Below are 144,179 nucleotides of genomic sequence, written 5' to 3' on the forward strand. Positions count from 1 at the left end.
ATCAGTAGGGGGAGCAAGAGAGCAGAGGACGGAGGAGAAGGTGTGTCAGTGGGGATGTTTCAACTGCAGGACCCATGGGAGGTCCCACTCAGAAGGTGATGGGCATCAGCTTGGAGGTGGGGAAGTAGGGAGCAGTGTGGACCTTAGTGAGGAAACTTCCACGCATTGAGAGGCAGAAGGCATAGACACCTGAGGTGGGAGCAAGGAAGAGGCCAGGTGGCCAGTGGGAAGAGGAGAAAAGAGAAGGTGAAAGTGAAGTCACTCAGTCCTGTCCGACTCTTTGGGACACCCCCCGGGACACCCCCCTCCCCCCGGGATCCCCCCTCCCACTGTGGACTGTAGCCTGGCAGGCTTCTCCATCCATGGGATTCTCCAGGCAAGAGTACTGGAGTGGGTTGCCAGTTTCTTCTCCAGGGGATCTTGCCGACCCAGGGATTGAACCTGGGTCTCCCACATTGCAGGCAGACGCTTTACCCTCTGAGCCACCAGGGAAGCCCTAAAGAGAACGTGGGAGGGGACCAAGGAACAGAGAAGTGATGGGTGTTACATGAGCCACTGAAGGACTGTTGGTGTTCCGGTCAGACCCAGTATTTTGATGGTCCTAACAGAGGACACAAAGGGTGACCCTTCCAGTGCCCATTTCTTGGGCCTTGTTAGATTTACTCTTCTTTTCTTTAATTTCTTTTTTTTTTTTTTTTTTGCCCTCGCCTCATGCAGTGATATGTAGGATCTTAATGCAGGGGAATCTTAGTTCCCCAACCAGGGATCAAACCCATGCCCCCTGCCATAGAAGAGTGGTATCTTAACCACTGGACCCCCAGGGAAGTCCCCTTATTAGATTTGTTACCTTTGACAGCATTAACTGTGCCCTCTTTTTTGAAACTCTGACTTTTAGAGTTCCTCTTTCTCCTCCTCTCTCCTACTTCAGTGGCCCCTCTTTCGTGGGTAGCTGAGCAGAGCATTCTCCCTCTGCTCACCCGTGAGGGTTTCCCCTCGGCTCACTGTCCTTTGCACGCGCGTCCTCCCAGTGTGACCTCATCCAGATGCCACCTAACACGTGAACAAGACGGGGTCCATTGGCCAGGGGAGGGAGGCGGGCAGAGTGCACCCCGGCCGGGGATCACCTGGCCGCTGCTTTCCTCTCCATCTCCAGCTCCTGCTGGTCCCCCACGTGTAACCTTCTCTGGGGTCACCCCAAATACCTCCCATTGTTAGAAATTTTAGACGCAGTGTGTTAAAGTAACTTAGGCTGAGAAGCAATCCACCAAAACTTTTCGGTGGCTTACGGAACCAGTGATCACTTACATGACTCTCGGTTCCGGCTTAGGTTCCCTCACGAGGCTGCCGTCAAGACGTTGGCCAGCGCTGCAGTCACCCCTGGCCGGAGGATCCGCTGCTGAGATGGCTTGTTCACCTGGCTGGTGAGTGGCGCTGGCTCCTGGTCAGAGGCCGGGGTGCCTCTTCACAGGGCTGCTCGAATGGCCCGAACCCTGACCTCCCCTAGAGCAGACAGTCCAGCCGGGCACGAAGGACGCCGCAGTGCTTTTTATAACCTAGTCTCAGAGTTCACACACTTATCTTCTCTATTGGGTACTCAGAACCGCCCTGATCCAGGAGGTCTGGATCATTGGGTACCATCTTGGAGGTGCACTATACCATCTGGTTATCCACTCTCCAAGTCGAGTAACTCGGACCTGTCCCTCGAATTTCAGCTCACGGGTGCACAGTTAGTCCCATGGAGAAGCCTCCCCGATTGGAGAGCCTCCTCCCCGGCTTCCGTTAGCCCTTGGTCACCTCTCCCATTCCTCATGTACCAAGCCACGCTGAAGCTGGTGATTTCCTTGTTTCTCTCTTACCTAGTCTTTAAACTCCTTGAGGGATAAGAGAGCATCTCATGGGACAATACGGTATCACAGTGTGTAGAACAGTGGTGCATGGCGGCATCTCAGTATGTTTCAGATAAGGAATAAATGAGTAAGTTACAGTCCCTTTTTCCAGTCAGAAACATTTATGTAACACTTAATTTATACCACACCCCACTTCAGGTCTCTGTTGATTGGTTTTCATATTGCATTTCCCACCCCAGTCTCACCCTTGACACGGCCCCACTCTCTTCTGACCCAACAATTCCATTCTAGGAATTTATTCTAGGAAAATAATTCCTGTGAGTCCAAAAAGTAGCTGAGCACTGCCCATTGCAGTTTGTTTATGATGTTCGCATTTTGTAGAAAACCTGATTTTGAAAAAACAGTAGTTTGATTAAATAAGGTATGGAATAATAAAATAGGCTTTTACAGAACTGCTAAGATAATACCAAAAATGTTCAGTTGATATGAAAAGATGTTCAGCTGATATTTTTAAATGAAGTAAAATTATAAAATGTTTTAAATTTTCAGTTGTGGTAAAATACTTGTAACAAAATTTATCATCCTAAAAAGTGCACGGTTCAGTAGGGATAAGTGCATTCACGTTGTTCTGCAGCCAATCTCCAGAACATTTTTTTTTATCTTGAAAAACTAAAATTCCCTACTGTTCAGCAGCATTGCTCCCTCCCCACTTTTCTTTCTGCCCTCAGTCCCTGGCAACAACCATTCTACTTTATGTCTTTATGAATTTTGATGACTACAGGTACCTCATGTAAGTGGAATCATACAGTACTTGTATTTTTGTGACTGCTTATTTCACTAAGCTTTATGTCCTCAAGGTTCACCCATGTTATAACACGTGTCAGAATTTCATTCCTACTCAGGGCTAAATAATATTCCATTATATCTATGTATGGTGCTTTGTTCATCCATTTGTCTGTTGGTGGGTACTTTGTGTTAATTTTGTGATTTGGTTATTATGACTAATGAACGTAGGTGGGCAAAGATCTCTTCAAGACTCTGGGTTATAATTCTGTTTTTAGTTTTTTGAGGAATTGCCATACTTTTTCCATAGAGGCTGCGCCATTTTATATTTGCATCAGTAGTGCACAAGGGTTCTAATAATGCCTCATGCTTGGAAACACCTGTTATTTATGGTTCTTTTGGATAGCAGTAGCCACCCTAATGGATGTGAGGTGATATGTCATTGTGGTTTTTAAAATTTTTTTTATTTTTAATTGAAATAAAAGGTATTTTAATTGAAAGGTAATTGCTTTACAGTATTGGTTTGATTTCTTGTTCCAGAGATATTAGCTTGCCTTTTTGGAGGCCTGGGATCTTCTGCTGTGGTTTAGAAGCTGCTTTGTAGAAGTGGTTTCATATTTTGAGGAGTTTTTAATGTACTTGTGGGGAGGCAGGCCATCTCCCCATCTTATTCTCTGCTGTCTTCTTCCGCTCCCCTCATTGTGGTTTTGATTCACATTGCCCTAACGGTTAGTGGTGTTGAGCATCTTTTCAAATATTTATTGACCATTTGTTTGTCTTCTTTGGAGAAATGTCTATTCAAGTCTTTGCCTATTTTTAATTTGTTTTTGTTATTGTTGAGTTGTAGGAGTTCTTTATATATTCTGGATATTAGCCCCTTATCAGGTGCAAATATTTTATCCCATTCTGGGGTTGCCTTTTCATGCCACTGATTATGTACAAGACATTTTTTAAAGAGAAGTGTTTATATAAACATACATGAACTTAGGGAAAAAATGGAAAAAAAAAACATTAAAATGTTAGTAGTATGGATTTAATTTTAGCAGTATTAAGTTTAATTTTCTTCTTTATGTTTATTGTTGAAAATTTCTGGGATAAACATACTACTTTCATGGAAAATTTTAAATAACATTTTCACGCTAATAAAGCAAAGGTCATAGGTTTATCTTCTGAAGATCTAACCAAGAAAGTCTGAAATCAAGACAGTATTTAGGTTGTTGGGATCCTCCCAAGTGGGTACTGAGTCAAGTACTCGTGCCAAGTTGTTTACTTTGCTGAATTTCATTTCCTTCTCTTTTTCTTTTTAAATGCAAGGCTTTTTTTTAGCACTGGCATTATTTATTTCAAAGAATTTACATTCCATGCATCAATTTAGTGTCCTTAGGAAACTTTAAAAGAAATTTTATTTATTTAATTAGCTGTTCCGGGTCTTAGCTGTGGATACGGGTGTGGGCCCCTGACCAGGGGTAGAACCCAGAGCCCCTACATTGAGCGTGCAGAGTCTCAGCCACGGGACCATGAGGGAAGCCCTGTCCTTAGGAAACTTTCCACCATGCCCACTCTGCTCTCAAAGGCACTTGTTCCTGTTTCTATCAGAGCGGTCATCCCACAATACAGTGTCTGCTTTCCTGTTTAGGTTGGGTGTCCTCAATCTAGACACCCACAAGCACAGTCCGAACAGACTTGTTGAATGATGTTGCCAGATCCAGAAGTCACGTTGCTGTTCCTCAGCCTCCCGGGAGCATTTGACTCGGGAGAGTCAGCTGACCCTTCTTCCTCTTGAAACCATCTCCAGGTTTTGCTTCTGGGACGCCGCCCTCTTGTTTCCTCTCCTAGGTCTCTGGCCAGTCCTGTCAGTCTTTGCAAGTTCCTCTTTACTCTCTAGCTAAGCTCTAACATCTGAGTGCTTTGGTGCATGGGCCCTTTTCTTGGTTCTCTCTGCTTCCATAACCTCCTCTCTTTCCAGAGCTCTGATTCCAGACCACACACCAATTATTTCCAACCAGCCCGTCCATCTTTTTGGAGCCCAGTGTATCCGGCTGCCTTGTGTTGTACACTTTCTGTGTGTCCTAGATTCACTCTCTACTCTTGTTGACCCTCCACTCTGCCCTTGGTACTTTGACCTTTGTGGGCCACGTGGAAAGAAAATCTCTTGCTTCCTGTGGCCGTGGCCAGTAGAAGTTTCCAGCAGAAAGTTGAAAGGCAGGAGGAGAGTGAGGTCAATAAATTTAGTACCCAGCTGCCTGTTTGTGGTTCACCTCGGACTGGATCTCCCTCCTGAGGACCACGGCTCCTACCACAAGAGTGTCTCCATCTAACCAGCTCTCTCTCTCCCTACCAGTTTCTGCCCCATTCACTTGCTCCTTCAGGCCTAGGAGTGGTTACTAGCTTCAGGGTAACCACATCAGCTCTCTTTGCTTGTCCTAAACTCTGCTCCCTTAGAGTAGGAAATGGCAGTATTCTTGCCTGGAGAATCCCATGGACAGACGAGCCTGGTGGGCTACAGTCCGTGGGGTCACAAAGAGTTGGACATGACTGAGTGAGAATGGCAGACTCTGCTCATAGTTTTGTATTAGGTTGGCCAAAAAGTTCCTTTGGTTTTTAAATAAAAATGAAAGACACATTTTTCATTTTCACCAAGAATTTTATTGAACAACGTATTTACCTTTTTGTTCTACTATCTTTTGCCATATTTCAGGCAACTTCATAATCCCATCGTCCCAAAACTTTCTATCTTTTTGAGCAAAGGCCTATTCCAGGTGCCTTTTACAGTCTTCTGGGAAATTGAAATCTTTTCCAATAAGATAATTTTATAAAGACCAAAATAAATGGACATTCAAAAGTGCAGTGTCTGGTGAATGTGGCAGATGAATCGGGACTTCCCAGCCAAGCTGTAACAGTTTTTGCCTGGTCATCAAAGATACATGTGGTCTTGCAGTATCCTGATGGAAGATTATGCATTTTTATGTTTCTTGAAATAATAAAGCATAATATGCCGAAAATGTTGCTTTTTTCATTTCCAGTATTGAAATGGCTACACAGAAATTCATCAATTTTGATGTTTTTTTAATGCATACTGATATGACAGCTGTCACAATACAGTCTAACAAAATTGTTTCAAATGAAGTTAAAGACAACTAAGTGCTGCTAGAGATATCCTATGGAAAAAACACAAATGATCCTTTTGGCTTAATTCTTTTATTAAACTCTCCTCACATAACCCTGGTTTCTAGCTAGGATCCTGACACGTCTGTATGTATTTGACATCTCCCTTGGGAATTCTCGTAGTCGGCACACACATGATAAACCCAGAACATACCTTTTGACTTTTCCTGTAATCCTCTCCTTCTCCCTTTCTTCGATCTCTGGGAATGAACATTAGCACACCAAGCCAGGTGCACAAAGCAGATGCCTGGGAGTCCTGCGTGCTTTCTCCCTCTCCTTCACACTCACCCGCCTTCATCTTATCCATCACTAAGTCTGAAAACTGAGCTTCACACAGCTGGCTTCCTACTCTTTAGATCTCAGCTTAAATGTTATCTGCTTAAAAGAAACAAAAAACAAAAAAAACTTCCTCTCCCTGACAGTAAGGGCCCACATCCCTTTATTCTCCATGTACCAGTCTGTTGGCGTCTTAGGAAGCAGTGTTACTTAGGGAGTGAATGTCTATTGTATTTGAGGGTTATGTTCCTTTGGAGCAGAAGGATGACTCTGAGCTATAAAGGGCAGTGACTATATCTCTTAACATCACTGAACTCAGAGACCGGTTTGTCCTGGGCTTAATCCCATGGCAGAGTTAGACTTTGAAATTCCATACCTGTATCTTTGCTAACCCCTGCAAGGTGTAGTACCCTTCAGAGCCTCGTAGAAGACAAACCACTGGCTTTATCCATTTGTAGAGGGTTTCCCAGGTGGCGCTGCTGCTGCTAAGTCACTTCAGTCGTGTCCGACTCTGTGCGACCCCATAGACAGCAGCCCAAGAGGCTCCTCCATCCCTGGGATTCTCCAGGCAAGAACACTGGAGTGGGTTGCCATTTCCTTCTCCAATGCATGCATGCATGCTAAGTCACTTCAGTCATGTCCAACTCTGTGCGACCCTATGGACAGCAGCCCACCAGGCTCCTCTGTCCACAGGATTCTCTAGGCAAGAATACTGGAGTGGGTTGCCATTTCCTTTTCTGCCAGGTGGCACTAGTGGTAAAGAACTCACTTGCCAATACAGGAGACAGAAGAGACATGAGTTTGATCCCTGGGTTGGGAAGATTCCCCTGGAGGAGGGTATGGCAACCCACTCCAGTATTTTGCCTGGGAAATCCCATGGACAGAGGAGCCTGGCAGGTTACAGTCCATAGGGTCTCAAAGAGTTGGGCACAACTGAAGTGACTTAGCATGCACACACTCAATACGCACTATAGAAATGAATTACATGATGTCTAGGGTTTCAAAAGAGTTCAGTTCTATTGGCAATAAATCCAAGGTTTTATTCTTGCCTGTAAATTTGTTTCAAATAAATGCCACATGTAAAAGCAACTTAAAAAAAGATGTAATCTACATGCCTGAAGTGCCAGATTCATGATTTAATTATTTGGCCCAGTCAGTGAGCTGAAAGTTCAGAAAACAAAACAAACAAAACCCTAAATGAAAGAAAACATTTCTAAGACAAATTGCCTTCCTTGTGTCAAAAGTCCTCATATGCCTGGAGTCAGACAGGAAACAGAAAAAGACCTGTGTGTTATCAGAACTGAACTAAAGTATTTGTCTGTTTCTCCCCATGGAACATCCCCTAAAAGAACGTTGTGTTTGATGTAGGGATTCGAAGCAGGACTTGCCATGGTGCTTAGGGTCTCCTGTGTATTGGTTTCATCTGCTTGAACTTTGAGTTGAAGCAGGCCAAGGAAATCAATACCTTGGATGCTAGGTCTGAGTAGGGGCTCAGGAAAATACATAAAGATGGGGAAAGTATAAAGTGGAGCTTCCCAGGTGGTGTGGTGATAAAGAATCTGCCTGCCAGTGCAGGAGATGTAAGAGATACAGGTTCAATCCCTGGGTCAGGAAGGTCCCCTGGAGTAGGAAATGGCAACTCCAGTATTCTTGCTGGAAACTCCCATGGACAGAGGAGCCTGGCGGGCTATAGTTCATGGGGCTGCAAAGAGTTGTACACACCTGAGCACGCACGCACAAAGTATAAAGTGAGAGGATAGCTGGTCTATTCCCCAAACACATAGAATGCCATGGACGAGGCACTTCTCTAGGGTATTCAGAGTAAGTAGATGAAGTTCCTTCCATTAGGAGATTATCATCTGCCTTGAAAAACATAGGACTTCCCTGGTGGCTCAGATGGTAAAGAGTCTACCTGCAATACAGGAGACCCGTGTTCAATCCCTGGGTCAGGAAGATCCCCTGGAAAAGAGCCTGGCTACCCATTCCAGTATTCTTGCCTGGAGAATTCCATGGACAGAGGAGCTTGATGAGCTACAGTTCGTGGGGTCACACAGAGTTGGACACTACTTAAGCACCTAACACATATACATACATGTATATGTATGTAAAAAACATAAAGCACTATAGGAATACCAGTTTTCTATGGCATGGCTGAAGACATCCATTTGTCATCCCCCAAGTGTGAGTGTCACATGTTTGTCATCCCCCAAGTGTGAGTGTCACATGTTTGTCAAGTTTCTCCTGCACACTCAGTTCTGTGTTCTGGGAATTTAGCTGAGGAAAGTTTCTTCTTCCTCAACAGCAAAGGCCAGACTGCTCTGGCTTTAGTAAACAATGTATTGAAATGTGCACATGGAAGTTGACTGCACGTTTTGTCCTCTTGACTGGGCAGAGCCAAAGAAAAATAACCTAACCCTGAAATCTCAGCTTTTTAAAATTTAACATTATCACTGCTTACTACCTTCCATCCAGGCCTTGGGTGGAAGGTTACAAAACAGGAGGAAGTGTTAGTTGCTCAACTGTGTCCAGCTCTTTGCGACCCCACAGACTGTAGCCCGCCAGGCTCCCCTGTCCTTGGGGATTCTCCAGGCAAGAATACTAGAGTGGGTTGCCGTGCCCTCCTCCAGGGGATCTTTCTGACCCAGGGATTGAACCCAGGTCTCCTTTATTGTAGGCAGATTCTTTATTGTCTGAGCCACCCGGGAAGCCCTACAAAACAGGATAAATTTTCATTGAAAAATAAATGAGCAGGTATTACATAATGGAAAATCTACGTAGGTTAGGATTTCAGCTCCTTTTAATTCTCTTCTCTATGAGCTTAATTATAGTGAAAAACTTAAAGTATTTGAAGAGTTAAGATTTGGGCAAAAAACACAACTTTCATTTTTTTCACTTAATGTTAAAAATGTTATTGACATGTAGTTGATTGTTGTGTTAGTCTCAGATGTGCAGCAAAATAATTCATTTATATGTATGTTGTGTTAGTCACTCAGTCACGTCTGACTCTTTGCAGCTCCAGGGACTGTAGCCTGCTAGGCTCCTCCATCCGTGGAATTTTCCAGGCAAGAATTCTGAAGTGGGTTGCCATTTCCTTCTCCAGGGGATCTTCCCGACCCAGGGATCAAACCCAGGTCTTCCACACTGCAGGCAGACTCTTCACCATCTGAGCCACCAGGAGTTCTTGGTGTTTTCTATGTATATATGTGTGTGTATATGTTCTTTTTTAGATTCTTTTCCATTATAGCTTATGATAAGATATGAATGTAGTTTCCTGCACTATACAGTAAATCTCTGTTGTTTATTTTATAATATGTAGTAGTGCATGCGTGCTCACTCAGTTGTGTCTGAATCTTTGTGACCCCATGGACTGCAGCCCGCCAGACTCTGCTGTCCATGGGATTTTCCAGGCAAGGAAAATGGGTTGCCACTTCCCACTCCAGGGTATCTTTCCGACTTAAGGATGAAACCCACATCTCCCGTGTTGTCGGATTCTTTACCGTTGAGCCACCTGGGAAGCCCATTATGTAGTAGTGTGTATCTGTTAGTCCCAAACTCCGAATTTATCCCTCCCCTATCACTTACCCTTTTGGTTACCATGGTTCCCCCCCCCCCAAATCTTTGAGTTGGCTTCTGTTTTGTAATTAAATTCATTTGTATCATTTTTTTTTTTTTTTTTAGAGTCCACATGTAAGTAATACGATATTTGTCTCTATCTCTCTGACTTCACTTCAGGGGATAATCTTTAGGTTCATCCATGGTGCTGCAGATGGCATTATTTCATTCTCTTGTATGGCTGAATAGCATTCGGTTGTATATATATACCACTTTATCCCTTTGTCTGTCGATGGACATTTAGGTTACTTCCATGTCTTGGCTGTTGTGACTAGTGCTGCTTTGAACACTGGGGTACATGTAACTTTTCTAGTTAATTTTCATCTTTCCCAGATATATGCCTAGTAGCAGGATAGCTGGATCACATGGTGACTACATTTTTAGTTTCTAATATTGATTTTAAGCAAGAATGTGTTTTTTCTCTCTTTCGTATTTGTGTGTTTATTTGGCTGTGTTGGGTCCTCGTTGTGGCACACAAGGGCTTAATTGTCCAACAGCGTGTGGTTTCGCATCTACCCAACCAGAGACCGAATCCTCATCGCCACTTTGGAAGGCGGACTCCCAGCCACAGCCACCAGAGAAATCCCAAAAATATGTTTTTGATCAGATCTTTGAGTGCAAGCCCTCCCAAGCTTACCACTGACTACTGGTTCAGCCAGGGGTGATGGAGCCAAAGGTTTCTTAGGATTCTCAAGGACCATGAGGAGACACTCAAAGTGAGGGATTGAGCAGACTCAATGGGACAGAAAGCAGGCTCCACTTCAAGAAGCTAAGAGGCCAGTCAGATGTTTGCAGAACCCAAAGAGCTGGAGGTATGGATTGAAGGTGGTTATAAAGCTAAGAATCTGCGATGAAGTGGGATAAAGTGGCGAACTAGGATGCACCCTCGTCTTCCTAGCTTCCCTTTTCAAGATGTGAATTTACTATGAAGTGTAGGGTTTTCAGAAGAATGGATGAAGGAAAAGCAGCTCTTCCGGAACTTTGCTTGTTTTCTCTGTGATTTTCTGCTGGCTTCTCTGACCTTTGGCCACCACCCACGCCGTCAGGGCTTCCACCTACTCCCATCCTAATCCAGTCAATCGGCAGGCAAAGCTTATGACTCATGTTATTACTTAGAGTTCTATCTGGTGGAATAGAATTGGGTTCCACAGCTGTGAAAACCTACCGGCTCCCCTGTGATACCGACTTGCCTTAGCCTTATTAAAATGTGCTGTTTCCCTGCCGTGTTCCCCAGGGCCCCCGTGAAAGCTCTCGGTGATTCATGGGATTTGGAAATGTGAAAAATGTCCCTGCAATAGACATGTGGGACTAACTTGTTAACATTTCTATAGCAGTTTGTTTTGGGGAGATAAAATGTAGCCAAGACACATGTCAGAGGTCAGAAAGGAAATGGGAGAGAAGTGATGAATTTGTGGTGATTGAAGTAAAAGGATGTTGAAGGCGAGAAACATTAGATGAAGGCTTTCATGTATCTGATTCTTACCATGCTGGTGGTGAGGTCCTGGAGAGCTGCTGAAGTCACTTCAGTTCAGTCGCTCAGTCGTGTCTGATTCTTTGTGACCCCATGGACTGCAGCACACCAGGCCTCCCTGTCCATCACCAACTCCCAGAGCTTGCTCACCCTCATGTCCATTGAGTTGGTGATGCCATCCAACTGTCTCATCCTCTGTCATCCCCTTTTCCTCCTGCCTTCAATTTTTCTCAGCATAAGGGTCTTTTCCAATGAGTCAGCTCTTCACATTAGGTGGCCAAAGTATTGGAGCTTCAGCTGTAGCATCAATCCTTCCAATGAATATTCAGGACTGATTTCCTTTAGGATTGACTGGCTTGATCTCCTTGCAGTCCAAGGAATTCTCAAGAGTCTTCTGCAGCACCACAGTTCAAAAGCATCAATTCTAAAGCACTCAGCTTTCTTTATAGTCCAACTCTCACATCCATACATGACTACTGGAAAAACCATAGCTTTGACTATAAGGACCTTGGCTGGCAAAGTAATGTCTCTGCTTTTTAATATGCTGTCTAGTTTAGTCATAGCTTTTCTTCCAAGGAGCAAGTGTCTTTTAATTTCATGGCTGCAGTCACCATCTGCAGTGATTTTAGAGCCCCAGGAAATAAAGTCTGTCACTGTTTCCATTGTTTCCCCGTCTACTTGCCATGAAGTGATGGGACTGGATGCCTTTATCTTCGTTTTTTGAATGTTGAATTTTAAGTTAGTTTTTCACTCTCATCTTTCACTTTCATCAAGAAGCTCTTTAGTTCCTCTTCACTTTCTGCCATAAGGGTGGTGTCATCTGCATACCTGAGGTTATTGATATTTCTCCTGGCAATCTTGATTCCAGCTTGTGCTTCATCCAGTCTGGCATTTCTCCTGATGTACTCTGCATATAAGTTAAATAAGCAGGGTGACAATATATAGCCTTGATGTACTCCTTTCCCAATTTGGAACCAGTCTGTTGTTCCATGTCTGGTTTTAACTGTGGATTCTTGACCCAAATACAGGTTTCTCAGGCAGCAAGTAAGGTATTCTGGTATTCTCGTCTCTTTAAGAATTTTCCTCAGTTTTTTTGTGATCCACACAGTCAGAAGCTTTAGCATAGTCAATGAAGTAGAAGTAGATGTTTTTCTGGAACTCTCTTGCTTTTTCTGTGATCCAACAGATGTTGGCAATTTGATCTCTGGTTCCTCTGCCTTTTCTAAATCCACCTTGAACATCTGGAAGTTCTCAGTTCATGTACTGTCGAAGCCTGGCTTGGAGAATTTTGAGCATTACTTTACTAGCGTGTGAGATGAGTGCAATTGTGCGGTAGTTTGAGCATTCTTTGTCATTGCCTTTCCTTGGCATTGGAATGAAACTGACCTTTTCCAGTCCTGTGACCACTGCTGAGTTTTCCAGATTTGCTGGCCTATTGAGTGCAGCACTTTCACAGCATCATCTTCTAGGATTTGAAATAGCTCAACTGGAATTCCATCACCTCCACTAGCTTTGTTTGTAGTGATGCTTCCTAAGGCCCATTTGACTTCGCATTCCAGGCTGTCTGGCTCTGGGTGAGTGATCACACGATCGTGGTTATCTGGATCATGAAGATCATTTTTGTATAGTTCTTATGTGTATTCTTGCCACCTTTTCTTAATATCTTCTGCTTCTGTTAGGTCCATACCATTTCTGTCCTTTATTGTGCCCATCCTTGCATAAAATGCTTCCATTGTGGCTTGGCTGGTAAAGAATCTGCCTGCAATGAGGGAGACCTGGGTTTGACCCCTGGGTTGGGAAGATCCCCTGGAGAAGGGAAAGGCTACCCACTCCAGTATTCTGGCCTGGAGAATTCCATGGTCTGTATACTCCATGGGGTTGCAAAGAGTCAGACACGACTGAGTGACTTTCACTTTCACTTTCTGTTAGGTCCATACCAATTCTGTCCTTTATTGTGCTCATCTTTGCATGAAATGTTCCCTTGGTATCTGTAATTTTCTTGAAGAGATCTCTAGTCTTTCTCATTCTATTGTTTTCCTCTATTTCTTTGCATTGATTACTTAGGAAGGCTTTCTTATCTCTCCTTGCTGTTGTTTGGAACTCTTCATTCAGATGGATATATCTTTGTTTTTCTCCTTTGCCTTTCACTTCTCTTCTTTTCTCAGCTATTCGTAAGGCCTCCTCCAATGACCATTGCCTTTTTGCATTTCTTCTTGGGGATGGTTTTGATCACCGCCTCCTGTACAGTGTTATGAACCTCTGTCCATAGTTCTTCAGGCACTCTATGTATCAAATCTAATCCCTTGAATCTATGTGTCAGTTCCACTGTCTAATCGTAAGGGATGTGATTTAGGTCATACCTGAGCGGTTTAGTGGTTTTCCCTACTTTCTTCAATTTAAGTCTGAATAAGTCTGAATTGCAAACTCGTTTTGCAATGAGGAGTTCATGATCTGAGCCACAGTCGGCTCCCGGTCTTGTTTTTGCTATCAAGTTGGTATATACATTGACTTTAAACATTTTAGAGCCAGCCCAGAAGAGGACTGTATAATAAGTGACACGATGGGGGAAGGGTGGTTACAGCAGAAGTCCTCTTTGGGGAACAGAGATAGGACAAAGACCGGCCTCCTACTTGTCCCCAGCCCTACCCCACCAGCCGCCTCTGGGAACAGCAGGCAGAAGCCTGGCTGGCTGAGCAGGGTGTATTTTCTGACATCCTTTCCATAACAGCATCAGCAGTCTGCAGAGGCTGGGGCTACTGGAAAAGGTCCCTGCTCTACAGAATTTTATGATTTCATAAGGAGAGGGAGCTCATCTGGTAAAGAATCTGCCTGCAAGGCAGGAGACCCCGGTTCGATTCCTGGGTGAGGAGGATCCCCTGGAGAAGGGATAGACTACCCACTCCAGTATTCTTGGGTTTCCCTGGTGGCTCAGATGGTAAAGAATCCACGTGCAATGTGGGAGACCTGCGTCTTATCCATGGATCGGGTAGATCTCCTGGAGGAGGGCATGGCAACCCAGTCCAGTATTCTTGCCTGGAGAATCCTATGGACAGAAGAGTCTGGCGGGCTACAGTTCTGGGGGGGCGGTCACAAAGAGTCAGATACGACTGAGCGACCTTCACAAGTAGAGGGGTCATTCATGATTTAGTGGGTGGGGGGGGTTGCGTGGATGCCCTCGAACGAGCATTTCTAGCTCAGGGAGGTTTTGCACGTTTCAAGTTCCAAGACACCATCTGCGTCAAGTGCCTCATCCCATGGAGCGACCCTACGCCTTGCCAGCGTATGCCTTCTGAAAGACAGGAAGTGACTAAAGAGAAATGACCAGGGAAAGAGAAAATACACCTTTGTTGGGGTTATAGTAACTCATGGGGAAAGTGTGAGACTTGTGAAACAGGACTGTGGCTCGTGGAGGAAGGAGCACTAAGTCAGAGGAGGCGGATCGTAGAGGAAGGAGGCGTAAAAGGCTGAGCCACAGGCAAGAAGGGATGCCTCCTAGGACTGAGCAGAAGGGTTCGGTGAAAGAAAATCCCAGAAACTTCCTGAGAGATGCAGTCTGCCTTCAGAGGACATGTTCCTTCAGCATGAACCGCAGTGTCGTCCTGTTGCGCTAAAGCACAGGGGAGAGCCAGCCAAGAAGTAATTCTGGAGAAGTGTTCTCAAGGGTGTGGTGTGATTTCCTCCACGCAGTGGAACCTCCCAGCCATTCTGGCCAGTTAGGTGCGATTTCTTTGTTCTTTATTTTTGTTTATTCCTGTCTTAGTTTAGGTGCATACTGGTTTGGATGGAAAACGTCAGTGAACTCTTGAAGTGGCTCTGTAATAAATCCGGAGCGGAAGTGACAGGCTGCGGATGTCACTGTGAGTTGGGTCTGGCAGCCAGGGTATTGGAAGCATCATATTACAAATAATGCCCGCCCCTCCTTGTTCCCTCCTCTTACTGGCCTCCTGGCAGGCTAGGTGGCGCCTGCTGCTTCAGCAGCCCCACATCAGCCCTCGGTGGAGCGGCAGAGAGAGCGGCTTGTCCAAGTCCCAGCCTCCCTTCTTCGGTCATTTCTCCCCAGTACCTTGCTTTCCCCTGGAGAACTTACCACCCCCTAACTGGTAAATACCTTTCAAATACCAAGCACCATGCCCTCCCCTCCTCTTCCCAGTTTTCCAGGAGGTATTCCCATGCTGCCCCAGCCAGTCTCCTGGGAATGTCCCCTATTCCCATTTCTACCCAGGAATTACCATGAGTCAGACTGGGTGCACAAACATGACACCTCTCATTTGAGCATCTCTTACCACCTCACCTGTCTCTCTTCCTTACATCAATCTCTTTTTCTTACGAGACTTAGAGACTATCTTGTATGGTATTTGCAAGTTTATTGTCTCTTCTTCTCCCTTTAAAGTATAAGGATGATGAGAGCAAGGACTTTGCTAATCTTCTTGATGACTGTGTTTTTAGTGCCGAGAACAGTGTTTGGCATGTAATAGGTATGGAATCATTTTTGTTGTCGTTTTTGAAGAAAGAGGATATTGTTGTTCAGTTGCTTAGTCATGTCTGACTCTTTTTGACCCCATGGACTGCAGCACACCAGGCTCCCCTGTTCTTTACCATCTCCCAGAGTTTGCTCAAACCCATGTCCATTGAGTCGGTGATGCCATCCAACCATCTCACCCTCTGTCATCCCCTTCTCCTCCCGCCTTCAGTCTTTCCCAGCACCAGTCTTTTCCAATGAGTCATTCTTTGCATCAGGTGGCCAAAGTATTGGAGCTTCAGCCTCAGCATCAGTCCTTTCAATGAATATTCAGGATTGATTCCCTTTAGGATGGACTGGTTGGATCTCCTTGCAGTCCAAGAGACTCTCAAGAGTCTTCTCCAACACCACAGTTCAAAAGCATCAATTCTTCAGTGCTCAGCTTTCTTTATGGTCCAGCTGTCACGTCCATACATGATTACTGGAGAAACCATAGCTTTGACTAGATGGACCTTGTTCAGCAAAGTCATGTCTCTTTTTAATATGCTGTCTAGATTGGTCATAGCTTTTCTTCCAAGGAGCAAGTGTCTTTTAATTTCATGGCTGCAGTCACCGTCTGCAGTGATTTTGGAGCCCAAAAATAAAGTCTGTCACTGTTTCTATTGTTCCCCATCTATCTGACATAAAGTGATGGGACCCGATGCCATGATCTTCGTTTTTTGAATGTTGAGTTTCAAGTCAACTTTTTTCACTCTCGTCTTTCACTTTCATCAGGAGGCTCTTTAGTTCCTCTTCACTTTCTGACATAAGGGTGGTGTCATCTGCATTTCTGAGGTTGTTGATACTTCTTCCGGCAGTTTTGAATCCAGCTTGTGCTTCATCCAATCTGGCATTTCTCATGATGTGCTCTGCATATACGTTAACAAGCAAGGTGACAATATACTGAGAGGACATAGTCAGCCCTAAACCAGAGAACTTGGGGAAATAGGACATTTCGTTGAGTGCAGCCAGAGGGGGACTGAGAGCGGCCAGAGGTCACTGGTCGGGGGAGGAGGGGGATGGGGAGCCAAGGACAGAGGAGCGTCAGGGTCAGGGCAGGGGCTAGAGCAGAAGTTATCACAGCGCGGTCCACAGGGCCCGAGGGCGGCTGTCTCTGAGACCCTTTCAGGGAGTCTGAAAGGTCAAAGCTATTTTCAAAACAGTGTTGCGATGTTGACTCTTTCACTGTGGTGACATTTCCACTGAAGTTGCTGAAGCGGGAGAAGGTCCAGCCTGAATCAGGATAGAGGCACCAAACGAGGACCACGTGCAGCGAAACAGGTTCCAGCTTCACTGAAGGATGTCCTCGATCTATCAGTGGAAGCTGTTCAGTTTATGAAATCTCAACCTGGAGTACGTGTCTGTTTCATGTCTGTGTGATGAAATGGGAAATACACATGGAACATTTCTGCTGAAAAGTGAAATATGTTGGTTTTCTCAGGGAAAAAACTTAAAAATTTATTTTATTAATGAATTAAAATTTATTTTAATTTTCAAAAGTTAAAATTAAAAAATTCACTTGGCAGTTGAATTGTGAGTTAAATAAATTGGCTCTTCTTTGTTATGGAGCATCATTTTTACTTTAGAGAATGAAAGACAAACAATAGTTATTTAGATTGGGGTATTTCACAGATATTCTGCTGAAAATGAATAAAGTGAGCTTGTCAAGTGAAACGATGAATGACACTGTCAGTTGCCAGGGATAAAATTTTAACTTTGAAAAGAAAATTAGAATTATGGAAAACTTGAGCCCATCACAGGCAGCTCAACAGCCTCATTATAGAGACTTTTCTGATGAGATTGTGAAGTGAAAGTTGCTCAGTCATCTCCGACTATTTGCGACCCTTTGTGACCTATACAGTCCGTGGAATTCTCCAGGCCAGAATACTGGAGTGGGTGGCCTATCCCTTCTCCAGGGGATCTTTCCAATCCAGGGATCAAACCCAGGTTTCCCACATTGCAAGTGAATTCTTTGCCAGCTGAGCCATAATTAGGGAAGCCCAAGAATACTGGAGCGGGTAGCCTATCTCTTCCCCAGCAGCTCTTCCCAACCCAGGAATGGAACCGGAGTCTCCTGCATTGCAGGCGTATTCTTTACCAACTGAGCTGTCAGGGAAGCCTTCTGATGAGATTGGTGGTGATATGTTAATGATGGGATTTTTGATGTTGGGTAATAAAATAGATCAGCATTTGGAGTGATCTGTATAGCTCGGTGAGTCAGTATTTTCCAAATGTTACAAAATCACACGTGAGAACACATGAGAAAATCAACTGTTCAGAGAGCAAAGCAGATCAATGCCTTTCATAGAAGAGAGCTTTAGGAGTTCATCGACAAGGTTGCGGATTCCACACTGAAAATTAATGTGAAAGAAATGAGCACTTTACTGTTTTTAGTTGTATCAAAGAATATATACAATTATCTTTCTTTAAAAAAGCATATTAAACTCCTCTTGCACTCAGGGACTGATTTTCTTCCTAAACTTCAACTAGGACATTACAGCAGGCTAAATGTAGAAGCAGAGAAGCTATGAGAACCCAGCTGTTTTCTATTAAGCCAGACATTAAAGAGATTTGTAAATGACATCACCCTTCTCACTAAACGTTTTTTTGTTTGGGAAAACCATCATAATTTATGTTAGCATGTAATGCATTATTATCTTTTTGATAAATAAATATTTTTAAAATGTCTCAGTATTAATGTCTAACATGGTAAATACTGATAACCCGTTTTTTTTTTTTTCAAAGCTCCTCAGAATCCTCTTTTGTGAGTGTAAGTGGTTAAAAAAAAAAAAGTGTTAAGGGGATTCTAAGACCAAAATGTTTGGAGAACCCCTGGCCTAGATTAGGCTTAAAAGAACTCAACAGTGGCTCCAAAGAAAATGAAGAATTTTCTTCTCACTTTTCTCTTTATACCTGCTATATACCTCCTATGTGTTAGTCACTCAGCCGTGTCTGACTCTTTGAGACCCCATGAACCTGGCCCACCAGGTTCCTCTGTCCATGGAATTCTCCAGGCAAGAATACTGGAGTGGGTTGCCATTCCCTTCTCCAGGAGATCTTCCCAAGCCAGGGATCGAACCCAGGGATTGAACCCAGGTCTCCCACATTGCCAGCAGATTCTTTAGCACCTAAGCCACCAAGAAAGTCCCTTTTCTTTTTAGTTGAGGCCAGATCCACACCAGGGGTGTGAGTTAGAACACAACTCTGAAGGAAGGAGGCTCATGTTTATGGATGCTCCTTTGTGTTGTGTGACGGCTGCTCTCACTTCTTTTCAGACCTATCTTGTGAGGTCATAGTTATTCAGTCCCATTTTGATAGAAGAAGAAAGAGGCTCAGAGGAGTTAAGTATCTTTCCCAATATCACACAGCCTCAAAGTGGGTGGCAGAACCACAGGTCTGCCCAGCATTTCCCACCAAACCACAGAACATCTGATAATTATCAGAAGTGTTTAGGTCCAAAATACTGTCAGGAAATGGCAACCCACTCAGCATTCTTGCTGGAAAAATCCCACGGGCAAGGAGCCTGGGGGGCTATAGTCCATGGGGTCACAAAGAGTAGGACACGAATGTGCAACTGAGCATGCACGCATGCACTGTCACTTGAAATGTAAGTATGATTGAGGTAAAGTATGGTTTTGATGTATTTGGATGATCCCAGTGATTGCCAGGTCATGCCATCACCCTGGGCTGGCAAAGGCAATAGCATCACAGGATACCAAATTTGCTGTGAAATAAACTAGCTGGGTCTTTAAACTTCTTGGAATGATGATTCTTCATAAGGAAAAGGGTATGTGTGTGTGTATGTGTTTGTATGTGTGGTTTTTCTTTCCCTTCTGTTTCTGCTCTGGCATTCTTTTGTGAGCATGTAACTGATTATTAAATAGGGTCAAACAACTCCAGTTGGGTTTCCTGTGTGAACGCACAGCATGGATTTCAGCCTTTCGTGTGATACGGTGTCTGCAGCAGCTGTGCCCGCCGTTGAAGTTTCAGATCACTTCCTTCAATTTCCTGTATTGTTGAAACAGTGAATGTGTGTGCACACTGCTCGTGGAGGCAGAAGGAAGGGTGTCTCTACGTGGCTTTCCTTGGATTTTGTGAAGCATTTTCATTCAGACGTGCGGAGCGCCACGTGTTTTCCTGGAAAGAGCACTGGCTTAGCACAAATACAAGTCCAGTGCTTGTCTGCTATGGATTATCTGTGTAGTTCCCGGCAAATTTTTTAGTTCCCAGGCCCAATTCTGCTTCCTTATAAGGTTCCTTCCCTCTCTGAAATTTTGCAACTCTGAGTCCTTGTAAAAACCTCATTTTCCAGCTCACCACACTCTGTTGTTCTGAAACATTCATTTTTCTTCTTTCTGCTTTTCCTTTCCATCTACTGTCATCCTCTTTCCTTTTCCTTTATTAGCCCAACATTAAGTACAAGAGCATTTCAGTTCTTCCAGAATGGCTGTCTTTCACTGGCTCTGTCATTCAGCTCCCATTGTCTCTAGAATGATATTATGGACGGTCTCCTTCCTGAGAAAGAAAACCGCGCTGTGTGTTCACTTCCGCTTCAGCTGGCGGTGGATCTGGAGCTTGGATTGTGTCAGGATCCTCCCGCCCCGCCGCAGTAGAGCCCAGAGGTGCTGGGCCGGCAGCCACTTCTGCAGCTGTGCTCTATTTTTGTTCAATTTAATTAGATTTAAGCACAAAGGATGATCATGGCAAATCGAACTCGTTCTGCTTTCGCGGCCCAGTATGGACATGTGAACTAGAACCAGGATGCGGTACCTCTCTGTACTTCTCACCCTGGGCTGTCTCTCCCGGCTTCCCCAGATCCCTCAGGAGTGGCTGGAGCGCCATCTAGTGATGGGCTGTGCTGATGCTTTGCTGCCCGATTCCTGCTCTGCCTGCCCAAGAAAACCCCTGGGCTATGAAACACAGGCAAACAGGAACTTAAATAAAATACTGGGGACATTTTGCAGCAGGTCACTTAGTATACAGGAACTTCCAGTGTGTTTAACCATGCAAATGTGTGTAAGTACAGAATCCCTGGGCCTGTGAGAAGTGAAGATTTATGGGCATCTTTACTTTTCTGGTGGCGCAGACAGTAAAGGATCTGCCTGCCATGCTGGAGACCCGGGTTCTATCCCTGGTTTGGGAAGATCCCCTGGAGAAGGGAATGGCAACCCACTCCAGTATTCTTGTCTGGAGAATCCCATGGACAGAGGAGCCTGGCGGGCCGTGGTCCATGGGGTAGCAAAAGAGTCAGACACGGCTGAGTGACTAACGCATTCATTTGAGATGAGTCTTGTTCAGTTTTGAACTTTTCAGTGAGGTTTTGTGTTCTTAGTTTGAGGTCCAGGTGTTGGGGTTTGGGAATTTACACTCCTGTGAAAAACATGGGTAACTGGCTTGATTTTTCTCAGCCTCAGCGTCCCTGTTTCTCACCTGTAAGTAAAAGATCATTTCTAAAATCCTTCCAGCCCTTTAAGAAATGTCATCTAACCACAGGCACTGCACCTCTGTGATTTGCGCTAGTGATTGTACACACTTCGGATCCCTGTTCTTTCCATCTTCCAAGAGGAAGTGTAGAAAGAATACCAATAGTTGTCATTGATTGGGTTCCGCTGCATCTGATACTGTTTTAGGAACTTCACACACATTTGCCTTTTTAATATTTAAAATCACTGACAGATTCTGTAAGATGAACATGATTATCCTCATTCCACAGTCAAGGAAGCTAAGGCTCCCACTGCCTGTTCTCAGTGCTAACAAACGGGTAAAGAAGATAAACAAGTGAGAAAATATCCTGTTGTCATTATAATTCATCATAACACCATTCACAGGGTTCCAGCAACACTAAGTGTATTCAGGCCTCATCGGAGGAGGAGATAGTTATCTTTCACATACTCATAAAGCTTCTTTATGATTGTTGGAGAAATAGTAAAAAAAAAAAAAAAATGACAAGTTTTCCAAGGATTCAGGGGGAAGGTTGCCTTTTTAAGTGCTAGGGTGGTACTCAGACCTCTTCCCTGGTAGCTGAGCAGTGAGGAGAGACGGAGGGTCAGGCTCCCTGGGGTGGCTCCTGTGTCCCGGCTGCTGGCGCAGTGATGGCAGGTGGCAGAGGTCCGTCAGCACCATTGCAGAGACAGCTCTGGGTGCCCTGGGCACGGCACCGTAGCAGCCTCCTATGTATTTCTGTTGATTGGTTTGCTTGGGTCTTCTTTTTTGAAAGCTGAGAAACTTTCCCCAAAGTGTGCTTTCTAGGGTGTTAACACATTTTATGAGGCAAACAAAGCTTTCAGATCAAACAGCATGAGAACTGCTGGGCTGAATAAAGTTAGTGGATTTCTTGGCTCTGGTGTAAGACTGCTTGAAATGTTTTGCAGTCAGCGTGTGGTGTTCAGTCACTAAGTCGCGTCTGACTCTTTGCAACCTCGTAGACTGCAGCACGCCCAGGCTTCCCTGTCCTTCACCAACTCCCGGAGTTTGCCCAAGTTCATGTCCATTGCATCGGTGATGCTATCCAACCATCTCATCCTCTGTCACCCTCTTATTCTTCTACCTTCTATCTTTCCCAGCATTAAGGTCTTTTCCAATGAGTCAGCTATTCCCATCAGGTGGCCAAAGTGTTGGAGCTTCAGCATTGGTCCCTCCAATGAATGTTCAGGGTTGATTTCCTTTAGGATGGACTGGTTTGATCTCCTTGCTGTCCAAGGGAGTCTCAAGAATCTTCTCCAGCACCACAGTTTGAAAGCATCAATTGTTCAGCACTCAGCCTTCTTTATGGTCCAGCTCTCATATCCGTACATGACTACTGAAAGAACCATAGCTTTGACTATATGAACCTTTGTAGTAAAGTGATGTTTTTGGTTTTTAACACACTGTCATAGCTTTTGTTTATCATAGCTTTTCTTCCAAGGAGCAGTAGTCTTTTAATTTCATGGCTGCAGTCACTATCTGCAGTGATTTTAGTGCCCAAGAAGAGGAAATCTGTCACTGCTTCCACTTTTTCCCCTTGTATTTGCGATGAAGTGGTGGGAAGTCAGTGTGTAGTTTTAAAAAACAATTTAAATTAACTGTGTATTTGTTGTGGTGCGTGGGCTTCTCACTGCGGTGGCTTCTCTGGTTGTGGGGTGTAGGGTCTAGGGCGCTCCCACTTCAGTAGTTGCAGTTTGTGGCCTCAGTAGCTGTGGCTCTCGGGCTTAGTTGCTCTGAGGCATGTGGGATCTTCCCGGACTTGGGATCAAACCCATGTCCTCTGCATTGGTAGGTGGGTTCTTATCAACTGCACCACCTGGGAAGTCGTACGTTAGCTGTATTTTAATATATAAATCAAGTAACCCTCAACAGTTGGGGACAAGAGGGAAAGTGTAACCCTTTTCCCTGTGCCAGGAGCCCTGGTAGCTAACCACTAGTTAGCTCATGTGCATGTAGATTTCCAAAAACGTCCTCATGGCATCACTTTGCTTTGTGGATAGCGCATCAATTCTGATGAAAGATGAAAATGTTCCCTCGCAGTCACCTGGCAACCTGGTGTACACTCCTGCAGAGCTGTGAGCCCAGTCGCCGCTGTCTCCCGGAGGTGGGGTTGCACCCTGCAGGCTTCACGCCCCTCCCAGCATCCTGTCCTTGGGTTGCTCTCCTGGTCCATGTTGGCCCTGACGTGCATGTACATGCTCAGTCGTGTCCAACTCTTTGTGACCCCGTGGACTGCAGCTTGCCAGGCTCCTCTGTCCATGGGATTCTTCAGGCAAGGATACTGGAGTGGGTTGTCACTCTCTGTTCTAGGGGATCTTCCCCACCCAGGGGTAAAACCCACATCTTCTATGCCTCATGCACTGGCAGGGGATTCCTGACCCCTGTGCCACCTGGAAAGCCATATTGACATTGGTATTTGTTATCAATGATTTTGATTAATGATCATTCCCACATTGACCTCATGTTCAGATGGACTGCCCTATATTATACAATAGAAATTAGTCATCAGTTAGTTTATTTTAGGGCATAAATTATATGCTTAAGAGGTCTCTTAAGAATGGCTACTAAACATTTGGGGTAAATCTTAGATCCTGATTCCTGGAATCTTACCCTTTTAGTAATAACACCTTTCCTATATTCTGGGCGCCTGACATATTTTAACTTGACTAACCCTTCTACCAGCAACCCTGTAAAGGTAGGTGCATGTAACATCTATGATTTATAGAAGAGGAATTGGATCAGAGATTGGTTAGGTAATTAACTTCCCCCTTAGACCACAACTTCCAGAATCTCTCAGCACCTCCTGCTGTTTTGCCTCAGTGGCTTTTTGTAACTTCCAGGACTTCTCCTCCTGGGAACCTCAGCTGATCCTGACACAGCCTTCTTGAGCAATGACTGATCCAGAATGCCTCCCCTCACCCCCCAATCAACTCTCACTTCCCACTTCCACCCCCAGCTGACTGCCCTAAGTGTGACACATTTTGAACAGCTTCTGTATAAAACTCTGTATGAAGTTTCAGTATTAAGACACAGAGTGAAAGAAACAAAAAGCAAACTTTTATGTACATTCTTGACTCCAGTTACGGGAAAACTGCATAGAAAAAGAAGCTGGAAGGAAATATGATGATGAGATTGTGTTAGAGTTGCAGGGTAATGGATTTTCTTTTTTTCTGAAATGTGGTTATATGAGAGAGATTTATATGTGGTTATGAAATGGGAGAGATTTATTTTTTATGAATCTATAAATTTCTTTCCAAAAAGACATCTATCAACTCAGATGGTTACCCTACACTATCATGAATTATGAAGCAATCTTTCTAACAGTTATTTTTATCAATTGATTAATAATTGCTACTTGCCTTACACATCCAATTTTGAATCTCCATAAAATGTCATCAAAGAAGCTCTTACTGTACTCTTTTTGGAGCTGAGTAAACAAACCAAGGAAGAAAGCAAGTCAGTGTTGTTGTTGTTGTTTTTTCCAAGACCACAATTGCCAGCGCCACGTGACTTCAAAGCGCTCTCTGCAGATAAACATGTCGGCAATGCCTGAATGTCTGAGGGCTCTTTTCACACAAATCCTCTTGGTCAGTCATCACCATTCAATCATCATTTATTTGGTAGAAACAGTTGTTATATAAGACCCCCAATTTCATGATGCCCAGAAATTTTGCTGCTACTTCCCTGCTGGTTCACTGGTAAAGAATCTGCCTGCCAATGCAGGAAACATGGGTTCGATCCCTGGATCGGGAAGATTGCCAGGAAAAGAAAAGAAAATAGCAACCCACTGCAGTATTCTTGCTTGGGAAGTGCCATGGGCAGGGAAGCCTACAGTCTAGAGGGTCACAAAGAGTTGGACACAACTTAGTGACTAAACAACGAACGAAGATCATAGGAAGAGTGGCAGAAACATCACAAGATGCTGTCGTAGGGGCCTCGGACAGTGCTCCTGGGTTCAGCTTCTAAATTAATTCATCAGTCTGTGTGCTGGCCTGTCTCCAGGATGGCCCCCATGGAGCCCTGCCTCCTGCGTTCTTGCTCTCGTGTAGCTGCTTCCATATCATTTCAGGGTTGTTCCACGTGACCAGGGGGCCCGGCAAAAGTGATGCTTTGTCAGCTCTGAGACTAGGTCATAGAAGACTTCGTGGCTTCCCTCTTGCTTGCTTGCTCTTGCGTCACTGACTCTGGGCAAAGCTGCCTGTCATGTCATGAGGACATCTAAGCACACACAGGTCCACATGGTGAGAAGCCGAGGCCTCCAGCCACCAGCCATGTCAGAGAGGGATCTCAGAAGCACGTCCTCCAGCCTTATCATGTCTCCAGATGACAGCCCCAGGTGATACCTTGATCGAAGCCTCCTGAGAGACATGGGGTCAGACCCCCCAGCAAAACCTCTGAATTCCTGAGTCACAGAACCTGAGCTGATAAAGGGCATTGCCACGGGAGTGGGGTGAGCGTGACCGTACTAATCAATAACTGCTGTATTCTGTGATGGGTGTGTTGCCTGTTGACCATCTAAAAGGCCACCAGACAAACTTGTTGATTCAAGAGACAGTGTGCTCATTAGTTATGGGCTCATAGTTGCTGTGATCATTCGTGGGCCAAATGAAAGCCTCCTAAATCTTCCTCTTACTCTTTTTAACAGAGTTGCTACATTTACTAACTAGTCTTAAACATTAAGGTGCATTGTTTAATAAGAGACGTCATTCAGAGACAACATGCATTGTTCAGAGAAAAACTTATCAAAAAAATGTAAGTTACTTGCCTTCTCTTGTCTCCTGGAAGTGGAAGCTGGATAATGTATAATTTATTATGTTATGAGGGAGAACAGCCCAGATTAGGAACTAGGTTTGCTTCAAGGATCTAGAGTAGAATCAATGGACATTAACCAGTATCTACTGAAAATATTCGGAAAAGTACTTCAGACCCTCTTCAGTCATAGTAATAATAGTGACATTAAGATTGACTATATAAACTTAGATGATTTCCTCTTATTTCACTTATTTGCTATTTTTTCATTAAAAAAGCATTTTTGAGTTTTTTGTTTGTTTGTTTATAAAGCTAAGTTTATGAGTTCTATCGCTGTGAGGGAGACCATCAGCTTGGTGGACTTTGTAGTGTCTCAGAACAGGAAACAAGAGCAGGGTACTTGTATGGTTTCAGGGCCTGGTCTGGGTGAATTTCAGGTGTATCTTGCACTGTGGGGTCGGGATTGGCCGAGTTCCGCCTTCCCAGCTTTCTCTGGACCGGTGGGCATGGTGAGGTGGGGGCCAGGGGCTCTTCTCCGTGCCTCAGCTGTGACTCTTGGTGAGTCAGCTGTCTGATTAGATCAGGGTTTTCTTCTAGGAACACGTGTTTCCTGAAGCGAATAGCTTGGTTATTTTGTTTGGTCCTAGCATCACTGAACAAAGGCCCAGGGAAGTATATTGGCTTCAGTTCTTGGGTGTTACAGATGTGGAATCATGAAACAGGAGGGTTAGTTCCTTGGAGAAGGGGATGAGGAGGGAAGAGGATGAGGTGAGAGGAGCTTCTGAAGCTCCTCAGAAGAGTTACTCAAGCGAGAGAGAGAAGTGCAATGTGAATTCTGCAGAGATGCGAGCTGGGAAAGAATTTAGATTGTCTCTCAAACTTTAATGTTCCTACAGATCAGCAGGAAATGGCAACCCACTCCAGTATTCTTGTCTGGAAAATCCCATAGACAGAGGAGCCTGGCAGGCTGCAGTCCATGGGGTTGCAAGAGTCAGACACGACTTAACGACTAAACCACCACCACCACCACCGATCAGCAGGGGATATTGCTGCAATGCAGATTCTTTATCCTGACGTTCTTGGTTCCCAGGTGACATTGACGCTGATCTGGGGACCACACTTTTGAGTCATGAGGTCCTCGACCCATACAGGGGCATGCAAAACCTCCCGAGGCTAAAATGGTCAGGTGTATTCGGGGAGCATCCCGTAGTGTTTGTGTGGACGGTGGTGAGTGAGGCGGTGAGAGAGAGAGGCCCCAGCTTAGGAGGGCTTGTGGCCACGAGAGGCTCTGGGACTCCAGGGGCCAGCTGCCCAACCGTGACTGCACATCCAAGGTGAATTAGAAGCATGAGGTCTGAATTGGTGGGTTCCGAGTGGATGGCGTTCACTGGGATGTCGTGGTTTTCACCGCGGCTGGGCTGCCAACCACTTCTGTAAGTGAAGGGGGGCCGGGGGGGTTTAGGCGGCTCTGATGGGGGTGTCGAGCCACAGTGGATGGGGCAGCAAGGAGGAGGCCTGAGGTCCCCCCCGGAGAGGGGAGCTTTGGGAGTTTCCTTCAGCTGTTGAGTTAACATGGATTAGAAAGCTGGGCCTGAGGGAACGCGAGTGCCTAGCTGGAGAAAGAACAGCCAGGTTCAGGAAATTTCCTGCTCTGGGCTTGAGATTTCTCCAGGGATGTGTGGCCTGTAGGACACCTCGAGTCCCCGGGCTCCTGGCTGTGGGATGGGACCACCAAGGCCGGCTGGGGACATGCAGGAACCAGAGTGGGCACAGAGCGAGGTGGGGGCAGTGAAAATCAGTGGGGACACTGCTGGGGTTGCCTAAGCCCGGCCCTGACCCGGGCCTGACACCACTGGGCTGTTCCTAGTTGGATATGTTCCTGGGAAAAATGCCTTTGTATAAATCAGAAATTCAGAATTTGATCTGTTGGTGTTGCAAATGCTTGCTTCCTCTATCTCTTTCTGTTTCATTTGTATCTTTCTAACCAATACTGAATTCTTAATGTTTTTCTTTTTGCAAGTAGAGAGAACAGGACAAATGTCTCAACTTCATTACTCACAATTTTTCTTGTCCTGTTTGTCCTTTTAAATGATGTCTGAGCCACCTGTTTGGAGAGGATGTTACCTTTGACCCTGTGCCCGGGGCCCTCCTCGACAGCGCTTCCCTTTCCTGATGCTTTGAAACTCAAACACGGGTTGTGTCTTACTCGGTTTGCCCGGAGCTGTTAGCATGAGCCTGTTTACTGACGAGGAAATTTACAGATGAGAAAGCTGAGACTCAGGATGGGTCAGGCCGATTGGTTAAGCCCGTGGACAGAAAATACAACCACAAAATAGAATCCAGGTCCTCTGAGAGCCCTGCATCCAGGGGGGTGGAGAGGAGATAAGGTACACAGAGAAAATGTAGTGTGTAAAGGGGGTAAGGCTGTGGGACAACACGAAGCTTGGAGGGGGACGTGTGTGCGGGGGGTGTCTGTGGGGGGTGTGTTGTATGAGTGTGTGTGAGATATGTGTATGGAGTGTGTGGTGTGTGTGTGTGGAGTGTATGTGGTGTGTGTGTAGACTGTGTGATGTGTGTGTGTGTGCTGTGTGTGGTGTGTGTGTGTGGTGTGTATGTGGTATGTGTGTGAGTGTGTGTGTGGTGTGTATGTGTGTGCTGTTTGTGTGGTATGTGTGTGTGGGGTGTGTGTGTGTGATGTATGTGTGTGGTGTATGTGATGTGTGTGTGGTGTGTATGTGTGTGCTGTTTGGGGTGTGTGTGTGGTGTGTGAGTGTGGTGTGAGTGCGTGTGTGGTATGTACCTGGTGTGTGTGTGTGGTGTGTATGTGTGTGATGTGTGTGTGGTGTGTGGTATGTGTATGGTATGTATGTGTGTGCTATGTTTGTGTGGTATGTGTGTGGTGTGTGAGTGTGGTGTGAATGCGTATGTGGTATGTGTGGTGGGTGTGTGTGATGTGTGTGTGTGGTGTGGTGTGAGTGTGTGTGTGGTGTGTGAGTGTGGTGTGTGTGTGGTATGTATGTGTGTGGTGTGTATGTGGTATGTGTGTGTGTGTGGTGTGTTGTGTGTGCTGTTTGTGTGGTGTGTGTGTGTGGCGTGTGTGATGTGTGTGTGGTATGTATGTGTGTGCTGTGTTTGTGTGGTATGTATGTGTGTGGTATGTGTGTGTGGTGTGTGAGTGTGGTGTGAGTACATGTGTGGTATGTACGTGTGTGGTGTGTCTGTGGTGTGTGTGATGTGTCTGTGGTGTGTTTGCGTGTGCTGTTTGTGTGTGGTGTGTATGGTATGTATGTGTGTGCTGTGTTTGTGTGGTATGTATGTGTGTGGTATGTGTGTGGTGTGTGGTGTGTGAGTGTGGTGTGTCTGTGGTGTGTGTGATGTGTATGTGGTGTGTTGTGTGTGCTGTTTGTGTGGTATGTGTGTGTGGTGTGTATGATGTGTGTGTGATGTATGTATGTGTGTGCTGTTTGTGTGTGGTGTGTGTGTGGTGTGTGTGCTGTGTTTGTGTGGTATGTGTGTGTGGTATGTATGTGTGTGATATGTGTGTGTGGTGTGTGAGTGTGGTGTGAGTACATGTGTGGTATGTATGTGTGTGGTGTGTCTGTGGTGTGTATGTTTGTGCTGTGTGTGTGGTGTGTGTATGGTGTGTATGTGTGTGCTGTGTTTGTGTGGTATGTATGTGTGTGGTGTGTGTGTGTGCTGTATGTGTGTGCTGTGTTTGTGTGGTATGTATGTGTGTGGTGTGTGTGTGGTATGTGTGTGTGGTGTGTGAGTGTGGTGTGTCTGTGGTGTGTGTGATGTGTCTGTGGTGTGTATGTGTGTGCTGTTTGTGTGTGGGGGTGTGTGTGGTGTGTGTATGTGGTATGTGTGTGTGAGTGTGTGTGTGGTGTGTTGTGTGTGCTGTTTGTGTGGTATGTGTGTGGTGTGTGTGATGTGTGTGTGGTATGTATGTGTGTGCTGTGTTTGTGTGGTATGTATGTGTGTGGTATGTGTGTGCTATGTGTGTGTGGTGTGTGAGTGTGGTGTGAGTACATGTGTGGTATGTATGTGTGTGATGTGTCTGTGGTGTGTATGTGCTGTGTGTGTGGTGTGTGTATGGTGTGTATGTGTGTGTTGTGTTTGTGTGGTATGTATGTGTGTGGTATGTGTGTGTGCTGTGTGTGTGTGGGGTGTGTGGTGTGTGAGTGTGGTGTGAGTACATGTGTGGTATGTATGTGTGTGATGTGTCTGTGGTGTGTATGTTTGTGCTGTGTGTGTGGTGTGTGTATGGTGTGTATGTGTGTGCTGTGTTTGTGTGGTATGTATGTGTGTGCTGTATGTGTGTGCTGTATGTGTGTGCTGTGTTTGTGTGGTATGTATTGTGTGGTGTGTGTGTGTGCTGTATGTGTGTGCTGTGTTTGTGTGGTATGTATGTGTGTGGTGTGTGTGTGCTGTGTGTGTGTGGGGTGTGTGGTGTGTGTGTGTGTGCCATTGAGTGACCAGGGAGACCACGCTGAGGATGTGGTATCTGAGCCAAGGCTGGGAGAAGCTGAGGGGACATCGCTTGTACCTCAGGGAAAAGCGTTCCCAGCAGAGGGAGCGGCAGGCGCGGAGCCCGAGTCCTGCGGTGTTTGAGGAGTAGCCAGGAGGCGGTGAGGCCAGAGCTGGGCCGGAGCCGAGTGCGAGGTGGGACCGGGGGGTGCTGGGCCGTGCGGTGGGCGCTGGAAGGGAGCTGACAGTTCTCTTCTCACGACTCTCAGGCTCGAGCAGCCCTTTCTCTGTGTACAGGACGCGTGTACGTCACAGGGTGGATGTGGGAATCAGGGAGCTGGTGCGGGGGTGAAAGCCTGGAAGGGGCTGGGGGTGTCTCGTGAGGACGCCCCAGAGGCCTCTCGCCGAGTCACTTCACACCCATGCAGCCCAGCTTCCTTCTGCTGTTCTCTCTGCCAAGTTGCATGTGCAGTATTCTTAAGTTGTTCAGACCCTCCACATTTCAACACTCAATAGCCTGAAGTACTCCAGTGTCGCCTTAGCAGCTAAAGATCACCATTTAAGCCCTTTATCACTTCTGAACAAATGTATTTAACATTCCCCAAAAGACCTCCCTTGATTTTTCTCCCACAGATGATATTCTCTTGTGCCTTCTGTCGAGCATGATTCTTTGTTATCACTAAACACGTCTAAGTATGAGGCAGTATGTGTTAGAAGATGCAGCAGCTGGCTTGGACAGCCTCTTGTTTGCACAGATCTGTCTGAATTATTGCTGAGGTACCAGTTTGTTGGTTACTAGGTGTTTGAAAGTTAGTGTTGGCTCAGCATCAGCCGGTTCTGGGAAGACCTCTGGGTGGTGCTGGCGTGTGCTGACGGCCCGGCGTTTACGTCCAGCAGAGGGCGCCCTAGTTCCACCATCGCTGCATGGTCCTCTAGTCCCAGCTCCCGCGCTGGGCTCTGTTCACAGCCTCCCTGGCCGCCAGGTTGGATATAGGAGCCATTTCCTCCCTTTCTTCTCCCTGACTCTCTGATCAGATTCTAGCTCGTTCTATCTGAGCTCTGCATGTATCTTATTTTCATTTCCAAGCCTACTGCCCCACCTCATCACCGCACCTCCTCTGCTCCATCGTCAGAATCGGAACACGTGTTTGCTCAGTCCTGTCCGACTCTTGGGACCCATGGACAGTAGCCCGCCAGGCTCCTCTGTCCATGGGATTCTCCAGGCAAGAACACTGGAGTGGGTTGCCATTTCCTCCTCCAGGGGATCTTCCTGACCCAGGGATTGAACCTGCGTCTCCTGCATCTCCTGCATTGGCAGGCGGAAGCTTTACCACTGGTGCCGCCTGGAAAGCTCGGCCCCTCCCACGACACCTCTCTTCCAGAGGAATCTTCCCAAGCAGCTACTCAAAACCCCTCCCATGCTTTCTGACATTATAGGTTGAAGTTTGAATTTTCAGGGAGGCATTCGAGGCCCATGAGACTAGTCTGTTACATGTGCAACAGTATTATGTCTAAAAAATCGTACCGAACTTAATTTAAAAATACCTTATTTCTGAAAAATGCTAACCCTCCTCTGAGCCTTCAGTGACTCATAATCTTTTGGCAATAGTAACATCGAAGATAACTGATCACAGGTATCATGGAAGACACAGGGATAATGAAAAAGTTTGAGATGTTGCAAGAAGTACTGAAATGTAACACAGGCACAAAGTGAGCAGATGCAGCTGACAGAAGGGCTGGGAGAGACCTGCTCAACACAGGGTTGCCGCAGACTTTCCGTCTAAAAAAATGCAGCGTCTGTGACATGCAGGCACACGACGTCTGCCTGTACCAACGTATCTCGGTAGTGATGCCAGGCAGGTTCTCCATGGACCCCCTTTTGCGGGCGGAGGCCTCACGAGATGGAACAGATGCGGTTCTTCCAGCTGCTGTGCTGAGCCCCCCCGCCCCAGACCAAGGAGCTCTGCCCGTAGGAGGTGTGTGGGTCCCTTCAGCCCACACACGGAGGTTCCCCGCTGATCAAATACAGTGCTGCGGGATTGGATGACGCCATCCTAACGATCTGCTTCCATGCAGTCATCTTGTGTCATGGAACTTTGGGGCTTCAACTGCATTTCTCTTGATGAGAAAACTTCGGATGCCTTGGATGTGGGCACACGCAAGCAGACCACCACCTTGTCTGGGCAAGGACGGTGGTCTCTCGTTATAGCCCAGGAACAGGACTCGTGGAAATGGCTCCACCGAGTCATTGGGAAGTGGCAACTCCACCCGCCTTATGCCAAGCCCGAAGCGTGGGCCCGGGAATCTTTGCCAAGTTTCCCAGACGTGGGGCCAGCGCTCAGGCTTGTGGTACACGTGGGGCTACCCCCAGGCAGGTTCCCTGCATCCATGGGGCAGTGCTGGGGGCCCCAACTGGCTTCTTGCTAGTGGGACTGCTCCGGCCTGCATATCATATGGCATCTCCGTCAACCAGCTACTGAGCCCTGGCTGCTCAAAGGCGTGGATCTGGTGAAGTTCCTGGTCAAACAGTTCTGAACACTGAGGCCTGGCTGCCCTGATTTTTCAGGAGTGACTTGTGAGAAGGAAGGGATTTCCTTTTGTATCAGTATCTCCAGCCCTCACACTCTTCACTGTATGCGGGTGTGCTAAGTTGCTCAGTCGTGTCTGACTCTTTGTGACCCCATGGACTGTAGCCCACCAGGCTCCTCTGTCCTTGGGTTCTTCAGGCACGAATACTGGAGTGGGTTTCCATGCCCTCCTCCAGGGGAACCTTCCTAAGCCAGGGATCAAACCGCGTCTCTTTACTGTCTTCTGCATTAGCAGGCAGGTTCTTTACCGCTAGCACCACCTGGGAAGCCCCCTTCATTGTATGCACTTAGCCAAATACTGTGGCCTCTTTCAAGAGAAGGAAAAAGCTAGTAATTGATGGTTTGAATATTGGTGACTGTCATTTTAACCCTTGATCAGTGAATTCCAAGGACCAAGCCCACATCATCAGTTGTCATCAGGCCTCAAATAAAAATCTCACAAATAAGTGAACACTTAACTCTTCCCACTTGGGGAGTCTTAGAGGACTTAGAACCATGGGACCTGTGAGAAGTTATCTTGGGAGGAGACTCAAAATTCAGGGAGTCAGTGAAGTTGAGACACGGCCTCCCCAGCCAGCTGAGCCCACAAGGAGCAGAATTCCAGTGGCCAGAGCCGGACTCTACCTTCCCCAAGTTGGGAGGCCAGCCTGGGAGTCGCCGGTGGGTGGGGGAGTTACTTTATGTCCCTTTATGGCCGCTCTTTAAAATGGCAAATGAGAGGCGGTTTCCGGAGCTCACAGTGGGGTTGGCACGGAGGAGGAAGAACTAAGTAGAAAAGTGAGTGGAATTGGGAAGGTGTTGGTCAACTCGCTTTTTTTTTTTTACTGGAGAGACAAGAGGAGGCCAAATTGTAGCTGGTTCAGGAAGGTTTCAGGAAGATTCTTTGCTGAAAGAGAATGCAGCAAATGCTGCTGTCAGTCATCCTAAATGCACAGGGCTGCAGGATGGTGAGGAAGAAATCAAGGTGGAGCCGCAGGCTGGGGTGATTTCCCTGGAGATGGGACCGGGGCTGAGGGCTGCAGTGTGACAAAGTCCTGGGTGGAGGCAGAGGCCCGGAACTCCCCGAAGGAGTGCGGGGTGGTGTGGTGGAAAGGGCAGGTGTGGTTCTTGGCTTGGGCGAGTCCCTCCTTGTCAGGCTCAGTGGCAGCCGGGGGCTCTGGCAGCTCCAGCATCTGACGGTCCCCCACCCCAAGGCTGTTCAAAGGGGGACAGTCTTCTGTGTCCTCCCCTGGGGACTGAGCCAGAAGTGATGAGCACAGTAAAAAGGTACTGCAACTAGCTATTTCCTTCTGATTCCGACCATCAAGGAAATGCTAGAAACTGCTAACAAACCCATGATGCATAGAGCTTTTAAAGCTGAATTTACACTTCAATATTTCAAAAATTGCAAGATGAGCACAAAGATGAAAGAAGTGATGGTTTCTGGAGACAAGAACTAGTGATGATTTTTAAATTGAGAGATTTCCACCAAAGAGTACACTCAACTTCACTGATTATTGTCAAAAGGTGGGCACAGAGTGTATTTCATTTGTTGTACTTTTCATTTTTGTCTCCCAAGCAGCCAGGCTGGGGCTCGAAACTGATGGCTAGATGATTGGCTTTCTTTTTAACCCTTGACCGATGACCTCCAGGGACCAAGCCCACATCATCAGTTATCACCAGCGCACGGATGCTCTAAGATTTGCGGTAGCTTCCTCCATCACAGGGAAGGGATGGGAGGTGCTCAGTGCTGCCCAAGCCAGGGCACCATCTGCGGCTAGAATGTGGCCCCGCTGAGCTGCGTTGGAGCCACAGCAGGGCTGGCCTCAGGCCCCTCTTACTTCATTCACCCCATGCCCACCACCCGCCCCCACCCCTGCTCTGCCAATGAGCTGATTGACTGCGGATGGAGCAGGTCAGGAAAAAGAATAAAAGTGCTTGCATTCCTAGAACGTAAAAAATGATGCTCTTTCTGTTTTAATACTGTTTTTTCACACACACCCACTTTCAGATATTCTCATAGTTTCATTCCATCTTAAAAGATGTCTTTTGTTTTAGTCAATAACAGCCCTTTTCTAACCCATTAATGACACTCTGTTATTAAATTCCTAGCATGGTTTCTTCTAGACAAAGATAACAGAATCCAAATACAAATTTGCCCAGTTCTGTATGTCTAAGGAGAGGTGGCTGTCTGAACAGAAAGAGGGTAATATCTGTCATGTCACACTCAAGAGTGGAAATGAAAGGTGATATTGTTCACCTTAGTAACATTTTTTAAAAGTACATTTGGACATAACTGAAACTATCATATGTTTCATAAGCATATGAATCACATTATTTTTAATAATACTTATTGCAAAAGATCCTAAACATTTTTTGGTTGATGCAAATAAAATGTTCAGGTTTGTATAACAGTCACGAGATTTTACATTTTACACCTGTGCTTTTAAAGGTTTCACAGGTGGCTCAGTAGTAAAGAACCTGTCTGCCAATACAGGAGCTGTAGGAGACACAGGTTCGATCCCTGGGTTGGGAAGATCCTTTGGAGAAAGAAACCCACCCCAGTATTCTTGCCTGGGAAATACCATGGACAGAGGAGCCTGGTAGGCTACAGGCCATGGGGTCTTAAAGATATGGCTGAGCATGCACACACGTGCTTTTAAAATTGTTGCTAGTTTCTTCTAGGAAAAGCTAAAGTAACTGACTGTATAATGTACAAGAACAGGATTTTTGCACTTTTGACAGAAATACACATCAACACCTGAGGAGGCACAATAATAAAAGACAATTCTCTTCATAGTTCCCCAAACAAAAAATCTATTCAATGAAATACATTTCTACTGTAATTGCTAATTTAATGTTTCACATATACATAAAAAGGTCACTACTGACAGCAAATGCTCGACATCTAGGAATATATATATATACACACACACACACATATATATTTACATAATACGTATTTAAGAGAACATCTAAAGAAAATGGGACAGCTTTTACCTTCAAATCTAAAGCATCTCAGAAATTTCACTGGGGTACACATTAGTGTTGCTAGTATTAGTATTGCTAGTTTCTGTGTAAGTGAGCAGAAAAGCAAACCTTTACTAATGGTGTCCATCTACGTGCATTAATAGAAACTCTAAGGAAAGTGGTATGATTAGCTCATTAGAAAAGTGCCCATCATTTAGCCAAATCCCCTGGTGGGTGTAAAAATAGCTGGTAATTTCTTCATGCAATTCAACATTCAGTGACACCAGCTACAGACTCACAACAGTGACCCTCTGTCTTTTCTGTGCAGAGGTAATATCTAGGGAAAAATAAATGTTTTGTGTAGAGGAAATGCAGTTACATGTATGTTAATTAATAACCAATTGGATTAGAGTGAGTTATATTTTTCCCAGCTCTAGTTGAAGAGACAAAATATGTATTGATTTGCCCTGTGAGAGATCCAGTTTGACAGTCAGCTCTCACAAACTGTCCATCGGATTGGCCATACAGATTGCATTACAGCTCCGCTCCCACACAAATTGGAGAGGGAAATGGCAGCCCACTCCAGTATTCTTGCCTGGAGAATTCCATGGACGGAAGAGCTGGCGAGCTACAGTCCATGGGGCTGCAAAGAGTTGGACACGGCTGAGTGACTAACATACACCCACCCAGACAGACTTATGACAAGTGCATAATCAACTGGGAAAGACCCGCATCTAGAGGGGGACAGAATGTGGGTTATAACTGAAATGATTCGCATTCCTACTGTGGGATCCGTGGTGAATAAAAAATAGGGCAGTTCACAGTGAGTGTTTTCTCTTTGATTGGCTGTCTCAGGCTCCTGTGTTGGCGTTCCCCATGCCATGCCAAATGCTTTCTATTTGCAGTATCATTTCAATCCTTGGTTGGTGAGAGTCCTTTTAAAATATCCCCACTCCAATTTTGTATACAATCATGACCGCAAATATGGAGTCTGTATTATCAAATCAATAATCATACATTTGAGTTAAGACTGGGATGAGAGGAGTTGAGTGTCCTGGTTTGGGGTCTGCCGATGCTTCTGTAATTTCACTCCCATGGTGTGTCCATCTGCTCGATGGGTGTGTGATGACGTGTATCTCGGATGCCCTTTGAATCGACAGAATGAGGCCTGTTCCATACATTTTTCTTTGGAGAAGGATTACCATTGGCATTTGAAATCCAAATTTTTATCCAGGGGAAGTGGTAATTACTTGTCATTATGTAAACCCTAATGAAAGTATTATTTAAAACTGCAGATTGCAGAACAGAAAAATTTTTTTTTGCAATAGCAGGAGATGAGACTGAAAAATACTCAAGAGAATTTATGCAGGGGGGCATTGTACACGTCATCCTAAGGAGTTTTCATTTCACTCTATTGGATTAGTTGCTTCTTTTAAATTATAGCCTAATTGATTTACAATGTTGTACCAATCTCTGCTGTAGCGCAGAGTGACTCGGTTACACACATAGACACATGCTTTTTTTTTCCATTTATTTTTATTAGTTGGAGGCTAGTTACTTTACAATATTGTAGTGGTTTTTGTCATACATTGACATGAATCAGCCATGGATTTACAAGTATTCCCCATCCCGATCCCCCCTCCCACCTCCCTCTCTACCCGATCCCTCTGGGTCTTCCCAGTGCACCAGGCCCGAGCACTTGTCTCATGCATCCAACCTGGGCTGGTGATCTGTTTCACCCTAGATAATATACATGTTTTGATGCTGTTCTCTCAAAAACATCCCACCCTTGCCTCCTCCCACAGAGTCCAAAAGTCTGTTCTGTACATCTGTGTCTCTTTTTCTGTTTTGCATATAGGGTTATCTTTACCATCTTTCTAAATTCCATATATATGTGTTAGTATACTGTATTGGTCTTTATCTTTCTGGCTTGCTTCACTCTGTATAAGGGGCTCCAGTTTCATCCATCTCATTAGAACTGATTCAAATGAATTCTTTTTAACGGCTGAGTAATATTCCATGGTGTATATGTACCACAGCTTCCTTATCCATTCGTCTGCTGATGGGCATCTAGGTTGCTTCCGTGTCCTGGCTATTATAAACAGTGCTGCGATGAACACTGGGGTGCACGTGTCTCTTTCAGATCTGGTTTCCTCAGTGTGTATGCCCAGAAGTGGGATTGCTGGGTCATATGGCAGTTCTATTTCCAGTTTTTTAAGGAATCTCCACACTGTTCTCCATAGTGGCTGTACTAGTTTGCATTCCCACCAACAGTGTAAGAGGGTTCCCTTTTCTCCACACCCTCTCCAGCATTTATTGCTTGTAGACTTTTGGATAGCAGCCATCCTGACTGGCATGTAATGGAACCTCATTGTGATTTTGATTTGCATTTCTCTGATAATGAGTGATGTTGAGCATCTTTTCATGTGTTTGTTGACCCAATCAAAAAATGGGCCAAAGAACTAAACAGACATTTCTCCAAAGAAGATACATACTTTTTAAATATTCTTTTTCATTATGGTTTGTCCCAGGATACTGGCTATAGTTCTCTGTGCTTTGCAGTGGGACCTTGTTGTTTATCCATTCGGTATATGATGGTTTGCATCTACCAACCTCTGACTCCCAGTGCTTCTTTTCCCCTCCCCCTTCGGCAACCACAAGTCTGTTCTCTGTGTCGGTGAGTTCTGTTTTGGATGAGTTATTTCATGAAACGTGTTCCGCAGAAAGCTTGTGCTGGAGTATGTTAACATGTCAAGGGCAAGCTCAGTTAAATACCAGCTTACTTTAGGGGAAGCCTTAAATACCCTCACATGCATTGTGATTCTCTAAGAGGGTTTTTGTAGATTGCTTTTCTCAAACAAAACAATATAATGTAGTCGGTGCACAATGAATATGAAAACTGCTCCAGTCTGGTACTTTTCAGCTCAGTTAATTCTAATATTCTGTGTATACTTGTGTGCACGTGTGCCAAGCCGCCTCAGTCGTGTCCAACTCTTTGTGACCTTGTGGACTATAGCCCACCAGGCTCCTCTGTCCATGGGATTCTCCAGGCAAGAATACTGGAGTGGGTTGCCATGCACACCTCTGGGGGATCTTCCCAACCCAGGGATCGAACCCATATCTCTTATGTCTCCTGCATTGGCAGGCGGGTTCTTGACCACTAGTGCCACTTGGGAAGCCCCTGATATTCATTACTTTGTATCCTATTTGTCTGGCACATAGTGGGGTTCAGTAAACGGAAGGAATGAAATATCTGAATAGCCCTCTATTTTCTTACCTATAAAATGAGAAAATGGTAACAACAATTTTTAGAGGATCAAAGAGTTGGATAAAAGCGGTCACAGAGTATTTTGTGACTTTTTTTTAAACTTAAATGGAAAGAGATTTACAAATGAACAAAGTTAATGTAAAAGATAGGGGGAAATATGTAAGGGATTCCTGTCCAATTACTGTCTAACTATGGAATCTTGGTTTAACCTCACCAAAGCTTATTTGTAAAGGGGATAATCACTTCCCTCGAAAGGCTCTCAGAGCCTGCCTGGTGCCGTGACTGGTGCTGTACGGAGCTACAGGTAAGTGCAAAGACTGGGAGGCAGACTGCCTGGGTTTGAATCTCAGCCCTGCCCTTTGCCAGCTGTGTGATTCTTACTATGCATGTGGCATTGGACAATTTAACTGATCTCTTTCTGACTCAGTTTTCCTAATCTGCAGAATGGGAACAGTAAGTATACTTAGCGGTGGTCAGGATTACAGATAAAATAATACACATTAGATATTTAAGAAGCTAGCTTCTCTTTATTATTTCCTATTTCCTTCACAACAGGAGAGAACTGATCAGGCTTGCCCTCATTTGTTCCTCCCAGACTGTAGCTGCCTGGCCAGTGGTTAACCCCACTTCCTCCTCTGTCCCCCAAACTGAGTGCTCACAGCTCATTTTTAAGGAGTCCCCTCTCACTGCTTATATGTGGAATCTAGAAATATGATACAGATTAATTTATTTGCAAAACAGAAATAGAGACACAGGATGGTACTGGGGGGGGGATTGGGAGATTGGTTTTGACATACATACATGACTATATACAAAATAGATAATTAATGAGAACCTACTGTATAGGAACTCTCCTCAATGTTCTGTGATGACCTAGGTGGTAAGGAAATCCAAAAGAGGGTACACATGCATACGTATAGCTGATCCACTTTGCTGTGCTGCAGAAACTAACATAATATTGTAAAGCAACTCTACTGCAATACGAATTAATCTTTAAAAAGTAAGTGAAGCAAAAGAAAAAAAGCCACACAGTCTATGATACCTTTTAAATGAAATGTCCAGAATTGGCAAATCTATAGAGACAGAAAGCATATTAGTGGTTCCCTTAAGTTGGGGGGACTGAGTGGATCATAGCTAAAGAATACAGGGTTTCTTTCATCTGCCAATGATGAAAATGTTCTAAAATTTATTACAATGATAGTTGCACAACTCTATGAATATACTAAAAGCCTCTGAATTATATACTTTAAAGTGGGTGAATGGTGTGGTATATGAATTACATCTCAATAAAGCTGCTATCAAAAAAGAGTACTCTCCCCGACCCAGATCAACAACTATTAGAGGGTAAATCCTCTGCCCTCCTCCAAAACTATTTATTAAAAAAAAAAAATCTGACAGGGCTTATTCTTTTTGTGGCCATGAATATATAAGTACATTAACATTCCTGGCTGATTTATATTGGGATTATTTTTTCTCTGGATTACTGCCAGTTTTTGCCCGTTCAATTGATGGTCAGTTAAAACCCAGAGGAGGTCCAGACGTCTAGAATTTGGAAGGACACAGAAAGGCAGACTAAAATCGGACTCACACACCGCCCTGTGCATAGGAATGTGTGGTGAAAGGGAGAACTGAACCAAATTGACACTCCAGGGCGTGTTAGATGGCTTGTTGGTGACATGCTGGTGTCACTAGTCACTTCGGTGACAGTGTTAAAAGTAAAAATTTAAACGGGCCACTTGCTTGTTTCTTACTCTAATGTTATTTTGCATCTTTTGTCTGTGATAATGCACTTTCCCCCAGGCCATTTGGTTATATGGAATTCCTTAAGTAGGCCAGCAAGGAATTGATGAGCCCACGGAGGTTTTTAAGGACCTTCCGACATGCTTCGTTCCACATCAGATAGTGGCATCTGCAATGATGCCCGCGAATAAAGGAGAAGCAGGAAAGACACTCCAGTGTGAATAATGGAATCTTAAGTTTTCAAAGTATGTACTTTGGATTGAAAAGAAAAATCTATAATAGAGCAAGTTAAGGCCAACTAAACACTCACAAATGCTGTGTGTGTATTTAAACTCACTTAGATTTGTATTTCCTTTTGGGTATAGTCCTAAGATGAACAAAATTTTAAATGATCAAGATATTTACATGTATGTATCATGTATATATGAAGTATAAAGATATATTATCCATATGTATGAAAGTGAAAGTGAAATTGTTAGTCGCTCAGTTGTATCCAACTCTTTGTGACCCCATGGACTATAGCCCACCAGGCTTCTCTGTCCATGGAATTCTCCAGGCAAGAATACTGAGGTGAGTTGCTGTGCCCTTCTCCAGGGGATCTTCCCAACCCACGGATCAAACCCACATCGCTTATATATCCTGCATTGACAGGGGAGTTCTTTACCACTAGCACCACCTGGGAAGCCCCAAGAATACTAGAGTGGGTTGCCATTCCCTTCTCCAGGGAATCTTCCCGACCCCAGGAGTCAAACCCAGGTCTCCTGCATTGCAGGTGGATTCTTTACTGTCTGAGCCACCTGTGAAGCCCACATATATGTAAAGTAAAGAATCTGCCTGCAATATAGGAGCCGCAGGAGATGTGGGTTAGATCCCTGGGTCGAGAAGATCCCCTGGAGGAGGGCATGGCAACCCACTCCATTGTTCTTGCCTGGAGAATCCCATGGACAGAGGTGCCTGGCAGGCTATAGTACATTGAATGACAAGACTGAAGTGACTTAGCACACATGTATGCATGTGTGTGTATACACACACACCTCTCCAAAGACAGAAGTGAGATTTAAGAGTGTTTTCCACATGAATATACCAAAGAGAGATTATCAACCGGAAAGTCAGTTGTTTGCATACAAAATAATCTGGATGAATAGAATCCTTGTGCTCAGCAGCTGAAGACTGAAAGATTGCTAGTATTAGTGTTTTTTTATTTATAGCCTTGTCAAAATTATGTGAAAATATTCCTCTCTCAAAAACCATTCTAGAGAGTTAGCTTATACAAAGTGGTGTGTGTGTGTGTGTGTGTGTGTGTGTGTGTGTGTGTGTGAATGTGAATGTGTGTAGGAGGTTGCACATAAAGGTTTGCTCAAAGCTTTTCTGGCGCCATCTAATGAACTGAGTCCACGTAAGTGGTGGAACTTACGTGGTGGCTTCCCTCCCAGAAAGCCGTGACTTTATAAACAGATTTCAAGCAGCAAGGCTGGTAATGAAGATGTATGTGACAACAGACTTCAAGGAGAGGAAAAACCCACTCATAATAGAAGGGTCATCAAGCCTTAATTGTAAGAATGTCTCTGACTCTGAGAACATTTCTTTCCAACAAAAACCCCACTTACACTCACGGCTTAATATCCTCATTTAAGAAATGGGAGACATTAAATTAAATTTTAATTTATATTCCACTTTTATGTTTGTTTTTATCGTCCCTCTAATGCAGACTGTGTGCAGAACAATACAAATCATAGATCTCATTTCCACCCAACAACCTCATCAACCAAAAAGGTGATGACACAATCTTATTTTGAAGCCAAGAGAGTAATAAAATAAACTTCAGTACTTTCAGATGCACATTAAAAATAATCCTTTAAACTTCTTTGAAAGTATCATCAGTATTTTTAGTTAGAACACAATCACTGAAGGGAAAAAGTTACACTATTTTAGTAATTTCAGTGGAAAGCAAAACAAGAATTGGGTATCCTCCAGGTTTATAGTAGCCCATACAGTAAAAAGACTTTTGTCAAGTGTTGATTCTCTCCTCATTAAGGAACTGTCTGAGACTGTATTCCTGGGTCAACTCATGCCTGCTTTTCCTAATCATAGCTATGTCTCAGTATCCATGACATGGATATAAACAGATCCATGGTTAAAACTAAACAGAAGTGGTGATCAGGCAGTGCCCAGCTATCCATTTGTCTATAAAGTGGCAGAAATTGAACCTTTAATTAGTAAGATTTGATTGTCTACATTCTTACTATAACCATTAAAATGTAGTCCCTTTCAAGGGGATAAATGCCCAGATATTATTTTTAAAAATCCAGTAGTTAGCCCTCCACCAAGTCCAAATATCGTGCTCCTCAATGATCTACTTGTTTCGAGAACCAAAATAAAATGCTGCTTCAACCAGATTTTTATTTTCTAAATATCCCTTCAGTGCATAAGAAAAGCATCATTCCAGATGAAAATTCAGTAGTCAGTCTTGGACTTTCTGTGACTGGATACTCCTGCTTCTAATAAGGTTGGAAAAATACCTCCTGGATAACTTGCAATGTCTTCTAGTGCCCACATATCTACTCTGCATGCTGACCGTGCCTTTAAAAGCCTTCTGGGCAACATCAAAAACCTTGTGTTTTACTTACCTTGAAGCAAGTTCATTTAGCATTTGGAAAAGTTCTCAGAACCCTGCTTGTCTCTCTCTACTGTCTCTCACCTTTCTAAAGACTTTAAGTAGAAGCAAGGCCTTGGCCATGAAATAATTTATCACATTTGTGCAGTGGTAAATTATAACTAGAGCTAGGAATTGCCCCCTTACTGCATACAAATGATGTTTTTACAAGGTATACTTAAAAGCAGAATCTTTTGAAATCACTATATAATACTGAAAAGCGTGTAAACATGTATTGTTAGAGCAATTCGGCCATATTGGAGTTCATGTTCTATTGCTTCTTCAGATCTCTTCTATTAACCTTTAACCGTAAAGACTTTGTCAGATGCTTTAGATAGCCAACCACTGCGCTTGACTGAAAAGATGCTGAATTCATAGTCTCTACAGACCAGAATAAATGGATTAAACACAGACCAGATAACAGCATTGGATGCCAGTTCCAGGGACCACCTCACACACCCCGTGAGAAGAACGCGGTCCCTCTTTTGGAGGCCGTGTCTGAGATGAGCCCGTCAGTCACAGCTCTCCCTCTTCTCTGCGATGACACACCAGTTTCCATGGTCGTTCCCAGAGCTCAGAATATGGAGCTCCGACACACTCTCCTTCAGCAGGCCACAGAGCTCACCTTCTCGAAACACGTGGTAATAACGCATAAAGGCTCTGGAATCCAAAACATCGGGCTGTTGTTCTTCGACAGAAATGGCGTCCCCTGGGTTGGAGTCTGTGGAATCTGCTGCAGAAACCCTCCTCCATAATTTACTACCAGAAGCGGTGCCCTCTTCTACATTATCTTCATCCACACAGTTCTTAGCATTGGTGCCACCCAGAAAATTCCCATCTCCGTTTCTCCTCATGACTTCAGGATGGTCTCCATTTAGCTGTTTGCATGTGGTGGGCGCCCTCAGCCACTCCAGAGGTCCTTGAGACGGCTCCACAAACACTTCCTCATCTGCATTTTGCTCTCCCGTGGACAAAGTCTCTGGATGACCCAAGTCGAAACTTGAGTGTCTTGAAGGCTGGATGGATATCGTGCTATTGGCCCAACTTCCTGTGTTTTTCAGGGGCCTCACTTTTTCAATTTGCTTCCTCAGAGTGGATTCATCCAGAGATCTAGAGGAAAACCAGGAGCGAAACGATTTCCCCAGCGTGTTATAGAATCCGTTTTCTTCCTCGCCTTCCTCGGAAGTATTTGCGCAGCAGGTGCCAGCCAGGACGGCGTCGCAGTCCACGCTGTGGGACCGCTTCGAGTCAGGGCGCCCCTCGAAACACTCGGAGCAGCGGCAGGCGGAGCAGGGCGGGTGCTGGGGGGGGCCTCTCCTTCTCCCCGGCGGGCCGGCTTCCGAGAGGGCTTGGGAGCACAAGGCTTTGTTCCATGGAACAAGCACGTCTTGCTTCTCAAAGTGCCGGTTCTTCTGTTCCATGGCCCAAACATAAATCATCAGCTGGCCTCCAGGAACTAGGATCCTGGCCATTTCTTTGATGGCTCTGATTCTCCTTTGTTTTGTAGAGAAATGATGTATGACTGGAAAAGAAGAAACTGGATCTCAGTGTGTATGCACGTTTATAGACTAGTATTTCCTATATAAAGACTGGTCTACACATCTATAGACTAGTATTTTCCATATAACAGTGATGCAGTTTTGACGAATACTGGAGTGGGTTACCATTTCCTCCTCCAGGAGATCTTCCCAACCCAGGGATTGAACCTGCATATCTTTCATCTCCTGCATTGGCAGGTGGATTCTCTGCCCACTGTGCCACCTGAGAAGCCCTTGACATGTGGTAAGTACTCCTTATTTCCTGCAGTTTGGGCAGATGGTAGAAATAGCACAGACCTGGTTTTCAGGAGAAGCATAATTTTTAACTTTGTTTCCTGTATCAGCAGACCCTGGAGATACTGTGGGTTTGCTTCCAGACCACTGGAATGAAGAAAGTCACACAAATTCTTGGTTTCCCAGTGCATGTAAAGGTGATGTTTACATTATACTGTAGTCAGTTAAGTGTGCACTAGCATTATGCATTAAAAAAACTATGTATCTTAATTTAAAAATATTGCTAAAAGCTGCTAACCATCACCTGAGCCTTCAGAAAGTTGTAATCTTTTTGCAGCAATACACCCAAGATCACAGGTCACCATGCAAAGATAATGATAATGAGAAGGTTGAAAATGTTACCAGAATTACCAAAATCTGACACAGGGACACAAAGTGACCAAATGCTGTTGGCAGAATGGTGCCAACAGACAAGAGGCTCAGTGCAAGGTTGCCTCAACCTTCCATTTGTAAAAATGCAGTGTCCGCAAAGTGCCATAAAATGAGATATGCCTCTACTCATTAGACAACTCATCTTGGACAATTATTTAACTTCTCTGGACTTTGTCTCTTCATGTATAAGAAGACACCTAGAAAAAACAATCTGTAAGGCCTCTTCCAGTTTTAAAATCCTATGAATTTTGTTAACCAGAAGAATGACCAGTGTGAATTGATAAAATTTGAAAGGGCGAGCTAACCCTAAGTTAGGTAAATGTTCCCTAGTAGAATTCTATGAAATAACTTGTTGTTTTAATGAATGATTTGTACTTCTGAAGCATCGCAAGATCAACACCGCTGGTCAGTGTTAATACAGTTAATCAAGCAAGTATGAGTAGAGAAAATGTTAAAAAAAAAATTCTGTTTAGAAAATGCAAAGATAAGCCATCCAACCTCCAGACTAGATGACTACTTATCATTTTTAATAATGTTAATATAATATGAAATTGTATTTATTTAAGAAAAAGCAACTTAGAGGTCACCGTTTTACTTGCAGTTCTTTGCAGGTTAAAGTGAGTCAAGTGGGACTGCCTGTATCTAGTCTTAGGGGGGTTATTAGATGTATTTTTATCAAACAGTATTTAGGAAGCACTAGTCTGTGAGCTCCTAGAGTTTAATCACACCGTGTCAAGAGAAAGCATCACATTATTTTTCCACACACAAGCTTTCCACACTTAACTCAGATATGAAATTGGCTCTAAAGAGAGTCTGGACATTGCTGCTCAGATGTGAGTACAGAGCAGGTGAAACAGTGCCTGTAACCTTAGCATAATGCAGAGGTACACATAAATCTCTTTAGTTTACACGGCACAGAGAGCTAGTAAAAGTCTAAAGTGAGATTACTATATAGATAAAGCTGTCAAAGGGAGGTTATACAAGAGGCACACTTTGTATTGTTCCCAATCAGATTTGCTTTCCCATCAGCAGAGCACAAACCCTGTCTTCTCTGACTATACCATGCAGGAAGCTAGAGGCAGGAGGTTCAAATGCATTTAAGTTATTTATTTATAGGTGTGCTGGGTCTTCGTTGCTGCATGGGTTTTTCTCTAGTTGCGGCTACTCTCTGGTTGCAGTGCGCAAGCTGCTTATTGCGGGGGTCTTGTTGCAGAGCACAGGCTCCAGGCCTTGCGGGCTTCAGTAGTTGAGACACACGGGCTCAGCAGTCGCAGCTCCCGGGCTCTCAAGCACAGATTCCATAGTTGTGATGCACGGGCTTAGTTGCTCCCTGGCATGTCAGATCCTCCCAGATCAGGGATCAAACCTGGATCTCCTGCATTGACAGGCGGATTCTTTACCACTGAGCCACCAGGGAAACCCTCAGATGCATTTAGAGAACAGGACACCAGTGTATTTTGTCCTGGATCTAGCAGTGACCAGCTTTGTGATCGCTGACTGATCACTTTACTTCACTAGGTGTCAGGCTAGTGACACTGATGAATGAGCCCTTTGCAATGGTCAGTTTTAAAGCTTACAGTCTTTTTTTTTCTTTTTAAATTGATGTCTTTTAAAATTTTTGTTATTTTTTGGCCACACCATGGAGCAATCAGGGCCCCTATGGGATCTTAGTTCCCCAACCAGAGCTTGAACCCAGGCCCCCTGCATTGGGAGTGCAGAATCTTAACCACTGGGCCACCAGGAACGCCCCCCTAGAGCTTACACTTCTTGAGTAGTGTCTTGGTCAATGAGCCAAAAGGGGGCAGAGAAGTCAGGACTGAATCAGACTTAGGACAGGACTAGCATTCAGATCTATGACTACTCCTGGTCATTAACATCTTCCATAACTTGCACCTAATTCACCCTGAAACTTACATGGGTATGTTTTCTAAACGCAGTTGATCCTTGTCACCTGTGGATTCTGTATCCACAGATTTGCCCACTCACTAAAATTTTTTTGTAACTTCAGAACTCTGTACACTCAGCATTTTTGTGGTCATTCCTTGATGTGCATAGAACAGCCAAAAAGTTGAGCTTCCCAAGGCACATGTTCCCAGCTGGGGTCCAAGGAGATGATCTGCCTTCCTGTCTCAGCTCTGGCAGTGTCAACAAGTGTCCTTTTCATGGTCTATTTAGTGCCACATGTTTTGCATTTTTGTGTTTTTGTTCATGATTTCTCTGTTGATTAATTTGACAAAAGTCTTGTGACCAGAGGCTCACGAGAACCTAATCCTGTATTTCCCCTGGGAGCAATGGTTCAGTATTTGTTAATTCAGTGTTCACAGGACATTATAGAACATAACTACCGTGAATAATGAGAATTGACTGTATTCTTGTGTTTTGACCGTGAGAGGGGAAAAAAAACACCATTAAAATAGGATGATTTTAATACAGTAATTTCTTTTTAGCAGACTTTATAGGCTTTCAACATTGTAGGATTCTTAGCTTCAGAAGTTTTGTTTTTAAGGAAAAATATCTTTATACTTTTCATTCCTTAATATTGCTTATGTGATAATCCATTTTAATACCATAATTTCACCCAGGAAATATCTCAATCTTTTATATATTTAACATATAATACTAAGTAACTTTTAAGCCAGATGTTTTAGAATAAGAAAAACTTATAATACATATAAAATGTATTACACATACCTATACACACATATTCTATTAAGAAACATTGTAAATGTAAACTAAGTGGAACTTAAAGATGTCTTTATATGAATTATCACCAATGTCAGGAAACTATGTTGAATTTTAAAGAATAGAAAAGTTCCTTGTTGTTTAAAAATCATAATTTAAAGGCAGAAGTAGCACTTGGTATGTGTATCCTGTGGGATGGGGTTTTGATGGAACACATGGGTAGGTTGAATTCAGCGACTGGATTCCAGAATCATACGAGGTTACGCATAGTCATCTTAAAAGTCCTGTTATATCTTGGTATTTTATGATGTATTGTTATTTAATTTTTCAGGTGTGTCTCATTTGACTATAAGTATTCAGAATCCATGGGTTTAGTATGAAGCAGAATTTTACAGCCTCAGCACTATTGGCATTTTTAAACAAGCTGGATAATTCTTTATTGCAAGGTAGTGGGGATCAAGTTGATGACTGTTGAACATACACACTCAGTTGTGACAACCAAAACTGCCTCCAAACGTTGACAGATATCCCCTGCGGGGGGCGGAGGGGGGCGGTGACAATATAATCTCAAGTTGAGAACCACTGGCATGAAAAGTTGGTTGACACCATTTCAATATATGGACAAGTTTTTATAAAAATTTTATCATCCTATTCTAAAAATAAGTAGAAAGACTGTTTCTTTTTGTTATCTGTCAGTAAAACATAAGGAATGTATTAGGTTTGATGCTTACCCTCTCATATGATTATTAAGAGACATGGAAAATATATATTTATATATTTTAAAATATAGTAAAAATATATTTCTTCATGTTAACCAAGAAATGCCCACATACATCATTCTAAATAAGTAAATCTGTATGGACATAGGAGAGACAGTTCAGTGACCTTTCTCCTAGTTTTAAATGTAAACGCTAACTGGAAAATGACCACAGTTTATAAAAACACATGCTGGGTTTCCACTGAAGGAAACATTTTTCACTGGAAGATGGCAGCCAACTGTTCTCCATCTCCTCTTCGGGCAGGAGACTTCAGCTGAACAAAAAGCAGGACTCAACAATGTACAACATGAAGCATTTTCTGAAAGCGCAAAGTTGGTCAGCAGCCCCACGCCCGCAGCGGTGGTCCGCAGCACCGCCTGTTCGTAGGTAGCTGACCGTAGAAATTCTACAACCGAAGTAAACAAAAGAAGAGCAAGCACGTCTCTGACCTCTCTGCAGTTTCTAGTTCTTCAGGTGGCATGACCAAACCAAAAACTTTCTTCCTTTCAATGAGTACAACTCTAATACTTCCTTATTCATAAGTGGAAGAAACTGGAATGAGTCATCCAGAAGAGGAAAGCAATAGTTTGAGGGTTCAGCTAGATAAAAGAATCATATGTACCACTGTAAGTACACTTGAAATTAAACAATTCAGTTGAAATATTTTTTTAAAAATTAGATAAAATGAATTACATGGATCTTTCTACAAAGAATGGATATTGAGTTGTGAGAGTGGCTTCAACCACGTAGCATTATCCTCACGGTGAAGAGCGAAGCTGTGATGGGGTTGCCTTACCGCCTATGGAGATGATGGCGTCGAAGCGCCGATCCCTAAAGGGGAGGTTGAGGTTGTCACACACCATGACTTCACAGCCTCTGCTCCGGGCAATCTCCACCAGCTGTGCGCAGTAGTCACAGCCCATGGTGTAGACCTGGCTATTCACTTTCAGATACTTCCCAGTCCCACAACCTGTAAGAGAAGAGCCTGTGTTAGACACTGTCCTTGGTGGAAAATGCAATAGTGCCGGTTACTTTGTCTTAGGGAATAGCAATAATTTTTTTTCCATTTATTTTTATTAGTTGGAGGCTAATTACTTTACAGTATTGTAGTGGGTTTTGTCATACATTGACATGAATCAGCCATGGAGTTACATGTATTCCCCATCCCGATCCCCCCTCCCACCTCCCTCTCTACCCGATTCCTCTGGGTCTTCCCAGTGCACCAGGCCCGAGCACTTGTCTCATGCATCCAACCTGGGCTGCTGATCTGTTTCACCATAGATAATATACATGTTTCGATGCTGTTCTCTCGAAACATCCCACCCTCTCCTTCTCCCACAGAGTCCAGAAGTCTGTTCTGTACATCTGTGTCTCTTTTTCTGTTTTGCATATAGGGTTATCGTTACCATCTTTCTAAATTCCATATATGTATGTTAGTATGCTGTATTGGTCTTTATCTTTCTGGCTTACTTCACTCTGTATAATGGGCTCCAGTTTCATCCATCTCATTAGAACTGATTCAAATGAATTCTTTTTAATGGCTGAAATATTCCGTGGTGTATATGTACCACAGCTTCCTTATCCGTTCGTCTGCTGATGGGCATCTAGGTTGCTTCCATGTCCTGGCAATTATAAACAGTGCTGCGATGAACACTGGGGTGCACGTGTCTCTTTCAGATCTGGTTTCCTCAGTGTGTATGCCAAGAAGTGGGATTGCTGGGTCATATGGCAGTTCTATTTCCAGTTTTTTAAGGAATCTCCACACTTTTCTCCATAGTGGCTGTACTAGTTGGGAATAGCAATAATTTTATACAGGCCAACCTTGGAGATATTGCGGGTTCCATTCCTGACCGTGGCATTAAAGCAAGTGTCGCAATAAAGTGAGTCACACGACATTTTTTTGGCTCTAGTGCATTTAAAAATGGTGTTTACACTGTAGTCGTTTCAGCATGCAGCAGCATTAAGTCTACAAAAACCATGTCCATACCTCATTTTTTAAATAGTGTATCGCTAAAAAACGTTCACCATCATCTGAGCCTTTAGCAAGTCATAAACGTTTCTTCTGGTGGAGGGTTTGAAATACAGGGAGAATTACCAACATGTGACAGAGAGGCCCACAGTGAGCAGATGCTTTTGGGAAAATGGCGCCAGTAGACTTGATCAAGGCCAGGTTGCCGCAAACCTTCAATTGGTGCAAAACGCAATACAGTATCTGGGAAGTGCAATAAAATGAGGTCTGCCTCACTCACCAAGACAGAACCCAGCATGGATTGAAGGTACCCACAGAAACAAAAAGAAAAGCCTTCAGAGAGCATGGACATGTTTTTACATAGAGAAAAAGAAATGGAAATGGGGAAAAGAAATACTATTTACTGACTATTTAATAAGGTCATGTCCATAGGGCTTTCTTAACATGATAGCACAACCAAGAAATGTCAGCTGGCCCCCCGCAGATAATAATAGTTGCCTAGTATTCTGGTGACAGGGTCCAGTCTCTTTATAAGTTGCCTTCACATACATATTTCTCTAGATTTATATGTTCTGGGCATTTAGTCTTGTGTTATCAAAACTTCTTACCACTTGCTGCTATGTAAAACAGACTACTGTTAACAACTGTTCAACTTTTATAACAACTTATAAAATTAAGTTATACAATAGAACGGGCCTTTCGAAAATGTAAAATTTGAATGAAAAAAGGGTTTCAGTATCTTTTAATCCAATCTGTTGTCAGTGCTAGCTCTTTTAAGTTTATTTTTTTTTAAAACTTGTTCTATTTATTTGTTTACTTATGGCTGTGCTGGTTCTTTGTCGCTGAGTGCGGGCTTCCTCCAGTTGTGGAGAGAGGGGCTACTCTTCGTTGCCCTGCTGGCCTCTTCTGCTGGCTTCTCTCGTGGCAGCTCCCGGGTTCTAGAGCACCGGCTCAGCGCTGATGACTTGCCCTGCGGCATGTCTGGTTCTCTGGGGCCAAGGATCAAACCTGCATCCCCTGCATTGGCAGGTACATTCTCAACCACTGGACCACCAGGGAAGTCCTCTATCAACTCAGGATACAACTCTAACAAAGAACTATTTTTTCATAAATGGACCAGTTTTGACAGTCGCTTTCTGGTGGCAGAGACCCAGATAATAATTCAAGGTTTACACAGTGCATAGATTTAGATCAGTCAGATTTCCCTGATATTATGCTGACATAAAGAAATGGTCATCTTGAAACAAAACCTTCTGTGGTCTAGTGTCTAGCATTCTGTTCTAGCACCGACATATCATCTGTTTGTTTTTTCAGAAATATTTAAAGATCTCATTAGAGCTTATGTCCCTGCCTACTGGCATTGGCTGTAGATTTTTTTGCCTGAAAGATAGCTACCACTATTCAAAGATGATTCGGTTGCTGCTTTTGAAATACATCACAACACTCTTTGATGATAACTCCTTAATAGCAGCTATTCAAAATTATATGAGACACTAAAAACATAATTAAGATTCGCCAATGCCAGCTGAGACAGTGGAGAGCTTGTGAATAAAAAATAAGATTTCCAACTTCATTATTTCAGTGTAAATGATTGAGGTCTTAGAAATATTTTAGATCTCATAGCCATACTCCCTAAGAATGCTTTTGAGAAAAAGGATCCAATATGTGAGAGCAATCATGGGGAAAATATAATCCATAAAGTACTTCAAAATTGAAATTCTGAACATTTCAAAGATGATGCTCATATTTTAAGAAAAATAACCTTGTAAACTTTTCTGCTGTTTTGAACTGGCTCAGGGGATACATTTAGAAAAATAAAAGGGGAAATTACTTCCAAGATGCTGATAAAAACCAGTTCATGGAATATTAGAGCTAGAGAGATGTGTTCAGAGAGCATCTGGTAGCAAGGAGGAAACAGGTCTTCTTAGATCTTATCATCTCCTGAAGTGTTTCGAGTGCCCTGATGCCCTTGATTTATCCCATATTCATTTCTTGGTGTGTCTGTGGGAGTGCAGTGCTGTTCGTTCCCTGACCAGAATTGAACCCTGAGCGCCGAGTCCTAACCACTGGACCACCAGGGAATTCCCTCATATTAATTTCTAACAGCATTCTTTTTTTTTGGTTCTGAATACCTTTTCTTTTTTAAATTGAATTGCTTTACAATGTTGTGTTAGCTTCACATCCCCTCCTTCGTGGACCTCCCTCCAGCCCCAGCCCTCTCGGTCATCACAGAGCGCTGAGCTGAGCGCCCTGCGCCCTCCAGCAGCCCCCCACTAGCTCTCTATTTTACCCATCATGGTGTATGTAGGTCTCTGCTGCCCTCCCCATTTGTCCAACATGGGATTCATCTTTAAGGGTAGTAATGGGACTCCTGAATACAGTGCAATTATCTCTTTCCTAAGTGCCGACATGGAGGTGCTGGAGAGGGGAGATGTTATCCTAATGAGGAAATGAAGAATACTGCCCAGCCTAGTCACCCCATTATCTTAAACAAGCAAGAAGTAAATCAGACCACTTAAGTGGTCCGAATCAGATTCGGCAGCTCCTGTACATAGCAGTCATGCTCCTTTACAAAATCGCATGAAATGATAACCTCCTGTAGTACCGAAGAGCTACAATAGCAGATGTCTGCATGCTTCCGTTCCCCTCTAGTCTGTATTTTGCACCACAGTACAGCTGGGGAAGAAAACAGATAATTACCTCAGTTCAGCAAGATGTTTTGGCCCATGGTGAGTAAGTACTTGCTAGAAATAATTAATCTGAATGTTCCCTCCGAAGTTTGCAGAAAGAGCTACATTTTTTAAATTGAAGTTTTTTTTTTTTTTTTTCCTTTTTGGCTAAGACCTTATCTGAAAGAGAATTCTCTTTTCCTCTGGGAAGAGGAAGAATACAGCCTATTTATTTCTCCTAAACCTTTTGAAGTCAGAGATGAGGGAATATGTTTTGTTCTGTAGGCATGGTGCCTGCCCCTTAGTAGGAGCTCTTAATTTTTATTGACTCAGAGAAGAAATGGTAATTAGAGAATGACTTAGCAAAATAAGTCTGATCACAGAATATGGGAAAAATAATTGAGAGTTAAAAGGCATAAAGGAACTCTGATTATTGAAAAATCAGTTTTAGTTATGTGCACAAAAATAAAAATTTCTAAATTGTTAGGATAGTTGTCTCTGATGTCAGGTAAAAAGGTCACCTTGCTCAGAAAGGAATCTGGCTCTAGTCTTTATTTTGCTTCTAAACTAATCAAAGTAAAGATTTTAACCCAAAGGACACCCACCAGGTACCATGTTCTTTTTAAATATTATAGTCTATTTTTATTCATAATTTGTCAGTTTAAGACTTTCTTGAGTTGAGAAGAACATGAGTTTTATATATAAGGATAAGGTTATACTAAAAGGGATTGGTTATCTTTTTTCCATTGTATATCCTTGCCTCCTTTGTCAAAGATAAGGTGTCCATAGGTTCGTGGATTTATCTCTGGGCTTTCTATTCTGTTCCATTGATCTATATTTCTGTCTTTGTGCCAGTACCATACTGTCTTGATAACTGTGGCTTTGTAGTAGAGTCTGAAGTCAGGCAGGTTGATTCCTCCAGTTCCATTCTTCTTTCTCAAGATTACTTTGGCTATTCGAGGTTTTTTGTATTTCCATACAAATTGTGAAATTCTTTGGTCTAGTTCTGTGAAAAAATACCGTTGGTAGCTTGATAGGGATTGCATTGAATCTATAGATTGCTTTGGGTAGAATAGCCATTTTGACAATATTGATTCTTCCAATCCATGAACACGGTATGTTTCTCCATCTGTTTGTGTCCTCTTTGATTTCTTTCATCAGTGTTTTATAGTTTTCTATGTATAGGTCTTTTGTTTCTTTAGGTAGATATACTCCTAAGTATTTTATTCTTTTTGTTGCAATGGTGAATGGTATTGTTTCCTTAATTTCTCTTTCTGTTTTCTCATTGTTAGTATATAGGAATGCAAGGGATTTCTGTGTGTTAATTTTATATCCTGCAACTTTACTATAATTCATTGATTAGCTCTAGTAATTTTCTGGAAGAGTCTTTAGGGTTTTCTATGTAGAGGATCATGTCACTTTAACAAGTGGTGCTGGGAAAACTGGTCAACCACTTGTAAAAGAATGAAACTAGAACACTTTCTAACACCATACCAAAAATAAACTCAAAATGGATTAAAGATCTAAATGTAAGACCAGAAACTATAAAACTCCTAGAGGAGAACATAGGCAAAACACTCTCCGACATAAATCACAGCAAGATCCTCTATGACCCACCTCCCAGAATATTGGAAATAAAAGCAAAAACTAAACAAATGGGACCTAATGAAACTTAAAAGCTTTTGCACTACAAAGGAAACTATAAGTAAGGTGAAAAGACAGCCCTCAGATTGGGAGAAAATAATAGCAAATGAAGAAACAGACAAAGGATTAATCTCAAAAATATACAAGCAACTCCTGCAGCTCAATTCCAGAAAAATAAATGACCCAATCAAAAAATGGGCCAAAGAACTAAACAGACATTTCTCCAAAGAAGACATACAGATGGCTAACAAACACATGAAAAGATGCTCAACATCACTCATTATCAGAGAAATGCAAATCAAAACCACAATGAGGTACCATTACACGCCAGTCAGGATGGCTGCTATCCAAAAGTCTACAAGCAATAAATGCTGGAGAGGGTGTGGAGAAAAGGGAACCCTCTTACACTGTTGGTGGGAATGCAAACTAGTACAGCCACTATGGAAAACAGTGTGGAGATTCCTTAAAAAACTGGAAATAGAACTGCCATATGACCCAGCAATACCACTTCTGGGCATACACACTGAGGAAACCAGATCTGAAAGAGACACGTGCACCCCAATGTTCATCGCAGCACTGTTTATAATAGCCAGGACATGGAAGCAACCTAGATGCCCATCAGCAGATGAATGGATAAGGAAGCTGTGGTACATATACACCATGGAATATTACTCAGCCATTAAAAAGAATTCATTTGAATCAGTCCTAATGAGATGGATGAAACTGGAGCCCATTATACAGAGTGAAGTAAGCCAGAAAGATAAAGAACATTACAGCATACTAACACATATATATGGAATTTAGAAAGATGGTAACAATAACCCTATATGCAAAACAGAAAAAGAGACACAGAAATACAGAACAGACTTTTGAACTCTGTGGGAGAAGGTGAGGGTGGGATGTTTCAAAAGAACAGCATGTATACTATCTATGGTGAAACAGATCACCAGCCCAGGTGGGATGCATGAGACAAGTGCTCGGGCCTGGTGCACTGGGAAGACCCAGAGGAATCGGGTGGAGAGGGAGGTGGGAGGGGGGATCGGGATGGGGAATACGTGTAAACCTATGGCTGATTCATATCAATGTATGACAAAACCCACTGAAATGTTGTGAAGTAATTAGCCTCCAACTAATAAAAAAAATAAATAAAATTAAAAAAAAATACTCATAACAAAAAAAAATAAATAAAAGGGATTGGTTAGCCAAATATGGTTCTGTTTTATTTTATTTTTTATTGGAGTACAGACGGTGTACAATATTGTGTTAGTTTCAGGTGTATAGTAAAGTGAACCAGTTATACGTATACTTATATCCCCTCTTCTTTTTAGACTCTTTTCCCATATCAATTATTATAGATTATTGAGTAGAGCTCCCTGTGCTACACAGCAGGTTCTTACCAGTTATCTATTTTATATATAGTAGTATATATGTCAGTCCCAGCCTCCCAGTTTATCCCTGGCAGGTACCCTCTTCTAATGGCCTTAAGTTACTAGCCCATTTCAGGAAAAGGTTGCCTTAATTGTACAAATTACAGTATTTCCTGAGGATACTTTCATTTCTGCTGCCTTTGAATCTTCATCACTCTTTATATTTAGACACAGTTGCTCTCCCTTCATTCCTGATCCCTCCCTGAAGACACAGTTCCCATCAGGAACCATCATCACACACCTCAGCAGATCAGCTTCGCTGGGGAACAGGGTGATGTGCTTAATAAAATTTAGCCAATAAACAGTTGCAGTACTAAAATAGCATAGCAGGTAGAGAACCCCTGTGTGGGAAGCTGGAGGCCAGTTACCTCTGCGTGTCTATTACCTATGCAAGTTTTATTAATCATTAATACTGGAGTGGGTAGCCTATCCCTTCTCCAGCATATCTTCCTGACCCAGGAATCGAATTGGGGTCTCCTGCATTGCAGATGGATTCTTTACCAACTGAGCTGTGAGGGATGCCCGAATCATTAACTTAGAAATTGCTAATCTAAATACCAGTCAAATTAGCCAACATAGACTATTGATTTTTTTAACTAAGTGGAAGACCTAGAAAGAAAAAGTATTTCCTTTGGAGGATAGCTCTGTTGTTCTATGGGCTTCTCTGGTGGCTCAGTGGTAAAGAATCTGCCTGCAATGTGGGATATGCAGCTTCAATCCCTGGGTTGGGAAGATCCCCTGAAGTAGGACATGGCAACCCACTCCAGTATTCTTGCTTGGAGAATCCCATGGACAGAGGAGCCTGGAGGGCAACAATCCATTGGGTCGCAAAGAGCCGGACACAACTGAGTGACTAACACTATTGTTCTTCCTTTTTCCTACTAATCCCTTTGGGCTCCTTTCTTCCCTTTTCATTGATTTTTCTTAATTTCAATTTTATTTTTAAACTTATCTTTCATGTGTAATTAAAATATTCCTACTATTGAATGGTAAAAAAGCTATAAAAAACACAAAGTCAAAAGATACAGATGAGTAAAATAACATTTGGATTTCCAAGTGCAGTGGTAAAGAATCTGCCAGCCAGTGCAGGAGACACAAGAGATGCAGTTTCCATCCCTGGGTTGGGAAGACCCCCTGGAGGAGGAAATGGCAACCTGCTCCAGTATTCTTGCCTGGAAAATTCCATGGACAGAGGAGTCTGGTGGGCTACTCTCCATGGGGTCACAAGAGTCAGACAGGACTGGGCTACTGAGCACACAAAATAGCATTTACTAAATTGATTTGCACAGGGATACTTAATGTTATTTGTGCTGTAATTTGTAGTAGGAAAATGTAGCAAACAACATACATATCTGTTGGTGTGGTGTTATTAGCATAGAGAGCTATGCAGCTTTTCAGACTCAATAGCTATATAAGAACAAATGCTATGCTGTGCTGTGCCCAGTCGGGTCTGAGTCTGCAACCCTTTGGACTGTGCTCTGCTAGGCTCCTCTGTCCATGGGATTCTCTAGGCAAGAATACTGGAGTGGATTGCCATTCCCTTCTCCTGGGGATCTTCCTAACTCAAGGATCAAACCCTCATCTCCTATGTCTCCTGCATTTCAGGGGAATTCTTTTGATCTCAATATACAAAAAGAAACAAAAGCTAGCTATATAGCAGTCTGTATAACATACTAATTTGTGTAATTGAAAAAGGTAAGTCCATCCACGCACACACTTACATGTACAAATATGCTTTTATTTATGTGAAGTATCTCAAGATTAAACAAGAAGCTAAGAGCATAGTGCCTCTGATATGGGTTACTTGGTGCTGGGAGACTGGGATGGGAAGATAATTTTCACTATACATTTTTTGTACCTTTGTTACTAAGCCATTTAAGTGGATTACCTATCAAAAAAGTTTAAGCAATTTGTATTCCCCTAATATTCAAACTGTTTACTCATATGGTTTCATCATTGGGGGTTATTGGTCTTTTTCATACTGACTCTGAAGAAGATTCTGTTGATTAAGAAAATTACTTTTTTTTCTATCAGATATGTTGCACTTAGTTTTACCTAGTTTGATTTTGGTTTTTTACTTCCCTTATATTTATGTCTAGATTTTTGCCTTGTAGAACCTTTTAAATTTTATGCACTCAAAAATAGCAAGTGCAGTCAATATTCATTACTCACAGACTCAGGATTTGCATGCTCATCTATTTGCTAACGTTTATTTGTAATGCCAGAGCCTGTACTGACAGTACATGAATGTCTTTAGACAGAAACACACGTGAAACAAGATTAGGTGTTGATCAGTTGACAAAAATATTGTGACCACAGGCTCATAGGAACCTAATCCTGTATTTCCCCTTAGGGGGCCAATTCAGTGTTCACTAATTCTGGGTTCACAGGAGCTTTATAGAATCTGACTTCTGTGGATAATGACAATCAATTGTATTTTCTTTTATGGTTTCTGACTTGTTTTGTGTCATACATGGAGACCCCTTTAGCTTTTGAGAATATTAAAAAAAAATAACATAGTCATCATCCAGCCCTTTAATTACTTTCTTTTCTTATATTTAAATCTTTGCTCCATTTGGAATTTTTGATGTAAGGTATAATCAGGGTTCCCTGGTAGCTCAGACGGTGAAGAATCTGCCAGCAATGTAGGAGACCCAGGTTCAGTCCCTATGTTGGGAAGAAAGGAATGGCTACCCACTCCAATATTCTTGCCTAGAGAATTCCATGGACAAAAGAGCCTGGTGGGCTGTGGTCCATGGGATCGCAAAAAGTCAGACACGACTGAACAACTAATGCTCACTTTTTTTCATGAGAAGGTAGCTTATATATTCTGTTGTCTCCAAACCTTTTGATCCCAATTGATTTAAGATCCTGGTACTTTGCTTATATTATGAGCGATAAGAGTTCCAAACCCACTGCATCTTCTGAAACCAGTTTTTGTTTTTTTTTTAAGTTAACACTATAGAGATATTTTTAGAGATTCTCCACTTCTACATGACATGTACCCCTTCTCCAAATTCTACCCTGCTCGAACCATCTTTAACAAGCCAAAGCCCTGGGCACATCTATTTCTCTTACCAGCATTTTGACTGAATGTCAGATTAGACAGAACTTGTGACTCCATACTTATAATTCATATAGGTCCTCTGTACATGCAGTTGCTAGAGAGCAGATTTAGGTGGGAATGCTTCCAGTGAAATCATACCTTGTCTTAAAACTTAATCTGAGATCTCCTGGGCTGTGGTTACCACTTCTGGATTCCAGAACATACTGAGCCAAAGACCTCCCAGGAAATTAGGGATTATGAAGATATGATCTAATTTAAGTTATGTCCCTATAATAAAACACCTACAGAATAGTTAAGGGAAAGGATTCATGAGATTCATGAGGTGATAGGGCTTCTTGTGAGTGTATGTTAGTCACTCAGTCATGTCCAACTCTCTGCGACCCTATGGACTGTAGCCCTCCAGGCTCCTCTGACCATGGGATTTCCCAGGCAAGGATACTGGAGTGGGTAGCCATTCCCTTCTCTGGGGATCTTCCTGACCCAGGGATCAAACAGATTCTTAACTGTCTGAGCCACCAAGGATCTCAGATAGAACCTCTACTATATACACAATCCTGGCTCTTCTGTAGAAGGCACGAGAGCCCCTCAAGGTGAGCTACCAAAACACTGTACTTACAAATGTGAGTGAATCTACATTTATTAAAAGGGTCAGTTTCACAAGCAGCCATTTCAGTCCTGGCAGATTCAGCGAAGGTCAGGTTGATTTTGTGAAAGGATGTGCACAAAGGCTCTGAGAAGACCACCTCTGTCTAAGTGTAGATTTGGGGGACTTTTCTACTTTCTTGTGCGACCTCATGAATTTCTGCTATAAAGTGAACATTCTAGGTGCTGACATGCCAAGGACACGGTTTCAGACTTCTGGTTAGAACAGGATGAAAAATGAATCTGAAAAGGAAAGGCACGATGGAGTATATGCACATCAGACTGCGTGGCCCTGCCCAGGTTACCTATGTCGGCGATGAGGCTGCCTGGCTTCTGCTCCTGGAGGAACTGACGGACTCGGGGCCAGGCCTTGCTCTGCAGGTCGCTGAAGTAGGGTGCGGTGCTCTCGTACACATCATGCACGTGCTGCTTCTCCAGCTGGGCGGCCGCATGGTCCATCCTGGGGAGAGCGGGGCCATGCCAAGGGATGCGGTTCAGAGCAGGCACGGGAAACGGCTGATGGAGATGCAGGTTTCCTAAGATGGGAACTTACGACTGCCAAGGCTGTGCTGTTTTTATCCTTTCTTTCTTTTTCTCTCTTTTTAAAAAAATTATTTACTTTTTAATTGAAGGATAACTGCTTGACAGAATTGTGTTGGTTTCTGCCAAACATCAACATGAATCAATCAGAGGTATACATATGTCCCCTCCCTCTCTTACAAACTGCAAAGAACACAGCCTTCACCGGAACCTCACCAGCATTGTCGAAAGACTAACAGACGTGTCGCTGTTAGCTGCACATCTTCAGAAAACAGTCGTTTGTGAATGAGCTAACTGTAATGTGTTTCTGTGTAAGATGAGTCCTTAATTTTGGAAACATATACAAAGGCCTTAGCAGTGGTTCACTTTGGATAAACCTCTCTTCTCTTTGATGCTAAAGAGATTAAAATTTTATAACATGCATTTTACAACTCCAGTCCAATCACAAAGCCCGATTGATTCTACCTTTTGAATGTCTTTGGATTCTAACCATTTTCTTTACATCCTACTGATTCTGTTTTAGAAAAGACCTCATTTCTTGTTTCAGTTACTTCAACCACCTGTAAATGGGGTGGTTTTTTTTTTTTTTTGTCCCTTCAGTCTCTTTCCTTCCGTTATGCCACAACTGTTTTTCTAAAAACTATACATAAAACTGTGCTGCTCCCTACTTAGACTTCTTCAAAGGCATTTTATGGCTTGTCTGCTCAAGGCTGGATGTCTCAGGAGGGTATCCATGGCTCTTTCTGATCTGGCCTTCACTTACCTCTTGCAGTGATTTCTCACTTTCCTCCCCCAGCATCGGGGCACGTGTCATACTTAGTGACCCGAGGTTTCTCAGACTTAATGCATCCACCCTCATCCAGGGGCTGGTACAGACTCTGTGCCTTACCTGGCTGACTTCTATTCATTCTTGGCCCAAGCATCACCTCTTCCAGAAGGACTTCTCTGACCTCCCATGCAGGATAAGGGAGGTCAGAGAGCAATGGGGAGGACTCCCCTGATGGCGCAGTGGATAAGACTCCACCTGCCAGTGCGGGGGACACAGGTTTGGTCCCTGGTCCGGGAAGATCCCACATGCCGTGGAGCAGCTAAGCCCATGTGCCCGTACAACTACTGAAGCCCACACACCCTAGAGCCCAAACTCTGCAACCATGAGAAGCCCTTGCACCGCAGCTAGAAAGTAGCCCCCATTCACCAAAACTAGTGAAAGCCCACAGGCAGCAATGAAGACCCAGCGCAGCCAAAAACTTAACAGAAAAAAATTTTTTAATAAAAAGGAGTGGGGAAAGTAGAAGAGCAGGTCTTCGAGGCTTCTGTTCGTTTAGGGTTTGGTCTTTTAATTATTCTCCTGTGGCATGTGAGCGAGGATATCCCAGGGCAGCAGCCAGGGCTCAGACCATGGCTTTGTACCAATCAGTATTAAAGTGTTTTTATCACTGAAGAACCCACTTGGCCCCACTGCTGCTTACCAGCTTGCTCAGTCCCGCCCCTTCTCCTCTTGCGTCCCGTGCATCCTCTGTGGTTACTGAGGGCTGTAAGTCTATTAGTTGTTTTTTCTGTAGCCCTGACTAGAAGAGCCTAGGTAACAGGGGCTTATCTTATTTAATGCGGAGTCCCCAGTGGTTGGCACACAGCAGACCTTCAATAAATGAACAAAGAAAGAACCAGAGTGGACTCTGAGTACAGAGGGTAAGAGAATAATCTGGGGAGTGTGGGAAGAGGGGACCCTGCACCCACAAGCTTGCAGATGGCAATGTGGTAACAGAAGGTGCTGTCCTTGGACAGCCTCTGTATTCCCTCACCCCCCACCTCCTGGTCTTTGTCACTCTGGGGAGTAGAACGCACTTGGGTCAGATGGCATCTGAGGAGTCACCCCACTGTAAAGTGCCTACCTTCCACCTTATATTTAAGAAATATCTTGATGAGAGATACTTAAAGACCATGTAAATATTCTGTTTCCGTAATCTCGCCATTTTTTAAATTTTAACTTTTTTGGCCACCGTACGTGACATGTAGGATCTTAATTCCCCGACCAGGGATCGAACCCACTCCCCCTGAAGCATGAACTTGGAGTCTTCACCATTGGACCACCAGGGAAGTCTCTGCTCACCGCCTTCAGCGTCCAATCCATTGACGACTTTTTCTAACTCAAGTATAGTTGATTTACAATATTAGTTTCAAGTTTATAACATAGTGATTCAGTATTTTTATTGATTATACTTTTAAAGTTATTACAAAATAATGACCATTTCCCTGTGCTATACAGTGTAAGCTTGTCGCTTATCTGTCTTATACACAGTAGTTTGTATCTCTTAATTCCATAACACTACCTTGCCCCTCCCCTTTTCCTCCTGTCAACCACTTTGTTCTTTAGTCACTTCAGTCCTGTCCGACTCTTGTGACCCCACGCACTGCAGCCCACCAGGCCCCCCGTCCATCGGATTCTCCAGGCAAGAATACTGGAGTGGGTTAACCACTAGTTTGTTCTTTATATGTGTGAGTCTGTTTTTGTGTGTGTGTGTTTTGTTATGTACATTTGTTTGTTTAATTTTTTAGATCCCACATGTAAGTGAAATCGTACGGTATTTTTCTTTGTCTGACTTATTTCACTAAGCATAATACTCTCAATGAGTATTATAAGCATAATATCCACGTTGTTGCAAACGGCAGACTTTCACTCTATTTTGTGAATGATGATATGATGACATTCTCAAATGATGAGAATGATGATATACTCATTCCATCATTCCTTCCACTGCAAGGAAGAGCTTTTCAGGATTTACTCTTAAAACAATTTAGCAGTAGGTTATCCTTAATTGGGCTTCCCTGATGGCTCAGTTGGTAAAGAATCCACCTGCAGTGCAGGAGACCTTGGTTCAATTCCCGGGTTGGGAAGATCCCCACTCCAGTATTCTTGGGCTTTCCTGATGACTCAGCTGGTAAAGAATCCGCTTGCATTTCGGGAGACCTGGGTTCAATCCCTGGTTTGGGAAGATTCCCTGCAGAAGGGAACGGCTACCCACTCCAGTGTTCTGGCTTGGAGAATTCCATGGACTGCATAGTCCATGGGGTCACATAGAGTCAGACACAACTTGGCAACTTTTACTTTTCACTTTATCCTTAACTATTATGGGCCTGCCCACAGTCCCTGCAAAAAAAATCTGGCAACTCTTAACAGAGTACAAATCTCATTTGTGATGTCTGACAAAACTTCCACCCAAACTGAAGCAGCTTATATTACACCCTCAACTAGAATACAAAGTAAACATATGGCTGCCTATAACTGCCTACACATGAGGAAAAACACAAACACTGAAGGCTTTTCTCTGTAATCAAAATCTCAGTAGACTTAGGTCTGTTTAAAATTGTCCCCCCCTTAAGGAATCAATTAGGCAGAACAGTCTTGAGAACTGTAGAACAAATACATTTTACTTCATTGCACTTGCCAGTGTTAAGGGCTTCCCAAGTGGCTCAGTGGTAAAGAATTAGCCTGCAAATGTAGGAGACCCAGGTTCAATCCCTGGGTCAGGAAGATTCCCCTGGAGAAGGAAATGGCAACCCACTCCAGTATTCTTGCCTGGAGAATTCCATGGACAGAGGAACGTGCTGGGCTACAGTCCAGGAAGTCACAAAGAGTCAGGCATGACTTAGCAACTGAGCACACACACACCAATCAAGTGACAATAATCATGAGCTTGATTCCCTTCAATCTGCTTCTATCTGCAAGCTCAGAATCTGTAGTATTTGAAAAGCACCACATGAAGACCTTTCTCTAATTCTTCCCCAACGTTGCCCAGCTTCTACCATAAACAAGCAACTTCAAAGAGCTGTTTGAAAGCATGTGAACAATATAAATCCGTTTTGTTGTATTTTACACTTAATATTATATTCTGCAGAATATGTAGCTAACTGTGAAATTGATTTGCAGAGCTGGGGCCATCCAGTTTGACATGCTTGACACTCTGTGGATTTATATTTCCTGCTCTGTGTGTATGTACATGCTAAGCTGCTGCAGTCATGTCCGACTCTGTGACCCTCTGGCCTGGAGCCCACCAGGCTCCTCTGTCCATAGGATTCTCCAGGCAAGAATACCGGAGGGGTTGCCAAATCCTTCTCCAGGGATCTTCCCAACCCAGGGGTGGAACCTGCTTCTCTTAAGTCTCACCTGCATTGGCAGGTGGGTTCTTTACCATTAATGCAACGTGGGCAGCCCTTCCTGCACTGTACACATACGCAGATTCCTTGTGAATTTGGTCCTGTGACTAAGCTAGTAAGACCAGTACTGCAGCACTTAGCGCAGGGTTCCAGCAGAAGCTAGGGATGTGGGGTTTGCTTTAGCCAGGTTCCTAGTCTGTGTGCTGACAAGTTTGGAAGGGAGAGTAAGTCACAGAAAGTGATGCCCTGTGCATCTGAGAACTAGTTTGGATTTTAAGTGCAGTGGAAAGTGGTTCCCTGGAGAGCAGAAAAGGGGAGAGAAAGTGCTAGGAAGCTACCAGGAGGGGTCAGTGGCTTGGTGTGTTTCCCGTGGAGAGAGGACCAAACAGACACATCAGCGCTTCTTGCTTCTAGCCACAAGGTGGTCAGTAATAGATCACAGATGTTTGGTTTTCCTGTTTGGGGCGTGTAACCAGGGTAACATTTCTCCACCCAGCTTGAGTCAGGCAAAGCCACGGGATGTGCTTTGACCATTACATGTGATCAGAAAAGATCTGGGCAGAAGAAAACTTCAGGGCAAAAGTTTTACCAGCCAGAGTGTGTGTCTTCGATCCTGGAAGCACCAGCCCAGGTCTTTTGATGGGTGGGCAGTGTGCATGTTTTTAGCCAGAAATAGGGCAATACACAGCTCATCATAAGAGATGTGGATTATCTACCTAGATAATGGAAAAGTAAAATCTATCAGCCATGTTCTGTTAGAAGATCACTTGTTACTATGTGAGTTTGTCCTGTTTTTTCCTTCATAAACATTAACACTTTTCTCATTACTGTAGATAGAACTAAACTGGGAGAAAACGGAATATAATTCTGTCTCCCACTTCTTAAAATTAATGCTGTGAGCCAAGGAAGGAAAGGAGGGAGGCAGGGAGAAAGGATGCTAATATCTGTGAACCTGAGAGCACAAAGGCATCAAGGTGTGGCTGAGAGCACTTTCTGTCAACACGTGTGTGTGTGTACTGAACAGTAACATGTTTGAAAAGCAAGAGGATCTGTCAATGGTAATAGTGAAAAAACATTTGGAGATCCAAGATTCTAGGGAGTATGTAACCTGTCCCCAAGCCTGAGCCTGTGCATTTATGACCATTATTTACAGGCCTAGACATTTTAGAAATGAAATACTTTTAAAAACCTGTGCTTATCTGCTCTTCCTTTGAGGAACTGTACTTCCCTTTGGACTCCAAGTGATGTTGGAGCCTGCCAGTAATGTAGGACAGGGGTGGACACATGACCTCATTTAAGAAAATCATTCCCTCTCCCCTGGGAAACTGACAAGAGATAGTTGAAGCCAAATCACTAGAGGAAATATCCTCCAGTTTCTCCTAAGTCTTACCTTTCCTGAGGTTTGTTTTGTTTTTCGTTTTTCCTATTCTATTAGCTACTTGGTATACTCCCAACAGATCCCCTCTTGCTTGAGGAAGAGTTTGTTTTGCAGGCGAAGGACTTTAGTTATTTCAGACTTGAATGCATCTTCATGATCACAGCATGGACCTTAGAGGGTTCCGCGGTGGAAGAGAGGTGCTGCGCCATCCAGAGTCCCAGCAGGACTTGGCTCCCACAGATGGAAGGACTCTGGCTGGAGTCCTGGCAACAGACCCCTGGGATCCTGTGTCCTGTTGGAAGCAGTGCCAGCCTAAGAGCAGAGCAGATTGTTGTACTGCCTCCGTCTTTGCTACTGCTACATCTTTTTTTTAATGGCCACAGCCTAGTATCTGAGCTGTTATTACAGCTTCCTAGTCGGTCTCTTTGTCCCCCTTGTCTCCCTCCCACTCCCCGGACTTGTCACCTCTAATACATCCATAATGCGGGGAGGTTGCAGTACTCTTTTTTCAGTTAACATTCACTTGCTGGAGACATATCCTACAGTAAAAGGCAACTGAAAAGACCACACAGCATGATGCTGTTCTTGGCTTGATGGATGTAGCTTGTAATCTCCCTCCAAGAACTCAAGAAAAGCAGTTTAGAATCTCTATTTTCATGCTGGTACTGGATAATTTTCCTCTAATATCCATTTGATCATCTCCTCTCCCTGTTGAAAATCCTTCAGGAGACCTCTCTGGGACAAAGCTTGCACTCTTCCATCCAGCATTCAGAAGCTTCCAGGACTTGGTCTCAGTCTGGCTTTCCAGCCATATCCTCTTACTGTGACAACTCAAATTCTCAGCTCCACCCAAAGAACTCTACTCACGTTTCCCTGAGTGGGCCTTGTTTATAGCTCCTCATTCAGGTCTTTGCTAAAGTCAGCAGGCTCTTCTTTCTTTTCTGTAGTGCTTCCCTTCTGAAATCTTACCTGCCCTTCAAAGTCTAGCTCAGCCTCCCCCTTCTCTGTAAAGACTTTATGATAGCTATCAATAAAAATCATTTCCCCTAGTATTTCTATATATTGCACATTTATTATTGCTGCCACTCTTTGAGCATTTCTCCTGATTCTATCTTGAATTTTCAACTCTGTGTATGTTCCCAGATCAATTAGAAGCTCCTGGAGGGCAGAACTGAAATTGGACTTCTCTTTTATATGTATCATAATGCTTTCACTCTGTAGTTAACTGTAGAACCAATGGATCAGGGAGCTCCATTTACTTAGCTCCCTATGCAAGACAACAGTGCTTTACTCCAGATAAACTGGTCCTCAAATATTTGGTCATAAATCATGAATCCCCTGATAAGAGTCAAGAGGCTCTCAGAGGCTCCCAAGGCTAAAACTGAGCCTTCCCAGTCATGTTTTGTGTTTCATAATTTCCTTCCCTTGCAGAGGCCTGTTCAGAGATATACCCTAGACACAAAACAGTCCCAGTTTTATAACTGAAAACAAATATAAATACTGTAAATTATTCTCTTATTATAAATGCCACAGAAGACACATATTTTAAAAAGAGCGTAGAGCTGCTTTAAATTTCAAAGATATATTCAAACTGTAATTCTAAAGTTTACATACTAAATGGTCAAGTCAAGTTAAAGACTTTACTTACATTATAAAAAGACTTTAGCATGATATAACTAAGTTTATTTAATCTTTTACAAAAACATTTAATGCATGATACTTATACCTACATATTATTTTCAAATACAAATTATACTGCAACCTTTTGTATGATAAAAAAAACTATCATTTCACAATATGCTGACATCCTAGAAACACATTTTGTTCTATAATAAAACATTGAATACATTCTTGTTATTTTAAAACTAGTTTCAAATTCTTTTTTCCACCTAGTGCAGAAATAAACTCCAGCTTACTTTATATCACAATGTCGTAACTTTTAAATGATAGGAATTGGGCCTAATTAGGTTTACTGAATAAGCTCATGTTATGTGAATTGCTATAATAACTGAAAGCTACTAACCTGAGTCATCTTGTGATTACAGAAAATTACTTCTTGTCTTTTTGATTCATGGCAGTTTCCACCCTCAGAGAGTGACAGTTGTTGCTCATAATTTTCTCGGTGTGTAATGTAAACGCAGTTTAGTGGGAGGAGAATCAAACAGCGAGGTCCTTTCCCACGGTGAGCCGCTCCGTGTGAGTCTTCGCAGGGAACACAGGTTCTATTAGGAAGAGAACAAGTACTAAAGTTCATTTTACATAATACAACTATTGAACCAGCTACAGCCCACGCTGACCTCGTGACATATGCCTGAATTACCCAGAGGAGAGAGGATTAGAACGAACTGTTAATTTATGGAATGTGCCAGAACTATAAGAGCAGTTTCTGAATCAATCCCTCAGCTTTCTGTAAAACACCCAAATACTTTCTTCCCAAATTAAACAGGATGATTTCATCTTGTTCCTCAAAAAATTACAAGTACTGAGAGTCAACTTCGAATCCAGTGGTTTAAGTACTGTAACTTTTTAAGACATATGACTAAATGTTATTAAGTCATTCCAGTACAATTTAACTGTTCAGTATTTGTTCTTATTATCAGCTATTTCCATGTCACTTTGACAAGTAACCCTAGTTATTCTTCACTGTTCACATTTATTTTTTTTCTTTTTACATAATAGAACAGGTTTGTCTTGAAATTCATCAAAAGACTCTGAGTTACATTAAAAAGAGGACATATGCAGAAAAACACTCCCTAATGGGGAGGTCTTGGGGTGTAAAGTGAGGTCTGGAGAGAGGCCCGGTGCAGTAGGAAAAGCCTGTCGTGTAACATCTGGGGGCCTGATGCATCTGTAAATGAGGCAAATGGACTTTCATCTTGATCACATTCTCAGTCACTTTCCTCGGTCTTCACGTCCTTTGCATATGCACCTCAGTACCACAAACTGTGCCCCTTTATTACACATAGTGATTCTCAGGATGGTGGGGTGGGATGTACGTGGCTTCCCTGAACTGGCTGGGGCTCTCCACCCACCCGTCTGGATCCCCGTTTAAGAAGCACTGATCTGCGGGTGCTTTGCAAAGCTTCTTGCTGGTCTTCAGAGTATGCACATAACCCATCGTCTCTCAGTCACATGCAGGCGAACGATCTGTACCTCAGAGAGCCACGAAGGTGGGCATTTTAGGAAGAACACTTAGAAAGAGTCTTGAAAGCGTTACTAGTCAAAAGACTTCATCTTTCCTTTGGCAATTTCAAGCCTGCCTTAATCATAAAGGAGAGGATGTTTTGTGTTATGTGTGTGTGTCTGTCACATATTCTTTATTTAATTAATTTATTTTTAATTAGAGGATAACTGCTTTAAATTCTGTGTTAGTTTCCGCTGTACATCCACATGAGTCCACCGTATGTATACATACATATGTCCCATTCTTCTTGAATCTCCCTCCCACCCCATCCCACCCCTCTCAGTTGTCACAGAGGAGCAGGCTTGAGCTCCCTGCATCATACAGCGGATTCCCACTGGCTGTCTGTTTTACATGTGGTAATGTATACGCCTCTATGCTATTCTATCAGTTTGTCCCACCCTTTTCTTCCCCCACTGTATCCACATCTGTTCTCTATGTCTGCATCTCCACTGCTGCTCTGCACATAGGTTCATTGGTACCACCTTTCTAGATTCCATATATATGCGTTAACATATGATATTTGTTTCTCTCTTTCTGACTTACTTCACTTTGTATAATAGGCTCTAGGTTCGTCCACCTCATTAGCACTGACTCAAACACATTCCTTTTTATGGCTGAGTAACATTCCATCGTATATATGTACCACACTTTACGTATTCCATTCATCTGTCAGTGGACATCTAGGTTGCTCCCATGTCCTAGCGACTGTAAATAGTGCTGTAATGAACATTGGTGTACATGTGTCTTTTTCAATTACGATTTTCTCAGGGTATATGCCTAGTAGTGAGATTGTTGGGTCATATGGCAGTTTTATTCCTAGTTTTTTAAGGAATAGGAGGTGATGGTGTCTGAAACTCCATGCTAGTGGCAAAGCCTAAAGCTTGTCACCTCAGGTTCACCCTTCCTGCCCTGACCTAGGGGCTGCTCTGCCCCCAGCCAGCCTGACTGTCTAAGCACCTTGCCTTCAGGCATTAGTGTCCAAATGCATTCACCCTCTCAGATAGGCAATGAGGACAGGGTGTTCTGAGTCTTAGTCAGAAAGTGTAGCAAATGAAAAGAATTTCAGCAGGCATGTGTGAGCTACTGGGGTGAAAAAGAAAACAGGGGTGGGGAACTTTTCTATTCACCCAAATCATATTCCTCAAACACATATAAAGATAATTGACTTTCCATAAGTTTACTAGATTATGATCCAAACTTGCCTCTGTTAAAAATGAATCATTTTATCTTTTCCAAGAAGTTTCTGGGCAAAGACAAAATAGGGTAGTATGTTTCTTTTAATAAGTTGAATTGGATCAGACCTTTCATTTTATCAGCCACACATCTTTGGAGTATCTAGTATTAAAAATGCATTTCTTCTCCTTTTCTCCTTGAATAAATAGGAAACCATCTTCGAGAACAAAGGTGACTCAAATCTTACAAAATTTTGAGGTTAACCATGTGTGTGTATTTTCCTGGGAAGAGACTCAGCACCTCAAACTATGTCTCAGGGGAAAAATTAGTTTTTGGAAAAAAAGTAATTTCTGTATTAAATTAAAAAGATACATTCATTCATTCAACAAATACTAATTGAACTTCTATTATATATAAGGTGCTAGGGATAAAGATTTTTTAAGTCTCCCAATTTAGAAATCCAAAGTTTAATATAGGAAGCATACAAAGAAATAGAAAATTAAAACATGGTACTACTTTCACTTTCAGTATGGATACATCCTGAGAGCTTTTGAGCTTCTGAATCCCTAAACTAATTACGCCTTGCCTGTGCTATCGATCGACAGGTCAATCAGTTGATTGATAAATTAATAGATAAAACAGACCTATTACAGATTACTACATCATGGATCTTTGGGCCATCATCAAGTATTTAAAACCACAGATGCCCAGAGCCCACACCTGGTGTGAGGAATGTTATGACCCAGGTGCGCACAGGTTCTATAGGAACTGTAGGTGAGGCAGCTCATCCAGCCTGTACAGGGGAGGGGCGGTGAAGACTCCCTTGAGAGGCTGACAGCTCAGAAGATGGTAGGGGTGAGTCAGAAAAAATGGGAATGGGCGATTCTAGCTATCAGAAACATCGTATATGAAAAAGAAATGAGACTCTTCGATGAACTTCAAGTAACTTAACAATAATTGTGAGACATGCACACACACAATGTGTGTTAATTGTTTACTGTTATTGAGGCCCTGTTATAAGCATTTAACACATATTAACTCATTGAATCGACACAGTAGCTAAATGAACCAGGAATCACCATGTCCCCATTTTACAGATAAGGAAGCAGAGGCACAGAGAACACAGGTGACTTTCCAAGGTTACATAGCGAGTAAGTGGCAGAGCCGGGATTTCAGGGCAGAAAGTTAGATTCCTGACTTCACACTTAACTGTACAGTCAGTGGGGAGGCAGGAAGGGAGAATGGGTGATACTGTAAGAACCTGGAAGAGTCAGACCACACAGGACCTGGTTTAACTTTCTAAGGAGTTTAGATCTTTATCCCGAACAACAATTGTGAACAACAGTTATGTCAGTGAGAGAAAAGACAAATTTGGATTTGGTTTCCAGAAATCCACAGCAAGCGTGTAGACTAGTATTTCCTGGACAGGTTCACAGAGAAAGAACCTAGTAAAATCCTTTAGACAGAGGATGGTATTAAGGATGCTTAGGAGGGGGTGGGATACGGAGATATTAAGGAGAGAGCATCACATTAGTAGGACTTGCTAACTGATGAACCGCCTAGTCAAGGCTATGGTTTTTCCAGTAGTCATATATGGATGTGAGAGTTGGACCATAAAGAAGGCTGAGCATAGAAGAATTGATGCTTCCAAACTGTGGTGCTGAAGAAGACTCTTGGGAGTCCCTTGGACCGCAAGGAGATCAAACCAGTCAATCCGGAAGGAAACCAACTCTGAATATTCATTGGAAGGACTGATGCTGAAGCTGAAACTCTAATACTTTGGCCACCTGATGTGAAGAGCTGACTCATTGGAAAAGATGCTGGGAAAGATTGAAGGCAGGAGAGAAGGGAACAACAGAGGATGAGATGGGTGGATGGCATCATCGACTCAATGGATACGAGTTTGAGAAAACTCCAGTAGATGGTGAAGGACAGGGAAGCCTGGTGTGCTGCAGTCCGTGGGGTTGCAAAGAGTCAGACACGACTGAGTGACTGAACAACAACAAGAAAAACTGATGAAGAGTTAAGGCAAAGAACACATTGAAGAGGAAGCAGTGATACTGATAAGGCTGACTCTGTAAGAGGTACCACTGGCATCCTCAAACAGAGGGAAGGAGAGTAAGAACGAAAGACAAACAAAAGGAAACTTGAGTAATGACCATATAAACTCTGAAAAACTCTTCCCTTGGAATACCTGTGAATACGTCCAGAGAAGTTTACTTAAGATACTTGCATCTGCAGGAAAAAGGCTGTAAGAAGGACTAGGTGTTGGTAATGGAAATGCCATAGTGATTGGTAACACATTATATTTCGCATTATTGCCTCAGCTGTTTGTATATATCCCTTATGTCTGTAATTGATGGCAGCATTGTCCAGATAGGGACAGTGGAGCTCATGATCGCTGATGTCTTGTTGGGTATTGCAGCTTACACAGCACTCAGTCAATGTCTACGGTAAAGATACATGAAGAAAGGCAGGGAAGAATAAAAAAGAGGGTCCTTTAGATGGTGCTGTAGTTCACCATCAGAGGGAGTACATCTGAGCAAGGGTTCTGGTTTGGACATAACTGTTTCTGTTTATCTGAAGGACAACCAAGTAAGACGGACATGAAGCTCAGAGCAGGCTGTTCTAGAAATCATTTAAAAATCATTATTCTAAAACTTGGCAGTGACGTTGCTTTAACTCTTACCATTTACTCCCAAAGAGAGAAAGCATATAGTGTTCAGCCACAACCAAATACAGTTTGGTCCGATTCAGAGAGCTTTAAAAACAGATTCTCCTGAGCACCAGCCTGGTCTAGTGGACTGACCCAAGAGGCAAATGCAAGGAGCTAGTTAATGACCATCTCTATTTACATGGACAGTCACTGCACAATTAATAAGTTAAAGTTGTTGGGCCAATCCAGTGAAGAGGTAATAAGGTGTTTATTAGAAACTCTTTTTCATCCAGAAACAGTTAATATTTATAATTTAAAACCCAGCCCACTGGGTTTTAAAGGAAGTGAATTAAATCAAGCGATTGTGCAGAGCAAGAAAGAAACGAGGTTAGGAGACCGTGGCTCACCAGTTGTAACCAACATGTTAGTGGGCTCCTGTGGTGGCTTGGTGGTAAAGAACCCACCTCCCAATGCATTAGATGTGGGTTTGATCCCTGGGTCGGGAAGGTCCCCTGGAGAAGGAAATGGCAACTCACTCCGATATTCTTGCCTGGAGAATTCCATGAACAGAGGAGCCTGGAGGGCTACAGTCCATTGGGTCGCAAAGAGACACGACTGAGTGACTGAATAACAACACATGCACATTAGCAGTAAAAAGGAGGTTAGCCATGTGCTATTAGAATTCTACTGTGATTATTTTAACCCCAGAAATACCTTCTGAGCAACTACTAGGCAACAGTTGCTTTGGTAGTTCTGAGAAGAACTGGGATGGGTGGCATTTACTCTTAAGAAGCTACAAGCAAATGCAAGAGTGACCCAGAGTGAAGCTGAATGACCACAGTGGGGGGCACACATATGATTGATTGACAGAAGAGCAAAGGTAGCAGGTGACCTCGGCTTTTATAATTCGTGGCGATCCTTTAACGACGAGTATTACTCCCTCCAAATAAGAGGCAAGCAAACCAGCTGCCTCTTAGTGTTCCCCATGCTACACAGGGGCTTCCCTTGTAGCTCAGTGGGTAAAGAATCTGCCTGCAATGCAGGAGACCTGGGTTTGATCCCTGGGTCGGGAAGATCCTCTGGAGAAGGAAATGGCAACCCACTCCAGGATTTTTGCCTGGAGAATCCCATGGACAGAGGAGCCTGGCGGGCTATAGTCCATGTAGTCGCAAAAGTCAGGTACGACTTAGCGAGAGAGAGATGCTACACAGAACCTCTTAACAATACACCAGAGGTTATGGCAGAAATGGTAGGAACAAAGGCAACTGGCGTTTCTGGTTGAAATCCTATGAGCAGAACAAATTGAGGGCTTTAAAACAATAACATACATAACCCAGAGAGAATAGGAGCCTCTCTGCAATCCCAACAGGGACTGAAAGGTTACCCTGGAGGAAATATATGTGAAAATAACATGGATTAAATGCGGGGCACTTATTTTAGGGAAAGATAAAATAGTCCCAAATAATATTTGGTTTTCTTGAAAATGTTCAAAAACTTGTGTGTCTACATTGACTTTGTGTTGGAGCAGAATGGTATCTCCAGAATCTAAAAATAAAGGAAATGAAGGTGGTCATATCTGGGTGAGGAATGTGTGTCCCTGTGAGGGTTGGGGGTGACTACAGGAAGAGAATACAAGGAAGTAGGAAATAAGAAAGCCAGGTATTGATTATGATATCTGTTATCAAAGGCCACTCCCCCAGGGGCACCGACTAGGCAGTATTTATTATAACTGGATCACAACTCATTTTGATGGTGTAGATTAGAGAAAACAAGAAGAAAATCAAAGATGAGATTTAAGAAAAAATGAAAATATAACACCTAACTTGCCCCAGGCATTTCTACGGTGTCAATTTGACAAAACCAGCCCTCAGTCTGTGTTAAAATCGAGGGGTGGTGGTGGTCCCCCGGACAGCAGCCTAGAAGGAGATAGGTGTGATGTCACAAAGGCAAGACCAGAAAAAATGCAACACATTTCCCATCCCCTTTCCTCCTAGGAAGGGAGATCCCGGCAGGTTGTGTGACAAGGAATCTCACTGTCGTTTTGGTGTGGAATTGATTGTTCAAGGAGCTTTTACAGGAAGCCCGTGTAGTCAGCCATAACACTATAGATCATCTGATGATTATTCTAAGAATGAAATTAAGGGGAGCAATGTGAGGATGAATTATACATTCGTGTATTTCATAAAAACATGTTTATAATACAATTGACCCCAAAGAGGGGCACTCATGGGCTTATTGCTGAAAAAAAAAAAAAATCCGTGTATTTGAGGTTCAGGAAGAGAGTGTGTGCCTAGCACAGTAAAATCTGGACCATCAAGTGTCTTCTCCTGTAGACTCCACCTCCGTCTCATCCCCTCGCTGTGTCTCCCAGTGCCCCCCCCACCCCCCACCGCCTCCGCCTGAGCTTAAGCCTTCCGTGTTAATCCAGGAGTTCCCGCAGACCTGGGAAACCTCACCAGCTGCTGCTTTACCTGAAGGCGATCACACATCTGTATGTTTTTTAGAACCTATTCTTTACTGACACCGTTACTGCAGTGGCCGATTTACCCTCCATAAAAGCTGGGAGGTCATAATTTTGAACCGAAAAAATCCTTTAAAATTAAATAAAATTTAACTTTATGAAAAATTTACTCTCGCTTTTAAAAATGGCTCATTTTAGTAGAGATTGATGAAAACACTGTCACACAGCAACGCTGAAGAAAGAACTGGATCTGGGGGACCAGCTTAATAGCATAGCTCTGAGCGTCATTCTGCCAGCATCGCCACGCTGATGGCAGTTCCCCCTCTTCAGACTTACAGAGGAAGTCCAAATACCTTAGCATTTCCTAGAGCCCTCCACCATCTGACCCCAGCCTGCCCTCCAGCATCACCCCACGCCCCACCTCCATCCCTTGGGCCCCACCAGTGCTACTCAACGTAGCCAGCCCCCCTTACCCCCACAAAAAACCTGTCAGCTTAGTGACTTAGCAGATTTCCACTCAAGCACAAGCTCCTTATCTAGGCTCACTGCTTGACGTTTGTGACTTGCGATTCTCTCAACGCTTTAGACATTTGAGGTTTTCGTGCTTTTTGCTCATCTGTTCCCTCTGCCTGGTATCACCTGTCTCCTCCAGCCCGCCTGCCAGACACAGTTCTCTTCAAAGGTTCAGCTTGGGTGGTTTTCTCTACGAAGCCTTTCCTGTCCCCGGCTAGATTCACTGCCTTCTGCTTCCTGTGTGTCTACCCTGTATTATTCAGAAGCTCACAGCACTAGCGTTTTGGTGGCTGTCGTCTCCTTGCTCTGGGCTGCCCCACATCCAGCGGTGTTTGTGATGAGGGACGACCTCTAGCGTGCTGTTCTTGTGAACGAGGGCCTTGCCCTTCTGCACAGACCCTGCAGCGGGCAGAGTTTCCTGCCCCCGACTCCTGGTGGGATGGTGTGTTAGTGTGTTAGGGCTGCCATATCAGAGTACCACGGAGCCTCCGTCATGCCGAGTAAAGTAAGTCAGAAAGATAAATATTGTATATTAAAGCATGTGTGTGGAATCTAGAAAAATAGTGCAGATGAATCTATTGCTAGGGCAGGAACAAAGACACAGTCATCCAGAATGGACATGTGGACACAGCAGGGGAAGGAGAGGTGGGATGAATTGGGAGATTAGGACTGACGTGTATACACGACCATGTGTGAAACAGATGGCTAGTGGGAAGCTGCTGGATAAGACAGGGAGCTCAGCTCAGCGCTCGGTGATGACCTGGGGCGGGGGGGATGGGGCAGGTTGGAGGGCAGTCCAAGAAGGAGTGTGTGTATATATATATATATATATATATATATATCGGATTCACTTTCTTGTACTAAAGGGGAAACTAACACAACATTGTAAAGCAAGTATACTCCAATGAAAGAGATAAACAAAGTACCACAGACAGCTGGTAAACAACAGGAATCTATTTTCTCATAGTTCTGCAGGCTAGAAGTTCAAGGTCAACGCGTCAGCAGGGTTGGTTCATTCTGAGGGCTGTAAAAGGAGAATCTGTCCAGGCCTTTCTGCTTGACTTGGAGATGGTCGTCTTCTCCCTGTGTCTTTCTATCATCTTCCTCTACACGTCTGCGTGTTAATTTCCTCTTCTTACCAGGACACCAGCCCTATTGGATTACTGCATGGGTGCTCAGTCGCTTCAGTTGTGTCCAAGTCTTGGCGACCCTACAGACTGTGCCCGCCAGGCTCCTCTGTCCATGGAATTCTCCAGGCAAGAATACTGGAGTGGGTTGCGCTGGCCTTCTCCAGGGGATCTTCCCAATCCAGAGATCAAAACTGCATCTCTTAAGTCTCCTGCATTGGCAGGCGGGTTCTTTACCACTAATGTCACCTGGGAAGCCCACTGGGTTAGAGCTCACCCTAAAAAATTCATTTTAACTTAACTACATCCATCTTTAAAGACTGCATCCAAAACACAGTCACATTTTTGAATGTTGAGTTTTAAGCCAACTTTTTCACTCTCTTCTTTCACTTTCTTCAAGAGGCTCTTTAGTTCTTCTTCACTTTCTGCCATAATGGTGGTGTCATCTGCAGGTTATTGATATTTCTCCCAGCAATCTTGATTCCAGCTTGTGCTTCATCCAGTTGGGCATTTTACATGATGTCCTCTGCATATAAGTTAAATAAACAGGCTGACAATATGTCCATGTGCTAACCTCTTGAATTTGCAAATGTGACCTCTTTTGGAAAAAGCCTTTTGCAGATGTGATTAAGTCATAAAGATCTGGAGATGAGATCCTACTGGATCTAGGGCCTTAAATCCAATAACAAGCATTCTTATAGGAGACGGAAGAGGAGAAGGCCACCAAAGACAGAGGCAGAGGCTGGAGCTATGCTTCTAAGCAGAGGAGCCCCTGGAGCCACCAGCAGCTGGAGGAGACAAAGATAGACCCTCCTTGGAGCCTCCAGTGGGAGCTTGGCCCTGTCTTTCTCAGACAGTCTTGGTTTGTGCCCATTTTCCAGCCTAGACTCTCTTGATTCCATGCAGTCTCTAGTGTAGTCCAGAAAATTTTCTTTCTTACTGAAGATATCTAGACTTAACTTCTGTTGCTTGCAATCAAAAACTTTGACGAATTTTTGGAAGTATCACTAGTTGTTACAGTCCAGTCTATTCAGAGAAATATGACAATTCTGAAAAGCATCATTAATGTTTCTGAAAGGAATCTGGCAGCCAATGGCTTACAGTAGCAAAAGGCTAAACCTGTCAATCCCCACGTGGTCATTGGAATTAGGTGCTGAGAGAGGCAAGGCTGTGGTGACCCAACAGTGCCGTTCCCAAGAACAGTACAGCAGGCCACGAGGAATTCTGGAAGGGTGGTGAGATGTTTGCAGAACTTCAGAAGGAGTAAAACAAGAGATCACATTATTCTTAACCCAAGCCTGATTCTCTTATCTCTTGAAGCTGAAAATTAAACTCCAAGTTAGAGTCTGTGGGTTACCAAATTAGGTGAACTTGCAGAGTCACTGAGTATTTTATTAAGAAAGTTAGGACATTTCTTGGGGGGTGGGGATTGGGACCCTGAGAACAGGCCTGAGAATTCAAGTGTGCAGCACCTCCTTACTTCCTTGTAGACCCTACAGTTCCCCGCCCCCACAGTGGGTTTCTTGTAAGAGGGACTGAGTTCACCCCCTCCACACCTACAAAATACCTCCACCTCTCACTGTCCCCAGCTCTGTACCAGTCACTTTCCTGCATGGTCCAGGGAGACAAAGGCAAGCCCCAAAGGCTTGCACCCCAGGAAAATTACAGACAGCTGAAGCTAGAAAGCAGAGAACTCTGTGGTAAATGTCCACACACATGGATTCAGAGGGGGACCGGCAAAAAGAGAAATATTATTTTAGATTGTCCCAGGTTTCTCTATGACAGGTGCCCTTACCAGATGTTCCGCCAACCTGACCAAAGCAAGGGGCTCCTAGGAGCCTGCCCATCAGGTACATCAGAGTCTGGACTCAGTAGTGGCCCAGACAGAATGGAGATGCCACACATTGCTTGGCCAGAGGTCAGCTAAGGTCTGGTGAGATGGCTGCATGCATGGAGTGGTTGCTGGATTACTAACATAGAAACACAGTTCAGGGAAGAATCCTATGGAGAGGCTTCTCAGAAGGGCTCACTATATGAGGATATCTTGGTTTTGTTTTTTAGTTATTTATTTTGACTGCATCAGGTCTTAGTTGGGGCATGCAGGATCTTTGTTGTGGTGGGTGGGCTTCTCTCTAGTTGTGGCTCTCCAACTTAGTTGCCCCATGGCATGTGGGATCTTACTTCCCTGACCAGGGATTGAACCCACGTCCCCTGCATTGCAGGGTAGATTTTTAACCACTGGACCACCAGGGAAGTCCTGCCGTGGCTGAATATTTTTGACTGAAGAATATAAGATGGCCAGGCTACCTCCTCCTCCACCACTCCAGAGCCTTGACTCCTTCGGAGCACGAACCCCTTGGGCTGCCATGTTGGCAAGGGTGGAAGCTATCCATATGTGCTCAATAATATGGTGCTTCTTCCACGCTGACCCTGCTACCCCCACAGCCAAGTGCTCAGTCAATCAGCAGAGGTCCTAAACCCTCAGCCAGGATGGGGTACAAATTGTCTGGGGCCACTTTTCATCACGGAGGGGGCAGCAAATGGAGGAGAATTAGAAGGGGGAACGGGGCTGCCCTGGCGGCTCAGATGGTAAAGAATCTGCCTGCAATGCAGGAGAGCCTGGTTCGATCCCTGGATCAGGAAGATCTGGAGAAGGGAATGGCTACCCACTCCAGTGTTCTTGCCTGAAGAATTCTATGGACAGAGGAGCCTGGCGGGCTACAGGCCATTACACAACTGAGGGAGTAACACTTTCACATGTTTTTTCCTTTGCTTTCCACACTTCTGTTAGCGGCACCATCTCCTAGCACCACCTCCAGGGGGCTCTTCTTTGCCCCCAGGCTTCCAGCTTGGTTTGGTCAGTGAAGGGCAGAAGCAGGATTTGGGAGGAGACAGAGGTGGAGTTACTTATTACATCCTGTCAGCTGCCTGCCACAAAGGCCTGGGTTTTAACAATGGCTTTGTTTCTCTCCTGAAAGCCACAATTTCCATGGGGCTACTCTCTCCTGAGATTAAAGTTCTCATTAAGTAACTAGTCTTTTTATAATCTTTTCTTTTTAAAATTTTTATTGGAATATAGTTGATTTACAATGCTGTGTGAGTTTCAGATGTACAGCAAAGTGAATCAGTTATACATATACATATATCCACTCTTCTTTAGATTCTTTTCCCATATAGGTCACTATAGAGTATTGAGTAGAGTTCCCTGTGCTATACAGTAGGTTCTTATAAGTTATTTATTTTATATATGGTAATGTGTATATGTCAATCCTAGTCTCCCAATTTATCCTTCCCTGCCTTTCCCCCTGGGTAACCATAAGTTTATTCCCTACGCCTATTACTGTATTTCAGTTTTGTAAATAAATTCATTTATACCATTTTTTTTTTTAGATTCCACATCTAAGAGATACCATATGATATTTGTCTTTCCCTGTCTGGCTTACTTCACTCAATATGACAGTCTCTAGGTCCAGCCCTCTTGCTGCAAGGGCATTATTTTGTTCTACTAGTGTTTATCCCTTCCCCTTTCAAGCCCAGGATGATAAATGTGCCCAGCTGCTACCCCAGAGTGCTTCACCATCCCTGGTCAGTTTCTCTAGGGACCCTGCCAGTTGGGGATGAGACAGACATTTCCCTCTCTTCCCCAGGATGCTGTGGTGTGTGTGTGTGTGTGTGTGTGTGTGTGTGTGAGAGAGAGAGAGAGAGAGAGAGAGAGAGAGAGAGAGAGGGAGAGAGAGAGAGAGCAGGGAAGTGGGTATCCACAGCACAGCAAAAACAATATCTCTAAATCAGTCATTTCCCCAGTGTCCAGGTCCTTCAGCATGGATGTTGCCCTAAGAGTCATAAAACCAAATTTCATATTGTGCTAAATCGCTTCAGTCGTGTCCAACTCTTTGTAACCCTTTGGACTGTAACCTTCCAGGCTCTTCTGCCCATGGGATTCTGCAGGCATGAATACTGGAGTGAGTTACCATGCCCTCCTCCAGGGGGATCTTCCTGACCGAGGGATCAAACCTGCGTCTGTTGCATCTCCTGCATTGGCAGGTGGGTTATTTACTGCTAGCACCACCTGGGAAGCACAAATTTCATATTATCCAGCCTTAAAAAGGAATGGAAATTCTGACATGTGCTGCAACATGGATGAACCTTGAAGACATTATATCAAGTGATGTAAGCCAGACACAGAAGGACAAATACTGGGTGATCCACTTCTGTGAGCTTTCTAGAGTAGTCAGATTCATAGACTGGAGTGGGGGTCGAGATGGGGCCTGGGTGATTTGGGAGAGTGAGATATGGCAAGTTACTGTTTCATGGAGAGGGAATTTCAGCTTAGGGAGAGGAAAATCTTGAAGTTGGTTGTACAAGAATGTGAAGGGCACTTATGCCACTGTCTGTACACTTAAAAATGGTTAAAATGGTAAGTTTTAGTGGACTTCTGCCCATCCTCCTGCATGACCTGCTTGGGTATTGTAGCAAGTAGTTTCAGCCCATGAGGCTGACTGCCCCCTCATGTCTTTGGGACCATGCCTGTTGTGAAGTTGTGGGCCCTGCACCCCCTTCTCCACAGCATGTGTTGTGGGCGTGAGAGCTCTGCAGACAATATTCCTTCCTTGCCAAGTGGCCCTGCACCCAGGACACACTGCATCGAAGTGAGTCCTGGAGGTGAGAGGAAGGAGGGGGACCAGCCCCTTTCTGGTTGCTTCCTGTTCCTGCGAGTGTCACCCGGCAACAGCCCTGTGCCCTGGCAGACCATTTGTTTCTGGGAGCAGTCAGTCCCCCGCTCTTTTCTGCTCTCCAAACCTCAGCCCTTTGCCTCTCCCTGAGAGACAGCTCCAAGCCAGGCAGCGCCCAGGCCAAGAGATCTGCTCCGAGACCCTCAGGGCCCCCTCTCTGGGCTCTTGAGGAAACAGCACTAGCTGGCTGGTGCCAGCTTCCCAGAGTCTGGGTCCTACCTCCATGGATCCTCTCTAGTCCCGGGGGTCTGGTTGCTGCTCTAGGGGCCCCTCCTCTAAGCCTCCAGGTTCTGAAAAGCCCCACTCTCTTTTCTTGGTCCCCCCGATGCAGGGTGGCAATTCAGTTGCTTTTACCGTCCTGCCCCTATGACTTTTGACCCTCTAATATCTGTTTAACCATCTCCTTACATTAAATTCTCTCTGTTAATGTAACTGGTGAGGTTTCTGTTTTCCTGACAGCATATTGACTGATATTACTGTATTCCTGCACTTTGGTCCAAGAAGCGAAAACTAGAGAGTGTGTGCCATTTCAACAACCTGCTATAGTTGCTTACTGTCTATCTGCTTTAACTAGTTTGTAAGCACCATAAAATCCATTGTTTTTGGTTCACTGATCTATACACCCTGTGAATGCAGGGTGAACTGCAGTTTGGCACATACTAGGCACCCATATCATCTTCATTGGACAAACGAATAGGAAATATTTAATTTGAATATAAAAAACCAGAATAATTCTAGTCATGAAAATGTGCTTGTAATATATAAATATACATGCAGATATATCCAGGGGTAAAATAAGTAGCTGGAATTTGCAAACCTCTTTCTGAAATTATAGCAATATGCATTTTATGGTTCCCCCCATTCTCTTGTTTAATGATTTTACTCAGTGGGGGTTTCTCCATATTTTTCTTGTGCTTTTAGGGCATATTATCCATAAGTAGTCAGTCAATGTGATATTGTGATTTATCTTGTTTAATGATTTTACTCAGTGGGGGTTTCTCCATATTTTTCTTGTGCTTTTAGGGCATATTATCCATAAGTAGTCAGTCAATGTGATATTGTGATTTATACTAAGAAATATGTATTCGCCACTGTTCCTGGCCCACAGCTTCTAAACCCTTATAATTTCCTATATGAAAGCCTTAGGGGCATCTTTTGTCATGTGTTTTTTTCTCAGTTCCTGAAACAGTTCCAGAGCATAAAGGTGAAATGGGTGTCTTTTGTTATTAATAAATAACGAGCCCCTTTCAACCACACCAGAGTTTCCGTTAATGAGGTGACCTTTGGAAAGTCCCTAAGGATGAGGCTGGTTGCCTGGGGGACTGTGTGATTAGAGAGTTGGACCTAGAGGCCTACTCCTCAGACCTCCAGAGAGTTCAGACACCCAGGGCCAAGGGTTTAATCAATCACTCGTCCGTAAGAACCCCAGAGGATAGGATGTGGAGAGCGTCCATGCTGGTGGACAGAAACACGCCCATGTGTCAGGAGGGTGTCACACTCCAAGCCCCAAGGGGCAGAAGCTCAGGCCCTTGAAAGGTCCAGATCCTGCTCTGTGCGTGTCTTCCATCTGGCCGTTCCTGAGTTATACCTTTTGAGAGACAAGCTAGTAACCCAGTAAGTAAAGCGTTCTCCTGAGTTCTGTGAGCCACTCCAACAAATTAATCCAAGTAGGGGTCATGGGAACCACCAATTTCAGGGCACGTTTGAAGTGTGTGTGGGGGCGGTGGGAAGGAGAGTGCCAGTCTTGTGGGACTGGGCCCTTATCTTGTGTGTCTGAGTCTGTCTCAGGCAGCTGGTGTCAGGATCGCGTTAAATTGTAGGACCCCCGGGCTGGTGTGGCGGAGGGGCCTGATGTGTGGGAAAGCTCCACCTCTGGGGACCAACAGTGAAGCGGTGTGAGAGTGGGAGTCACACACGAGGGTGTTCTTCTTTACATTCATTCAGTCGATAAAATACACAGTTTGAAAACCGAAACACCAGTATGTTAAACTTCACAAATAAAAGACTTCAAAAGGAGAGCTCGGGGAATTTTGATGTGATGGAAAAATAACTGTATTGGGAGACCACATAGGCTCACGTCGTCACTGCTGTGTGACCTTGGCAAGTCACTTAGCCTCTCTGGGTATCTGTGACGTCATCTTTGATATAAAAAAGGAGAGATCATTTGTAAAGGGCCTTCCTTCATTTAAGACTCTGATTCTTCAGATAGAAGAGTGCTTTACCATCCCAAGAGCACAAGATAACTTTCAAGCATTGGGAGTCTATCCCAGACTCGAATTTCTTCTCATCACTGTCCTCAGGCATATCCTTTCCATAGATGGAGCCTGGCAAAGTGTGAAGTGACTGACAGTCGAATAAAAAGCTTCGGTACCAATTCCTATTTCCAGATCCAGATGAAATTCTAATTTTCTGTAGCTCACACTTTTTAAACTTGCCTGGATATCTTTAAGACCCTAATCTGCAGAGCAGTGTTAATATTGGAAAGCTGCATGAAACATCTGACACACGGAATACATTGCAAAAGCTCAACAGAGACCAGGTCAGGGCAGCCAGCTCTTCTCTTTCCCTGACATTTAAATGGATCAGACAGCCCGGAACGCATCAGCCCAACTCTGACCAGTGGGGCACAGGCTCACGGAGGGAGCCCCGCATCCATGGAGCCGTGAGAATGAACCGGAATAATGATCCACAGAAGGAACCAGAAAATGGTCCACAGGATGAACTGGGATAATGGTCCATGAATGGAAATGGAACAGTCCACAGAATGAACTGGGATAGTGGTCCATGAATGGAACTGGAAAATAGTCCATGCAATGGGCTGGAGTAATGGCCCACGGAAGGAACTGGAATAATGGTACAATACAGAGGAGTGTGCAACTGCTATAACCATTCTCTCTTTACTGTTCTGTGTGAGGGAGAACAGTGCAACCTGAAAGTCGGCCTAATGCTCCTTTAGAAACAGTGAGAACAGAGGAAAAACAGGCTTATGTAAAAGACATCACAGAGTCAAAAGTTCAAGGACAGGGAAAGAACAGACTGGTCTGTTTAAGGACAGCACATGTCTACAAAAGTGAACAGAGTAAATTTGCTTGTTGTTGTTGTTTTATGTCTAAGATGAAGTCACGGAGACCCAGAGAAAATTGTTTCTGTATTTTTGTTCACAGAGGTGAAATACAATGTGTATGTGTACAAAATGTATATGAATAAGAAAACATAGTTTTCATTCCTGGAAGAAAACTGAGTAGTGTTGTAGTTATCATCAGGGATGCTCACTATCAGTGAGGAAGCCTGGGATCTCAAATAATTCTCCCCCCCCATATATATACACACACATACATATACATATTGTATATATACACACATATGTATACATGTGTGTATATGTGAATGTGTTTATATATATAAATAACAAGAACAGGACAGTGGACTCACAAGCCCGTGTGAATACAGAAGCAGGCAGCTCCGTCCCAGCCCGGAGGCCAGGGTGTAGCCATGAGGGGGAGGGACTCTGGCTCTCGGAGGTGTCTGAGGAAAAGATGCCTCTGTGACAGCTTCTGAAGGACAGCAGGTCAGTTGCATCTCTCTGTGACGCTGCTCAGACCAGGCCAGGGTACTTAATACAGGGCATGTCATCTGTTCATCACAGCTCGGTTCTTCTCGTAATTAGCTGACATTGTTGGATTGGAAGATACCTGCGGAGAGGTGGGGGTGTCCTGCTGGTGCCTCCTGTGAGTGACTCAGAGCTGAAACCTCTGGGCTGCTAGGGCTCCTCACCCTGAGGGTTGATCCCTCCCAGAGGGGGCGGCGGAACATTCCAGCAACGGGGACTCCAGCTGTCACATCAGAACATCACCAGGTTCCTGGTGACTGATTCCCTGACAGGATTCTTTTCACTCTGACTGCATGCCATAAACACCCAGATCTCAGACTAGAGAACGTGAAGAGGTTCTAGTAATTAAGAGCGCTGCAGTAGCTCTTTATGACAAATACATCAGAAATTGCTAAAAGACCAGTGTTTGTTTAGGAAGGAAAATTCTTTTTCAGCAATTCCGAAGAAGAAGCCCGTGGCTTTCTAGATGAAAGGAATAGAAATCAGGAATCTCTGCCCCCTTTGTTCCCCTTCTGATCTCATCTTTATAAAACAGGTCACATCCCAGTAAAAGCACATAAGTCTGCAGACCTGTATAGCCCCTTAGCATGTGTGTCTTTTATGATCTGGGGTAGCATCTCATTTAAAACAAAAATTCATCTATGGTGGTGTCTCTTTTAAGAAACTGTATCACAAGGTCATTCAGCCTGACAATGGTAAAACTTGTAACAGTGCTTTAAAAGAAATTCATCATTTGTTAATAGCGTACTCCCAGTTATTGCGTTCATATGGACATTCACTACTTTCTATTTTAGAAAGACAGTGTTCTAAAAATGTGTTCAGTATTGGTCTGGCTTTCTAAGTTGATTAGTAATTGTAATTCTACTGTGGGAGGGACAGCTTTCATTCTTAACAAGAAAAATGGAAAATTCAGGAGAATTTCCCTTCCCTAGAAATTATGAGTGTTAAAGAGCTGCTTTAATTAGGAAGGTTTAGCTCAGTAGGGGCAAAATGTTCAAAATAATCTAAATGGAGAGGGCTTGAATTGGTCAAATGCCAACAGAGGAAGTCATTTTAATGTCAACTCCACAGGAAGAACTGCTGGGGTAAGCAAATGTTTGTCATTGTCCCTCTGACTTCCTTGAGGTCTGCTGAGGGTCTGTCTGTGTGTGAAAGTGCTAGGATGGAGCAGGAGTTAAGAACATGGATTTGAAGCCCTAAATTCCTAAGTTTTCGCTCTGCTGCTGTCTTGTGCCATCATGGAACATGCTTTCCTAAAGTCTCGGATGGCGTTTTGCACCACCCTTGTTGGCTTTTGCCAACAAAAGTCTTTTTGGCTTTTACCCAACATGTTAGTATTTAATTTAACTGACAAGATTTCGGGGTCCTGGGCATACCTTTAGATGATTATTTCAGAGAGAAAACAAATATAGGAAGTGATTTACCTTGAGCCCTAGAGTTAAGCAGAATTTGCACATGAAATCCACAGAACATTTCTGCTATCAACCCAATTCTTCTGTGTACTGTGAAAAAATTAATTTTCATGCTACCTAGGATCTTGTCACTTATACTTCCCATACCTCAGGAATATTAGCCAGTGGTGTTATGCTACCTGATCCTAAAATACCTTTGAATTATAATCTCATAATGTAAAACTTGAAAGGGACACTGAAAAAAAGTGAACAAGTAATATTGTAACCTCTATTTTTTGCTCCTCTGAGCTGGGGAAATGAGGTGGTCAGCTTCCCCTCCCCTGCCATGCACCTCTCCTTGGGCCACCTCCAGGGCACACAGGTTCTGCCCACCTCCAATGGGGACCTGTTTCTAGAAGCCTAGCGTCTCTGATCTCCTGCGTCTGTCTTGCTCCTCCTCTGGGAGGGTGGTGGTATGAGCATGTGCCAGCCAGCTCCTGTACTGGTCTGCGAAGTCCTGTGCTAAATAGACAGGTACTGAACTCAAAACAGAAGCAGAAGATACTAAGAAAAGGTGGCAAGAATACACAGAAGAACTATACAAAAAAGATCTTAATGACCCAGGTAACCACAATGGTGTGATCACTCACCTAAAGCCAGACATCCTGGAGTCTGAAGTGAAGTGTGCCTTAGGAAGCATCATTACGAGCAATGCTAGTGGAGGTGATGGAATTCCGGCTGAGCTATTTCAAGTCCTAAAAGATGATGCTGTGAAAGTGCTACACTCAATATGCCAGCAAATTTGGAATACTCAGCAGTGGCCACAGGACTGGAAAGGGTCAGTTTTCATTCCAATCCCAAAGAAAGGCAATGCCAAAGAATGTTCTAACTACTGCACAATTGTACTCATTTCACATGCTAGCAAAGTAATGCTCAAAATTCTCTAAGCAAGGCTCCAACAGTACGTGAACCAAGAACATCAAGATGTTCAAGTTAGATTTAGAAAGGCAGAGGAACCAGAGATCAAATTGCCAAGGGTCATTGAAAAAGCAAGAGAGTTCCAGTAGTTCCATCTACTTCTGCTTTATTGACTATGTCAAAGCCTTTGACTGTGGATCACAACAAACTGTGGAAAATTCTCAAAGAGATGAGAATACCAGACCACCTTACCTGCCTCCTGAGAAACCTGTATGCAGGACAAGAAGCAACAGTTAGAACTGGACATGGAACAACAGACTGGTTCCAAGTTGGGAAGGGTGTACGTCAAGGCTGTATATTGTCACCCTGCTTTTTTAACTTATGTGCAGAGTACATCATGAGAAACGCTGGGCTGGAAGAAGCACAAGCTGGAATCAAGATTGCGAGGAGAAATATCAATAACCTCAGATATGCAGATGACACCACCCTTATGGCCAAAAGTAAAGAGGAACTAGAGAGTCTCTTGATGAAAGTGAAAGAGGAGAGTGAAAAAAACTGGCTTAAAACTCAACATTCAAAAAACTAAGACCATGGTATCTGATCCCATCACTTCACAGCAAATAGATGGAAAAACAGTGGAAACAGTGACAGACTTTATTTTCTTGGGCTCCAAAATCACTGCAGATGGTGACTGCAGCCATGAAAATAAATGACGCTTGCTCCTTGGAAGGAAAGCTATGACCAACCTAGACAGCATATTAAAAAGCAGAGACATCACTTTGCCAACAAAGGTCCATCTAGTCAAAGGTATGGTTTTTCCAGTAGTCACGTATGGATATAAGAGATGGACTATAAAGAAAACTGAGCGTCGAAGAACTGATGCTTTTGAACTGTAGTGTTGGAAAAGACTCTTGAGAGTCCCTTGGACTGCAAGGAGATCCAACCAGTCCATCCTAAAGGAAATCAGTCCTGAATATTCATTGGAAGGACTGGTGCTGAAGCTGAAACTCCAATACTTTGGCCACCTGATGAGAAGAACTGACTCTTTGGAAAAGACCCTAATGCTGGGAAGGATTGAAGGCAGGAGGAGAAGGGGATGACAGAGGATGAGATTGTTGGATAGCATCACCGACTTGATGGACATGAGTTTGAGGAAGCTCTGGGAGTTGGTGATGGACAGGGAAGCCTGGTGTGCTGCAGTCCATGAGGTCTCAAAGAGTTGGACACGACTGAGAGACTGAACTGAACTGAACTCAAAATTTAGGCCAATTTTAATTAGAAAAAAAAAACTGGGTCACATAGTTGAACATTAGAAGTAGCTGAGGTTGACCCTTTTTGTTACCAAGGTATTGTTTATTTAATCACTTCTAGGGAAATATTTCAAATATGCTACATACTTGTTATGTCTTTTTTCTTTTTGGCCATTCCTCACAGCTTCCCCACAATTTAGTTCCCTGACCAGGGATTGAACCCATGCCCTCAGCAGTGAAAGTGTGGTGTCCTAACCACTGGACCACCAGGGAATTCAGTTATGTCTTTCTAAAGAGCCTACACAATGCATTTGTAAAGAATCCGCCTGCAGTGCAAGAGACCCCGGTTTGATTCCTGGGTTGGGAAGATCCTCTGGAGAAGGGATAGGCGCCCCCCTCCCCCCACCCCAGTATTCTTGGGCTTCCCTGGTGGCTCAGCTGGTAAAGAATCCGCCTGCAATGCAGGAGATCTGAGTTCGATCCCTGGGTTGGGAAGATTCCCCTGGAGAAGAGAAAGGCTACCCACTCCAGTATTCTGGCCTGGAGAATTCCATGGTGGACTATACAGTCCATGGGGTCGCAGAGAGTCGGACACGACTGATCGACTTTCCCTTTCACTTTCATAATGGAGCAGCATCCAGCGATGCTAACGGAGCGTCTGCCTTTATCCTGAGTGGCATCTTGACTGTTTCTCGGCCCCGCACTGCTGTGGGCGGTCACTCTTCACTGTCTCTCTTCTCCTTTCTAATTTGCTGCTCTTCATGGGCTTGGAGTTTAAGAGAGACCAAGCAACTAAACCTGTTGGAAGCCTACCTAAAATAGGAAGAAAAGAACATTTGGGTCATTAGAGGCGTGAGTTTTAGATGAACCAGTCTGATGACATCTGTGCTGTGTTGGTTCTGGGTTATGATCTGGAGGCTAAGAAGGGCTTGCTGGCCTCCTGTAGTCCTTGGGCGCTGGTCCTCTGATTGTCAGCCTTCGTTTTTTTAACCCGGAGCTCGCTGACCTCAGCTCCTGGCTGAGTGTTCATGTCAGTGCTGGTTCTGTCTCATTTCTCCTGAGCTCCTTCTTAATAGCTCGGACCTCGTAATGCCCTCTGTTGTCTGCAGGAGCCCTCACCTCTGAAAACCAGCCAGTGCGTGACGGGCTTTGAATGTTTACATCACACACTGAGGCATTCAATTCAAAGTAAGGGCCACAGACATAAAAGCTGCACAGAAGGAGGGAATATGCCAGTTGAAAAAAAAAGAGGTCTAATTTGCAGGCAGCTTGCATTGTATTTTATAACAATATGTTTGACATTTTCAGCTTTTCTATGGCAGTAAATTGTACTTCTCCTAGCAGCAAGAGTTATTAAGTCTGTGCCCAGAATAAACCAGACTGTTTTGGAAAGTTTAATTTTTTCAGTTTTCATATTCCATTTTATGACAATGTTGGTTTCTTCAGGAGTAAGCCTATAAGGAAACTCTGTTTATTATTTCTAATTGAAAACTATAAATACCGTTTGTACCCTTCACAGTTTCATCATAATTTACTTAAAAAAAAACAAATACAATTTGATTCTAAATTAAAAAGAAGACAGAAGAGTTAACATAAAGCACTGATGACAAGATGGCAATTTATCTTGGTGATGGTGATAAGCATTTAATGGAATCCAGGGTGCCATCTTCATGGACTGAATGTCCACATCTCCTGCAGGATTCACATGTTAAAGCTCTGACTCTCCGTGTGGCTGTATTTGGAGAGGGCCTATCAGGGGGTAATTAAGATGAAATTAAGTCATAAGAGTATGGTCCTGATCCGACAGGGTAAGAGACACCAGAGAGGTCTCTCTCTCCACGTGCGCACAGAAGGAAGGTCATGTAATGACACAAGGAGAAGGTGGCTGTCTGCAAGCCAGCAAGACGGGAGCTCTCACCAGACACCAGACCAGCTGGAACCTTGTGGGGGAACTTCTAGCCTCCAGAACTTATGAGAAAATGTATTTCTATTGTTTAAGCTACCCTGTCTGTGGTACCTGGTCATGCCAGCCCATGCTAAGACACTGTCTATTTTGTGTCACGCACACTTATTTTACCAAGAAAGGCGATGATGTGTCATGAACTGTAACTCATTCATTTCTACTCTGTCATGTCTGACTCTTTGCGACCCCATGGACTGTAGCCCGCCAGGCTCCTCTGCCCATGGCATTCTCCAGTCATGAATACTGGAGTGGGTGGTCATTTCCTCCTCCAGGGCATCTTCCCGGCCCAGGGATTGAACCTGCGTCTCCTGCGGCTCCTGCTTTGCAGGCGGATTCTTTACCACTGAGCCACCTGGGAAGCCCCCCAAGGTGTATCCCAATTCCAATGATGTGCACATGTGAAATATTGAAAAATAAAGATGGAATACAATGTTTTTGATAAGTAGTTTTTAAACAACAACCCAAAAAGGACAATAATGACTTGAGTTTTTAAAAGTAGCTTTTTCCTTAGAAGGGACAACCAATAGTGTACTTCGCTCACCAGATCTTTCTTTGGTGGCCTCCTTAACTGTTAGAAAATGAGAAGTCGCACAGCTCATGCGTGAGAAAACTAGGGTCAAATAGGGGGCAAATGGATGTGAAACCAAAGTTTTCATTTGACTGTTTACATCGGGATCTTAATTTCCCCAGACAGCCAGGGATATTGACAAAACAGTGCCTTTTCAGGCTAACTCTGCTCCGACTTCACTAAGAAAATGCAAACCTCCTCCGTTTCCCTCTTTGTGCCCCACAGACTCGTGCATCCCTTTCGTTTCAGAATCCTCAGACTCCTCGCCAAGGCTGGCCTCTGTCCTCCGTGGATCCCATCTTTACCGGGACATCAGCCTCATTGATCACTCTTTCTGTCCCCGCCTTTGGCTCTTGCCCGGGGCCTCCTCTCCTCGGCCAGCAGACATGCGGAGCCCCCTCTGCTTAAACAGAAACACAGAGCCACACGCAAGGCCAGCCCCGCCAGTGCCTCTGCTCTCGCGCTTTACCCTCATCTCCGCCTTCCTTTGCAAGAGGGGTCCTGAGTCCCACCTGTATGCTTGTCCACCAGTCTCCTCTCAACCCATCACAGCCTGGCTGCCGAGTGACACAGTCCATCACCAAGGTCTCTGGGTCATCTTGCCATCTGTTTCCATCACTCAGTTTCAGAGAAGCACCATTCTGGAGAGAAACTGTGGTTGAATGCCATGGGATGGGATTTTGCTGGGACCTGGGGGTCTCACTGTTAGTATGTGGACTAGAATATATTCTTTCTGAAGCCAGTGGTCATCTGTCAAGCACGAAGCCTCAGTTCAGAGCCGCTCAGGCGAAGGGTTCAGGATGCTAAGGAAGGCTTGAAAGGAAATGGCTGCAGGATGTAAGGACAGCGAGGGAGGACCGTGATGCTGGCATGGTCAGGCCAGGAAAATGTCAGCTGTGTGTGGAGTGAGGTTTATTTAAGCTCTGGGTCACGGTGAGAATGCATGCCATTGGTGTCATATATAAATACTTGAGAGCCAATGCCTAAATAAAAGAAAACTATATAATTATGTTTCTGAATGACTAACATCTTCCTGTACTAATTCTGCAAGGGCAGGGGTCTACCCTGCCACGCTGTGGTCTAGTTTAAACAAACAGATCCAAGATCTAACTAAAGTAGTCACAGCTTTAACTAAATTAATTGGTACACAAAGTATTCAATAACCTGAATGAATGCTTTAATGATTACTGTTACCTGTAATAAAATTTTCTGTGTCAAAATACATAGTTTTCCTTCATTTAAAAAATTATTCCATTATCCTTCAATTTCCTATTTTTCAATGGACAAATCATAATACACAAAACCCTGGGAATCATTCAGAGCACCAAACTATGTGGTTAAAAGTTTGTAACTTGACAGTTGAGTCCACAGGGCGTAACTTGCCTACAATACAGTCTTCTGTTTTTAACAGCACTTGTAGTGGGACTCCTAGTAACTTCTGCTTTCTGAACATTCGCTATCATCCTAAAGTGGTATGTTATACATAAAACCATCAACATATCCAAAATATAATCATCTTAATGAGAATAAACATCTCCTGTATGCACATACTTCCACTGCATCTCAAAAGGCCTAAATTTTAACAAGTAGAATAGACAGATTATCTAACATAAATGACTTTAAAAATATCTGGCTGAACATTCCACTTGGAGGTTTATACATCTTCTGCATACATATGGATTTGCACGTGTGTCTATGTAGCTTTTTCAAGGGAACGGCGGATCGTCTGGCCCAATTTTTCATGGTCATGTGGGAAATATAACATTCTTGGCTCGTGAAACAAGAAAAGGTAGGTTTGTATTTCTGCCAACTAGATGCAAAGCCTTAAGAGCTTCCTGCAGAGGAAAGCCAGCCTGGAGAATCCAGGCAGTGTCTGCAGGAGGAAAAATTAATGGTAGAAGGTTAGAGGGCCTTGATGATGAATGGCCTTAACAGCTTCAAAAGTGACCTTTTCTCTGGTTTCAGGCCTGTCTGTCAGTGGATTCTCTGGGCTCTGGTCCTAGTCTTTAACCCATATTCAACTGGATGGCAAGAAGTAGTTTGCTCAGAAGTCTCACTGAGTACATCTTCCTCATCTCCTAAAAGCTTGGGTGAAATGTCTGTGCCTAGGGTAAGTGCCGCTTGTGAAATGTTTCAGCTGGGATTGCAATGACAGAAATGCTCTCATTTATTAATTTCCCTGAATTGACCCATGTTCCCTGACATGCCATTACCTGGCCTGCTGAAGGTAACCTTGCCTACATTTTCTTCTCTAGCACATTAAGTGCCTATATTTTTTTAAAATATTTAGGTAATTTAAAAATTAACAGCTTGCATTGGTGTGGAACTTTGGTTACAACTAATGAGCAAATCGTGATGCATTATTATTAATAAGTGTCCATAGTAGGTAGCAGACGTCACAGTTTGTATTATTGTGTACTATGGGTTTTGCCACATGCAACATGTCATGTATCCACAATTACCCACATACCATGCAGAATAGTTTCACTGCCATAAAACCCTCTGTGTCCACTTAATTCACCTCTTTTCCCCCACCAAAAACCCCTGGCAACCACTGATCTTTTTACTGTCTTTGTAGTTGTTCCCAGATGTCAAAAAATTGGGATTATATAGAATTTAGCCTTTTCAGCCTGGTTTATTGACTTAGCAATTATGCACTTAAAGTTCCTTCTCCATGTCTTTCTGTAGCTCCATAGCTATTTTCATCATGGAATAATATTCCAGGACTTCCCTGGTGGCCCAGTGGTTAAGACTCCACACCACCAATGGAAGGGGCATGGGTTCGATCCCTGGTCAGGGAAGTTGTGCATGCTACAGCCAAAAAAAAATAAAATAAAAACTACTATAGACTAGTATACCACTGTATGAACAGACAGTTTATCCATTCACCTATTGGAGGACATCTTGACTATTTGTGAATTTGGGATGTTTGCGTTATAAACATGTGTGTGCAGGTTTTTGTGTGGATTTGCCTGATAATTTTTTGGTACTCAGCAATACAAGTGAGGTCTAATGCAAGCAGACTTGTGGATGCTGTTCATTTTTGGCGCCCATGAGATATTCACTTTGGGTCTTCTTTTCTTAATGCTCCTTAACAACTGTTGGGCTCTCAGCTATCATCTCTGGCTGGCAGGTAACTTCTGCAGATGTATTTTCTGAAGCTCAGTTACTACTGATCACCAAAAGTTTATTAAGTTTCTTCAAGTCTGCTATTACAGATGAATGAGATTTCTTGGTTGACTCTACAGAAGGCTGGTATCTGCCAGTGAGACTTCAAGAGAGGAAGCAATTCCCATCCAGCAAATGTGGCAATTCCTTGTTTGTTCCAGACATGTCAGTATTACTGTCCAGATCTATAAATTCCCAATGGAAACCAAGTTAAAAAATTTCAAATGAAAGGTCATATTTTAATACTTCAATTTCCATAAAGGTCTTCCCTGTTGGCTCAGACAGACTCCCTGCCAATGCAGGAGACATGGGTTTGATCCCTGGGTTGGGAAGATCCCCTGGAGGAGGAAATGGCAACCCACTCCAGGATTCTTGTATGGAGAACCCCAGGACAAAGGAGCCTTGCGGGCTACAGTCCATGGGGTTGCAAAAGAGTCAGGACATGACTGAGCGACTAAATAACAACAATTTCCGTAAAGGGACTAATAAGTTGAGATCAGATGCATCTTTTTTTTTTTTAACTTTCTTATTTTGTATTGGGGTATAGCCAATGAATCAGGGCTTTCCCTGGTAGCTCAGCTGGTAAAGAATCTGCCTGCAATGCAGGAGACCCTGGTTCGATTCCTAGGTTGGGAAGATCCCTTGGAGTAGGGATAGGCTACCCACTTGGCTAGTGTTCTTGGCTGGAGAGTCCCCATGGATAGAGGAACCTGATGGGCTACAGTCCATGGGGTTGCAGAGCTGGCCACGACTGAGTGACTAAGCATAGCACGTAGCTGATTAATAATGTTGTGATGGTTTCAGGTGAGCAGCGAAGGAATGCAGCCATACATTTATATGTGTCCCTTGACCCCCAAACACCCCTCTCATCCAGGTTGCCACATAACATTGAGCAGAGTTTCATGTGCTTAACAGTGGGACCTTGTTGTTTATCCATTTTAAATAAGGCAGTCTGTACATGTCCATCCCAAGACCCCTAACTTGACATTATTACCTACTTTCATGGCCAAAGGAAGAAAAATTTTTCTCCTTATGTAGAAGGACCACATTCTGCTGCCTGTCTCATTTTGTCTCAGCTTCCAAGCCAACAGGTGGTTATTGGTTTGTTGCCTGTTTCCAGGAAGTTCATGGTCCCCTGTGTTATGTGTTTGGTCACGTGGACTAGTTCTGTTTGATCTCATGCTATTGATCCTCTGGTTATTTGTGCTGCTGGAGGCTATTCCCTGACTCCAGTGCTGACATTCTAGATGCCACTCCTTTTCTCTTCGAAACATCTGTGGTCAACGCGTTATGACAGTTGTGTGAAGCTTCCTTGTGTGAAGATGGAATTCGAGACCCTGGGTGCTTTTATCAGCAGGCAGCTTGTTCAGATGATCCCAGATTCCTTTCTCTGATGGATTCTGCAGAGACGGTGCTGGACTTCCACCCAACAGAGTATGATGCTGGAGAAGTATAATGAAAAAGTTCCTGACAGGAAATAATGTTCTTTTCCCCTTCCATTTTTAACTTCATTTTAAAATCAATATGGTGGATATATACCCCAGAGAACTGGAAGCAAGGGCTTGTGGAGAGATTTGCACACCCATGTCCATAGCAACATTATTCACAACTGCCAAAGGTGGAAGCGACTCAAGTATCCACTTAGAGATGAATGAATTAACATAACATGCATATACATACAGAAGAACACTTGGGTGGTTTAGTCGCTCAGCCGTGTCCAACTCTATTTCCACCCACCCCATGGACCGCCAGACTCCTCTGTCCGTGGGATTCTCCAGGCAAGAATACTGGAGTGGGTTGCCATTTCCTCCTCCAGGGGATCTTCCAACCCAGGAATCTAACACGCATCTCCTGCATTGGCAGGCAGATTCTTTACCACCGAGCCACAGGGAAACCCACAGAAAAATATTATTCAGCCTTAAACAGAAGTACAACTCTGATATATGCTACAGCATCAATGTATATTTTGCTAAGTGAAATAAGGCAGTCACAAAAGGACAAATACTGTGTGATCCCACTAATAAAAGGTACCTAGAGTAGTCAAACTCATAGAAACAGGAAGTAGAAACAGTGGTTGCCAGGAGCTGGGAGGAGAGGTAAGTGGGGAGTTGCTGTTTAATAGGTGTCGTTTCAGCTTTGTAAGATGAGAAACATTCTGGAGATGAATGATGATGATTGCACAGCAGTGTGAACTGCCACTGAATTATAGACTTAAAAATGGTTAAAATGATAAGTTTTATGAAAGTCACGATTGCAATCAATGCAATAATGCTACACAACACCTTAATCGTGGGTGAGATCTTAAGTCCAGGCTTGCTGGGGCAGTCCCCACCCATGCTTCTTTTCCCCAGAGCACTCATTAACACAGGCAGACCTGGAAAATATTGTGGGTTCGGTTCCAGACCACCGCAATAAAGCAAATATTGCAATGAAGTGAAGAACGTGAGATTTTGGTTCCCATTACAATAAAAGTTATGTTTGTAATATACTGTAGTCTAGAAGTGTGCAATAGCATTATGTATAAAAAATGTATGTACCTTAATTAAAAAATACTCTATTGCTAAAAATGCCAACTGTCACCTCAGCCTTCAGTGAGTCTTAATCTTTTTGCAGTAGTGACATCAAAGATCACTGATCACAGATCAACATAGCAAATATAATAACAACGAAAAAGTGTGAAATATTGTGAGAATTACCAAAAAGTGACAGAAAGGCACAAAGTGAACACACGCTGTTGGAGAAATGGCACTGATAGACTTGCTCGATGCAGGGCTACCTCCAACCTTCAGTTTGTAAGCAACACAAAATCTGCAAAGTGCAATAAAATGAAGCACAATATAACAAGGTCTGCCTGCAGTGCTCCCCGTTTTTGCTGTCAAAAGTGTCCCAGGTTGAATAGTAAGTCACATGATCACCCTGGTTCTATTTCGTGATTGCGTAAATCATTGCATTGCCATCTTCATTTGGAAACGTCTCAACATTTAGAAGGTGCCTGCATTTTCTAGAATCACTCTAATTATAAACACGGTGTCCTGGAGAATGCTACAGTCTCCAGTATTTTTATTTTTTAATTTAAAACAGCACTTATTTATTTGCTCATAACTCTGTTGGTTGGATGTTTGGCACAACATGGCTGAGTTTTCCGCTCCGACTATGGTAAGACTGAGATCAAGATAATCAGCCAGGGTGAGCTGTCAGCTAGCGGTTCTGGGGTAAAATCTGCTTCCAAGCCGATCCTTGGAATTGAATTCAATTTCGTGTGGTCATAGGACTGAAATCCTTGATCAGAATGAGGTTCGCCTTTTCTTGATGCCCTTCACATTTTAAAAAAAGTACTGATTACTTGCCAAACAGTGACTGAAGTACCAAAAGCAGCCCTCCATTCGTACAAACTCTTTACTTCTTTAAACACTAAAACCCTCTTTTTTTTTTAAATTGATGTAATACTGGCTTGTAACATTATATACATTCCATGTGTACAGCATTATATTTTGACTTCTGTATATACTGCAGTGTGCTCACCGCTAAAAGTTTAGTTTCCTATCATTGTATCGTTGATCCTTTGACCCACTTTGTCCTCCTCCCACCCCATTACCACTTCTCTGTTCTCTGTATCTGTATGTTTGTTTGTGGTTTTTTTACTTTGGTTTGTTCATTTATTTTGTTTTGTTCTATATTCCACATAAGAGTGAAAATACATGGTATTTGTCTTTCTCCATCTAACTTATTCCACTTACCATAATATGTTCAAGGTCAATGTTGTAATAAATGGAAGACTGCATCTTTTTATGGCTAAGCGATATTCTGTTGTGTACATAAAGCACATCTTTGTCCATCCATCCATCAGCGGGCCTTTGTTTCCATATATTGGCCATTGTAAGTAGTACAATGAACGTGATGGTGTATATATCTTTTAGAATTAGTGTTTTTGTTTCTTTAAATAAATATCCAGGAGTGGAACTGCTGGATCATATGGTAGTGCTCTTCTTAATTTTTTGAAGAATCTTCGTATTGTTTTCCATAAGGGATTGCACTGGTTTACATTCTCACCAACAGTCTATGTGGGCTTCCTTTTCTCCACAGTCTTTCCAACACTTGTTATTTCTTGTGTTTTTGATAATAGCCATTTTAATGGCCATGAGGTGATCCTTCATCGTGGCTTTGATTTGCATTTCCCTGATAATTTGTGATATTGGGCATATTTTCATGTGCCTGTTGGCCACCTGTATGTCTTCTCTGGGAAAATGTCTATTCAGCTCCTCTGCCTGTGTTTTAATTGGTTTGTTTGGCTTTTTATTGTTGAGTTGTAGAAGTTCTTAGTATTTTTTTAGATATTAACCCCTTATTGGATACATGATTTGCAAATATCTTCTCCCATTTGTTAGGCTGTCTTTTCATTTTGTTAGTGGTTTCCTTCTGCTGTGAAGAGGCTTCTTAGTTTGATGTAGGCCCACTTGTTTCATGGTTGATTTTGTTCTCCTTGCCTGAGGAGACATGCCCAGAAAGACATTACTAAGACCAACTGCAAAGAGAATAGTGCCTATGTTTTCTTCTAGTAGTTATATGGTTTCAGGTCTTATATCAAGTCTTTAATACAATTTGAGTTTATATTTGTGTATGGTTTAAGACTAATATAATTTTATTCTTTTGCATGTGGCTGTGCAGTTTTTCCAAGAACATTTATTGAAGAGACTGTCCTTTCTCCTTGTATATACTTTGCTCTTTTGCCATAAATTAATTGTCCATATGTGTATAGGTTTATTTCTGGGCTCTCAATTCTGTTCCATTGATCTGTGTGTCTGTTTTTCTGCCAACACCATGCTGTTTTTACTACTGTGTTTTTATAGTATAATTTAAAATCAGGCAGTATAATTTTATAGTGTAATTTAAAACCAAATCCAGCTTTATTTTTTTTTTTTCTCAGGATTGCTTATTTGGGATCTTTTGTGGCTCTAAATAAATTTTAGGGGTTTTGGTTCTATTTCTGTGAAAAATATTGAAATTTTGATAGGTATTGCACTTAACCTGTAGGAGAAGGCAATGGCACCCCACTCCAGTACTCTTGCCTGGAAAATCCCATGGACGGAGGAGCCTGGTAGGTTGCAGTCCATCGGGTCGCTATGAGTCGGACACGACTGAGCGACTTCACTTTCACTTTTCACTTTCATACATTGGAGAAGGAAATGGCAGCCCACTCCAGTGTTCTTGTCTTGAGAATCCCAGGGACGGGGGAGCCTGGTGGGCTGCTGTCTCTGGGGTACGACTGAAATGACTTAGCAGCAGCAGCAGCACTTAACCTGTAGATTATTTTAGATAATACATAAATTTTAACAATGTTAATTCTTCCAGTCCATGAGCATGTAATATCTTTCAGTTTCTTTGTGTCTTCTTTTGATTTCTTTCAGTAATGTCTTATAGTTTTCAGGGTGCAAGTCTTACACTCCCTTGATTAAATTTATTCCTAGATATATTATTCTTTTTGTTGTGACTATAAATGGGATTGTTTTCTCAGTTTCTCTTTCTGCTAGTTTGTTGTTAGTGTGCACTTTGGCAGCACATAATACTAATATTAGTTTGTTGCTAGTGTACAGAAATGCAAAATACAATTTTACATATTGATGTTGCACCCTGAGGCTTTACTTCTAATAGTTTATTATTTCTAATAGCTTTTGGTGGGGTCATTAGGGTTTTCTATATATAAAATCATGTCATCTGCAAATGGTGACAGTTCTTCCTTTTCAATTTGGATGCTTTTCATTTATTTTTCTTGCCTAATTCTCTCCAATACCATGTTGAATAAGTGTGGTGAGAGTGGGCATCCTTGTTCCTGATCTCAGAGGGACAACTTTCCATTTTCAGTTTTAGTATGATGTTAGCTGTGGGTGTGTCATATAAATTTTGCCTTAAAAAATATATCACAACCCCATGTTCTGTCTTCCCAGATCCCTGATTCAACTTGGCACATCAGTGATCTAACCAGTGATTTAAGATTTGGATGTTCTTCTGCTCTATAATACACTTGGCAAATCAAAAGACCATTTTGATTTTCAATCTTAAAAAAACAAAACAAAACAGAGTTGTAGCCTATAACTTAATCTTTAAGCTCCATATAGCTGAAGACAAGAACTCATCATGCTTATAGCCCAGAGGGAGGAAAAAGCCAGATTTTTCTCTTGAATATTTACTCAAATAGGAATGAGAGAGAGAAAAAAAGGAGGGTTGGGACAAGTTGCAATTAGGTCATTTGTGTGTTACTGTAACATACAAAGGTGAATACCACTTATTATTCCTCACAGTGAATCTGATTAAGGTTAGATTCAACTAGTTCCTTCCTGAGAAAATACTGTAAATGGGCTTAGTTGGGGGCTCACTGTGAAAGAGAATGCATTTGTCCTGAAGCTGCATTTACAGAGAAAGAGTACTATTTTTATTTTGATGTGTTTATTTATGATGACATGGGGCCGAGTGGCTAAACTCTTGCTGTCATCAGTGGACCTATAATATGATAGTGTGGTTTATCCCAGGCAACATTTGTAATTCTGCATTTAAATGTTTTCATTACCTACCAGAGCAGATCTCTGAATGAACTCTCACCTTTTGAGACATGAAAATCAATTAGAAATTATGTATGTATTAGACTAACAAATTCACTAAGTAACTCCATCTCCCTCAGCTACTCTTCTCTAATTTTTAGGTTCAAATATCAGAAGCAAATATAAAATGATTTCATTGAATAATCAAGACCTAGATGTGCTAATATAATTTCTGAGTACAAATAAATGATAATGTGTTACTTAGGAATTATAAAGACTGAATCATATTTGATCTTCAAATCAGGGCTTCCCTGATAGCTCAGTTGGTAAAGAATCTGCCTGCAATGCAGGAGGCCCTGGTTCAATTCCTGGGTTGGGAAGATCTGTTGGAGAAGGGATAGGCTACCCACTCCAGTATTCTTGGGCTTCCCTTGTGCCTCAGCTGGTGAAGAATCTGCCTGCAATGTGGGAGACCTGGGTTCGATCCCTGGGTTGGAAAGATTCCCTGAAGAAGGGAAAGGCTACCCACTCCAGTATTCTTGCCTGGAGAATTCATGGACTGTATAGAGTTCATGGGGTCGCAAAGAGTTGGACATGACAGAGCGACTCACTTTCACTTTCAGCCATATTTACTTTAATAACTAAAAAAAAAAAAATCTGACAAGGCTCAGAGTATGAAATAAGTAATTAGAGTGAATTCAAGCATACTCTTATTTTAATCTCCAATTAACAGGACATTTCTCTATTTAATCCTCTAAAAAATAAAAATTAAAGTTCCAGAGCAAAGAAAGATTCAGTAGAAACACAGCCACATAGATAATTCATTTAATGAAAGAACCAGCCTTCCAGAAGCTATTATATTGCTGAGCAGACCCTAGTTCCTCCTTTGTATTGCTCTTCACTAAGTAGATAGGCTTTCTGGAACTTGGGTGGGGAGGGGGAGGAGCTTTTAAAAATCATTTTCTTGGTATTTTACCTCGATTACGAAACTGAAACAAAAGAAGATTATTTCATATTCAAATAGAACCACCACAGGAAGGGGTAGGTGCTTAGGAATTTTAGTGACTTATTTGCTTGATGCTTTTTCTAGCAATTTCATCTGTAATGACTATAACATCCATCTGCTTGAAATGCAAATTGGTTAGCAACTGGATCCTTTTTCGATTCTTACAATATATCATCTCTCTGCTTTGAATGAAATATCCTAGCTGAGTCTCTGATGAAATCTGTTTCCAGTAAGCGCTGGAAAGGGAGTGTCGCACAGCATCCATTCTGGTCTCCTCCAGGTGTGCCTTCCTCTGTCTCTAGGCTGGAAAACCATCAGTATATTTCCCAGAGTCCCTTGCAGCCAGGGTTCTGGGCGCAGCTCAGGTTCTGCCAAGTGAGAGGACCTGGATGATAAGCGAGGTAGAGGGTGTCTAAGGAAGATGTTCGCTGGCTTGTTTCTGTCCTTGGTAACCACGTTCCGTTACTAGCTTCCTGCATGAAGTGGCGCTTTGTAGCAGCTTCTCTGATCACTGGAACACAGCTCAGAGAGTGAGCTTGATGTCAGCAGCTCAGGTGGTGGCTTCGATTCCCAGCCTCCAGACTTGGGCGATGACGGCAGCAACTCTAGGAGGCCGGCTCCGCAGAGCTATCTGGGACTCGCCCCTCCAGCCCAGCCTGCAGCCTCTCCTCTCTAAGCCGCAGTTTTTCCTTCCAGCTTTCCTGTGAGCACCAACTTCCCATATGAAACCCCGTTCTGCTTAAAATAGCTGGGATCGTTTCTCTTATCTACACCATGACATTAAAACAAGACAAAGGAAAGATGGCAGCCTTCAGTGCCCAGGACAGTACATTAAGCCTGGAGAGAACCACGGAAGGGAAAATGGTTGTGACCTCCACAGGGACTCCTTGAGGACCAGGGAGAAGTCACTGGCCTCGCCACCAAGGACTCCCCAAATTGGCACCACTCTTAGGGCCAGGGGATGAGGCCACAGCATAAAGGCTTAGAAATAATCATGAGACTTTGGAGAAAAAGAAAAAAGAAAAAGAAAAACATGAAAGGAAAAATAACAAGGAGGGGAGAGAGGAAGGAAAAAGAAGGGAAGAGAGAAGAGAAGAGGAAATAACAAACCAAATAAAAGCAGGCACTGGTGACAACTGTCCTCTGCCAGCTTCCTCACGTGACCTGGCTTGGGCGGTGCCCTGTCGGACCTGTCGGTGTCACAGAGCTGGGCTCAGGGGGTCTCAGATGCAGACTCAGGGGCACTTTCCACAGGAGGAAATCAAGCGACTCCATCAGCTCTTGAATAGACAGATTCAAACTGGATAAATACATATGTTTTGTCTATTTCCAGCTATCCTATACACGTGTGCGTGCTAAGTCACTTCAGTCGTGTCCAACTCTTTGTGACGCCATGGACTGAAGCCCGCTGGGCTCCTCTGTCCATACATTCTCCAGGCAAGAATATTAGAGTGGATTACCGTGCCCTCTTTCCAGGGGATCTTCCAGACCCAGGGATAGAACCCATGTCTCAAATCTCCTGCACTGGCAGGCAGCTTCTTTACCACTAGCGCCACCTGGCAAGTCCATCTATACATAGTGTTTTTTCTCTTAATAGATAGGTAGATAAAAAGAAATCTAGTAGCTAGAAATTATAGTCCATGGAATTGCAAAGAGTTGGACATGACTGAGCATGCATGCAGCTGGAAATATACAAAATATGTATTCTAAACAAAAATCTATTAGATTTTTAAGAAGGAAATGAATCCAGATGGCTTTAAAGTCAGACAATTAATAATGCAAAGAGTTGACAAACTAGTCAATTATGGTAAATATTGGTTTAGGTTCTGAGCAGCTTAAAAAAAAAAGATTGTCAGTATGTTTTTTTATAATTCAGTAATCTGTAAGAAAAACAAATCCTGAGCTGTTTACACAAAACAATTAAGACTCTATGGAGATGTAATTCTTTTTTTTTTTTTTTTTATTAGTTGGAGGCTAATTACTTCACAACATTTCAGTGGGAGATGTAATTCTTAATGTAAAAGAAAAGCAAGCGTGTCTCCCAGCCCAGCCTGCTGTTCAAGCCCCACTCACACACCACTGCCCCCCTCGGCAAAGATATCTGTTCTGTCTGCTGCTAGCTCTCTCCTCATCAGGAAACCTGCACACAGCAAGCGCACAGAACCTCTGCAGGTGTTGTTCACTGGGCTTTAATCCTTCCCAACCCCAGTATCACTTCCTAAAGCACACATTCCTGACCTCCCTCCCGCCACAGGTCAAATTCCCGTCTCCTCCCTTGACGTGTTTCCTGCATAGCACTCAGCACAGGTATAATGATAGGTTTACCTGTGTGGTAACCAGCAGCCATGCTTCCAGAGGGGTTACATCTGCTTTTCTTGCATCCTGAAGGCTTTAGCATGGTGCCTCAGGTGACTTAGGGATGCTCAATGAATAAAACCCTGCATCAGTCATATTGCTGCTTCAGCCCCAGCTACTCCATTTCTAAGTATGTACCTGCCCAGGAGAAAACTATGGACTCTTATCATTTTATGAGAACCACACTTTAATGACATTAACAGAAGCTAGTTTATAAAAGATTTAAATTTGATTCTAGAATTTCATCTCCTTCCTCCCCCTGCTACCTCATCATTACCTCTCAGAGCCACCACACATAACTTCGTTCAGCTAGGTAAGCCAGTGGTCTGTCCATGGGGGAGGAGATGCAGGCTTGATGGTGTAAGCCTCTAATCCTCCCCCAAACACTGATTACTAACAGTCTATTGTACCCTGTAGTGTATTGTACAAAAGTATAGTAAGTTTACCAGGACAGGAGAATGAGTTACCCAAATACTCAGTTCTACCATCAATTACACAGCAACCCCTCTGCAGCCCTAGGAGATGAGATTTAAGCCATAATATTTCTCTTTCTTGTAAGACAGCTCACAATGTGCATTTTACACCAGTTATTCCATTTGCTCCGACTACCACCTTAGTGGGGCTTCTAGGTGGCGCTAGTGATAAAGAACCCGTCTGCTGTTGCAGGAGACATAAGAGATGTGGGTTTGACCCCTGGGTCGGGAAGATCCCCAGGAGGTGGGCATGGCAAGCCACTCCAGTATTCTTGCCTGGAGAATCCCACGGACAGAGGAGCCTGATGGGCTACAGTCCATAGGGTCACAAAGAGGCAGACACCACTGAAGCGACTTAGCATGCAGGCACATACCACCTTAGTTAGGAAATATTATTCCCATTTCACAGATGAGGAAATGGTTCAGAGCGGCAATTCATTCCAGGTGATGGAGCTCAAACTCCAAGCGGTTAGAAGTTTCTATGTTTGGAAAGGGAGTACCCAAAGTGAGTGGTGCAACTCCTCTTGGACACCTCTTAGCTAGAGGTTCAGTCTGTCCGATGACATTAAGAGAAGAGAATCACACAGGCTAAGGGATGTTCAGTGGGTCAGTTAGCACCCCCAAACTTCCAGCCTGACCACCAACCAAGCTGCACCAGAATCAGCCTCCATATTTAGCTCCTTCTGTCTGTCCTTAAGTAAATCACCACACAGTTTTCATCCTTTCCTGCCACTCTCCTCAGAATGCGTCCTAATTTATCTACGCTTAAAAGCAGAAGACTACACAGGCAAGTGCTGACAGCTTAATCGCAACGATACTTCATAGAAGGGCTAAATCACAGTGAGAGCTGATTCAGTTCCCATTTAAAATACGAATCGGAACATCAACATGCAGTAAACACAGGATTTAGTTGCATTTCTTCCTCAGCACTGAGATCCTGTTTATTGCCAAGTTTGTCTGGCCCTGTCTGTCTTCTTCAAGGTAGTGATAATAATGTGTTCATCATAATGTGGCTCAAATTTTGGACACATGTTTTCTAAAGGCGCATATGAATTCTTTATAAGTGGAATGAATATAAATATCCCCGTTTCCATCTATCAGAAATACTGAAAGTATTAATACTTTCTTTACAGTCCTCTTAATCCCCATTAGGATTTGGCTTTAGAAGATATACGTACACAGAGGGTTAAGATGTATTGGGAAAGCAGCCCAAACCACCACCACTGCCCCTCTGCTTTAAGGCAGAGTTAACCATGAGGACATGGCATTTTTCATTTCCCATCCCTCCAGTAAATAAAATCTTATTAAAACCTTGATGTTTTTGCTATATTAAGACAGACACACAAAAGGACAAAGTATTTCCAAAGAACATCATTTCATTAATTGAATCTTCCTAGAAAAGGATTTCTTTTGAACTAAGAGAAGAGTCTATAGAGAGCCCGCCTCTCAAATCTGACCGAATGCATTAAGAAAGCAGTTTCCTTGGTGAGGAGATAGATCCTTTCCAACCTGTCAGGGTCCACTTTAAAAGAAGTTATGGGCAATCAAGGGCCTCCAGGGAGTCGCTTTCATTCTCTTCAAATGATCTTTCCCTCTGAGCTGCTCTAGAGTAGCCCTCACCATCCCTGGAGACTCCTTCATACTGCGTTTCCAGCCGGGCATCAGGACAGAAAAACTTACAATTGTTCCTTCCTAAACTTCAAGACAGATTAACCGTTCATCAGTCAGAAATGTCAAGGATTCGCTGTGCTAATGAGTCACATGAATAATAGTACTTCAGCTCCTGAAACAAGGAGTTAAAAGCCAACTGTTAACCTGTATTATTGCAAGTAACCTTAAACTCAAATGACATAGCTGCGTTCCAGCTTTTCGCCCACAGGAAACATTCTGTGTACATTTAAATGCATGCAGACATGCCAATATAAAGCTTTACCTTTGCATTAGTTCTTCACAACCGAACCCCCTTTCTATGCATCGCACGCCTAGAACATTTATCACAAAGAACTCAGATAACATGTAAGGACACTTCGAGCAAATACTACACAAATTCTGCCCGTGCCGTTTTGATATTCGTTCTTAAACTGTATTTTTGACATCAGCTTGGACTATTTCTATAAGTTCTTCCAGACCAACTAAAAAATATTCCCTGACAAACTTTCTGGCTTCAAGTTATGTTCGTTTATCGCCTCCAGCTAGTTAAAAATCAATTCCCAAGTGATAGCCTCCAAAGGGAAAGATACACGTGTACTCCAGGAAAACACAAATTCATTTTCACCTTTAGACACGAAACAGGTCGCCTGCAGCTCTGGGTTCTGATTTATCTGGTGTCACATCCGAAGCCCATCCCGGCAGTCCCTTCCTGCAAGCCAGGCTCCGCTGTTAGGACCACGTCTAAGTTTTCAAGGTAAGCAGGTCACCCTCGGCGACTGGAGTGACCGCGGAAGAACAGGCACTCACCCCAGGCGGTCAGACCAGGGACGCGGACGCCGGAGAGCTCGGGAGGCGACCTGTCGCGCCCCCTCCTCCGGACCCGAGGCGGGGAGGACAGGCGCGGGGCCGGCCCAACTAGGGTGGAAGGGAGGCTCCCCGCCTCCCCACTCTGCGGACCACGGTCAACGCCACGGTCGCCGGCGCTGGCCGCGAGGTATGGGGGCGGGCAGCTCTACGGAACCGAATAGTTGCAATGCATTTCGCGCCCCACCCCCCACGCCCCGAAGCCGAGGCGGAAAAGCTGCCTTTGCATCAAAGCCAGGGGCTGCATCGGGTGTAACTTCCAACCGGTGACCTACTTTAGAGTGTGAGAATGAAGGCGATGGGGGGAAGAAAAAAAACAGACGGAGGGCGCGCGGGGGAGCCGGGCTCCGGGGACGCGCGTGCCCCCATGGGAGCGCGCGCCCGCGCGCCCCCGGGGCTTCCAAAGAGAAGTTGCCGCGCGGCCCCCGGAGGCCTGGGGCAGAGCCCGGGGCCGTCCCTCCGCCAGCGCTTCCCCTCGCCGCGGCCCGGGTGCGAGCTTCCCTGGGCTCGCGGGCCTCCGGACGATCGGCGCGGCTCCCCGCCCCCACCTCTGTCCCCGCCTCCCCGACCCGCCCTCACCTCTCGGGGCGGTGCGCGAGCTCCGGCGGCCTGGGGACCCGGGTCGGCGGCGCCTCCGGGCCGGGAGGGCGGCGGCGGGCGCAGAGCGGATCCCGGGGAGTGCCGCCTCTCGGCCCGGTCCCCTGGGAACGCCCCGCCCGAACGCGCCGGGGAAGTGAGGCTCTGCCGCGCCGCCTGGCCCGGGGAGGGGGGTGACCTTCTTGCCTCCTCCCGGCGCTCTAGTCGGTGTCTCCCGGCGCGGCCCGTCCTCCGTGGGGAGGCCGAGGCGAGCACACCTGGAGCGCAGCAACGCCGTACCTGGGTGACAGCAGCGTGACGTTTCAGCGCGTCTTTTCTCATTTGATCCTGGCAACCACCTTCTGCCACCGAGAGGTCCCCATTGGGTATCTTCAAAACCGGAGGTCAGAGGGGTTCAGTCCCAGGTGCCCCTGCTCGCACTCTCCAGATCTTTTCACTCACATGGCCTTCGGAATCTGTGAGCCAAAAGACCCGTCGAGTCTGCAAAACTAGACCCATCACAGTCGCATCTGTCAGAAGAAGGGATGGAACTTAGGTTGAAAGTTTCTGCGGAAAGTTGGACACAGATTCCTCCCTCCCCAGCCGCCCCCCCCCCCCGCCCCCACACTTCTGTAACAATAGCGCTTGCTACTTTCTATCAGGTCCTTCTCCTGGTCCAACAACTTAATAATCTTCAGAGGCCTGTGACTTTAAAATGCGGATACCCAATATTGGAAACTGAACTGAATTTGAAAAGATCCTGATGCTGGGAAAGATTGAGGGCAGGAGGAGAACGGGACTACAGAAGATGAGATGGTTGGATGGCATCACTGACTGGATGGACATGGGTTTGGGTGGACTCCAGGAGTTGGTGATGGACAGGGAGGCCTGGCGTGCTGCGCTTCATGGGGTCGCAAAGAGTCGGACAGGACTGAGCGGCTGAACTGAACTGAATATTGGAAAAGTAAAATGTTGAGTAACTGTTCTGCCCCTTCTTGTGTTTGAGCTTGACACTCCTGACCCTATGGGATGGAGATGAGTTGAGTTGTATTTCCAGGCACAGTTTTCTGTGGGGACCCAACTACACCTCTCATGTAACACCTCGATGATGTTATTTAAGGCACTACCAAGAGGAGCTCAGCAGATATAGCTTGTGATTCTGGAATAGTTTTCTAGTGCCCTGCTATATTGGGAAACTTGGCTTGGGCATCTCTGTCTTAATGCCCAAGGGTAATCAAATTGACATTTCCTTTTTATGTAAACTCCGTTTTGTATTTAAAAGGGGAAGAATCGTGAGTCTGATGATACATGTTCTTCTTGAGCAGAATGCCAGCCCACAGAAGTGCCCCTGCTCATTTTTGTTCCCATTCAGTGGAGTTAGAACTGCACTGTTTCCTTGGATGTGGCAGCCATACTGGATACTGGGGTGTTCCTTGGGCTTTTCTAACAGGGCAGCAGGAGACAAAGCTGCGTGTATAAGTGGGTTTTATGGGCCTCTCCGTCTTCCTGAACTACGTAAAAAATAACTCTGCGAATAATCTCAACATTTCTCAAGCGCCTGTCCTGGTTCTCTGCTTTTCTGTGTCATCGTTCCCTGGACAGCCTCATCCACTTTGATGACTGCAAACAGAATCTCTGTGAAGGCGTCTCAAGTGCTGGTCTTTGCATAAACCTCCCAACCCATATTGCCAGCAGCTTGCTTGACATCCCCTGCGGAGTGACCGCGGTACATTTTGAATCTGAGGTCCTATGCCCTCCATGACCTCATCCAGCTTCTCTTTGCATTTCTCTGTGAATCCCATCCTCTGACTCCCCTGGTTTCACCTTCAAACTCTTTGCTTCTCCTGGCCCTTCGTATCCCACTGGCAGCCACCATCTACCATCAGTCTTGCAATACTTTTATTTACCTACTTCCCTCTCTTGTAATTGTTTCTACTTTACTTGTTTATGTCCTATTCCTTCTCTCCTATGTGATTATATTGTTTAATTCCATCTCCTGACTTTCAAAACCATCTCTTCTTTGAAAACTTTCAGCTTTTATTTGAAACTAATCACCCTGTCCTGAGACTTTAGTGGTCTTTGTCTATGTACCTCCTATAACACTTATCACTAACTTTTGAAAGTATTTGTTCATTTTTTTCAACAAATATTCATTGAACATCTATTATTTGCCAGGCACTATGCTAGGAAAACAGTGGTGAGCAAAACACATAAAATCCGTACCCTCGTAGAACTTATGGTCTAGTGAGATGACAGACATTAATCAAATAATCACAGATACCAAAAATGAAATGTGTCATCCAAACTGAAACCGGTACCAAGGAGGATAGGTACAGACTGTCATGAGAGTTCACGTGTCTAATCTCTCTCCTTGTGGGAACTTGGCAGTAGGACTCAGCCTCAAAATGTAGCCCAGAGCTGTATGTGGGGAGGTGTTCCGAGTTTTTGTTGAATGAACATGTGCATCCATTTCTTACATGTAAGTGACTTGATATGTTTCTGTCTTGCAAAGTGTTGAATAAAATAATGACAAACGCTAATCACAACTCACTGCCACTTAAGCTATTGGCTGTTGTTCTGTTACAGCAAATCCATGGATCATCTGTCTCTAAATGCATCCTGTTTTCTTTGTCTGCATGGTGACAGGTGAATTTTTTGTAATCCCTGTAGCGTTATCAAGAACATTCTTTATGGCAGAAGTTCTTCTGTGTACTAACAGTTTGCTGTTCTCACCAGCACCAGCCCCTTCACCTTCCGTATAGTTCAGAACATTTGCTGAGGATGTAAAATAGCCTTGTTTTTTCTGCCCCGCTGGAAGCTGTGTCGTCCTCCACCCTCTGGGTCGTTTCCCTGCTTCCTCTCCATCTCTGTAATTGTGTGATCATTGTTTCTGCATCCCTTTCCTCTTCATTTCTGCTGTGTTGATCTTTATCATCTTTTGCTTGTGATCCTATGATTTTCAGTAATCAGTCTTTCACTGGAACAGTAAGTGACACAAGTCTCCTAGTTTATTTTATCTTTTTTTTTTTTTTTTGGTAGTGCTACTATGTAGTTTTTTTTCAAGAAGCACTCTTGAAAAACAAGACACAGAATTTCAAGCCTGATTTTTTTTTGTTTTCAGCATCAAATAGATATGGAGGGGGAAAGTGACCTTATTTTCATGGTAGGAAAATAAAGAGTGAAAAAGAAGTTCCAACAACAGGAAATGTGTCATATAAAAAGTAAGACATTTAGCATGTAGAAAAATACAGAGACATGATTTTGAAGATAAATTTAATGACCTGGAAATACAATAAATGTTAAGTTAAAAAGCATTTTGAGTAGATTTTAGATTAGGTAAATCATATGTTCACATATGTGTACAGGAAAAATACTGTGTAAGTATACCAAAATGATAATAGTGGTTTTCTCTGAGTGATGAAATTTTCACTTTTATATTCTTCTATATATTTTTTAAAGAGAAGGGGACGATATGCAGTTTCAGAGCAAAGCATGTTTCTATTTGTAGCCACGATTTTGTCCTCATAGATTTTATGGATTGTGCTTCCCTACTATTATTAACACTAATCAAGTATGTGAGAAGTAGTGTTAACATATGAAAGGCCCTCTTGTTCCTTTCCTTTAATATTATTTTAAATACTTGAGTGCAGCAGTTGAAGTCCAGTTGTTTTAAATATAGAAGTCACAATTACCACACTGTTTCCATGCTGGAAAGCTGTTAATGGCTATGTTAAAGACATAGCCATAAAAAAAAAAAAAAAAGACATAGCCATATGTGCCTCATCTTGTATTGTACTTAGATTACTTGTTGTATTTATGTCATGCTTTGTTGCTGCTGCTAAGTCACTTCAGTCGTGTCTGACTCTGTGCGACCCCATAGATGGCAGCCCACAAGGCTCCCCTGTCCCTGGGATTCTCCAGGCAAGAACACTAGAGTGGGTTGCCATTTCCTTCTCCAGTGCATGAAAGGGAAAAGTGAAAATGAAGTTGCTCAGTTGTGCCCAACTCTTTGCGACCCCATGAATCGCAGCAGGCCAGGCCTCCCTGTCCATCACCAACTCCCGGAGTTTACTCAAACTCATGCCCACTGAGTCGGTGATGCCATCCAGCCATCTCATCCTCTGTCGTCCCCTTCTCCTCCCGCCCCCAGTACCTCCCAGCATCAGGGTCTTTTCCAATGAGTCAACTCTTCGCATGAAGTGGCCAAAGTACTGGAGTTTCAGCTTCAGCATCAGTCCTTCCAATGAACATTCAGGACTGATCTCCTTTAGGATGGACTGGTTGGATCTCCTTGCTGTCCAAGGGACTCTGAAGAGTCTTCTCCAACACCACCGTTCAAAAGCATCAATTCTTCGGTGCTCAGCTTTCTTCACAGTCCGACTCTCACATACATACATGACCACTGGAAAAACCATAGCCTTGACCAGACGAACCTTTGTTGGCAAAGTAATGTCTCTGCTTTTTAGTATGCTATCTAGGTTGGTCATAACTTTCCTTCCAAGGAGTAAACGTCTTTTAATTTCATGGCTGCAGTCACCATCTGCAGTGATTTTGGAGCCCAAAAAAATAAAGTCTGACACCGTTTCCACTGTCTCCCCATCTATTTCCCATGAGGTGATGGGACTGGATGCCATGATCTTAGTTTTCTGAGTGTTAAGCTTTAAGCCAACTTTTTCACTCTCCTCTTTCACTTTCATCAAGAGGCTTTTTAGTTCCTCTTCACTTTCTGCCATAAGGATGGTGTCATCTGCATATCTGAGTTTATTAATATTTCTCCTGGCAATCTTAATTCCAGCTTGTGCTTCTTCCAGCCCAGCATTTCTCATGATGTACTCTGCATATAAGTTAAATAAGCAGGGTGACAATATACAGCCTTGACGTACTCCTTTTCCTATTTGGAACCAGTCTGTTGTTCCATGTCCAGTTCTAACTGTTGCTTCCTGACCTGTATACAGGTTTCGCAAGAGGCAGGTCAGGTGGTCTGGTATTCCCATCTGCTTCAGAATTTTCCACAGTTTATTGTGATTCACACAGTCGAAGGCTTTGGCATAGTCAATAAAGCAGAAGTAGATGTTTTTCTGGAACTCTCTTACTTTTTCAATGATCCAGCAGATGTTGGCAATTTGATCTCTGGTTCCTCTGCCTTTTCTAAAACCAGCTTGAACATCTGGAAGTTATTGGTTCAAATATTGCTGCATGCTTTGTTAGGTACAGTCAAATGTCAACCCCCTGGGTAAGCATCTTGATTACATCTACCTATTGTTAATGGTGATCTTGAGTTTATCTGAATGTAAACTCTAGGAAAAATGGAGATGTAGATTCATCGTGTGTGTGTGTGTGTGTGTGTGTGTGCGCACACACACGTGTGCACATGTGCTTATGTGTGCACTTATGTGTGTATATGCAGTTCCCAAAGATTAGATATTCTGGGGAAAATGGAAGGTGAATTTTAAAGTGGTTTTTATTTTTCTCTGATGATAATTTTGGAACTGTCATGTGGGGGTAAAACTTTTTTAAAATTTAGACTAAATTAGTAATTAAGATTAGGTTGTAATCTTCCCCAGTGGCTCAGTGATAAAGAATTCACCTGCAGTGCAAGAGATGCAAGAGACCCAGGTTTAATCCCTGGGTCAGGAAGAACCCGTGGAGGAGGGCGTGGCAATCTACTCCAGTATTCTTGACCGGGAAATCTCATGGACAGAGGAGCCTGGCAGACTACGGTCTGTGGGGTCACAAAGGGTTGGACACGACTAAAGTGACTGAACACCCACCCACCCATGTTACTAGAAGTCAACTTGATGTAAAATAGTTGCAGAAAACCTCACAACAAAAAAATTTGTTGGAAAACCATTTGTAATTGTCACATCACAGTGTTTTATCTTCTGAGAACAAACAAGACATTACTATTCTCCCACAGTCTTACCACCAGAATTACAATGACGAGAGTTCTTTGACCCCGATCTCAACCAAGATCTCTGGGTCTTAGATGATTCACCTGAAAATTTAGGGAACCAAGTTACACCTCCATGGGGTCGCAGAGTCAGGCAGGAGTGAGTGACTAACACTTTCACACTTCGTGCCTTGTTTATCTTACCCATTTATGATTTTAAGATTGAGTAAGAGCTTCCTATTTTCCAAGCTGGATTTAAAAGGGTTGGATGTGCAGCTCACAGGTGGTACTAGCTTCTGTTTAATTCAGGGGAAGAATTTAGGAAGAACTTGCAAGATGAAAGAGGAAGGAGATTTATTTCAAGAGGCTCCAGAGGGCAGGCTTGGGCCAGCAAAGGCAAGTTACAGGCCAGCACGTTTAGACTCAGCAAAAGCAAAATATTTCTAGAGTTTGAGCTGCCTGGAACCCAGCTCCTTTTAACAGGTACAGTTATTTGTATCTGGTTAGATGGACAAAGAGGCCCTCTGACTTATTGCCGTCCTTTTCAGAAGGAATCCACATATAAGATGGGAGATCCTGCTTCCCAGGCACCCACAGTCCCTTCCCAAGAACCATGGGATTCTTTGATGTGGTGTTGACAAAGGGTGTTGAGAAATGGTAGAACACAAAGTTTCTCCAGGTGTTTGGACAAAGAATGAGGCTGATATTTTTACAACACAGCCTTTGCCATGCTGGTTTCTCCTTCCTTCTCCAGTTGGTTTCATCTTTTGTATTATGGAAAAGCAACTGATTGTTTTTGGAAATAGTAGTCAAGCAAAGATATACACTAACATGAGGAAGAGCTGCAAAGATCGGTTTCACCCCATTATTCAAGGCAGTTGGCTGAGACCAGAGCAGGGTACTGGTTCGGTGGTTTAGTTGCTAAGTTGTATCCAGCTCTTGCAAAACTATGGACAATAGCCCACCAGGCCTCTTTGCCCCTAGGATTTCCCAGGCCAGAATATTGGAGTGGGTTGCCCTTTCTTTCCCCAGGGGATCTTCCCAACCCTGGGATTGAACCCGAGTCTCCTGCATTGCAGATGGTCTCCTGCAATGCAGGTAGATTCTTTACCACTGAGCCACCATGGGAAAGAGCTGCAAAGATCGGTTTCATCGTGTTATTCAAAGCAGTTGGCTGAGCAAGGAGTATAACTTAAAGACTATGAGGAATCTGTGTGCAAATCATCAAACAGCATCTGTGGCTTGAGTAAGACTGGGTTCATACCTGCTCACCTGGAATTTGTACTTCTTTTTCCTCTTTAACATGGGAAACAAAAAGGAAATAAAATAAGATAATGAGTAGGGAGGTGACTAAAAGCATTAAAAAATCCAACTGGGCAATCGGAAAAGCCACAGAAGGCCAGAAAAAGGGTATGTTGGGTTTTGCGAATTGTTTTTTCTTTTTTTATAGATTTTTTTTATTTTTGTGGAAAATTTTTATTGTCTTTATGGAATTTGTTATAATATTGCTTCTGTTTTGTGTTTTGATTTTTTGGCCATGAGGCATGAGGGATCTTAACTCCCTGACTAGGAATCAAACCTGTACCCCTGCATTGGAAGGCAAAGTCTTAGCCACTGGACCTCCAGGGAAGTCCCTGTTATGTTTTTCTTGTCTAAAAGAAAAATGAACAATCATCACCTAGCAAGAATAATAAAACAGAAAAAAATGCCTTCCTACGGGGAGGACTGCAAGTGAACTGGCCCAGAGGTTGAAGTCAGTGCCAGGGGTTAGGCAGGTGGGAAAACCCTTGGCCCAAACATCCTATGTTATTGCAGGAACAAACTCATCCATCATTTTGGACAGTGGCCCTTCCATTCCTGAAGGCCGAAGTTCTTTTGCACTTACTGTTCTGGCCACATACAGGCGTGGTAATGTAATATACATAACCATCCCTCATGAGCTCAGTTCTATCTGATCGGAAATCAAATCAGTCTAATGTGAAGAGAACAATTTAAGAGAAGTGCCAAGCACAATTTTCCTATATCCAAACTGAGTCCACGTTAAAATAATTTTCCTTACCCGCAGGCTAACTTGACTGAAGAAATGTTCATACAAGAGAGAAAGGCGTCTTACGTGGGAATAAAAATGAACATTTTTTCAAACATTCTATTTACATCTAAATTCATAAACTACAGCATATTAAACATTAAAATATAAACAGTATATTTTAGTTCCAGCTTTAAAGAAAGTCTGAAATGGCTTGGAGTTCTAGAGTTCTGTGTCTCTGATTGTCATGTTCAACCGTTCAGTGAAATTTTATCTTAGAAATCACTTGAAATTAGTCCAAATGATTCGGGATCCAGGTACATGTTAGAGAAAGAAGGGGAAAAACAAGGATTTGAAAAGATATCTTTGCTCTTTACTATTGACTGAGAGAGAAAAAATCTAAGAGCAGGGACTATTTGCTTCTCAGCAGGTTAAACTTTAATGTTACTGGCCGATTATTCTAACATAAGAGTAAAGCAAAGAATTTCCTCTGGGAATTTTTCTTGATTTCATGAGAAAATAACATAAAAGAATCACATCATGTTAATAAAGCAGTTGTGTGTGCACATAAAGAGATGGAAGGAATTTTTGAGGTATTAGAGTATGTATGAAATAAATGTTTACTCTAAAAACATCTGAAAATTCAGAATTACGTGAAAAAGATGCATAACTGTACCACTTCAGGACACTATCATTAACACTGTAGGGCATTTCCTCCCTGTCTGCCTGAGTCCATTTAATATTTTTAAAATCAAAATTGGGTATTGTATTCATTTTTATTTTAAATTGTATCTTTGTGCAACATATCATGTTGTTAAGTAATCTCCCAAAACCCTGATGTTAACATCATTGTAAAAATCCATTTTAAAAATAGTTAGCATGTGCCAGGTGTTGGACAAAGTACAACAATGCATTAACTCATGTAATCCTCAGGAGAGCCCAAGGCAACAGTATCATTATTATTATCTTTGTTTTCTTTTAACAAATGGGGAGACTGAGCTCAAGAGAACTTAAATAACTTGCTCAAAGCTAATAAATGATGGGCTGGGACTTAAAATGATTTGGTTCTAACCTTAACGCTAGTATTCTTAATTATTATGATCGACCACCTCTACATGATGAATGTAAATTGTCCCAATAAAAATGTCAAAAGTTTTATTTACTTCTTTATTTTTACTTGTCAGAAAATCAATTAACTTCCTTCAGAAGCCTTCCTGAATAAATCACAGTGGCAGCTGTATGAATTGCGTCTCCCCTCAGAGAGCAAATATTGCTCTCTACCCAAGGTTTTCAGTTCTCTTTTTTGAAGCTCTGAATTTTAAAAGGCAGGACTGTGCATTTGTCTCTGCGTTTGGAGAACACTATAAGCCTACGTTAGAGCTGTATGAAAATCCGGAGAACATTATATTTGCTTCTCTTTTTGTAGTAATGTCGTGTGAATCATAAAGTAAAGCCATAATTAATGTTGCTCTGTCTCTTGGCACGTACTGTAGGTTATCCTGTGTTACTTCTCTCATTATGTGGAAGTCCTGATGTCTTTCTTGTTTGTAAGCTCCTTCAGTATATTGTCACTTCTTGCATGTTCAGAGTCTAGCACATCACCTTGCAAATTTCTGAACACTTGTTTGCAATATACATGATGGGGATTATGGTCTGTGAATTAATACTTAAATACTAAATGTGTGCATACTCAGTCACTGAGTCATTTCCAACTATTTGTGACCACATGGACTGTAACCTGCCAGGCTCCTCTGTCCATGGAGTTTTCCAGGCAAAAATACTGGAGTGGGTTGCCATCTTCTACTCCGGGGACCTTCCCGACCCAGAGATGGAACACGGGTCTTCTGAGTCTTCTGTATTGGCAGGTGGATGCGTTAACCACGGTGCCTCCTTGTTGTCCTTGTTGTTCAGTCACTCAATCGTGTCTGACTCTTTGCGACTCATGGACTGCAGCACGCCAGGCTCCCCCGTCCTCCACTGTCTCCCAGAGCTTGCTCAGACTCATGTCCATTGAGTCAGTGATGCCATGCAGCTATCTCATCCTCTGTCGCCCTCTCCTCCTCCTGCCCTCTTTCCCAGCATCGGGAAATGAGTTCCAATGAGTTGAGTCTTGGCATCAGGTGGCCAAAGTATTGAAGCTTCAGCTTCAGCATCAGTCCTTCCGATGAATATTCCGGGTTGATTTCCTTTAGGATTGGCTGGTTTGATACCTTTGCAGTCCAAGGGACTCTCAAGAATCTTCTCCAGCACCACAATTTGAAAGCATCAATTCTTTAGTGCTCAGCCTTCTTTATGGTCCAATTCTCACATCTGTACATGATGACTGGAAAAACCATAGCTTTGACTAGATGAACTTTTGTTGGAGAAGTAATGTCTCTGATTTTTAATATGCTGTCTAGGTTTGTCATAGCTTTTCTTTCAAGGAACGAGTGTCTTTTAATTTCATGACTACAGTCACTGTCCTAGTGATTTTGGAGCCCCCAAAAATAAAGTCAGCCACTGTTTCCACTGTTTCCCCATCTATTTGCCATGAAGTGATGGGACCAGATGCCATGATTTTTGTTTTTTGAATGTTGAGTTTTAAGCCAGCTTTTTCAGACTTCTCTTTCACCTTCATCAAGAGACTCATTAGTTCCTCATCACTTTCTGCCATAAGTGTGTTATCATCTGCATATCTGAAATTATTGATATTTCTCCTGGCAATCTTGATTCCAGCTTGGGATTCATCCAGCCCAGCATTTTGCATGATGTACTCTGCATAGACATTAAATAAGCAGGGTGACAACGTACAGGCTTGACGTACTCCTTTCCCAGTTTTGCCAGATAATTGTTCCATGTTAGGTTCTAACTGTTGCTTCTTGACATGGATATAGGTTTTTCGGGAGGCAGGTGAGGTGGTCTGGTATTTCCACCTCTTTAAAAATTTTCCAGTTTCTTGTGATCCACACAGTTAAAGGCTCTGGTGTAGTCAATGAAGCAAAAGTAGGTGTTTTTCTGCATTTGCTTGCTTTTTCTATGATCCAATGTGTGTTCGCAATTTGATCTCTGGTTCCTCTGCCTTTTCTAAATCCTGCTTGTATATCTGGAAGTTCTGGATTCACATACTGTGAAGCCTAGCTTGAAGGATTTTGAGCATAACCTTGCTAGCATGTGAAATGAGCACAAATGTACAGTAGTTTGAACATTCTTTGGCATTGCCTTTCTTTGGGCACCTGAGAAGCCCTAAATACTTAAATGCTTAAATGAATTACCTTCATAGATGATTTTCTGTGGCACAGACAATGCTCAGTGGTGACGAACTGGTGTCCTTACATCCTCAGCACACGGAGAAATGACCTAGTCACGTCTCCTTTCCAGTTTAGTGGGACCATGTCTGTGTAACTTAGTTCTGGCAATAGAAATGTGGGCAGAAGTAATGTATGCCCTTCCCGTCCTGGCCCCCACTGCCTGCAGCCTCCTCTATGGCTTGATCTCTCTTTCTGTTTCTGCCTCTCCCTCTGTCGCTCTCTGTCTGTCTGTCTGTCTGTCTCAGATACACACACACACAGCCTCATGGAAGACAGGACTAGTAGATGCATAGGTCTGTGACTCTCCATATGGAAGGCTACCGACTGAATACCGAATCTGACTGTGATGGGACGTGAGTTGTTGAGACTCAGGGGTTGTTTCCAGCACTTCACATCTAACTATGTTTGTCACGGACGGTTCCACATGCTCTTTGGGCACCAGGCCCATCTGTCCTCTACTATCATGTTTCTCTTCCGTTTACTCCCACTATTTCTTCAACCTGAAATTCCCTCCTCCCACATCTGTGCCTTTTAAAACTCTCCCTATGACTCAGCTCAAATGTCCTTTGTGTGAAGCTTTGTTTCCTATCGCAGGCAAACTAATTTTGCCCTGCTCTACACTGTTAGTGAACTTCATTTTCTTATTGTGTTTTCACCATCGAGTGTGGTTGCCATTGTGCCCCTAGTATTGGCCCAGTGTTGGCGTTTGTGAGCACTCAGTCACGCTTGTCACTCGGGGACTGAGTGAACAAGCCCGTGGCAGATGAGTGCCTGACATTCTTCTCCAGATTTGATAAGCTCTTTGCTTGTAGGATCACATATCATTTATTTCTGTATTTCCCAGCAGCAAACACACACTGTGGCACCTGGGAGGCAATTAAAATATACTTGTGGCAGCATGCTCACAAAGCATACTGAACTTTTTTTCTTTTAAAACATTTTTAAATTTTATATTGGAGTATAGTTGATTTACATTGCGTATGGCAGGGTCACTTTGCTCTACACTTGAAACTAGCAAAATATGCTGAATTTAAAAGAGTCCCAAGCTCACCAAGTTCTGCCCAGAGTAGCCTGATTTACCAGTGTTTCATGAGAAAACAAAACTTAGACCTTTTAAGGTGCCAAAAAATAAAAGGCTGTGGAATGGCTAAAGTGCTATCAGTGACGTTGGAGAGAAGTGCATTTTTTCCCCTTAGAATAGGTGTTCATCAGGGTTTTATAATTCTTTGAATATTTAATAACACTCCCAGATGGGAAATTCAACATTAAACTTGACCTAAATTCCTTTTGTTGCAATCTCAAGTCTTCCATGATTCTTGGTTACCCTACAGTGAGAACACTTTGAAGAGGGAAGAGGTTCCGTTCTCATAAGCTATTTCTGTCTGGTTGATGTATTTACAGAAGAGATGGTAATGATTCAACTGCTCTGGATCAATATTGCTGTATTGTTTCAGGAAAGACAGAGTTTTGAGCGTCCTCTACCATATATTACTTTTCGCTTGTGGTTTCTGTAATTTGTCACAAATTCATGCTTACATGAAATTGGACTCTCATAATCTGGGGAGAAAGTAATGGGGTAGCAACCTGTGAGGTTGACTTTATTGCGGAAGGCTCAGGAATTAGTACTATCCCAGTGATAACATCAGGAAGTGTGTCGCACGTGAATAAGTAAAGTGGGGAAAATTGCATGGAATTAATTATTAAGAATATGGCCATTACCCAAAATATAAACACAATCTGATTTCAGAAAATATAACTAACCACTGAAAATGCCTTCCATAATCATTATGTGCTAAACGGCCCCAAGTTATGCCCTGAAATGTAATAAAATATATTTATTGCCAAATATCAAAAGGGCAGCAAAATACACTTTTACATTTTAATTGTAAGATCCAAATATGTTTTGCTAAAAAATTAAACAATAAGTAAGATGTATGGGTTTTTTTTATATTGGCTTTTTTCACAGCCTCTTTCCCACCCCAGCTGCACTGTCCTTCCCAGAAATCACTTCTGTTAAGGGTGTGTGTAATGTCTCCAGAAAAGTGAAAGTTGTGTCTGACTCTTTGTGACCCCATGTAGTGTAGCCCGTCAGGCTCCTCTGTCCATGGAATTCTCCAGGCAAGAATACTGGAGTGGGTTGCTAATTCCTTCTCTAGGGGAACCTTCCCAACCCAGGAATTGAACTTCAGTCTCCTGAATTTCAGGCAGATTTTTACTATCTGAGCCAGTGTCTCTAGACTTCTATGCAATTGCCAATAAGTTTTTGCCTGTACGAATATGATGGAGAGCACTTTTTACATAGATGTTATCTGACTGCATGTATTATTCTACAACTCGCTTTATTATTCAACCATTGTATTTTGAAAACACATGTCCATACAGATAGATTTGCCTCATTCTTTTTTAACTGCTGTTGCAATATCTATCATGTAGATTTACTGCATTTTGTTTAACCATGTCTCCAAGGATAGAGATTTAAATTTACTGAATATTTATTATGAATTGCTATAAAGAAAATCACTGCCTATGTCTTTGTAGGCACATATATGAGTAATCTTACAGATTGGAAAGTGCCAGGTAAATACAATATCTCTATCAAAGGATATTTATCCGTTCAGTTCAGTTTAGTCACTCATTCATGTCTGACTCTTTATGACCCCATGGATTGCAGCACGCTAGGCTTCCCTGTCCATCACCAGTTCCTGGAGCTTGCTAAAACTCATGTCCACTGAGTAGGTGATGCCATCCAACCTTCTCATCCTGTGTCATCCCCTTCTCCTGCCTTCAATATTTCCCAGCATCAGAGTTTTTTCCAATGAATCAGTTCTCATCAGGTGGCCAAAGCATTGGAGTTTATTTATTTATATTTATATATAAATGTTTATATTATTTTATATAAATATCTTACATATTATATGATATAAATTTATATATTTTATATAAATATTTATATTATTTTATTATCTTATTATATATAATTATATATTTATATTCGTTCAGTTAAGTCGCTCAGTCATGTCTGACTCTTTGTGACCCTGTGGACTTCAGCACGCTAGTCTTCCCTGTCCATCACCAACTCCTGGAGCTTACTCAAACTCATGTCTGTCAAGTTAGTGATGCCATCCAGCCATCTCATCCTCAGTCATCCCCTTCTCCCACCTTCAATCTTTCCCAGCATAAGGGTCTTTTCAAATAAGTCAGTTCTTCACATCAGGTGGCCAAAGTATTGGAGCTTCAGCTTCAGCATCAGTCCTTCCAATGAATATTCAGGACTGATTTCCTTTAGGATGGACTGGTTGGATCTCCTTGCAGTCCAAGGGACTCTCAAGAGTCTTCTCCAATACCACAGTTCAAAAGCATTGTATTTATATTATATGAGGGTATTTATAGTACATTTAAAAATTCCATGGCTGTTCCTCAATAACCTTCCGAAAGAACTACACTTCTTTATTGTCCCATCTACAGAATGAGCATATCAATTCTGGATGTGAAAAGTCATTTTGTTGAGAATACCTCAGTTTAAAAAAATCCAGATCTTGATATAAGTGTGATTCCCCCAGGTGGCTTCTGGTGTGGAAGAAGAGTAGGAGAGTGTGGTGGAGGCTGGGACTTGTGCAGTAGGCGACAGAGATGGTGATGATGCTGGGGCTGTGATTAAGATGGCAGTGGTGGAAGACATTTAGGAGGAAGAAGGGGCAGAACCTGTGACAGAGGAGGAAACTAGAGGTGAAGGGAAGGGAGTGTTCTGACAACACCCAGGTTTCTGGTCTGGGTGACTGGGTGGAGAGCAAAGCCATTGCCTGAGATGGGAACCTGGGAGCCAGAGCAGGTTTGGGATCTAGTGATGAATTTGGTTTTGGACATGTCTGCGGGGTCTCGAAAGTCATGCTCTAGGTCATGCTCCTCAGTTTCTAGCTGAAACAGGGGCAATCTTGGAGGAAACTTGTGACCCACTGCACACAGCAAGGCACTGGTAGCCCCAGAGAGACTTTCTTCCCTGCTTCCTCACTGTTGTTCCAAAGGTCTAATGTACGACAAATATTTTCTACCAGTCAGGGCAAGTCTTTTTGTTTGTGTCTCTTTTTTTCATGTAACAGCTTTAAAATTTTAGGTAGTCAAACCTATCAATTTTTCTTTTTTTTTTCCATTTATTTTTATTAGTTGAAAGCTAATTAGTTTACAGTATTGTAGTGGTTTTTGCCATACATTGACATGAATCAGCCATGGATTTACATGTGGAACACATGGGGAGCACATGTAAATCTATCAATTTTTCATACAGGGTTCTCTGGAGTTTGTATTTTGCTTATGAAATCTTTCCTCTTCTCACAATTATAAAAATACTGGCCTATGTTTTCTTTTTTTAAATATTTATTTATTTATTTGACTGTCCCAGGTCATAGTCATGGCATGTGGGATCTAGTTCCCTGACCAGGGATTGAACCCAGGGCCCATGACACGGGAGCAGAGAGTCTTAGCCACTGGACCGCCAGGGAACTTTCTAGCCTATATTTTCTTATAACACCTTTGTAATTTGTTATTGTTATGGTGCAAGATAAAGATCATGGGTAACAATAGAATACCTCACTCAGAGATTGTTCCACTCTCTTCCAGATTTCGGTTTCACTAGGACTTTTGGACGTGAGTCTGGTTCCACCAGTAGGAGGTACTTACGAGAGACTTGTATTTGAACTGAGTTGTTTGGAGAGAAAAGGACGTGGGGTATTCATCCGGCAGACTTGGATCTTGGCAGCACTAGCAAGTTCTAGAATCAGCATCTATGGTGGCTGCTTCTCATTAGGCAGATGGATTCCTGTGTTGGCAGCTTCCTGAGATGGCAGAGCGTTGTTGTTCTGAAGCGGCAGCTGTGGTGGCGGCCCCTGATTCTGCAGCTGCCTCTTGTGCGTGCATCAGGTGCCTTAGCTGTTTAAATCTGGGGGTTGGTTTTGATAATCATTCCTGGAACTTCAGCCTGGAATCTTTTTCTTCATTTATTTACTAAAACAGTGTTGTGAACTCCACATACCCCTCAATAAATTCGTTTTATCTTAAGCTAGTTTGAGTGGATTTTAATATCTACAACTAAGGACCTTAACCAAAACAGGATCCAACACTGTTTTCCATGCAAATCTGTCCATAATTGTATTTTGAGTCAGTTTCTTCATTTTTTTCCATTATCTCCTTATTTACTTCTATACCCAGTACAATTATAATGACTGTGGTTTTTTGTTATGTTTTAATATAAGTGGGGATGTCCCTTTTCATTGATTAGTTTGTTGAAATTTCCTTGATTATTAATGCACATTTTCTTTTTCAAAGGAACTTTAGAATTAATTGGTTGAGTTGTGTAAAATAGGCTTCCCAGGTGCCTCAGTGGTAAAGAATCCAACTTAATGCAGGAGCTGCAGGATACGGGGTTCGATCCCTGGGTTGGGAAGATCCCCTGGAGGAGGGCATAGCAACCTACTCCAGTATTCTTGCCTGGAGAATCCTATGGACAGAGGAGCTTGGTGGGCTATAGCCCATGGGGTTGCAAAGAGTTGGACACGACTGAAGCAATCTACGATGCATGAGCAAATAAAAATGCATCATTATTGTATGGTTTTATCTGAATTTAACTTGCATATTAATTTGAGAATATGCTTTAAAACAGCAGTTTTCAAATTTTTGATTTCTAGATCCCTTCATACTCTTAAAAAGTTATAGGCCTTCAGGGAGCTCTTGTCATATGGAATATATCTATCAATATTTGCCATATTAGACATGGAGACTGGTAGTTTAGAAATATTTATTAATTCATTAAAAATAACCATAACACACATTATATTTAAATCTCTATACCATCCGTGCATGCGTGCTAAGTTGCTTCAGTTGTGTCCAACTCTTTGCGACCCTATGGACTGTAGCCCACCAGGCTCCTCTGTCCATGGGATTCTCCAGGCAAGAGTACTGGAGTGGGTTGCCTTACCCTCCTCCAGGGGATTTTCCCAACTCAGGGATTGAACCCAGGTCTCCTGCAGCTCCTACATTGCAGGGGGATTCTTTTACCGCTGAGCCAGCGGGGAAGCCCATATATACCATATTCATTATGAAAAATAACTATGTTTTCCAAACAAAACAATAGTGAAAGGGCAGACCTTATAGTTTTGCAAATCTCTGTAATGTTTGGCTTAATAAAAGAGAACTAGATCCTAATCTGCTTCTGCATTCCGTCAGTTGTGATATGCTCTTTTGATTGAAGTATATGAAAACAAATTTAGCCTCACACATATATGTAGTTAGAAAAGGAAAGGGTATTTTAATAACTTGTTCAGATAAGTGTGGATTTTTTTGTTTGATACTACATCACAACCTGATAATTATTGACTTCGTAGAGGTTATTTAAACTGTGGAATCTAAAATCTTATCAATGAAATTTTTGTACTCTAGTTTATTAAAATCTCTTGATCTGTCTTGAAGCTTAAATAGATCTTTTACCCATTCATTTTGTAACATGATGCATTGGCTATTTGGCAAATACTTGTTTAAAGAGTTATGCTGATTTTGCAAATATTAGCACATTTCATCATACAAAATTGTAAAGTTCTATTCATTATTATAACCACTGAGCTCATCAAAAAAGTTGTCAACTGTTGGAAAGCTGACAAGCTTACTATGGTGAATACAAGTTTTTCAGAATTCTAATTTTCATTTAAAAGCTTAAAAATAAACATTGTCAGTTGTTTTCTTTGAACTTACATGCCCACTTCACTCCACTTAAAAAATATGTTTGTCATGGTTTTCCTGTCATTTGTTCTTTCAAGTAAAAATGGTGTTCCATGAAAAAAGTAGATGAGTTTTATTTTTTAAAAATTGCCAAACTTCGAGTTAATAGTTTTTGGCTTTTAGAGTTGAGGATAAGGAATGTGGACCTGAACTACTGATGCCTACATTCATTACTGATACCTACATTTCTTAGTTCACACTTTGGAGATTGTTTTGATGGACTGAGTAATCAATTTATTTACAAATATATATTTACTGACCTCTGCTGTGTGCCAAGACGTTGTTGTTCCTGGTCCCAAGTATAACACAGCCAAATTGTGAATCTGATATGTTCATGAGGTGAGACAGATTATAGTTGACCCTTGTTGTGGGGGTTGGAGGTGCTAACCCTCCAAATATTGGAAAATCCTTGTCAGATTTTACTGTCTGCCCTCCATATCCATGGTTCTGTATCAGAGGATTCAACCAGGTATGGTATCGTAGTGTAGTATGGATTTAGTGGAAAAAAAAAATCTGTAATGTTCTTTATCTTTTTGGCTTACTTCACTCTAGAGGGAGGTGGGAGGCGGGATTGGGATGGGGAATACATGTAACTCCATGGCTGATTCATGTCAGTGTATGACAAAACCCACTACAATATTGTAAAGTAATTAGCCTCCAACTAATAAAAATAAATGAAAAAACAAAACAAAACAAACAAACAAAAAATCTGAGTCTCAGCAGCCCCTCATAGTTCAAACCTGTATTGTTTAAAGGTCAATTGTATAAACATTTAAACAGATAAATAGAATCCCCATTAGGGTAAAAGTTATCAGGAGGGGAAACTTCCCCAGTGGTTAAGAACCTGCCCACCAGTGCAGGGGACACAGGTTCGATCCCTAGTCTGGGACGATCCCATGTGGCTCGGAGTAACTAAGCCCATGCACCACGACTACTGAACTCCACTCTAGAGCCTGCACTCCAGAACAAGAGAAGCCCGCGCAAGGTGAAGCCCACGCACTGCAACAAAGAGTAGCCCCCATCCACTGCAACTAGAGAAAGCCTGCCCTTAACCAGCAACAAAGACCCAGCACAGCCAACAATTAAAAATAAATAAAATAATTAGGCAACAAAAGCTATCAGGTGAAATAAAGCAGGATACAGACATTGAAAATGACAAATGTGTGATCAGGGGGCAGGGGTGAAGTGGGAGAGGTGTTGTGGAGGGTGAGCAGCAGAGCTGATGGAGCAGGGTGGTCAGGGGAGGGCAGCTTGGCTTTTTGGCCAGAGAGCTGTGTGAAGTAGGGCAACAGACAATGTGAATATCTGAGGGAAAACCTTTCTGGACAGAGTGAGAAGCAAGCAGTCTGGGAATAGGAATATTTCAGTGTGGTGGGGGGGTGGGGGACATAAGAAGCCAGAGCAGCCCCAGCAGAAAGAGCAAGGAAGAGAGTAAAAGGAGAGTCTGCAGCTAGATGCTGTCCCATAAGGACTTGGAATCTTATTCCCAGTGAATGGTGCACCTTTTGTGCGTCAAGGTGCTGACCAAGGAAGGGTGGGATCACGAGGCTTATGCTTGACGGAGTTGAAATGGACAAGTATAATAGGTCCTAGAGTCTGATGATCAGTATCTACTCCAGCCTCTTTCTAGAGCGCCTCTTCATCCTGGAGACACCAGAAAGGTAAAACCCACATTCCCAGGTTCCTGTTTAGTGGGAGCTCTGGAGGTGATGTAGGTTCCACCGAACAAATGCAGTCATATGAGATTTAGTAGGGTTGAGGCCGTGAGATGGCTGGTTCCTCTGTTTTCTGCTGGCAGGTCTCATTGCCAGGAGGAGCTTCTGATCATGCTGGTTTCCTGTTTGTGGCGAGGCTGTATGGTTTGGGCTGTGTCACCTTACTGGTCAAGTGATTATAGCAGTGGCGGTAGCTCTCTTGGTGGCTTGGTTCTACCGTATGGATCATTGAAGTTTTGATTGGGACTCAATCTGGTGTTTGTTGCTGTAGCCCTTTTACTGCTTCTCTGGAAACAGCTGCTAGTCAGTTCCTTTCTGCAGAATTAGCAAGATGAGATTCTAGTCTATGCCTCAGTAGAGGGAGCCTCGGTGGTGTCTGGGAAGCTAACTAGGGGGCTTCTGCAGAAGCAGGATGGGGGATGCTCGGTATTCTGTGGTTTGGACCGTGTTCACACACAGGGCTGTGTGAATGCAGTATTAGGAAAAACAGTCTTGTCTTTTATCTTGATGCCTGGTGGTCAGAGTGTGGCCTTGTTTGAGGTGGATTTTCTGTGAAATTGTTTATGTCTAAGGGGAGTCCAGCAGTGCATGCAAGCCAGATACTGGCAACACCAAGGTCTGACCGTTAGCATCAGGCCAGCTCCAGGCTCTCAACTTCCATTCTCCTTCTCAGAGGAAACCAGAAGAGTGTGGTGTTATCAAAGCCAGGATATCAAGATGACTCAAGAAGGGAAAAGTGATCAGTTGTTTAAAACCCTGCCACGAGGTCTGGTGAGGTGGAACTGAAATGGCCTGGACTCATGTTGGACTTAATGATATTGAGTTTTTGGAGACCATGACAAAAATGTGGAAAGTAAGTTGGATTAAAACTTTCTAGGAAAAAATCTGAGTTCCAGTTTTAGCTATTTTTTTTTAAAAAAAAAAGCAAAAACTGGAGAATTCCCTGGAGATCCGGTGGTTAGAGGGCTTCTCAGGTGGCGCTAGTGGTAAAGAACCCGCCTGCCAATGCAGGAGATGCAGGAGACTTGGATATGATACCTGGGTTGGGAAGATCCCCTGGAGGAGGGAATGGCAGCCCACTCCAGTGTTCTTGCATGGAGATTACCATGGATAGAGGAGTCTGGTAGGCTATGGTTCATAGGGTTGCAAAGAGTCAGACACGACCGAAGCGACTTAGCATGCACGCACACCGGTGGTTAGGACTCAGATTCAATCCCTGGTTAGGAAACTAAGATCAGATCCCACAAACCATGGTGTGGTGGGGAGAACCTACCTATTTGACCTTAGGAAAATCAGTTCACTTTTCTGAATCTAAGCTTTCTATTTGTAGGAGATGTGGTTGACCTTGATGCTTCCTAAACCTTGGAGGGAGACAGCATGATATAGCCTTTATTTTCTTGGGTTCCAAAATCACTGCAGATGGTGACTGCAGCCATGAAATTAAAAGATGTTTGCTCCTTGGAAGAAAAGCTATGACCAACTTAGACAACATATTAAAAAGCAGAGACATTACTTTACCAACAAAATCCATCTAGTCAAAGCTATGGTTTTTCCAATGGTCATGTATGGATGTGAACGTTGAACTATAAAGAAAGCTGAGTGCTGAAGAATTGATGCTTTCGAACTGTGGTGTTAGAGAAGACTCTTGAGAGTCCCTTGGAATGCAAAGAGATCAGACCAGTCAATCCTAAAGGAGATCAGTCCTGAATACTCATTGGAAGGACTGATGCTGAAGCTGAAGCTCCAGCACTTTGGCTAGCTGATGGAAAGAACTGACTCATTGGAAAAGACCCTGATGCTGGGAAAGATTGAAGGTGGGAGGAGAAGGGGATGACAGAGGATGAGATGGTTGGATGGCATCACCGACTAGATGGACATGAGTTTGGGCAAGCTCTGGGAGTTGGTGATGGACAGGGAAGCCTGTAGTGCCGCAGTCCATGGGGTCACAAAGAGTCAGACACAACTGAGTGACTGAACTGAATGAACTGAAGTCATGTCTGACTCTTTGTGACCCCATGGAGTGTAACCTGCCTGGCTCATCTGTGCATGGGATTTCCCAGGCAAGAATACTGGGAGAGGTTGCTATTTTCCTCTCCAGGGGATCTTCCTGACCCAGGGATCAACACTGAGTCTCCTGCATTGGCAGGCGGGTTCTTTACCACTGATTCACCAGGGAAGCCAGACACGGTACCAAATCCTGGTTCCACTTCCTAGCTATTGTATGTTGAGTCTGCCATTCAAACTCTTGGAGTCTCAATTGCCCCAACTCTGTGTATTTCACAATCGGCTGCTTCCCACACCTCTGGCCCTGGCAGCCTCGGTTCTCAGTCCATGCCCTTTTTGAAGTAAGACTTAACATCCCTCGACTGTTGATTTTATTAAAATATGGGGGATTTTTTGGAAGGAAAAGTGAAAAATGTTTATAGTGCAAATATTTAACAAGAAAAAAAATTTTTAATTTTATAAAACACTTTTTTCCCTCCTGACGTCCCTCCTTCATGGCCTGCCGTTGGCTTCCTTCCTGTCATCCTTGGATGCTGTTTTATGCAGCCTCTTTTTTCTCTTCTTCTATTTATCTTCTCTATTTTTCTCTGCTTTCCTTAAGCAGAGGCATTTGATACCAAAATCTCCAAGTTATGCAATACTTCTACTCTCTCAAGACCAGCACACATTGGGCTTTTAGGTGATCAGAGCTTACATGAAGTAATCCTTAACAGATTTGAAAAATCAAAAGCATTTAGCTTGTATCACATAACGAGTTAGTAAGACTATCTCTACCTTTATGGGTGTTTGGAAGATTAAATGAGATCTAAAATGTGATGTGTCTAGCTTAGTGTTTGACCCATAATATGTGATCAGTAAAAACCAGTTCTTAGGCTTCCCTACTTCCAGATCTCAATTATTATGATTTACGATTTTATCTCTCTTATGTTTTAAGAATAATCATGGAAAATACCTAATGCACAATTGGAGAGCATTCCCAGATACAGAGTCCTGCTCATCCCAGTGTTCCTTGCCCTTTCAGCACAGTTGATAAGGACTCACCAGTGGGTTGTTCTGATCCCTTAAAATGGTTGCCTTGGAAGCCAGACTTAAGGGAATACGCCAGTGGATCAAAGTACGATATAGACAATGTAAAAGACTTTTGGGGTATATTTTCATTTCCATCTCCCATTTCTTATCTGTTAGTTCCTACCCGGTAGCCAAAAGATTGGAAAGCTTAAACTTAATGTTCTAGCTTAAATTCAATGTTCCAAGAGCATTCCAACCTGACAGCAGTAAAATATTTAAGTCTGTTAGTCGTATGGTTCCAGGAATTTCACAGAGATGCTTTTGTCAGATGATTTCCAGCAAGGACATATTAAGATGCATTATCTCATCTGTCTGTGAAGACCTTGAACTGAAAACAGACCATTGGAGGGATTTTGCCATAGGGTCAGGTCCTTCTTTCAAGTCCTCATCACCTGACTCTTACTTTATGACATTTGAAGCGCTAACTTGCCAACAGAGATGAAAGGTAACTGTTGATTCAAGATATTGACAGTACTCGGTTGGACTCCTACGTATAACCCAGACACTGGAATGGATTTTTAAGTTAACCTTGCTACCCAGTCTTCTCTTCAGCCCCCAAATCTGGGAAAATGCTCCATTAACCATAAAATGCTGAGATAATATTTAAAAACTGCATCTCCCTGTTACCCAGTAACCCCAGATATCATTCCTTTCCTGGCAACTCAGATCTGTCTCCCGCCTTGGAGATGCAAGCATCTGCCATGTGCATTTTTCTCGCCCCAGGATGCAGTCTAATGCCTTATACATGGTAGAAAGAACTCAACAGTTATTGAAGCCTGAAGAAAAACTGAGTACTTATGAGATCCACAGTTCGGAGTCCTGAAGTGGTTTATGATTTCTGAATAAGATCCTTGCATTTAGGTCTTAACATCTCAGGAAGCCACCTGAAGCTCTTTATGTAAGAATGCTCGGACCGCCCCTCCCCCCACAGCATCTTCTGTTTTCTCACAGGAAAACACTGTGTCCTCACAGACTGCTTCACTAAATTAAAAACATGCTCCTACCTTCAGAGCCTTATAGCCCAGTTCCTAAATCACCTTTCCAAATTTAAAATGCTCCTGTCTGAGTCCAGGGTTCACAGGTTTGGGACCAAGGGACATGGTCTGCTGACATTTTCTCAGTAAGGAAATTGTCACCAGACTTTTTGGACCATCGTTCAAACTCCACATTTATGAAGAGGCCCACCAGGAAGCATCTATGTGCAGGCCATAGAATCAGGGTAGTCAAGGGACGTAAAATTTCTGGGATATTACATTGCAACCACTTTCATTAAAGGGCTTTAAGGGAGGGATAATTTTAGCTACCGGCTTCCATGATAGCTCAGTTGGTAAAGAATCTGCCTGCAATGCAGGAGACACCGGTCTGATTCCTGGGTCGGGAATATCTGCTGGAGAAGGGATAGGCTACCCACTCCAGTATTCCTGGGCTTCCTTTGTTGCTCAGCTGGTAAAGAATCTGCCTGCAATGTGGGAGACCTGGGTTTGATCCCTGGGTTGGGAAGATCCCCTGGAGAAGGGAAAGGCTATCCACTCCAGTATATTGGCCTGGAGAATTCCATGGACTATACAGTCCATGGGGTCACAAAGAGTTGGACACGACTAAGCGACTTTCACTAACTTTAGCTTTGCATAAACCAATAGTTAAGATGGCTAGGAAATCCTCCAGTTGGGCTGAGCTTTTTCTTTGTTTTCTTTCTCCTTTCATCTTCTCCTTCCTCCCTCCCTTCTTTCCTTGTCTGTAGAAAGGAATAAACAAAACCATATTGCTATGTTGTGTTGGGAGCTGTATACATTCAGCTGGGTCATAACCTTTTTGTTATTTTGATGCAATTATTTCATTAGCAAATGACATATCATTCCTGGTTGATTCCTCTGATCAAGATTTGTATTAAATCAATAGAGGAGATTAAATCAAGGTAAACTGAATAGATTTGTAATTCTTTAAATGCAATCATTCATTTCTAAATCGAATTTCAGTGACAAGCCTAGGCTTGCGTCATCTTTCTTCTCTGATAGGGAAGTTTTGTACTAGGCAGGACTCACCTCTGGACAAAGAGGACATAGTAGTACTTTCAGGCTTTGACTTCAGGAGAACAGACTCAATGAATGCAGAATGGCTCTCTACAGAGTGCATAAGCAGTGAGAATTAAAGAGATGGTGGAGGACATTTAGAAGAGTCTTTCCTTCCTTTTCCCACACACTCTATAAATGGATAGGCACATATACCTTGGTAGAGTCCCCAGCTAGTAAACGAAAAAACTGTACACAAATGACCAGCCCCTCCAGGCTAGAAGGAACAGCTCAAAAAGGGTGACCTTAAAGGAAATCAGTCCTTAATGTTCATTGAAAGGACTGATGCTGAAGCTGAAGCTCCAATACTTTGGCCACCTGATGTGAAGAACTGACTCATTTGAAAAGACCCTGATGTTGGGAAAGATTGAAGGCAGGAGGAGAAGGGGACAACAGAGGATGAGATGGTTGGATGGCATCACTGACTTGATGGACATGAGTTTGAGCAAGCTCTGGGAGTTGATGATGGACAGGGAAGCCTGTAGTGCTGCAGTCCATGGGGTTGCAAAGAGTCAGACACAACTGAGCGACTGAACTGAACTGAACTGAACTGTGCTTTAGGGACATGAGGTGGGTTGGGCCAGAGAGGACCCACCTCCCAGCCCTAAGATGGAAGATGTAACTCCACTGTCTTAACACGGTCATTTAAAAATTCTAAAAATAATAAAAATTTTAGAATAACATCTAGTTGAGATCCTTTGTAGGAGGAAATGCTGGTTTTCAGGCAGGTCATGTAGTGAAACAAGGTGGTAAGTGACTCTGGAGCATGGCAACAGTAGGTTGGAGAGCAGCAGTGGGTGGAAGATACTGTTTGCACTCTGGGAGGAGGGCCATTCAGCACCTGATGGGAGCCCCGCAGCTCGGGAACCAACCAAAGAGAACTCAGTGGCTTCACCTGGAAATCATGCTACATGCCTTGTACATTTTTTAAGAAGTAAATTCTAAGTTCCAGCCATAATCTTTATTTAGTCAAAGTATTGGCTAATTATTTGTGGTTTTGTCTCCAGATTCCTGCCAACAATTTAATGTTGATTTTTGCCATCTGTCACTCAGCCGTGTGTCTCTCAGATTTGTTTCAACTACGCGACTGCTTACTATGTACATATCCAAATCACAAATAAAAATGTTAAACAGGGCAGATCAAAGATGAGACCCGTGTGGTGCTTTGCAACTACTTCTGTAGTTTATAAGCCTTAGAATTTTGGAGATAAATAGATTTTTCAGAATATCTCATGAAGCATTCATATTGATGAGAAACAGAGACCTGGAAAGTGGGTTGAATGGTTCAAGGACATACAACTGGCTTTTCATTTATTCAAGAATTGTGTGAGTATGTGTGGTTTAATCCATTATTATTATGTGTGTTTAATCTATTATTATATGAACTCACTTTTAGTGGAAGAGTCCAGATTCTCCCCTGACTCCAAGACCACTACTCTTTTCCACTAATTCTTTTGACAAAGACTCATGAATCATCACTGCTGAATACAAATATTTATTATGCAACTCTCATCTATCTGCAGGGATCTCATGGGGTAGTCTATTAAATACTCTGCTAATATTAATGTAAATTTGACTGAGCCTTCTCCTGCTCTAATAAGTAAATGGTTTTGTGGATTTAACTTGGCATTGCTTGTATGAAAATTAATAAAGAAAAACTTCACCACCGCAGAGTCTGGAGGGCAGAAGAGGGAGCTCTCATGCATGTAGATATGCACAAGGCCAGCATGTATTCCAGCAGGAAGAGGTGCACCTTGCCTTTCTAGAAGAAAGTGAACACTACATTACTACCACCCAAAGGAGGAAGAAAGATTTTTCTCCCAGTCTAGCACCAGCTCAGCCACTGAACTTCACACTTCCACTTTCATCCAATGAGCTTTTTGTTTAAACACCCCTTCCCAATTTCCCCTTCTCCTCTATAAAATAGAGCTTCCTTCCTTTTGCTTTACTGATTTGTATATGGTTCTCCATAGTAGCACATTGCAATTCCTTGCTGCTCTCAAGTAAACCTGTTTTACAGGTAAAATAACTGACTCTTTTATTGCTTTTAGATTAACTCTTGTGTTTTAGTGAACATGTTTATTCACTCCATCCCCCTTCCTCTTCCATGCTTTTCTATTCACCCAACTTGGGAAATCTTACCCATTGTGATGACTCCCACATACATATGATCAATTCCTGTCTTTCCTTAAACTTTCAAGCTTTTCTCTTCCCATGTATAGCACAGACCTCAAACTCAACATATTGAAAACCAAACTCATTGTCTCTTCTTTGTCAGTTCCGTTTCTTGTCCTGAACTTAATAGTAAACATTTCTTGTCTACTATTTCCTACTCTGTTCCTCCTCAAGTCATCTTTATTCTACCTCCAAATTCTTTCAGTTTAGATGCTCATTTTATCTTGTTTTGATAGCCACGATAGCATCTTAACCAGTTTCCAAGTTTCCACACTTCTGATACTCTCTCTGGAGTATTCTTTCTACAACATCCATCCAGTTTTTTTTTTTTTTTTAACCAAACGGGGCAGCTGTGAAATATTATTTTGCAGTATCCTAAAATATTTTCCGTGGAAGAAAATTGCTTATTGTGGTAGGCAGAATTTTAAAATGGATCTTCAAGATTCCTGGTTCCTCAATCAAGTAGTCATTACTGCTCTGAAGAGATTTTGTAGATATAATTAAAGGCCCAAATTGATTGACTTTAAAATGGAAAATTTATCCTGGTGGGCCTAAGCTAACCCGTGAGCCCTCTGGTCAGAGACAGGAAAACAGAGAAATGTGCCCTGGCTTGCTTCAGTTCAGTTCAGTCACTCAGTCGTGTCCGACTCTTAGCGACCCCATGGACTGCAGCGCACCAGGCTTCCCCGGCTGGCTTGGAAGAAAGCAACCCCCCCACCCCGCCCCATGCTGTGAACTGTGAGTGAGGCAGCAGGGTCCACAGCCAGCAAGGAAATGGCATCAATTCTGCAACAGCAAAGAGGCAAAGAACTGAATTCTGCCAACAGTATTAAAGTTTGGTGGTAGATTCCCCTCTCCTCCCCCACCCAGGCCCCACAAAGCCTCCAGATGAGAATTTAACTTGGGCAACACATTGATATTAACCTTGTTAAACTTCAGCAGGGAACCTAGTTGTGTCATGTCAGACTTCTAATGCAGACTGTGAGCTACTAAATATACTTTAATTTTCTAAAACTGAGATATTTTGTTACACAACAATAGAAAAATAATACACACACTTAGTTATATTTTGGAAATACTGTGCTAAACCAAGTTAAGCTTCTTTAAGAATTCTCAAGTGTGGGGAGTACAAATAAGGAGTATGAGATTAACATACACAAACTACCATACGTAAAATAGATAAGCAACAAAGATTTAGTGTGTAGCACAGGGAATTATACCCAATATCTTGTAATAATTTATGATGGAATATAATCTGCAATAAAGATGAGAATTACTATTCGATACACCTAAAATTTATGCACTACTGTTAGTCAACTATACTTCAATTAAAAAGTTAAAAAATAAGGTACAGGGTACAAATATTCTTGCACATTCTCCTTTGAATGCCAAAAAAAAAAAAAAAAAGAATTATCAAGTGTATATTATGTTCATTACAGTTTTTGTGAATCTCTAGGAAAGGGATATGTTGTGATATATTTCTCAAACCATGTTGACTGCAGGCATTGGTGAGACTTTGTTATACAAACAGCAGTTTGGGGAGCTTCTCACATAATTATTCTATTTCCTACAAAATCTGTGATAGCTTGCTGTCATTTGCCCCCAGATGTTCAAATATCCTAATTTGGTTTTTGGGGACTTGCATGCTGTGATCCCAACCTCTATTTCCAGCATCATTCCCATCATCTTCCCACATCCAGCTTGACTCACTCTTGCATACCAAGTCATGATAGTTCAGGGCTTTGACTTTTCATGTGTCTCGTGTTTTTGAGACACACACATATCCCTTTTGTGACAGGTCCCTGCCCACCTTCCTCACAGGCAGATATGTTTGCTGGGCATTGTAAACTGCCATTGTAGCTTTGTGTACAGAGCTTTTAGGTCCCATGTCATATTACATGACAGTCACAGTTCACCTCCTCTTACCTGATTGTGAACTACTTGAGAAAAGGGACTGTATTCCATTCATCTCAATCTTCTTCATGACAGAAGTGGACCTTAGGCTTCATCTTCTGAAGTCTCTTGATAGCTTATTCTTTCCTTATAAAAATTGGGCTGATGTTAGCTTGTTTCTAATCTTCAACCTTTTTTTCATGAGTTAAATTTTTGATTTTTTTTGCATGTGACCAATTATGAGAAATAGAGTAGGCCATGGCTGATTCATGTCAATGTATGGCAAAAACCACTACAATACTGTAAAGTAATTAGCCTTCAACTACTAAAAATAAATGGGGGGAAAAAAAAGAAATAGAGTAGGGAAATGGAAAGAGGAATATTGATACAATCCTAGGGAATAAGAATGAGCAAAAGTTCAGTATGTGAAGAAGAGTTCCTGAAACTGAAAATCTAGCTATTCCTTGACCTTCCAGAAAGACCTTGAAAATTGAATATCATTCTCTTTTTCAGACCCCAACCCTGTTTTCTCTCCTCTCTCCCTTCCCAGGGGCCACACATAACTTTCACTTCATTCTAAACTGAAACCATCCTCACTGCCTGTCCACACTTGTCACTCAATTATGAGTATCCCACTTGTTCCCAGTAAGAATCAGTACCTTCTGTATCTATGCTTAGAAAATTCCAACATGCAGTGTTAAAGCAACATCAAGCAAGCACTAAAGGTATAATGTTAAAACAGTTTTCTTCCACTCTGTTTTTCTACCTTGGGGAGTTATTTTAAACACTTATCTAATGTAGACACTGGTGATACCTAACAAATGTCCCTCCCCTGTCTGTCTTCCATCCCTTCCCCCTTCTTTTGGATGAACAAATACCCATCCACATATCACAGTTCCCTTGCTGTTGAACTCAGAGTCTGCCCATTAGAATCTGGAGAAAAGTAAAGCAAGTCACGTTAAGTCCTGGTACATAAAAGACCCCATACATTCTTTTTACCCTCTCTTCTCCTGTCACAGTGCCCTTGGAGCCCTCCATGCACCAGATGATATTTCAAAGTGGAGGACAGACAACTGGTCTACCTCACTTTGTGTAAAGCTGTTACTATATTAAACCTCTGAAGTTTCAGTGTTTAGTCATTCACGTGGCAGAGTGGAGCCTTCCCTTAGTTTAGTCTGTTAAACATTTAAAACTTGAGAATAGTCCATAAATATGTACTGGCTGCAAATATGTAAGTGAAAATAAAAGATGAATTTGAGAGAAGTCAGCCAGGAATCTCCACAGTTTTGTTTTTTGCTTTTTTTTTTTCCACGTGAAGCTTTGTTGTTAAGATTTAAATGCTAAACAAATGCTATAAGTGCTTAAGTTATAATTAAAGTAATCGGAAGGAAATAAATTTCCCATGCACAGATATAATTTTATCCAAGAACTAGGTTGTACCCTTTCCAGCTTTCTTTCGGAATTCTTAATTATAGAGATTACTAGCTCAAGGAACAGGAGGTTAAACATCTGCTTCCTAAAATGAAGCCAAAGGCATGAGACAAATAGTGTGAATCATATACTAAAAGGAAAGAATGAGAGGCTAAAATTAAACATCACCACCAGCAGCTGATACCATTTCTAATGAAATAGTCTTACATCAAGAGCTTGATGGAAGGGATAGGGTTAGATATTGAGGGAACTTTGAAGAGAGGCCTTCTCAAGCCTTCTTAGCTACTCACATTTATAATTGCCCCCCTGCACATGTAGATGGGAGTGGACATTGTCCTCAGATCCTTCTGCCCCTGTGTGTTAAGACGCTTCAATTGTGTCCAACTCTTTGCAACTCCATTGATTGTAGCCTACCAGGCTCCTCTGTCCATGGCATTCTCTAGGCACGAATACTTGAGTGGGTTCCCTTGCCCTCTTTCGGGGGATCTTCCCAACCGAGGGATCGAAGCTGAGTCTCTTATGTCTCCTACATTGGCTCAGACAGTAAAGAATCTGTCTTCAATGTGGGAGACCTGGGTTCGATCCCTGGGTTGGGAAGACCCCCTGGAGAAGGGAATGGCAACCCAGTCCAGTATTTCTGCCTGGGAAATCCCATGGACAGGGAGGCCTGGCGGGCTACAGTCTACGGGATCACAAAGAGTTGGACACAACTGAGTGACCCAACAACAGCAACAAATTTAGTGATAAATAAATACCAGATGGTTTTAAGTGCCAGAATATTTACAGGGTTGTAGAACGTGTCTGTTCTGTGTCTTTGGATGACAGTCAGTCATGTGCAGCTGCAAGAGGGGACACACGAGAGGCTCAGGGAGTCGGACCTGCGAGGTTCTCACGGGTCCTCGATATAGGAGGCTCAGCAGGTGGAGCGGGGCCAGGTGGGGAAGCCTCAGGATTGTCAGGCGACAGCAAGCGCAAAGGGAAAACCAAGACCCCAGCCTGTCCTGGGCGCTCCCAAGAAAGGCAGGGCAGGGGAAGCAGTGTGCAATTGGCTGCCGCTGCCTAGTCACCCAGTCGTGTCTGACTCTTTGCGACCCCATGGTCTGTAGCCCACCAGGCTCCTCTGTCCATGGGATTCTCCAGGCAAGAATACTGGAGTGGGTTGCCAGGCCCTTCTCCAGGGAATCTTCCCGATCCAGGTATGGAACTCCCGGTCTCCTGCATTGCAGGCAAATTCTTTACTGCATAGCGACCAGGGAATTTCTTGCAATTGGCTAGTTGGAATAATTCCTTCAGGCTCTAAACTACATGGGTGGTCCCAGATGCCGGGTACCTGGCCTTGGGGTGATTGAGGCAGAGGAATGTTACCTCCTGAGGTGCACAGGCCAGAGAATGAAAGTGTGGCTCTGGATCGGTTAGTTTGCATGTCAGAGACTGGCTGGGCTGAGCCCTGTCCTGTCTCAGAGGAGTGGCCAGATCAGGCAAAGGGCAGTCTCTCCCCAGCCAGAAAGGTTTTTTAAGATGTCAGAACAGTGTACAGAAAATTTAGACACATGCACCCAGTGTTCATTGCAGCACTATTTCCGAAAGCTAGGAAGCAACCTAGATGTCCATTTATAGATGAATGGATAAGGAAGTTGTGGTACATATACATCATAGAGTATTCCTCAGCTGTAGAAAGAAACTAGTGGATGAACCTAGAGCCTATTATACAGAGTGAAGTAAGTCAGAAAGAGAAAGACAAATATCATATATTAATGTATATATAGGGAATCTAGCAAGATAGTACTGTCAGTACTGACGATCCTACATACAGGGCAGCAAAGGAGACGTGGACATAAAGAACAGATTTTGGACATAGTGATGGAGGGAGAAGGTGGAATGATCTGAGAGAATAGCACTGAAACATATACATTACCATATGTAAAATAGATGGCCAATGGGAGTTGGCTGTGTAAAGCAGAGAACCCAAAGCCGGAGCTCTCTGACAGTCTGTCTCTGACAGTATGGGAAAAGGAGGGAGTGGGGAGGGGAGTTCAAGAAGGAAGGGACATATGTATACCTAATGCTGACTCATGTTGATGTATGGCAAAAACCATCACAATACTGTAAAGTAATTATCCTCTAATTTAAAATATATATATAAGTAATACAAAGTCAAACAATACAGAAGCACAAAAAGGAAACATTAACAACAGCTCACCCCCATCTGCAATTCCATCTCACTGGCAGTAGAGTTAGCACTCTGTGTGTGTTCTTCCAGGCCTATCTCTGTGCAAACATATGCAAACAAACACGTTGATGCCAATGTATGAATTTTTTATAAATATGAATTCACACTCTATACATCTCTCTGCTGCTTATGCTGTCACTGACTATATTTCATGAACAGCCCTCCAAATTAAAACTTGTAATATACTTCATTATTGTTAGTAGATGCTTACTATTTTATAGAATATATTCTGGCTTATTCAGCCACTCTTTTTATAAACATGTCAGTTATTTTCAGCTGGTTTTTTTTTTTTTTAATAACTGCATGTATGCTTTAATACGGGACCCCCCTGGTGTCTCATATAGTAAAGAATCCGCCTACAATGCAGGAGATCCGGGTTCAGTCCCTGGCTTGGGAAGATCTTCTGCAGAAGGGAATAGGAAGCCACTCCAGTATTCTTGCCTGGAGAATCTCAGGGACAGAGGAGCCTGGCGGGCTACAGTACATGGGGTCACAAAGAGTCGGACATGACTGAGTGGTTAACACTATGATACATGTATGCTTTAATGCATATCCTGGTGCATAAATCGCCATGTTCCAGTCCTTTTATTTCTCAGTGAGGTTGTTGGGTCAATGAATGCATTGTAAACATAAGAGAGATAATCGATAATCACATTTTTTTTTTTTCCAGATTGTTGTAGTAGTTGAAACCAGTGTCAGCAGCATGGGAAGTTTTAACCACATTTTGAGCAGCCCTGGATGTTATAAATGTTTTAATTTTTATAAATCTGATAGGTGATAATGGTTTCATTATTTTTCTAATTTATTTTTCTCTTGGCTATTAATAACACTGAACATCTCAGAGCTTCCTTATTGAATTTTATAAGAACACTGAGAACCATATTTTTCTCCTGGTCTCTTGTGAAGGTGTGTTCCCAGTGAGGAAATTAGTTGAGTTCTGCATACCACACAGCAGTGCTGACCTTGCTTTTTCCTCTGCAGGTCTGCGTTATACATCTTCAGTCTCCCAGAGTGAGATGAAATAAAACTTAGCCATTTCCAAATTCGTTTGATGCAGGCTGTGTATAGGATTTTTTTTTTTTAATGCTGTTTGCTATTGTCTCATCTTGGAAAATAGGACAAGAGAATGGCTGTCAGCTACTTGATTCTGAATGTTATTGTAATTTACTTCCTTTGAGGAAGTAACACTGAATACGTTTAGCTATTGAATATACTTGATTTAAAACATACCATCATTTTGTGCTGTCATTGAGACCTGATGACACCATGTTCTGTAGTTTTGGTATTATTAAGCCTTGTCTTGCTAAGCAGGGTGAATCTAGGAGCAAAAAATAATTAAGCCCTGGTTTCTTTGGAGTGAGTCTAAGGTAAATAAACCTGTGAGAGCTAAGTGATTACTTCTGATTTAATGGCCTTGGGGGGAGGGACATTGGCAAGGTGGCAGTGGCCTTATTTTAATAGCCAAGACTGATCAGTGTGAGAGGGTGATGGTGAAGTGATGGTATTAGTCAGAGTTCTCCAGAGAAACAGAATCAAAAGGATCTTTCTCTCTCTCTCTGATGATAGATAAGGAATTGGTTTATGCAGTTGAGAAGCTGGTAAGTCTCAAATTTGTACAACAAGCCAGCAGACTAGAAATTCAGGTAAGAGTGGATTTACACTTTGGGGCCCAAAGGCTGGAAACACAGGCAGAATTTCTGCATTGTAGTCTGGAGGCAGAATTCCTTCTCCAGGAAACCTCAGTCTTAGTTTTTAAGGCCACCAGCAGATTGGCGGAGGTACCTTGTTCTAGAGGGTAATCTGCTTTACTTAGAGCCAACTGATTGCAAATGTCCATCATATCAAATAAAAAATACTTTTACAGTAATGGGCACGTTATTCTTGCCAAGTTGGCACTCAAAATTAACCATCACTGTTGAGTATGTTTGGTTCAAAGGAGTTCAAAGGACACAAGTAGTATTCATTTCTCTATGAAGCAAGTAATTTAAAGTGGAGCCTGGCTATTGTCAAACTGTGGTCAGGAGAGATCTCTAATGTCCCATTCATTTCCAGCATTTTTATCCCCATGAACAACAAATGCAGAGATAATGAACATACTCTAATTTAGGGGAAAGTAGGAAAATAAGTAGACAGAGGAGCCTGGCAGGCTCTGAGAGTCCATAGGGTCTCTAAGAGTCGAACACAACTTAGCAACAGACTTCCATGAGAATGTGTGATTCTCTTATTCCACAACTTTCCTTCTTTTCCTCCTTTGTCAGCATAACCCAATAAATCGACCTATTTTTCTTGTTTAAAATAGCTGGTGTGAAGAGTGCTCCATTGAAATGGAACAAACCATTTATTTTCTTGGCACAATTTTTCTGCCTAATGGGGAAAAAACATTCTGTACCATATGGTGAACTTTAAAATTTGCACCTAAATCATTGGTCTTACCACCCATATCGATGAAATACATTGGAGAATTTTTAAATCGTCCACTTATGCTTCACTTGTGTAATTAAAAAAAAATAACTGAGGTGAAATTTACATAACATAAATCATTTAAAGGTGAACAATTCATTAGCATTCAGTACTTTCACAATGATGGGCAAACACCACCTCTTTCTAGTTCCAAAACATTTCCATCTTTCCAAAGTGAAATCTTTATCCATTAAGCCATTTCTCCCCATTCCTCCCAGCTTTTGGCACCCACTAATCTGTATTCTGTGGTTATGGATTTATTTATTCTGGATATTTCTTCAAAGTGGAATGATACAATATGTGATATTTTATGTCTGGCTTCTTTAACTT

General features: G+C 43.1%; 1 protein-coding gene across 7 annotated transcripts; it reads right to left on the reverse strand.

The window, feature by feature from the left end:
• Positions 1-42,527: 42,527 nt before the first annotated feature.
• Positions 42,528-109,856, reverse strand: TRMT9B (tRNA methyltransferase 9B (putative)). Of its 7 annotated transcripts, none has more exons than XM_043454512.1 (6): positions 108,022-108,822; positions 68,688-68,886; positions 66,677-66,956; positions 60,897-61,051; positions 49,970-50,143; positions 42,528-45,051 (listed from the first exon to the last, which is right to left on the reverse strand). In XM_043454512.1, the coding sequence occupies exons 4-6, from the start codon at positions 61,048-61,050 to the stop codon at positions 44,042-44,044; spliced, it is 1,338 nt and encodes a 445-aa protein (XP_043310447.1). In that variant the 5' UTR covers position 61,051; positions 66,677-66,956; positions 68,688-68,886; positions 108,022-108,822; the 3' UTR covers positions 42,528-44,041. The 7 variants fall into 7 exon arrangements, with proteins under 7 accessions (XP_043310447.1, XP_043310445.1, XP_043310444.1 ...); XM_043454510.1 differs by having other exon boundaries at positions 66,677-66,976; XM_043454509.1 differs by lacking the exons at positions 66,677-66,956; positions 108,022-108,822 and adding an exon at positions 109,137-109,856.
• Positions 109,857-144,179: the final 34,323 nt, after the last annotated feature.

The sequence above is a fragment of the Cervus canadensis genome, chromosome 31, assembly GCF_019320065.1.
Source record: "Cervus canadensis isolate Bull #8, Minnesota chromosome 31, ASM1932006v1, whole genome shotgun sequence".
Classification (NCBI taxonomy): domain Eukaryota; kingdom Metazoa; phylum Chordata; class Mammalia; order Artiodactyla; family Cervidae; genus Cervus; species Cervus canadensis.

Bases quoted from the DNA above. Each gene is read 5' to 3' on its own strand.
- TRMT9B (XM_043454509.1), bottom strand. From the start codon at position 61,050: ATGGACCATGCGGCCGCCCAGCTGGAGAAGCAGCACGTGCATGATGTG. The intron at 50,144-60,896 runs GTAACCTGGGCA...CTTCTCTTACAG, and splicing joins CAGCCTCATCGCCGACATAG to GTTGTGGGACTGGGAAGTAT. The intron at 45,052-49,969 runs GTAAGGCAACCC...CTTCTTTTCCAG, and splicing joins CGCCATCATCTCCATAGGCG to TCATACATCATTTCTCTACA.